Source organism: Megalops cyprinoides, chromosome 5 (assembly GCF_013368585.1).
Source record: "Megalops cyprinoides isolate fMegCyp1 chromosome 5, fMegCyp1.pri, whole genome shotgun sequence".
NCBI lineage: Eukaryota > Metazoa > Chordata > Actinopteri > Elopiformes > Megalopidae > Megalops > Megalops cyprinoides.
Window position 1 is genome coordinate 11015575 of NC_050587.1, and position 143543 is coordinate 11159117.

Sequence of the window (143543 nt, forward strand, 5' to 3'; positions counted from 1 at the left end):
CCGCAGCTGCAAACCAAGCCTCCTCTCTCTCACCAGGCAACAGCATTGATGGAGCTGACGGCGAGAGAGAGCGATAACCGTGTGCTCCCTCTCCCCCTCGCGTGTATACACAGAGCAAGGGGAGAGGGAAGCGGTTCGAATTACTGCCCTCCTCCCAGCCAACCAGCGGCGGCAGAAAGCTGAATGGAGCCCGGAGGGATGATGTCACGGAGCAGGTTGCGCTCGTCCTCCTGCTTCCTCCTCAATCTGAGCAGCTCCTTCCCTTGTGTGCTCGGTGGTTTGCCTCCACATAACTGCCCCCGGACTACGGACGTCGTTCCTACGAGACGGGATTCCGCTGTGCCCCCACCCCATGTGTAGCCCCACTTTGTGCAGAGGGTAAGGTACCTCTTTGTCGGAAGCGGCGGACTGATCGCCCTATTCGGGTTCCTCGCCAAACCCCCCCACGCCGGCTCTCTTTGCTGTTGCTGTGTGCTGGTGCACATCGCCAAGGTGAACAAAGAGAGCGGGAGGCTTTGTGTGGGAAGCCCCCCGCACCCCCTCCCTGACCCCCCCCCCCCCCCAAGTCTGAAAGAATCGGCCTGCACTCAGGGTTCCGCTCGTACACCCTAACTGTGGGGCCCAAGTTATCTTTCTCATTTTACACTCCACTGAAGAGCAGGCTTCAAGGGAAACATTTCAACTTTCAGTGCCTGGAAACACAGCACTAAGCCACGTTTGCCTTCCTCCCATTATCTAAGCTGGAGGAAAATTACTTTCATTTCTACTTAAGGGCGAAATGATAGGAGAAGAAGCACTGCACATAGGTACTTTACATGATTTGAACGGTACCGTTGTTATATTTTACAAGTGTTTGAAAACTGGTTAACATTCCTTTTACACACACACACACACACAAGGAAATAATTTACAGCCTATCATTCTAAGCTTTTCAAATGTCTTAAAAAGTTGATTTGTTTTAAAACAAATTCACTAACCAAATACAAAAAAACAGCAGTCCTATGTATGAAGTTAAAACACCGGATATTCCATTGTTCAGTGGGTCATATTTGCCAATTGAAGCTTCATGAAATACTGGGCATCATGTTCATCCAGTTTTCTCTCCCATTTTGGTCTTTTCTTTCCACCAACCGAAAACATTCATTTGAATGCAGGTCTTCCTTTTTTAAAGCAATTCCAGTAGAAAGTTTTACAGATACCATATACATTTGTCACAACAGCACTGTTTGACAGGTACACAGGTACACCCTTCAAAATGTTATGCTAAACATTTGAATAGTTGTTCAATTTAGATTACTAGTAGGTTATCAAGAACATTTTAACACAAGCCTAATTTTTGTAAAGCCTAATTTGCCACCGAGCTGGGAGGTGTTTTTTTTTACATGGCTACAGATGACACTTTAGCAGGTATGGGGCAGGTGGAAGCAATTTAACTATCTGTTAATTTTTGGAATTAACCCAAACAAATGTATACATTTATTTTAGAAGTTATCATGAACTTTCCTTCTGAGCTCCCAGAGAGACCATAAGGAAATAACACGCCTAACATTTAACCCTGAAAGCAATAATTGTAAGACTGCACAAACACTAAGACTGTATTTTATTGGACATTATTAATGCATATCAATGGTAATATTTTGCCATCCTTCTGTTAATACTATACAGAATTGGGCATGAAGCCTACAGACTGGGAGACAAACTAAAAGTCAAATATTATTCTCAATAAGCCTTATCACTGACAAGTGGAACACATACTGACATTCATATAACCACTGCAATGGAAAATAAAGGGTACGTTTAGGGAGAGATAATCAATTAGCTAGTCTTTAATGCTCCACTGCATAACACAGACAGGGCGAACACGTTGTGACATACGGGAGACAACCAGTAATGTTTCACTTTATTTGGCACATTTGTGGAATGGAACGACACTGATTCTGATATGAAGTTCAGTGCTAGTGGCTGACATTGATCGGAAGCGGATGCCGAGAAGACAAACGGCGACTTCAAGACACGAAACAGCGGAAGTGCTAACAGTTAGGCCTCGTCAGGGTTTGCTCAGTTACACTTGAGCAGTCATGTCACTAGGGCCAGCCTCACAAATCTACCGTCTCTCGATCGCCAGCGGGGCAGAAGTAAGCTCTCTCAATGACTGCTCTTTGTTTATTTGAGTCAGACGTTTTTTTCCCGTACTGGAGATGTTGACTTGCGCGTACTGCACCTAGCGTCGATCCGGGAGCAGGGCGCTCCGCGGCGAGTGAGTGTTGTATAAAGCAGCGAAACGCGTGAACCGGGAGCCATGAACAAGCGCTGCCCGCCCCCACCCTCGAGCTTGTCGAGCGCAGTATGCTGATGACTACCCCCATTCCTCGGAATACCAGGGGCAGTGATGCCTTAAACCTTACTACTGTCATAAAGGAAAAAACGCACGAGTCATCCAAAGGAAGACTATCTCCCCCCAGGGTCACACGGAGCATGATAACATGAGCAAGCTAACGCCTGCGCCCAGCCTTATTAAATGACAAGAAGTTTGTCCTTGTTGGTTTTTACCAACATAGCGACACATGTCACATCGAGGCATGGAAACTCATTTACAGATTAGAGGTTTTCAACGGGATAACATGACGGTGGTAGTCTAACAGTAGCATGACTATTACCACACGCGTGCCTGATTAAGGCGTGCCTAATTAGCCTAATTAGCAGACGCAGAGTTAAAACCTTTTCAATTCAGTCATTTCAGGAAACGAATTAAAAGTCATTTCATTAACTTGAATTAATCAACTTCATTAACATTAAATTTAATATCTTAAATATGACGGACAATTTTCAATTCATTAGCTGAATTTCAATTCATTGCCTCAATTGACTGAATTGATATGAAATAGAGACCAACCCTTCTGATTAACTGTAAGTGCTTTTTCTTGCTGGGTGCTATCTAACTTTAAGCATCTTCCAGTGTATCAGATTCCAGTCTGCACCTTTGCAGAGCCTTTGTATGAGCAGGTTCCTCATAAATACTTTAAAACTAATTGACCAAGAGCAGTGCTTGAGGTTTAGCCACATTCACAGCTATCACGTGCATTAATGTACTCTCCACACTGTGCATTACACAAACTGCATAAAAGCAACAGGTGCTTGATGGAGACACTCCAAACATAAGCACAAGTGTCGTTTAACAGCACACTGTTAAATATTTACAACATTCCTGAGTGTCACATTGTAGCTGGTGCCGTGAAGGATGAGCCAACTAAACTCCTTCAGCCAGGGCATAATGACGTAACAGATAACAGACCCCCCCCCCCCCCCCAAAAAAAAAAAATCCATACCCCAGCCCTCCAGTCCAATAAATCCAGTTGCTGAGTAGATTAACAGTCACAGTTCATTATAACAGGGAAATAAATTCTGACTACAAGCACAACACGAAAAGAGACACTGGCAGGCAATATGTCGGCACGTACAAAATAACATCGATCTGCTAATTCAGTGAAGAGCCGATATGCTAGCTGACATTGCCTAATGAGGCTTTTATATGTTTTTATCGTAAGTTTAATCAAATGAAAAATGCCACCTCACCATAAACATCAACACCATCTTCAAGAAGGAAGCCACATACCTTTCCCCCGGATCATTTGGGTCCAGGTTCTCGTCCATTGCCTTCTGTGTTATGGCGACTGCTTCTGAGGTGCAGTTACTCAAAGCGGTTTCTTGTATCATTCGCTAGCATCCATCAATGGCAGGCTCATTGATGGAAGTAGTGTAGACACCTCCAATCTAGCTACCACTTCCAGCCGAGGCTTGAACTGAACTCTTCCTTTTCGTGGCAGACCAGTCTGTTCTTAGCAAGAACCAGGAGTGCAGCAAGCAGGGAAGCTCATTGGCTGCATGGCCCCAGGACTCGCGGGAGGGGGGTTAGAGAAATGCGTTTCATGTGTGCACCGGGCTTCTGGGCCTGATCGGGGTCTGTCATCGGCTCACTTTGGCTGAACTGTCCTTGTGCGTTCTTGTGCTGCAACTCAGTTTGAACTGAAATTACAAGCCCAGCAGACCCAGATCCTCTGGCTTGCTCGGGTCCCTCCTCTGCTTCACTTCCATCAGAGCAGCACGGAGTCTCACCGGCTGTGGTTGAGTAACCCCTCTGTCTCCTCTCTCCCCTCCAGGAGGCAGACCAATGATGTCACCCTCCCGTGGGAACGGGCGGATCCCTCCGAACGCGCCCACGGGTGTCTCTTGGTGTCGGGAGGGAGCTCCCGCAAACTGTTTGCCCAGTGCGTGACCGCCTCTGGACGTGGACTCACCGCAGTCGGCTGTTTGTTCAAGGAATCACGCAGTCAACATCGTTCCTCCTGGCTGTTCGGCTAGGTTGTTCCAGAAAGCCAAACTCTGAGGGGAGCTGTCTGGCCTTCTCCTTTCTTCCCGCCCCTCTCCTCAGTCTGAACTCTGTACCTGGATGCAAATGAGGGCCGGGCGAGCCACCTCACCCCCCCCCCCCCCCCCCCCCCCCGGCCCCCTGTCACTCCTCTCCCGGCCCACAGCACTCCCTCAGCCAACCCGTGTCCTACGGCCGGTGCCCGGGAACGGGAGGCCATAAACCTCGCCCCGCCGCCAGCTGGGTGAACCGCAGACCGAGACCAGACGTAAAACAAAGCCAGGTGTGTGACAATGGCGGCCATTATGGCCCTATTATGAAGAGAATAAAAGCCTCGGCCGGGTGCTCAGTGCTCATTGCGAGGTCTCAGCGAACCACGGCCTTTGTCTCCGGCTCAGGTGAACGCTGACACACTGCGGCTCACTCTGCCTCTCCATTTCTGATTTTCGCTGACACGTGGTTTTTGGTATCGCCGTGAGAATACCTCACAAGCCGTGCGTGTGGGCAGAGGGCGCTTGACATGCTCCTCTGCAGAAAGCTGGAATTTACAGCCTGCGGATGGTGTATGTTTAAACAAAAACTGACATGATAATAACTACATGCTGTACCCTCTCAGCTACAGCCTGTACGGGATACCAATACCCTAGTGTGAAATTTGATAGCAATAACATAGATCTGCTTAGCAGACATCCTTCACCACATGGCTTAAAGTATGACAAGCTACACATTCTGTTGATCTTTGTTATAGTTGAATGACTTTTTTATTACAGAACCGTCTGAGGCAAAGAACTGTGATCAAAAAGCATGCAAGCTGTCCCCCCCACCATTTTAACCCTTGTCCCCCTACTTCAGAGACCACTGACTGAATCTTCATTCAAAGCACATTGACATGGGAATATGTCAGAATTGTGCCATTGCCTTCGGTCACGTGGCTGAGTACCCTTCTCGTCTGAAAAACAGAATACTGTTATCACTTTATAGTGCAAGCACTGAGTACATGCTGACCAGCCTAATGCCTCTTTTCCCCATCTCTCCTTCCTTATAACACAAGCTTTCTGATGAAAGGGCAGGTTCTGAGACAAGACCACATTTTTCTCACTATGCCCCCATCACAGTGCCCCCTTTGTTCCCGGTTTATGACAGCAATCAAGTCATAAGCGCAGAACTCCAGCTGCCACAGACACTCCTGAGTCCGGGCCACTTCTGCGAAGTTTGCCCCCTGGAGGACACAGCGCACACTAGCAGTTTCCCTTTCCCAGTTTCCCGCAGTACAACTTGTTATATGCATGCAGATATTCAGTCTGAGCTCTAACTCGTTACATCACATTGCATTTATTTAGCAGATGTTCTTATCCAGAATGATTTCTAGCGCAAAACAGCAGAAGTGTATCAATTCAAGTGTAAGTTTATCACTTGCCTTACAGAGATATTACTACTGGAATTACAAGGTAAACGCTCAAATATAGAGTATAGGTACGTTTAGAGAATCAAAACATTTCCAGACAACAGCCTTATGTGCCCTCTAAGTGTTACTGGTGCAGGATATTGTACCTCAAACTGGTACAAAGCTTCCAGTAAGAGACATTTAGCCTGCTTAGTGAAATACAGAGGACCCTCTGTAAACAAGGTCTGCCAAATGCCATCCCAGTTTGTACCAATTCACAATGCCTACTGCACCATATTTAGCACCCAAATCTAGCTGTTAGCGTCGATGTCACTGGTTGAAGTAGAGCCGGACTGTCCACCCATTCCTGTGAGGCAGGGAGACAAACAAACACCCAGCGTTCGCTTCAGTCCAGTCCTACACCTGGGATCATTGACATACAACAGAAGCAACAGAAACAACAGAAAAATCACAGACACGACCCTTTGATTCTTCCTTAACTTTTTTTTTGCTCTCTAAAAGGCTGACAATAAAGTTCCGCTATTGTCTCCCTCTCGTTGATATGTGCAAACCCCCTCTTTCACTGGACCGCCATCAGAGTGTGCTTCCAGTTAGGACCCTCCCATTCATCCAGGGCAGCAGGCCCACTTGGCCAGAGCTGTGAGGGACAGTATACCCTACTTTCATTCCCACCAGGATGGCAGGCGCGTCCACGCAACTGCCACTGCGGAGATAAGAGAGAGCCGGGGTGTTTAGCCACCATCCCCCCTTTTTAATCACACCGAGAGATGTGCCGGAGTGGTGGTGCCCCTGTCCTTATCGTCAAGTGCTAAAGCATGACCATCCCCAGCTCAGTGGAGGGGCTGACACCCAGCCAATGCCGAGGGTGTGAGGTCACGGTCTGAAATGAGCACCACCCGGGAGTCTGTCCCAGCATGCAACTGGCTGGAAGAAGTAGAGCACGGGGCGTCACATTCAAAACAACTCTGCTTGAGCACAACAAATGACATCACCAGCAACACACCATGGACAAGCAAGTTCTCTCTCTCTGACACAGAAATACACACGCAAGCACACACACACTGACACATACATACTGTATATACTACACCTATATATTCTGTGACATAGCTGTATTCCCCTACGGTTAGATGGTGGCACCACTGAGAAAGCCTTTCCTCTTAGCCAGCTCTAGGGAGATACAGGAGTTAAAAGCAGGTTGTTCCGGGTACAGTTGGCTACCTGGTACACAGTGTGCTCAGGGCGTGGTTACACTACATCAGACGGGCACAGGTGTGTATATGCAACCGTTGGAGTGGAAAGTAGCCCAGACACAATGCCAAGTAAACAGACGAAAGCAATGATTTTTAAAGTAAACACTGATCACGTCCAGCCAGACACAGGCATCATTTCACTGCATGGGTGAAGGAGGGTGTTTTTTTGCTGCCAATTATGTAATGTTACAGGCCAAGTTATGTAGAAGGATCATAAAATATGATAAGTTAGACCATTATTTCAACCTAATAGCTAGGTATTTCGTAGTAAGTGACCATTACGTTTACTAGCAAGCTAGCTAGTGCTAGCAGTGGTTGCTATTCAGTTACTTATTTTATAATCTATAAATCAGGGTGGAAAAGGGGTAGATATCATACCTTCCATTACTAACTGCCCAACTCCTTTTTCAGACGAACTCCTGTCTGCTGGGTCCGTTGACCCACAGGTCATTTGCGACTGGTGATAACAGCCCATGAGCTGGTAACGTGCAACTTGAGTTTAAGTGCTTGTCCAAGTCACAGAGGAAGAGGAAGGGGCACAGAGGCAGACAGCAAGAGGGTTAGATATCGAGAGGTGGAGTCAGAGGTAGAGAGGTGGAGTCAGAGGTCAAGAGGTGGAGTCCTCAGCGGTTACCTGCAGACCGTGAGGCGGAGGGTCTTGTAGGAGCCCTTGACCAGGGAGATGGCCTCCTGCCGGAACCCGCTCAGCTCCACCTCGTTGATATTGACCACCTGGTCTCCAGGCTGCAGGGGGTGCTGCAGCAGGCCCGCCTTCCCGCCCTCTTCCACCTGGAGAGGGGAAAAGAAAACACGTAACAGGTGAACGTCACTGCTTAGTTAGCCACAGCTACACACCACACAGCCGCTCCTGGGTGCTTCTTACAGTGCAGACCCATCTGAGCGCTGCTGACAAAGTGATGTGGGACGTGACTGTGGGACGGCGTTCGTGACCGGGAACCGTAAATTTGTCATCGCACAGATGGGATTTTTCCAATGGTGGGATCACATAATTCTGTGAACTTCCTGTCTCTGCATGCTAGTACCCCAACTGGCTCCGCCACAGTAATTTTGGCTCGTTAAGTAGCAGGAAGTGGGGTGCATTCTCTCAAGATGCACTGCACAAAACCGAAGGATGTTTTGCCAGAGTATTGCCAATCAGAGCTGCAGCTCCACTGACAAGGCTGGTGCATCGCAAAGGCCCAGTGATGGACCAGCTCATTACCAAGGTAGTGCAGATCTACTTTTTTTAAATATGCCCTTTGGTCCAATCCAAGATCTGTGTCCCGGCCAGACTTTAAACTAAAGACTTAGGGGTTCAGAGTACATTGATGTACCTGGAAACAAAAGGGAAACCACAGACACAGCCCTTTGATTTTTCCATTCGGGTGACACGTTGATGATATGGTCTGCCATTGTCTCCCAGCTCTCTGTAAAATCCTTCTCTTTTCACTGGACCACAATCAGCGGGTACTTCCAGTAAGCACTGGCCTTCAGACAGAATGCCACCATTCAAGACGTGAAATATTTTGAATAATTAGATAAGCAGGCATAGCTTTTTACACTTTCTTAGTGGAAGATTGTTGTACTCCAAGAAAAGGCCAGGAGAGATTTACTTAACTTGCTGCCCAAAAGACCTGAAAAGGAGTCTTTAATTACAGATGTGCTGCCAAGGCGTTGACAATGAACCTATTAATATGGACTCGAACAAAGAGACTAATTCTCTTAACCTTTCCTTAACCCGCTGCTTCCACAAGTCATAGGTCATCCCGAGATCATCTCAGAGCACTAATGCACTGTAAACAGTCCACCACATTCACATTGAGAAGGACACAATTAAGGAATGTTTTAAAAATACATCCGACGTCGGTTATTCAGGCAACATTAAGTGGATGTTTTTATTCGCTATCTCGTTTTTTTTTCCCCTCTCCTCCTTTTGTCGCTTTTCAGACGAGCCGGGCTTTCGCAAATTCCGTTACTGACATTCCTCTTTTTCACTCTCTTTTCTCTCTCTTCTCTCTCTCTCTCTCTCTGTCTTCCTCTCTCTTGGATCATTGCCAGGACCTTGGGCCACATTCCGGGTTGCACTTCCCAGCTTTAAAAAGGGGTGAGTGGGGGGGTGGTGTGTGTGTGTGTGTGTGTAGAGGGGGATGTGGCGGGGGAGTAGGGGCCTGAAGAACCCTTGGATGTCTGCCTGTTGCCTTATCTCGTTAAGATCTCCAGCACAACCCGGCGAAGAATGCATCGTGCCCTCCCGGCCCCCCGCGCAGTGATGGCCGCCACCTGTCTGTCCGAGCGTCTCCTCGCCCAGAGACCGGCCGCGGCCTCCTTTCTCAACAAGCAGGATCCGAGTTGCGACGCAGCCCTGCTTTCTTTGCACTTGCGGCCCACGGAGACTGGTGACCCGGCTTCTCCCCCCAGCAGCCCCACTGCAAAAAAAGCTGATGCGTTTCTGTAGCACCGAAAGGGCCCGAATAATGATGACATTTAGGCCACACACTGCAGGTTTCCCCGGGTGCTCTCCCGGAAGCCTCGGACTGTTTGCAGACCACTTGTGGCTCCAGATAAGAATGCGCTGAATGCCGAGACCCATTCCAGCATCCCGGCAATGTCCCGCTCCCTTATCGTCCTGTCCGCAACGCAGCGGAATGACGTTGCAGCCCCTCTGCCTTCAAACTCTCAGCCAAAACATCACGTGAACACGCAGTAAATATTTCGTAAAGCCTTGGTTCAGACAATGCCCCCCAGCAATACTAGAGGACTTACACAGGAGTTGAAAGAGAGGGTCCGGTCAGCGGGAGGCACAAAAGCCCTTTTTTGGAAGCTGTTTCCACCCATCAGACAAAGCTTCCTTCTGTTTTGGTCAAAACGTCTGTCACCTTTCTGCTGATGGAATTTGGGTTGACAATAAGGTGTGACACTTGGCTGCATGCCAGGTTGTACAGTATACTGTACCCAATTATTCTAACAATGGGATTGTGAGAATAAGAAAGCCTTGATTTAAAATTAAGCACAATGTAAAATGTTAAATAAAAGTAAATGCTATGTAGAGGGTGAACAGATATTTCCTGCCTGCTTCCACTGTGAGTAGCATCAGGCATAAATAAGGGCAGAGTTTTAGCCACCTACCATTTTGGCAGCAGTGTGTTTGCACATTGTTAGTCTTTTTGGCCTGCTGCTGAGAGATGAACAGGCCCAGACCAAAACATTTCAAAAGGAGCGATATCCCCAAATAAGGCCAGATGAGCTCGTATACATGTTTCCCTTTGGCAGACATTTGGCCAGAGACTCATTACCCACCCCAAAAAAGCGCAGTATACAATTTAAATGGATGTCCACTGTTAAATCACATTACTATGAAATAGGTCCTTACCAGCCATAAATGTTAACCTGATAAGCAGAAATTACCAGGAGGACCCAACATGCTTTTGCAATAAACGCATTAAGCTCCAATAGCAGCCCAGTTACAAACACACAGAAACATTGTAAATCTGGATTTTTTTCCCCTTCTTTGTGGGAATAGGTCAAATTAAAATATATGATGTGCAAACCAGAGAGATGCTTTCCAAACTGTTTCAGAGATTCCAGGGGAGATTGACTGTTTTGTACAAAATGTCCCAGTAAAATCCAGGGCTCATCAATCTGCCAGCTGTTTACTGTACCTGAGGCAGACAGCACTATTAATAGAGTTTCCCATTTGAAGCAGTAGTTCTACACTTTACAAAAACGTTGGCTTGAGAGAATAGGAGCCAGTGATAAAATTTTCATGTCCGTCATGCTCAGTGACAGTAGTTCAACTATTCTGAGTGGTCAGCAACAGCGTGGGAGTACAATAACACTGATCAGATGATGAGTGTTGTTTATGTGTGATTTGTATAGGCAGACTGCTCCAAAACAATGACACAAATGGCACATGCCACTGACCCCACGTTCCTGTGCAAGAAACTTTATATTGTTAACTCTCAATAGTCATCAGTCAAAAAAAATGACAAAATAAACATGCAGTATTTGGGTGTTTAAGCCAGAGGAACATGTCTCAAATGCCATCAGATACATGATATGTGGTGCAACCCTAAAAATGTGGTTGTTTGGCCATTTGACCACTGGATTGTTTTTGTATTACATATTTGCACAGCAGATGATGAAAACATGTTGAAGAAAATGTGTTTAGATCTCTTCCACGTCAATAATGTGACCAGGCTTCAGTGGATGGAGATGTTTTATGTACATGTGTCATTTTCTCAATGTGGCCCAGCATTTGCGCTGTCATATCAGGCCATAACCTGGACACCAGGCTGCCATTAAGACCTAGTTAGCAAACTAAATAAAAAGCACTCTGACGTCAGTATTTATAAAAAATATTTTTATCAGAGAAAGGGTATTTGTCATGGCGCTGGTAGTCTTTTGTTTCAGTGATTTCGGTAGATCTCTCTACAGGTGTGCCAGACTACAGATGTATTCATATCTATATGGAGTCCTGCTAGGGCAGACGTTAACTAGCAGATTGATGGTGACCAATGGGCCTTCACATCCCTATATATGTAATACGAAGCCATAACTTTAAAAGATCAATGTTCTAAACCTAACGGTAACTCCCATATTAAGATCCACTGATAGCAGCGGTCCTGAAATATCTTAAAGTTGACGGAAGCAGAGGCAGACCGTGAGTCGTCTCCGGGACGTCATTAACGATTGTCTGGCTTGCAGGCGCCTGACTCCCGTTGTCATTGCAAACAGCACACATGTAGGACCATATTATGCTAATCATGCGACTGCAGATTAGCGGACATACTTTTGTCAGCACCAGCAAAGAGGTTTACAGTGGGAAAGGATCTTCATGAATGGTCTCATTCATTGTACAGTAATTAAGGCTTCGAGGGGGTGGCAATAAATATACTACACGTAGATCTGGACATTTTCAAAAACACGGTTTGTAGATGAGTGGTTCAGTCTAGTTACCGTAATTCCCCCAACAACGGTAAATGGAGAATTGTCCCTTTTAGTTCATTTGTTTTCCGGTAATGCAACACTGTATCTCCCCATGGCTGAGCAGTACAGTTAATAACACATACTGTGAGGGGAAAGACAACAGGAAAAAGTCATTGGTACTCAGCGTTCGTATGGCACAAAACCAAACAAGAGAATGTAGGCCTATACGGCGATTAAAATTAAATGTCATGACGACCGATAAACTGTAAATAATTTAAGGATATCTATAAATGAGCAAACTGCACGAATTCCTGGTGTTTGGAGTGAAATGATGTTTTAAGAGGCTAACAGGTCTCAGGTGGCTTAAGGACGTTTGATGTATAAGGGCCATGTCATCAATGTGTTTGGAGAATGACACACAGAGTAGTGTGTCACAACAGAGGGTCATTATCAGTATAGCAAATATCCACAAATAGCTAAACATTTCCATAAACTAACAGTTCGTGTAGTTGTTGTGCTGTTTGCAACAACAATCAAGCTATAATTTACTGTTTTACTTATGAGAAGCCAAAATATTTAGCTCTGGAAACTATATGGTATTTGTATTTGCCTTACTGTAGACCTTGCGAAAAACTCTCAGGAATGTTTTCATTTCAGGAATGCAAGGCGAAATTTTAACAAACGAGGCTGGCTTCTCCTGCATATTTAACACGCCACTGGGGTCCCTCTGGCCGTGGCATTACTGACTCCTCCAAATTATTACAGCATTCAAACGGACAGTTCAACTCCCACGGGACTATATAATTGCGTCTCGTATTTTGAAAGGCGATGTGTAAACTGATACGAGGGGTTTCACTGATACCTTACCTTGGATATGATTAATGCTTCGCCGTGTTCAAGGCCACCTTTGAGCGTGAAGCCCCAGGGCGCTCCGCCCTGGAGACGTGCCTCCACATAGATTAATCTTCCTCTTTGTGTCACTGTGCTAAAGCCCGAGCAGTTCTTCTCCATAGTCCTCTACGGAAGAAAAAAATGGACTGAACTGTGGGGATTCCTATTCAGTCAACTAAACCCTCTAGTGAAGAAAAGAATGAACTAAGGATGCTGTTTTTATTCTCGTTTTCTTCTTCCTCTTGTGAACTACAGATGCCAAAACCGAGTTGTTCACTTTTAAGTGATAAATCATTTCCCGGCATTATTCCTGGTCAACAAGTGGACAATCCAATAAAAAATACAATTTTACATTGCTCGCGACAGTACCCCCAACGTCAGTCCGACGTTCGACAACAAGTGATGTTGGGGTGAAGTAATCTGATAATAAGAATAAAAGGACAAAAACAACTTTCCTAACTGCCGAAGTTCAGCGGCCACGATCCTGTGGAAGGCTTCACTTTTGATCGCTTATCAGCCTTTTTCCCCTTCCGAGCGCATTTTACCATCACAATAGCATTTGCTACAATCCAGTGGATTGAAAGAAAAGCGAGGGCTTTCGCCAGCTAGTTGGCTGCTTCGGGACGGTCCTGTCAAAAACTTTTGCAAAGTAGACTCCACAAAGTTGCATTGCTCGCCGTCCCTTTTTCTTTACTTGTACCGTCGTCCGGTTTAGTTCGACAGCTCTCCAACAGGGTCAGACATACACCAATTCGATTTCATCCTGTTCCCTTGATGCGCTAAAGCCACTCACATCAGATCCACGGATGCAGGAATCTGCCTTCCCCCTCTTCGCAGTTCACCCGAACAGACGCACAAAGACGCATGCGTGAGGTGCGCGACCCGCTCCGCTGCCCACCGAGTTCAGCTGCGACCGTGCAGAAACCGACTGACATACTTTTTCTCTCTCTCTCCCTCTCTCACAGCCGTGACCGCATCGTTTAATTCCCGTGTCACAAATGCTGCGCGGAGCAATCATAATGTCCCACGGTTTTTTCCCTTTATTGTCCGTTGATTACTTCATCGAAATTCCAGTCCTACCACTCAAGGGAAAAAAAGAAGAAAAGAGCATTGTTTCAGCGTGACTGTACTTCTAGATTCTTTTTTTGTAGCTGTGTCCTTTATCCTGTGCAAAGATACTACCTGCACAAAACAGTAGTACAGGAGGTATTTGAATGGGTATGTAACCCAAGACAACCGAAGCTTTTCCCATAAGGTTTGATGAAAATGTTGCATCATGGTTTTTTCCTTCTGGTAATCTCTGTTATTTAGGTCACGCATGTTTCATATCTGAATGACCATATACTGTCAACAATGACTACTACACCCAACACCACAGAGTAAAGATTTAAAATTTGGATACGTGTTGGCATGTATTCCCTAAGAGTGCGTCACATATTCCAGTTTTATTCAACCACCCCATGCAGGCTGTAGTCAAAAGACCCTCAGTGACAATTCTCATTGTACATAGCCATCTATGTGTGTGTGGACATTACTTTGAGAACTAAATACAGAATAGAGTATCTTAGAATAGACCTGGTATCATGTACATCAAACAGGTGTACCCTATGGCTGTGGATCTCTGTAGTCAATGCCTTGCATATTGGGATGCTGCTTTTTACCTAACCAGGCTTTTTGCTCATGTCACAGGTGTTGTCAGGGCCAGTCGGGGAACAGTGACCAATCACCAGGGCTCTGATGACCCCTAAAACCACCATGTAATAATTATGCACCATACTGCTGGAAGAAAGCTATTTTGTGACAATCAAGTGATTTTTACTTTGGAAGAGCCATTAAGTATAAGTATTAAGTATTGCTTATGGGCAATATTACAGAAGTACGCCAGTCACTCTTTAAAAAAGGTTCAAATATATTAGGCTACATTGCAAGATAATTACACCAAAGGTGAAGTGACATTCACATGTGTGCCAAAAAGTGTAATTTGTCTTAGAGCAATGCTATGATGAGCTGGGTCTGTATAATTTAAAACCCAAATGAATATTGATTTCAACATTAACGCTTTTTTAAACGTAGAATTTTCATGATGACTCACATATCTGTAATGTGCAATGTGCTGACGTGTAAAAACTTAACTGGACCGACCAAATTTTCAAGATTCCTTTGTAATTGTCATGAAATCTTTAAATTATACTTTTATATGCATATAATCTCAGAACTAGCCTCTGTGCCTCCGCAAGAATCTGTGACTTATAAGTAAAAGGCATTCAAAACCTGATGATGTTGGCATATGCTAACTGGCAGGCAATAAACTTACCATGGAGATCGATGGTTGTGAGCTGGGAGACTTCTAGCGAAAAAGGACTAGTCATCTCTCCTGCATAGATGAATCACACATAACTCACTTGTTGGGGTATAGGTGCACAGTATGACACATTGTGTGGGGCATCTCATTGCTTTTCTTATGCTGTGGGCTGAGGGATGAACAGAACCCGGTTTTGCCCTGTGGAACTAAATGCACTTGATGTGACAAAGATGAATTCTGCAGTTCTCAGAGGCACTGTGAGCTCCTAGCCTCTTATACACTATGTGTGGCCATTACATTACATAACATTACTGGCATTTACCAGACACTCTTATCCACAGTGACTTACACAGGTTACGGTTTTTTTACATGTTACCCATTTATGTAGCTGGATATTTGTTGAAGAAATTCTGGGCTTATTACCTTTCCCAAGGCAACCTTACCACTGTGCTACACTGCTGACCCATTGTTCATGTATCTTTGGGGTTCCTTGCTTCACAGATGGCACGCTGGGAATGTATCTGAAAATGCCTGGAGTCCAGGATTGTCTGGCCTAAGCCCGAGTGCGAGAATCCTCGAGGTTGAGCAATGTGCCGCACGCTGACCAGGCCTCTGCGGGTGGGTCCCCGGGCCCCAGGCGTGACCATGGAAATGGAGCTCTCTCTGGCCTCTCCCTCAGTCAGACTGTCGCTGCCGCTCCACGCCAGGGTACTGAGACGTGACTCACGCAGACGTTAATTGAACTGTCCGTGGCGAATGCACCCCCGTGATAAATACCACTCTTTATCAGTTGCAAATGAAGATTGCTCCCCGGCAGCATTCAACAGACCTGTGTCAGCCCGTTCATCTTTTTTTTTTTACATAACTGGAGGCCTCAGATCGAATAACATGAGTAATGTAATTCTGTACCAAGCAATGTTAGCTGCTGTTAACTGCGTTTTGGCAGCAGGCACATTGCTGCTCAGATGAGTGAATCCTGGTAAGGTGGAATGTCCTGTGTGTTAATGGTTAGAAGGACCGTGAGGTTGACAAGCATTGCCGGTCCAAAGGCCAGATTGAGAGAAATGACCTGGCAGATCAGAGGGTAAAGAAAATGTTCCACACATTCTTGCCAATCAATGTAATATTCATACATATGACTACAGCTTTTGGTGTGGCACTTTCAGGGGTTAGTGGGTGCTCTGTTACTCTATCAATATCCATATTATGAAAAGAAGAGGGTACAAATATTATGTCAGCCATGCCTGTAATTTTCTAACCATTTGAAATGAAGTTCCGGCAAGCTTTTGACATCAAAAATATTCTTTAAACTAAATCTAGCGCACCTTTACATAAACTATCACTCTTCACAGCCCATGTGCCCTACCCTAAATATCTTCCTAAATATACAGAAAATAATCTTTTTGCATACCAACTTTCAACTAAAGACTCACATCTAGTTACAAGAAACTGGACACCAGTTCAACGGAAATGCAGTAAGTAGCATGACGTCAGCTTTCTATGAGCTAAAGCTTGGCTGTGGACCTCAAACATTTGATATATTTAGTAACAGTGATTCTTACCTTCTACGTGGAAATTCATACCTTGAGAACGTTTGAAATGAAGACCAAGGGAGATCAAATATTCCTTGGGGCAGTTTTTCTGTTTGTGTTTTCTTGGCCATCACCACAAATACATCATTGTCAAGGGCCAAGATACAGCTTCCAGGAGATTCAGCGTCTCGGTGTGGACAAAGAGCTAAAGGACTTTCGATAGTGTGCATTTCGCATCCTGTGAAAGACTGGAGCCATTCAAGAAGTGACAAAAACTCTTTTATCTTTAATGACGGTGTATGTCAAGTGAATAATGAAGGGATGAAGTGTACAGCCCCTAGAAAATGTTTTATCTGGTAGAGCAATGGTTCTCTGTTGCAAATATGTAATGGTAACAATGGTTTTTGAAGGCTGCTTTATCACTTTATTCAGTTTCTACACAACACAATACAAGTCTGCCTGGGGCCAATTTTGGATCCAATTTTGGATCAAGATCCATTTTAAGAACCAGTGCTGTTGAAGGATGGGGTCTCGGAAACAGGAGGAAAACTGTGCTGGCCAATCAGGGCTCCATAGGACAGCAAGAAGATATCGGAAAGGAAGCCTTGGGGGGGGGGTTGGTGGGGTTGGAAACAGGGCAAAGCTTTTCGACAGGAAGTGGGGGGCCTCTGGAGTAGCCACACAGGAAGTGTGCTCCACACAGCTTGTCTATAGAAGCAGCATAGCAGCAAGAGAATTGTGCATGGATGAAGGCACAGCCAGACAACACAAGCTGTCCCCTGAACGTAGATATCTGGAGGCTAACCCAGAACCTGAAGGCCGTCTGGCATGCACCTGCCTGTGAGGTGCTCAGTGAGGATGAGGACAGGAAGCCTGAAACAGGACACCTCAGGCTCTCTGAGGCCTTCATTTAAACTCCATTGTAGTTCACAACTACTCACTGACTTCTTCAATTCAGTGGGTGTCATGAGAAGCTGTCTATATTGTCACTTTCATATATGTCATTCCATACTGTAGAACATATTATCAAAGTTCATACATGATAAATATTCAATAAATGCAAATATTATACTGATTGAGATTTGACCATATATTAAATATCTATTTTACCATATTGTTGTATTAAAATATATATATATATATATATATATATATATATATAGCATTTTTAAGAATTTTTACATCATTCTGCACATTTTTTCACATGGGAGCATTGGTTTGTAGGATCCTCACTACAATACACCACACTACAGAACATTAGTATTATATTTTCTTGGTCTTGATGTGTTGGATCTGAGAGCAGATCTCCAATTTGCCAACTTGTCAGTGAAGGAAGTAGTCAGACCACTCTCCAGAAACTGATATTTGTAGACAAAAATTGGTAGTGTTTGGAATGACAGTTATCCAGACTGAAATTCTGTTTACTGCACACTTCCTGAAATTCTGGGGTTTCTGTAATGACAGCATATATTATTTTGAAACAGCCTGAAAGAGAAAATTACAAAAAGCAATTATATAAATATCCCTTGGTTGCTCTAACAATCCTTCAATCTGAAAGGAAAATCACTGAGTTGCCAACCTGACAGTGACTGTAGCTCACAGAAGAACAGAGGAGGCCAGGAGCAGAGTGTGTGGCTGCACTCGTGATGTCATTGGTCCTGAGTCAGGTGTGTCAGTGAGGTGAGAGATCTCTCAGGGGTCTGTGATCACACTGGACTGCACGACACGCGTCTCTGTGGCTGTGCATTTTATCCCTGAGACTCAAACTGACACCAGCAGTACTTCTACTGCCTAATTCTACTAATCACTCCCTGTAAGTGTGGCTGTGAAGGGGAGCCTTCACCTCTCCCTAGAAGCTCAGGCTGCATTCGAATACTCATACTTCCATACTATGTAGTACGCAAAAAGCAGTACGTCACAATCTGTAGGGTGTCCAAATACTTAGTAGGCATTTAATAGTAGTTGAACGGTACCCGGATGACCTACTACTTCCGTTGAAATTTTGAAGTAAGCAAACATACCACTCTACGCTATCCCATAAGTCAGCTGGAGCCCGAATAACTGAAGAAGAAGAATTCCCTGGGAAAAAACGAAAGAAGATGGCGCTGTAGTCAACTTGGTTAAGCAAACAAATCAATTGGCTTACATAATGTTAGCTTTTCGTTTTACCTCAGGTTGACAGTCAACTAAGTAAAGCAGACTGACAGGTAAGATGGAGGCAGAGTACGTCCAAACTGTGTCCTTACTACTCGCTCACATACTCAATAGTACGTACTACAGTAACGGTCGGGTAGTACGTTCTTAACCGAAGTTAGTGCGTACTGAGTATTCGTATGCATCCTCAATGTTAATTGTGTGTTAGTCATTTGCTAATTGTGTGCACATATTGTAATTGGTCTGAGAACCAGCCTAACGAGCCACACCTGACTAATTAAAGGCTGATTAAATACAGGTGTGCCTGGAGAGCAGGAGAGAGGCTCAGTTGATCCCTGCTGTTGGTTTGTGTAGGCTGGTTTCTTTGTCCTTGTTTGGTTTTAAAATAAATTATTGTTTCTTTTACCTTTGTTCTTTTCTGCTCATTTATGGGAGAAGTGTAGGCCAGCTTCTCTACAGTGGGATTAAAAGAGGTGAAGTCATTCACAAAATTATGGGAAAATTATTGGAAAAGTCTGGAAAATTAGCCACCTTCATGAGGTGTTCAGTGTTTGGAAATGAATATATAGAGCAATGAAATGTGGTTTGACAATAACAAGCATAAAGACCTGGTTTGTTTTGAAGGATGCACTATTGTATAGAGCAAAAGCCCATATCTGATTCTCTTTAAATAGAGGAAATGAGGTAAGATTGCTTCTTCAAAAGATAAATACATCAGCATTACCCAGTCAGAATTCACCTGTAACCAGTTCACAATTTTGTCTTGGTAGGAAGTGGGTTAATGTAGGCTTAATATATGGTTGCATGAATCAGATTAAAGTGTTTTTAAATTCTTTAAAAAGTTGTGAGCCCCCATACTTTAGATTTTTTATATTAATGTTAAAATGTTTGTTTTAGGGTTACCAATTTCCCTGAGAGGATGCATCACCAAAAACTAAAATGTGACACATTTCACCTTACCTTTAAAATGGACCGGAAAGGTTTCTGGGGGTTGGCTGTTCGTCACAGCTCAAGGTATGTAAACAGACCCACTTTCTCACTGGGCACCAATGGACCAGTGTCAATCAATGGCATTAACAGCATTCAATCTAGTTTCAGGCAAAAGCAGCCAAATAATTTCTTTCTAGCAAATCTGATAAACTGGACCTTGATTGACCTTCGCTATTAGACTGTTCCTATTTCCTCTGAAGTTCAGAGTACCTCATTACCAGCCTGATCCACTAGGTGGCAATGTTGGCAGAGAAACTGAGGTAACATGGTAGACAGTATTTATTGCAATTGGAGAGGAAGTTGAGTAGTTGTACATTTACATTTACATTTATTTATTTAGCAGACGCTTTTATCCAAAGCGACTTACAAAAGTGCATACAGTAAGTATAGTGACAGCACGGGGACAGGATGTGTACAGTTCCACAATGAGACAGTTCTCAGCTGAGAGCAAGGTCTGTTTGAGGACACAGTACTATCAGATTTGTACAATTACAGCGTATAGGGCAACTAATACGATACACCTTCAAACAGCAAACTTCAACAACTTCAAATGGTGCAATGAGCATCAGGGGGTGCGTACTGTGATTTTAGACAGGCATCTAATTGCACATTGCTGCACTGTCCTGTATAGTCCAATATAGTGCTGGACTGTAAATTGTTGTTCATGTTTGAGATTCAGTTTTTCTTTTTTCCTCCTCCATTGACACAGCATTAACAATGCCGTAAAACACAGATAAAAACTCATTCCCAGGAGACTGGCTGCAGTGTTTTCCCTGGAACCAGCTATCTCAGAAAGTATAAGTGCATTGTTAAAAAAATCAGGACTAAATATTTATTTCATAATTTATTGCATTGATGACCAAATGCACTTTGATGCATGCTTTAAAACCATTTAAACCCACTGGGTATTGCACACCCACTGTTGCATTCAGATCCTTTTAAACATCAGAACCATTCTAGAAATCCTATTTCTGTGCTCTGGACTTTCCCATTGCTCCATCTCTGATCTGGCCTTTTATAGACTGTCCCTACTAAAGGTCAGTGGAGATAACCCGGGCCAAGAGTGTTTTGTCAACACCTCAGGCACATGACTCAGTCTGGCTGACCAGCAAGGCTGCTTTGTACTTTAATGGTCAACAATGTCAGTCAACATTAAGTGAACCTTGACATAATTCAGGAGGAGCGAACTCTACCATGCAACCCAACTGCTCAGCTCAGTTATCACTTCCGCCTAGTGGTCATTAGGCTCTCCCACAGAACACTTTGTTTCCACTGAAAACTGGAGAAGGTGTCATTTCCTTAATACTCCGACTGAATGTGCAGGTTCTGTTGACTCCTCCCACCCGAGAAAGTGATTGGCCACTTGACACTACGATTGGGTGTTGGTGCTGGGGGGGGCTACAGTTTTGCTCCATGTTCATCCTATATCTATCAGCCATGTTTATAGATTTTCACAGAAATCAGACACACAACAAAGCACATGACACACTCTGACCTCTGAGTCTCAGGGTCCTTTTCTTAGAAGATTTTAGTCACTATGGAGTCTTTTTCAAACTGACCTCTTAAGAGCTTGACAATTACTGCTTTAAATGAACTGTATAATTTAACCGCCACTCTTGATTCCAAGAGTATTAATCATTCTGGCATGTTCTATAAATTCTGATAAATGGTGGGTGAGTTTAGACTGCAAACACACTTGAGACCTTCAATCATTTTTACTTATGACACATACTTATGATATTTACTTTGATAATACAGAACATTTTGGTTGATTTTGGCAGAAAATAGTACATAATAGTACAAATGGTGTACAAGTTCTGAAAAAAACACGAAACCTTCCGGTTTATTTTTTTGTATGAAGTTTAACACCGATCCACAGTGTGTTTTGATTGTACTGACGCCCCTCCCCCTTACCCATGTTAGCTCCTTTTTTGCTCTTACTATGAAACTTCTTGAAAGGTACGATACCAATTTTTGCAGAGCAATCGCCAAAACAGTTTCTGAACAAGGGCAAGCAAAGTATGCTAACAAGGTCAAACAACAGAAGTAAATATTCGGATGCCAAAGATGATGGCAAAATAGCCAGCAGTATATTTTTTTTTCTCAATTTTTTCAAAGCGTCCACGGCGCCAGGCACTGCCTGTGCCGAGACAACATGCGCTCTGCTCGCACACGCTACGGCAAACGCGCTTCACATTTTGAACCCTCTTTTCTCCTGCTTCTAGTCATGGTTCGACGCCAGGCTCTCGCTGTCCGCGTTCGCCGTTCCCTCTCCGACCTTAAAATGCACCCACTCACTGCGGCTTAAATGAATGATTTACAGGATTCACAGCCCTGGCAGGCGGGTTTGAGCTGCTGCACGGGTGTGCAACCAACAGCACTTTTAATAAATGACAGCAAAAACATACTAAATGACATCAGGAAAAAAGGGATTTTGAAGATGAAGACCAGGGAAAGTATTACGTTGGACATACTAAGCACATACCAAGTCAATAACTGTTACAAGCCTCCTTTCTGCCGGCTTGGTACTTGGCATTGTGCATTCAACCAAGTTTCCACTTTCCTTGAGTTTCATTTTCTCATACGACCAATCCCAGTGTCTTTAAATTAAATATTTTAGCGTAGCATGAATGTGTGAGCATATAGTATAAAATTTACCCAGTTGTGAGAAAAATATAGATGCGCTGATGGAAAAAAAAAAAAAAAAAAACAGTAGGGAGACTGAGGTAACTAAGAGATTCACATTCTGCATGTAACGGGCACATTCAAGTTTAATTTTATTCTACGTTATCCCTTTTATCCAACCTTAAATTAATGGAGCTTTCAGGCCAAGGAACAACTGAGAGTAATGAATCCTTTATGATTGCTACGAACAGTCTACCTTTCATCAATGGTCCTTTTTCTGACTATTTCAGGCCTAAATTCTTTGAAATTAGTAACAAAATGGATAATAGCATGAATATAGCTTCAAACTGAACCAGACTTTATCTTGTTCTGCATTGTCCACGAATCGGCCAGTTTCAATAAGCATCAGCCAGCAGCACTGGACCCCTTTTCACTTAATGGCATCGAATGGGTCATTGTTATCATTGTAACCTTAATGTGCTTTATGTTATCCTCTTAATTACAACAAAATACATTTAAGATAGATTTCCAGCCTATCAGTATACAATGTTTTTTATTTAATCAGGTTAAATATTAAGTGTGCAAGGTGATGTTACTGCTAAAGAGAAGAAGCTAAATTCTGCTAAAGGGAAGAAACTCCCTGGCTGAAGAAACAACGCCCTCCAGTTTCAGACCTGAAAGAATGAGTTGCTACTGCAGTGTCAGTTCTTATCTGCCGACTTTCTTGAGAGCACGCAAGCTATTTAATGAAGTTGGGCCTCCTTATACTGCTGCTACACAAAGCCTTGCCATGCACTTGCATATAAAATGATAAGCAGTGAGAGAGGTCATGAGTGAGGAGAGTTTGTTGTACAGTGTACAGTGTATTGGTATTTATTTTTCAAAATGACAGACAATGTATTGAAATCGCATTACTTTTATTATTTTGTTATTGACATAGAAAAGTAACTTTTTGAACAAATTGCATATATATTGTTTTTTTATGGCTGTACAACCATCTTGCAGTTTTTTAAGAAGGAACAGTATTTAATTGAAAGAAATAATATAAAAATATTAATTGCAATAAAAATGCCATAGAAGCCTCTGCTGATTGAAGAAAATAAAGATGCCTGTAGGGTGAATATATTTTAAATATGACAGTGCCACAGTGCAAACTAAACTTTCAGTGTGAATATAAACAGTAAGAAGAATATTTTAGCAAAATAATTACACAGTAGCCCTAACATAAATAAATAACATGCCAACCTGCCTTTTACACAATAATTAAAACATGTGAGTCTTAATGTTTCTGCGTTTTGACTGTGAAGATCTGGAAAGGAACAATGTTTTATTTAAAAAAAATAGACAGAAATGGCACACTCCTGTCCTTGAAAGGGCATTCTGTGTAAACCTAATGGGCTGGTACAGACTTTATCAAACAAGTGAGTAAATCGTCATCAATGCTGGAGTAAAAACATACACAAAACATGATATTTTCACACTAGGATAATTTTGATGGGTCAAGTTGGTTTAATTCTTTGAAAATGCACCAATCTGATGAATATTCATCACAAATTCATCACCTCTGCTATTGAATGCATTAAGAAATATCTCATTTGTTTGCTTTCAAGGGATATTTCTGTGTCTGAACAGCATTTGTGTTTGAAAACTCAGAGCTAGAACATTCAGAACTCAGCCCTTCTAACTATAGTTTGCATAATGTACTGCTGCTAGCTGTAATTTTCCATCAGTAAATCACAAAACCTTATTCTCCCACATTGCATACTACAGCAGAACTCCATACAAACACACCGTATATGTAGTTCATTTCCTGGTTGGAATGGGACCAGGACTTTTTCATGTTCTCACAGAACATTTATGTTCACATCAAACAAATTGCTTTCATGTCTAATGGCAAACAGGATGAGAGCATCTCTTCAGAGGTCTTGGTTTGTTTAGTTTGAGTTTCACTTTGCCTCCCACTGCACTCAAACGTTCGGGCAACTCTCCAAATGAAACGTACAGGATCGTTATGAAACAGAAATGGAATGCGAACGTGTCCTAACTGAGTTAATTTAAACCAATCAATTAAATTTTAGCTGGCATATTTCAAGGTAAGGCATATTTCATTAATAAAATTTCAAACGCTTGAAGCCTTATAAACAAGAAGTGAAAGTATAGACTGTAGATCCACCACCTTGAATGAAATGCTTTTCACTAGCATACATGAATGATCAAAGCACTAATATGAATGAGTCGGCTATATCAGAGCTTCACACATGCAATACCTGGATATGAATCACTTTTGGTACATTAAAGGTTGTTGCAGATGTATCTATAAGTGTCGAGGAGGACCATGCCATGGACACCTTGTGTGAAAACCACTTTTTTCAGAGTTATATTGGTGGACAGACAGAACAACAGATGTACTAAGCTAAAAGCATGGAATACCTTGTAATAAGTTTGCATGGTCTATACCTTAGAATAAACCAATACACCTATGGCAAGTTTATGCATACTTATTTTTCCCAAAACACTTATATTAATAGTAGACGTGTTATAATTACACATCAATATTACTGTGATTAAGAACAAGGTTTTAGTGATAAATAATGGACCTCACTAATATTAACGTTAAGGTCCATTTCAAGAATTATAACATACTGTCTTTCTACATTACATGTCACATTGATCAGTGAAGTGCTGTTATGATGAACGCTATATAAGACAACATGCTCATGTTATATTGCGGGTTAAAGATGTAGCTGCAAAGTGGATTGTAGTGATTAACTCTGTTGCTAAATATACGGTAGGGTCATGGATGCACCACCACCTTTATGTAATTGTTAAACCTATATATGCATGTTATATCGTGTTGCATGCCAGTGAGATCCCCCTGAGGTTCAGACACAACCCCACCACTTGTGGAGGTGGATCGCTTCCTCATAGCCAGTCTGCAGGTGACGGTTGCTACACTCCTCCCAGCGGTGGATCTTGCCATTCTCCACCAGCACAAACTTCCACTCCACATGGCAGTCCGCAGGGAGGGTGACGGAGCTGGCCCAGAACCCATCCTTGGCCCTCCCGAGCAGAACGAAGTTCTCCCAGCTTCCCAGCTCCCGCTGGTTCCCTGTCACAGCCAGCAGCTGCAGGGGTGAGTGGGTAATGTAGTGCACACAGAAGCTGACGCCCACTGTTTGGGGAATCGGTTGCACAGCTACCACCCTCTTACTCATGGGGTCGCCATCGAGCGAAGCGGTGGTGCCGGACCCCTTTGGGATATCACTTTTAGCAAAGCTGCTGTCAGCCGTCTTCTCTAGGCTCTTCTCTTCCAGCTCTCCATCACCCAAATGATTTAGGCTCACCCCAGGAAAGCTGCTCTCCTTCACGATCTCCACACTGCTGGCATCCATCCACTCGTTGTTGTCCATGGTTGCTTCCATGATATTTATTTCTGTTCTGTTGGAGCTCTCCTCCAGCAACCTGTTCACAGTGGTGTCCGGGGTCTTCGTCTCAGATGTGACATCAGCAGCCTCTGGTGTGCTGCTCACATGCTGAAGGTGGTCGCTCTCACGCTCATGGTGACAGCTGAGGCCACGATGACAACTGCCAAGCCCTTCATGCTGGAGACTCAGATGTTCATGGTCATTGAGAGTGTCCTGATGCTTGTTCAAGGTTGTGTCAATGACTTCCTTCTCTGTCACCTTGCAGGTCTTGTCCAGTTGGCTGCTGCTGTAGTCCAAGTCCTGTATCTTGTCCTCAGACCCTGAACCATCACTTATGCCCTCTGACAGATCACTCTGCTTGTGTTGAGTGACACTTGCTTCTTCGTGATAGTCATTAAGATATTCATCACTGTTGCTCATGGTCGCTTCCGTGATACATAACTTCTGTGTGTTCACTTCCTGCCAGTTGTTGATGTTGGTACACAGAGATTCTGCCGTGTTCTCTGTCGTAACGTCACAGTCACAATGGTTCCTAAGAGGCTCCTGATGGTTATTAATACATTGATGGTGATGGCCTAAATGCAGCTCTGGTTTACTTGCAAGTTCCCCAAGACATTGGTGATTGTCATGCGCATGTTCCTTATGAGTGCTTGTATATGCTTCTACATGATCAGGATAGTCTGCCTCATGTTTGTTCTGGTCATTCCAATGTCCTTTCACATCTTCTTTACTGACGTATTCAGTACGGTCATTAAGGACAGGGTGGTCACAAAGGTGGACATGATGCCTGTTCAGGTCTTGATTGTGATCTCCTGTACATTCTTCATGGCTACGGGATTGTGAGATCACGTGGTCATGAGGCTCAGAAACAGAACGACATTCTTCCGTGTCAGGTTGTTCTTGCTCATCAGAGACCCCATCACAGAGATTAGGACCTTTTCCCTCTCTTGGCAATGATGCATCTTCACCAGGTTCCTCATTAATGTCTTCAGACACGAGTACTTCTCCCCCATTATTCTTAAGGTTATCTAAAACAAAATTGCACATCAAGCAGAGACACATAATCTATGTTCTAAGTATCTGTATTACTGACAATTTATGTCCACTGCCTACTTTGAAAGCCGATTCACCACAGGGAATTCATATGATATCAACTGTCTTCCATTTTCAGTGTCCTCGATAGTTTTCTCCAACCTAAAATATTAAAGGATATCCTCTACCTATTTCATAGTCATTTTAAATTTTTTTTAGGTATTATCAGAGGATTTTTGAAACTGAACATTGTCACTACTTTCTGTTTGATATCACATTATGACAGCCTCCTCTTCCTCTGGTTGGTGTCTAGATGCAGATATTTTTGGCTCAATACAATACAGCTGAGACTGAAGTGTCACATTCTGAACTGAAGATTAGAATCAAATTCAATTAATATTACAATTTTCAACAGCTGCATTATGCTAAATTTACACTGAAGTACTTGCTCCTTGTCTGTTTATGGCTAATTTGGACCCGATGTCATTGGTATCATAAGCGCTCAGCTGAAATTTTCAATGACTGGAACTATTGTGTTCGTGGTATTATGTCGGGGGTACATTTCTGTTGGACTGGTTAATTTCTCAAGCATGTTGGTCTAAGTTCTTATGCATCGTGGACTATGTGCAGTGCGAAAGGACACAGCTCCCAAATCACATTTATAGATGAGTTTGCAAAGGTTTATGTACCTAACCTGTAAACGGTATCGATCTGGAACTTTCCGGTCACATGAGTTAGTGGCCCTGTTGAGCTACAATCAAATGGCATGTAAAGGGGAGCTTTTTTTTTTACCTCTTTTTTTACTAGCTTTTTTGATTTTTAAAATTTGTATATAATGCTTGATGTAATCATTATTAGGTCTTCTTAAAGGAAGCCAATTCACAAAAGACAAAGGATAAAACACTATCTGAAGCTTTCTTCTAATGGCTCATTGTCATAGATAAGTTGTGAAAACATTAAACTGTGCCGCTGTAAAGAGATTTGGAAAATATCTAACCTATTGATTACATTGTCTGAGTGATAAATAGGTTGCATTTTACAGTATGACCAGATCTTTGACTGAGTTATTTAAACTCAAAGGTCTCATGCTCCTGTGCTAGAATCAACGTGCTGCAGTGTACTTAAAATTAACCTGTCCAAATAGGTAAGGTCACATGATGTAGTAGCCAGGTCACCATGATTCCTTTTGAGGAATTCCTTGTGAAATTGTTGGGTGGAATGCATTAAAATTAGCCCATGTTAACATTTTGCCTGCTTTTGTATAGTTTGCAAAAGGAATTTGCAATATGAAACAATACAGAGGCTGAAAACAAAGCATGTTCAGCTTTTGTATGTGATATTGGGCCAACCTGAAATGTGTGAATACTAAAATTCCCATATTATGATTTGGCCATTTCAGGTATTTGAATGACCAATCATGACTGCTCTCTTAAATGTCAGTTTTTAATTTGCTTTTCAGTTTTTCTGAATTTCACTAGCATGCTATTACATGCCTATGGTACGACTATGGTGGCATGCCTGGTCCCTTTAATAATTGCTGCTTGCTCCTACCTTTTAAGTTAATATACTACCAAAAACATGGAATCAGACGTCATCAGCAAATAGCAAAGTGATTCGAACACAGGAATCGTAATTGCTGAACAAAAATGGAATTTGTTCCAGTTACCCTATATAAGTATGTTTTTCCTTTTAATGTCGACATATCTATCACTCCCAGCGGCGAAACGTGCATATGATTTTACGACTATATTATTTTTATCCTATCAGTTTCAACAACATATACTACTGCTAGTAAGGGACCAAATAAATAAATAGGATGCATGTCCTTGCTTTACCTGAGATACATCAGTGATCACGACGTAAGTGGCACGCGGCGTGACCTAGACTCAGTCGAGAACTAAATTGAGATATGTACACAAAATCAAAATACATGTCAAATGTAATATGTACGTACCTGTTGACTCTGTGAAACGACTTTCTAATTTTCTTGCCTTTGTCTCACTCTGCTTCGACTCCGTCTCCGCGTTTTCGTTCTTTTTCCTTCTTTGACCCCTCGCAGTTCTGTGCAGGATGATGAACAGAGCCCACACGGACAGCATGACAATAATGCCCAAAGCCAGCGCCGGTCCGTACCTCCCGAACGTACTGAGCAGGGAGTGAAGCTCCCGCGCGTCTAAGGCGACCGGTTTACTTTCCTTGCTGGTCATGCTTATACAGCCGGTAAGAATAGGATGGGAAAGGATTCAACGATTTGCACCGCTGTGTCGGTAATCGCGCGTCCTCCCTCCGGCTCCGGACGGAATGACCCTCTTGTTGCAGCACGAATAATATCCACTCTCCGCAATCAGGTGAGCTCACTGCCAATTGGCTAACTCACTCGCAGCGGTCCCTCTGCAGCACCTTAAACAGAAGTCGAGCGAAGGACGAGCGGGCGGTATGCGAACAAATACAGCAAGCGTTTATTACGATTCCCTGATAAATCCGACTTGGAAAGTAACATTTAGCCCAACTGATTAGGCTCGGTAGCCCAATATTTCAATAATATAATTCTAAGAATCGCTTATCATACAAGGAAGTGCAGTGGAAACTTGATTTAATTTGACCACGGTCTTTTTTCCAGTTAACAATTAAATTCCAGTTATCCATTAAATATTACTGGGCGAATACTGTAAACGTTTGGCTTGATCAGGAGACTCAAGGTTTTAACAAATACATGGGTAAGATATGATATTCAAGCGGTATTTGCCCTTGAATAAGGGTATCGCTTTGGCGAAAAAGGCGTATAGCTGAGATGAGCATTCTTATTATTGAAGGAACAATATTAAAAATATGGAAACAGTCGTTTTAAGTCAGGTACTGCCATTTTACAGTAATCTTCAAAGTCACAATTAAAGGGGTCCTCCAAGGGCCCTTTTCACTATTTAATGGCCAGTTATAAAGTATAGGCAATTTACCATTGCCTAAAATTTTTGAATTTAAATATTACTAATGCACTGTCAGTCAAAATAGAGGACAGTCTATTTGCATAATGATTATGACGTCATCAAATACATTTACCAGCAGGTAGCTACCGAGGTAATGTAGCTGCTTTACATGATCATTGCTGTAGCTATGATCAGTAATGTTACCATAGTGGGAAAGGAGGATTAAAATATTGGCTAATATTGGCTATTTGTTAGCACCAGACAAGAGACAAAAACTTAAACAAGAGAAAAATTGTTTGACCAACAGTTTTTTGGTTTTGCAGCAATGTCTCATTTTTTACAAAAAGCATACTTAGCTCTCTTGTGGGAATATAGGTCTGTGTGATTACTATTTGTGCAATATGATTTGGTGGTAGCTGTGAAGATTCAGAGCTTGGAGTTATGCATGTATGACAGCAGCTGTGTTCTCTAAACCACTGTCCTTTTGCCAGAGGACAACGAGCTGGCTTGCTGAAGTTACAGACCTTGCTGCAGGTCTGATGTCAGCTTTGTGATCAGTCAGTGAGACTGTCAGTGAGAGGAAGCCACAGCTTTCTTTAATAAACCATAGTATAAATGTGCAGAAAATATTTGACAAGGTCAAGTTTAGAGTGACATTTAAAAATGTGCTCCTATTCACAGGGGTATAAGGTAATATTGAGCAAACATCATCCAAACTATTTTGAAATCATAAAATGATTCCTAGACTTGAAAAAAATATTGGTATGTCTCTAATACCAGAAGCCATATGTCTGGTACCATGCTAGCCTGGTAGTGTCTTTATGAAATTCAACACTATTTACAATCTATAGTTTAAACCATTAAATATAGCTAGCTATCTTAATAGGCATCATGTATTAAATAACAGGGTTTGCTAGTTCAAGGCTTACTGCTTCTGCTAAAAAAATCAAACTCAGTGAGTTTAGGCTAAGATGGGAACGAAGGACTTTTTTCAATGCGTAATGTGTATGGGAGCTTGTGTTTTCATGGATTTCATAGGAGTAGCGGAAATATTAGGTAGCAGCTTAAGTTAGTGATGTCGGTCACACATAAGTTTTGAAGGAATATGTCAGCTCCAGTGTGAAATTCAACTGAATTTTTATGTACTTTTTATATTTAATATAAAGCATTCCAGGTCACAGGATATTGCCAATTGTTTAAAGCTAGGCACAAGACAGCTATGAAAAGTGTGTAGTTTCCCACCAAAGTTACCCCTTAAAGATACAAATCCTATGTTCCGTCAACATCACTATGCTCTGCAACTATGGGGCAACTGACTACCCCATCCCGGGGTCACTCCTCTCAGACATGATTCCTGTCTGTACTGGTCCCTTAGCAGTGGAATGAACTCCCCATGGAGGTTAGGACAGCGGAATCACTGGCCATCTTCCGACGCAGACTGAAGACCCATCTCTTCAGACTGCATCTTGGTTCCACCTTAATCCTCACCCCCTAACACCTGCTACCTCTAGGGTAGTATTCAGATCTATTTTAGATTCTGTTTTCCATTGACTGATTTAGTATACGTGGCTTCCATTGCCCAGCCAGATTGCACAAGTTAACTTGTGGTAGGGCTTGAATGGTGTTAAGCTCAATCTCATTAGTCTGGGAGTGTTGTTAGCCTGGTCTGGCACTGTTGCAACTTGAACCTGAATGGATACACTTATGTTCTATTGTGCTGGAATTCACTCTGGATAAGAGAATCTACTAAATGCATGTAATGTAATATAATACAAACATATGCAAGAAGAATGTCATTTGAACATACAAAAGTGTTTCCAAGGCTCAGATAAACTGAAGGTCATATAGAAATACTGCTGTGTGCTTTAAGAACCTACAGAAAAAGCTCAATCTGAAATTTAAGAGCACCTACGTGCTTTCCATTGGCTCCTAGTTCACATGAAAATGATGACTCAGAAACGCATTAGGAGGAGAGGCCATATTTTATTCATACATTAGCAAGGACTGTGCTCCTCCATCTCTTTCTCTCTCCTTCTCTCTCATGATGTTTCTCGTCCCCGTGCCTAACTGGAAAAGCCACAGCCTAAGCAAAGGCATGGGAGGGTTAGCTGCTGGAAATTGTGCAAGGTGACCCCAGATCTGTTGCCATGGCCAGAATCTCCGTCAGACAAAGGGGAAATTACACTGTGATTATTCAACAACATGAGTACAACAGAAAATTTCTCTGTAAAAATGGTTATTTAAGCAATGTTTGTGCATGGCATGAAGATTGTGTGACGATAGAGAATGCACAGACCATGTGCATGGCCTTCTTTCACATTTTTTATTCAGCTAACAGCCCTCTGGGCGGTAAGTCTCTCAGAGTGGTTATAGAATGAACCCAATGGAAATCTATCAATAAACTGTAAACTGATCTCCTGAGACTGATACTTAACTTGTAGACAACACAGTTCAAAGAGCACAGAAAAGAAAGAGACAAAGTACAAAGTGGCAGAAAAAAGAGCTCATATATTCAGCACCGGGGCTGTTAGGCCACCATCTCTATGCAAAATATCCTGTTTAGCAATAACTGGTCAGAGGAGTTACTGAGAACTACTTTCAGCTTCATAATAGTTTATATAAAAAAACAATGCTTCTGTGAGGGCAGGATGCTACAAGAAGCTAGGTCAGCTATCTTGCTATGGACATACTGTGTTCCCTTCCACTGTAACCTCTTACATGTCTCAAAGCAGTAAACAAGCCTTTCGACATTTATAAACAATCTAACAAACTATTTTCTGTATTAATTTAGATGAAAAATTATAATACCTTTTCTAGCGGTATGTAAACTTGATCATTGTGAATAGTTATAAACATCGAACATCTACTGAGTGTACATTATGTTCACCAGTTAATTTCATACACTAATTCTACATTTTGATAAATATGTGACCAGAAGTACCATGCAATTTTTACATTCACATTATATATCACAAAAGTAAGAACCACGGCGAGATAGTCCATTTGCATTATGAGTAACCAACAAGCGCTTCTGAAAATAGTCACAAAAACATGCAAAGTTGCTTCTGACGTCTTTGACAGACTGAAGAACAAACAGCTTTATTCAGCTATTTGCAGTCTCTTAAGCACTCGCTAAGAAGTGTTCATCTGAGATTTTAAGCATTAGTGCTACATTACAGGCACAGTTATGGAACAGAGGTGATGTTTTATGCTTTTTCTCCTACTGCCTTTTTGAACATGATGTTGTTAAAGACCAGAATGTTTCTCATCCTCCGCTTGTAGGACTGGTGACGGAACAGCCAAATCCACGTTGAGGGGTCAAGTATCAGCCAGCAGAAATCACGGCAGGTGGCGCCAAAGGCAATGGTGTCACTGACAGAGAGCATGGACAGAATCTCCACCATCTGAGAGATCTGCATCCCCTTAAATTGCAATATCAGAATATTTTGCCTGTTCCCATTCCTGCAAAGTATTTACCTGCAAATGTAGTAAATCATCCACAGTCTTTAAAAAATCAGAAAGCAAAAATATTACAAAGATGCAGGTTTCACTCAGATGGTTTACCTACCTAGCTTGGCTAGCTACACACAGAAATGGAACAGTGCAGGATATTTTTTATGTCAATCCTATGTAGCTTGCTAGGTAGCTAGTCATGGTTTATTAATGACTTACTGATGAAAGGTTTCCTATGTGTGAATGTATGTTGGGCTACTTTGTCTCTTTTTCTAGTTTTGTTAGCTACTAGCTTCCCTTACTGTAACAGACTGCAGAATGCAGGTCCAGGTGGAAATTCCCTCAAAAGTTTTATTTCATTCTGTTCTCAACTAACTGACTAACTTCTGAATAACCTCTGATTAATCCTTACTTTCCAACCATTAAGAGATGCACTGATGCGTAAACAAGTGCATTCACTGTTTTTACACTAAATTGTATTTTATTTTATAAATGCACTGATTAAGTGCAGCTGGCTAAATTGACCACCTATGGTTGACCTCTGTGACTGTGAGTTTGTCTTTACCAATAAATTGAATTTTGTTTGTATTTAAGCGCTTCGGTCTTTAATGACCAAAGTGGAAAAAGAGCTTCAGTAATGATGTTTGGTTATCTTCTGTTTTGCCCACTGGTACGACTGTCACGTCGCGAGTGCTGTGTCATGCATGGCAGCACTCTTTGTCTCTGCGCTGTGGCACCTTTCAGGGTGTATCGTTTCATCTCAATAATCTGGCTCCTGTCGGGTAATCTCCCGTTTTAATCTGCCTGTTGATACAAGAGGCCGCGTAGAATGTGTACATGAGACTATGGGGGAAACGATTGTCGAAGATTCGCTGTGATTTATGAGCCATTGTTGGCCTCCGATTGAATCTGGGGATTCTCCAACTCCTGTCGCGGCTGGATACCCTCGTGGAGAATGAGGGCCCACAGACCCCTGAGGAGAGATTACAGAGGCTGTCCTTTGTCCCACAGTGCTGTAGGCCGCTGAATGAAGGCCTGGCTACCAACCCCCGCCCCCCCCCCAACCTTTCTTTATTGTGAATGAAAAACCTGTGGGCTGCGGCGGGATTGTCCGCTGGGTGGGAGGGAGCGATGTCGGCGGATGTGAGCTGCTGAGCTGCTGTGCATTTCGTAGGCCTGGAACAAACTTGCAAGGCTGTATTTTTTCACTGTGAGCGCAACATGAAACAGGTAGGTTTTTAGGCTTTGGGTCATTTTTTATGGCTCTAATCATTGGATCTCTACATGATCACCTAAGCCTCTTTCACAGTGCTATCACGGTGCTAGATATAGAATTGCACGCTAACAATTTGTTGGTGTGAGGCCGTCTGCTTATATAGGTAAAGTTTAATATAACAGCATTTCACAAGCTATAGCTTTTTGACTCTTGATAGAGAAAAAAAATCTGACAATGTCTTAAGTCTTTCATACTACATTGGAATTCTGCGAGAGCACAATACAAATGACAATGTCTCAAGAAATGTAATTCTATTGAGAGAAAGAGTGCTCTCTTTCATTCAGTAATGACAGCTATATCTGTCAGTACTGCCTCAAGCCCCTATATCATGACTATCCCCCTAACAACTAAGGGCAAAATGCAGCCCTCAGTAAATTTCCTGTGGGCCATTTGACCATAGCAAATTAAATCAGAATCAGTTGTTATCACGCATCCCTTATTTTGACTACTTGGAGCTCCTACATACCAGTATTCCATATATCCAGTACGCCTATTTGTCTCTTTAACTTACCTCTTCTAAATTAGTGATTTTCCAGTTGATGAAAACTAGTAGTCATTGACAATGCTTTATTCTAAAGATGTATAATAATAGCTAAGCTTATTTTAAAAATGGGTATGCACTGTTTATACCTATGTACATTGTACTTATTCATACAGTGTTTTATTAATAGGAAGTGGAAAATGTCTGGCCCACCTCCACCATTTATTCTTTACAGTCCAAAAATTATAGTACAAATGACAAAACACAACAAGCACTTTAAATGTAAGCCATTAACTAATAAGACAGTGTCAGTTAACAAAGTGAAAACAAAGAGCTTTCTTACACTTATGTAAATTACAAACATCATTGCTCTCAGATGATTCAGATTATCATAAATGTCCTTGCATGATACGGTCATTTTAGCAGCCATGTGAGTAATCAAATCAAACAAAATAACATTTTGGTTAAGGATGTGATGTCAGCTGCAGATTCCGTGCTGCTCTGTATGTCATGTGGATGTAAGCAGCAGCATTGATCCAGTTAAATGTTAACAGGTATCAGTGTCTTAATCTGAATTGCAAGCTTGAATTAACTCCCGGACTCTGCTTCATTTTAGCGTTTTTGGAGAGGCAAGCCTGTCGAGTTGCATCCACTCTTCATGTTAAAGTCAGACATTTTGGCAGTAAAATGCCATCCCAATCAAGAGACGCCCAAACAAAGACAAAGACTCAATTTACATTTTGGTTGGGTTAGCTTTACAACCGCGTGCCCTGAGCTTAAATTTAGAGACTACAAGACAATAATAAGGATATGACAAAGAAGAGAATATCTGTGACGTTTTTAATGTTCCTCTGTTTTGACTATGGCTATTGTACTGTTCCTGACACTACATGTCATGATTGAGCAAGGTATACAACTGACAAAATATTTTTGTGTTTCCAAAATTTGCTGAAAGAGCAAGGTGATTAAATGATATATAATATCACTTGTATTTTGAGCTGCTGAGAATTACGTAAATTAATTCAGCTTTTATTGAGTGGTGTAACAACAGGTGAATTTTGCCGAGAGCAGAAGCCAACGAGTAATGGATAGCAAGAAAGGTGTTTCAGCCAATGATAAAAATTAAGACTGTTGCATGTGTTAAGTTACAAGTATTCTCTTTCTGCTTTATTTTAAATTGAAGAGATACATTAGGTCGGTTGTACAACCACTGAAAACTCCGTTATGTAGGTAATCTTGGTACGATCTTCACAAAACCACGTGAAACGTTTTAAAAACAATTACATCTATACTGCCACCTAGTGGAAGATCAATGGTATGTACATAGCGTCAATACATATTTTGGTTTTTAAATAGGTATTTATTCACAACTATTTAAGTACAACTATATACATAAAACTAAATTAATCTGTGGATATCTTATCCGATACATGTGATTCTTTGCACCTTAGTGTTTACACCCACTGAAGTTAGAGTATAGGTGTGTGCACTTTGCCTATTGAGTGGGACATGCAATAATGCCCTGGGTAGTGGCCTTAAACATACACAGAATGTTTTGTAACTCTAGCTAGCGGATAAAGTTATAAAAAATGAGGAAATACACAGTAACCAGGACAGATGTTATTTCCTCTGATGTAACATTTAGAAATAGTAACTGTGTGTTGCTAAACTAAAAATAAGCACTGAATGCACTCACAGGGGTGACTAACATTCTGGTGCTTTGGAAAATGCAGTGAAGTCACTGATGTAGTTGGCCATCAATTTCAATACAATTAAAATACATCATTTTGAAAATCGATTTACATATCAAGGACATAGACATGTAGTAGCTAGACTGGTTGAGATTTTCATTTGACCTATGTAAGATGTCCTATCAAAACCAGTGCTGCGTGGATTGACATGCCGAAATTGCATATCTGAATATTAGAATCACACCAGACTGTATGGTTGATAAAATGTAAAGTAAAAACATGAAAAAAAGATCCCGAAAAGGTCCACTGTAATGCGGTAGTCTCTTTCTGGCATACATTTTAACAACACTTTTAATGAGTGAAATATTTATATTCATTCTCTGTGACTAACCTTGTTAAATCCCACATCCCCTTTTTACCTTGTGCAACACAGCTGTGTAAATACATTGATCAACCTCCTCCTATTCTGTAATGGGAGCAACAGTGTTCTGTATTTTGCATTCACCTTTATGTTCAGTGTGGTCACTGTCTGATCAAATACTGAAAAGAAGAAAAACATCTCCCAGAGCTGCAGAGGGAACAGCGAGATATGTCATTGATGTTGACTGTTGAAATTCAGTTCACATCCACTTTTCTCTCTGTATGTTTGCAAATGAAGTATAAATGCTTTTGTGACTACAGAGTAACCCACCCTTTTCAGTAATGAAATACAGCCATTCTACCAGAGTTAATAAAGTTTTTGTCTTTGTGCACATTTTTATTATAATTACTAATGTCCCAGTAAATGCCCTACTATGGCTTTGGTGTAGAGCGAATAGGGGCTTTAGCAGTCCTGATTCACTTCAGGAACATGTTCATGGAGCACCTGCCACTGGAGGTTTTCTGTGGAGACTTTTTAGTGTTTTCCTCATGGTGTCTTCACACTCCAGCCACTTCATCTCTTCTGTTTCTGAACTAAGATCTGTGTAGATAGACACACAGTTACGATGCTCCAAGAGAACCCAGCTCCCCTAGGATCTGCTTAATATTGCTTTCACACTTGGTTGGGTTTAACATATTTTTTTTTCGCTAGATGAGTACAGTTGAAATTGTTCCATGACGATGTTCCCTGAGAAATTAGGTTCCTTCAGAAAGCTTTTAAAACTAACCAAACTGAGACCTTAGATGGCCTCAAATCAACTGGGTTAAAATTTTGGGCATGGTTTTCTTTTTTAGTGCCATGTGAATGGCCTGCTATATGAAGTGAGGACTAGAACACATAGGGCTCATCTTGCGCCCTTTTCACTTTTCGCTAGTGGCTTGCATAGCCATATACCATATTTTGCAGGAAAAGGTTATATCTTACCATGCAACTCACATTCTATCTGTATAGAACAATGACTATGAGAGGGATGAGTTTTACACAGCAAAATTAACATATGCCAGACATGTAAGTATTTGTTTAATAATAACTAAATACACTCACAAGATATGCACATTTTTCATGAGGATCCATTTTGTCCATTTTCCAAGAGTGCAATATTTGAATGTCACAAGACCTCAGTTTCCTTCCCCTCAAAACAGACAGAAATTCAAAAGTAACTGAGATCATGATGATGCTGAAGTGATCTGAATGCTGAAAAGAGCTCTCCTTCAGCATGAATCTGAAAAGAACTGAGTTATTTATGTATTTATTTATTTTACACTTCAGAATTCACTTACAAATGTAAATTGGTTCTCTGACTGGTGAAGATATGTAATAGTACCTAAGTACATTTTAAACTGCAAGAGATAATTTGAGAGACAACAATTAAGGGACCAAGAAATGTATTCTTTTAAAAAAATTTCTGTTTATATTTTACTTTAATTATAATTTTTTATAAATGGTAACATTTTGTTTCTTATGGGACATTAATTCAATTCAATTCAATTCATTTTTATTTGTATAGCGCTTTTTACAACACAAGTTGTCACAAAGCAGCTTTACATTGTTCCCAGGCCTGAGACCCCCTAAGAGCAAGCCAACAAGGCAACAGTGGCAAGGAAAAACTCCCTATCAGGAAGAAACCTTGAGCAGAACCGGGCTCATGGGGGGGGGCCATCTGCTTCTGGCCGGCACATTAAAGCAACAATTAAAGAAAAAACGGGTGGTGATAAATATATATATATATATATCATTCAGGTGCACTGTCCCACCACACAGCTGATTAGATTATAGTGACGTCAGTTTCATGCGACGGAAGTATTTTTGGTAGCTGCGTATATGGCATGGACGTGACAGGTAGCTCTTGTTGTTAACAGCACATGGGGTGTATAGTCTATCCTTTTGCAGTATAGCTCTGTGGATGGACTGACGACTCTGTGAGCGTAACATCATGTGAGTAGTAGCAGAGATTTTCTTAGGTTACGAGATTGATAAAGTGGATCCAATTGTGCCTCGACGTCTTGCTGCCCTATGAGATCGATCCAGTTTCCTTGGATAACAACTGTTAATATCCAACTAAAACAACTGTTAATATTTCATAATATGACATAATTTCACATGTCAAATTGCTATGCGCACCTGCCATACAAGGCATATCATGAAATATTTTATATTAAAATATTAGAACGTGTTTTATTCTATGGGGGCTTGTGGTCCTTGTTGGATCTCGTCAACATAATGTGCACATTAGGCGCGTTTGTTAGGAGATTTCGTTTCTGGTGGAAGTTAACATTTCTAGTGCACCTTACTATACTTGTCAAAAGCTCAACGCGGAAATAAGGGAGGAGTCGCCGGTTTACCAATAGGAGATCTTTGTTTGTGACAAACCAAACCATACGACTGACGGCATACAGTAAATAATCCAAGTGAACTCGATGCGGTACCTACACTCCTTTCAGTTCAGTTCAGATTGGTTCACTGGAGTACTTTGTTGTTGGGCGGCGTAGTTTAAACAACTATGATAATTACCTTTAGGTTATGTTGTACTTACAGCATCGGAGTGCTGTCAATAGTAACAATAATTTTATCCATTGCTTTGGTGTTGTCAGGGGTATTTCAAAACGCACTGTATTCGCGGATAAAGGAGGTATGTTATGCTGAGTGTGGTTGATTGTCGTTGTTTTGGGGACTTCGTTTTGTTCATTAGCACGCTAGCTAGCTGGCGATCCGATCAGTCTGTGTCCTAATTCATTGCTTGGAATCATTTAAGTAGCCCAGCAGCAAGTTTGCGAATCTTGTTCGAAGAATCTCAGATTAGGGTTGACATGCTGGCCAGCTGTCCTAACTAGGTTAGCTCGTTTTTTTCCAGTTGTGTTCAGTCCTCATTTCAAACACGCAAGCAAAAGTCGAAACCAGTGTTAGCCATTGGAACACATCGACGTTTTTGCTAGCTAGTTAGTTTCAAATCTAGCTAGCTATCTTGATTCCTCTCTTAGCAGGTGGTTCTAAAGTGATGATATGGATTGACTAGATAGATAGCTAGACTAACCAGTACGATGTGACTATAACTGTCTTGATCGCTAGCAAATTATGATGTTTATTAGCAAATTATGTGGTGATTCAGAAAGACAGTCTACCAGGATAGCTAACATCGCAAATTTAAGTACAGCTAGACAGAAACCAGTCTGCAACCTAGGTGTATTATAGTTTATTGAGATTTAAACTGAATATTTACTAGCCAGATGAGTAATTTTTCTTTTGAATGTTAAAAATTAAAATATATAATATCTCCTCACTCATGTAACCAGCTATACATAAATATCAGCATATTTTGTTTCCTGCTCGTTATTGTTTGGTACGAATTAGACTCAAGCTTAATGTATTATTTTGTCAGTTACGTTTACTTTATCTGTAGCCAGTAAGATACATTAGCTCTTGTGGGTTTCTATAATGCACCAATGCTTTTACTTAACCTTATCCGTTGTTTTTTGGTGTACAGGAGGTCGTACTGAAGAATGGAACAGAAGCATTTAAGGCCTGGGAGAATCCACCTCCCCCGGTCTATATGCAGTTCTACTTCTTCAACGTCACCAACCCGAAAGAGGTGCTGACCGGTGATCGTCCTGCAGTGGCTGAGATAGGACCTTACACCTACAGGTAAATTTAGTGGCGTGAATTTGTTTAAAATGGCTGCCACCTTTATAGCAGAGCAGCCTTGCTGGAAAATGAAGTCAAGAGATGCTTTGGGTAGGGATTCCAGCTGTTATGTACAGACAGTTTAAACTGCTGCAAGAACCATGTAGTTCAGTGCACTGCCTATTTCTGTGCCTACCAATATTCTGCATATTGCATTGGTGTCATATGATGGCTGGCACCCAGTCAAGAGGGAAGTGTTGAAGGCAGCTTGTGCCACTAATTACAGAAGAAAGAACCTTAATCCTAGTACCAGCCGGTTTGTACAAATAGATGAAATTGATCCCAAGTCTACAGACTAGTAGGTCCTTAAGGGCAGCAGTTATCTATACCTCAGGAAGCAAAGAATGTGAGATTCACTTTACTTTGATGTTTACAGCATAGATTTGTATATACAGTACCAGTAAAAAGTTTGGACACACCCGATTAAGATAATGGGAAACATGCATCCAAAGACATTTTGATCTAAAGACTTATGCTTAAAAGCTTGAAATTTGTTTCTGAGACAAATATAAATAGTGAAATTGATGCCCATGTATGAATTTCTTTCCAAAAAATTTTAATTTTAAAAAATAATTTTTGACTATTTTGAAGAATTTAAAAGACAGATTGATTTGTTTTTTAGTCACTGCAAAATACCATTCTTTACTAATATTCTAAAATGTGGACAATAGTAAAAATATAGAAAGAAAAGTATGTTCCAACGTTTGACTGGTACTGTAAGTCAGACTCAAAAGCATTGCATTTCACAAGACCATTTCAGATACAGTTGGTCACTGTAATGTCACATACATTCTTTGACTAATGTGGTGACTGGTCCAGTGACTCAAATGTAAAACTAGATAATGTCACTGGGCTAAAGGCCCAAAGAAACCTTCTGACAAAGACATTTTGTTATACACTCATACACAGAGTTACAGCACATTTACTGATTTTCTGTCCCACGTCAGCATTTTTATTTACTTCAAGAGATGATGGAGACCTGTGACTCATATATGGTTCATCCCTTCGTCCCACATTCTTCCCTCTTGACCTGTATGTAAATATAATCTAAAGTTCACTACTTTAATGATAGCAATTTTTGCAAAAGCAAGTCAGACATAACAACAGAACAGTATTTTCCAGCTACAACAAAGACAGTATGCACAAGTTATGTATAGAGGATGAGACAGACAATGCTAAGGTATTGATGACTTAATAAAACCAAAGACTATCTGAAGTGCGTTTTATGTTGAAAATATTTGCACCTCTTTCTTTTCAAAATGTAATAGTAGCAAGCATTACTAATGTGCCGTGGAATTAGACACTAAACACTACTGTGATAAGATAGCTGCTTCTTGTCAGTTCTTGGTACATAAAAACATGGTTATGCGATTGCCAAACCACATCAACTTTTGTCTCAATACAGTATCACGTTTCTGCAACACTGCACTGCAAAACAAGTAGCTAGCTAGCCCACAGAATAAAAGTAGCTACAGTAACTATATTGATATCAGTAAAAGTACATATTGTCATGTAGTAGCAAACTAGGCAGATGTTTGATATGATCCAGCATGTTTGACATAATCTTGATGTTTTGTAGTATTTCTCTCTCTCCCCTCCCTGTCTTTCTCTTCTTCCTTCCTTCACCAGCATAAAAAATATCTAACTTGTACATTTTTTTTCTTTTGTAGCATTTTAGCATAGTGTTTTATAGCATTGTTTGTACAATTTAATCAGTGGTATGAATAAATATAGAGGGCACTGTATGGTGTTGATTAAGATGCAGTTGATTTTTATACCCTAAATTGTAATTGTGGTGAAATGTATCACCATCAAGCACTTAATTAAATTTAATGCAGTACAAGGCTATCAGTTTGTAACAGTCACTGAGTGGTTACCCACTATGCCATGTACACACCACTTCATTAGATTTTAATCCTTCTCTGTGTCTTTATTTCTTCCAACAAACAAAATGCAGGCCCTAAAATCTTTCTGTTTTGGCCTGCTTTCTGTTGGCAGCTCCCAGCTTGACCAAAAAAAAACAAAAAAGCTTCTACTTGGACCGCCGTGTACTCTTTGTATGTCCCACACATTTGTGACGTTGGCTTTTCCGAGGACAGCCAAGGAACCTCCGCCTCGCAGAGCAGAACACTGTTGACAACCAGCTTGGTTGTTATTTTAAGCAAACAGACAGCGGAACGTGTGTGGTTTCCACCACCATTTAATTTCTGTTCCTCGTGTGATCGGAGGTCAGACACGACTGGACTACTAAAAATTTAATGCAGCCACAAATGTGAAACAGGGCTGAACTTTTTGAATATCGCCTCTTTTTAAGAGCAACGGCTGCCTATGGATACTATTGGCTACCTCCTAATGTCATACTTGCATATAACCCCAGTAACCAGTACCAGTATGTTTTGGAAAGTTCTGAGCGTGAATACCGACCTGAAATGATTTCTCCTGTAGGGAATTCCGCCCAATGCAGGAAATCAACTTTTTGGACAACGGCACCAAAGTATCTGCTGTCAATCCAAAGACCTATGTATTTCAGCCCAACATGTCCAGAGGGTCTGAGGATGACCTCATCCGAACTATCAACATTCCTGCTGTGGTAGGCACGACTCCATTACTCTCCTCTGTCTGGAATATGTGTTTATTGCCAAACAGGAGCAAGACTGTAGACATTATGAATATTAGATTTTTTTTTTGTATATTTTGTGTACCTCCTGCAATTAACACATCTAGTATCCACGGTTTTAAGTTAGTGTTTATATGCATAACATTGTATATCTGCTATTGTCGCCACACAAGGGATCAACAAACTACAGTTACAGGCAGAGAGATCCTGAAGGATTTATGACATAGATATGACATATACAATATACAATAAGATGCTTCATATCTTCATGTATGATGATGCATGATATGTAATCTTTTTATCCATGAGATGCTTATCAGTATAAAAGTGTACCATAAAAAAGTCTATAAAAGTGTATTCAGTATTTATTTGAAGGTTAATTCAAGCCCTTGAAAGTGGTTTTTCGGTCTTTCTTTTCCCCAGACGGTGATGGAGAAGTTTAAGGGCCATCCTGTTATCAGCGGTCTCATCTCCGCCTACATGAGGTCGCAAAATGTAGGCCTCTTTGTGACGCGCACTATTGGAGAACTTCTCTGGGGATACGAGGACGAGCTGCTGAAGGCTCTCGCCAAGTTTGTCCCCGATCTTGACTACCATTTTGGCCTCTTCTACAAGGTGGGCTGGCGTCTTTGCTGCAAATATTTCATCAGTTTGTGCGGAAGGGGTGCAACGTGTTGTCATTGTATAATTTGTGCAATTTGATGGGCTGCCATTTTGATGTGAAATCGGACTGCAGTGTTTCACAACCGGCAAGCCCTTGGCATAAACGAAATGACACCATAAGGATTTATACTTGCACTGCCTCTGGAGGAGGCAAAGCACAGCTACAGAGGTCATAAATATACAATGAGTGATTGTTCTGGTCTCAGAGAACTTTACAGACTGGCCAGTTTTCAAAAGCGTCTGATTTTTATTCCTCTCGCCTGAATTGGAAAAACGACTTTGTTGTCTTTGTTGTTTTCCATAAAATTTGAGTGAAACCTCTAGTGCCTTGCCATCTAGTATCAGATGTAATAATATCAGTGAGTTATTAGCAAAAATCAGCAAAATTAACACTATCAGCAGAAACTTTTGCTGAGGAAAAAGAGTCCAAATTTAGCGTTTCAGTCGTGTGAATTTGATGAAACAGGTATTAGGTATAGACAGTGGGTGACAGCCTCTTTTTGAAGGAGAACATGTTATTCAAGACACATGCAACATCTTCCTACATCTTCCAACAGGTTTTTAATGGGTCGGCTGCAGTTCAGTAACTGGTGAGAGGACTGACCTCGGCACATGCTGTGCTCTTTTCATGTCCCCCTCTATGCCAGTAACAACAGAAGCAGTGAATGCTGAAATGCAGGCAGAGGAAGAAAATACATTCACCACGTACACTGCTGGTACTTTACTTATTTGCTGCTGTACGTTTAACGAGTAAATGCTAAGCTAAGTAAATCATTCTTGATTAGTGCGTCAAGGTTATCAAATAAACGATGATAAACACAACTAGGTCCCTGTTTAGGCAGCAGTAATGCATGCAAGGCGCGGGCACTAACGCTCTCCTCAAAATGGCCTCTCCAAATTATAATGGTTCCAGCATGCACAGTGGCTGGGAGCATTTGCTTTCTGAGCTGAAGGTGTAACGTTGACAGATTATGTTTGTGGCAGCAGTGTGACAAATCGTTATGTTTCCTCATAATTGGTTTCGGTGGAGAAGTCGAATACAGAATAAAGTGCTGTAGCAGGAATTTGTGAATTTGTGAAAGAAGTTAATTTTTAAATTAATTTTTAAAAAATCATTAAAGTACAGAAAACTAATTAAATATTAACTAAACGAAACCCAAAACATTGCTCGTATAAGGTGTATCGTTCTAAAATTTCTCTCCAGTTATGATCAATAATAGGAGTGAAATCAATCCAGAAATCAATCCAGAAATCAATCCAGAAATCAATCCAGAAATCAATTCAGAAATCAATCCAGAAATCAATCCAGAAATCAATGGGAGTCAATGGACACTAACTGCAGGGGTGACAAGGATTGGCTGTTGTAACTGTTTAGTTACCATTGTAACTGACAAAACTTTAAAAGTGACCACATTTCATGTGGCATTAGTCTATAATGACAGTTCACCACTTTTCAGGTGGTGAGTTTATTATTTTTATTATGATTTTCAGATGAATGGTAATTTTATATTTCATGTATTAATTATTCTCACATTTCTTTTTGGGTTTATCAGACCTTTGCATATTAACATGAACACTGCAAAAAGGCTGAAAGGAACCTAGCACATTAAATCACTGACAGCGCAGTATTATTTTTGTTTCTTGAGTTTTGTGCACAGTATTTTAACTTAATGTCTTTTGCACCATTATGATTATCAAACCAGCTTACTGGTCTGATCCACTATCCACAACCTATCAGTTGTGTTAATTATACAGTGCTTTTCCTTTCGTTTTACTGGCATATTAGCTAAACTCATTTTCAGTTAAACATTGTCCTGCTCTTCAGTACAGCCTATATATGGCCACGTGGTCACGCTGTAGGAGTTGTCTGGTGGGTCAGCTCTCTCACACTGCTGTTCCTCCATTTCCTGCAGACATTGCACATTTGCACCTTTTACCCACTTTTCCTGCTGGGATCCTATATACTGTGCATGACATGCAGCCGGGAGTCACTTGCTCTTCCGTTGATACAAGCTGCCTCTTTTCTCTACTGTACTAGCTAGCAAATACAAAATGTGACGTTTTAATGTGACGTGTTATGATACTTCAGTGTTGTCACGTTTGACAGGGGAGAACAAAATGGCAGTGATGTTGTTTGCCACATACCAGTGCCGAACCCACTGGCACCACACCACAGCCGCAAGGAGGAAAATAGCAACCTCAGCACAAATGTCATGCTTTGCCGCTCCAAAATGCAAGTGTCGCACCCACAACCTGTGGTCGACTCGTCTCTGTTTGATCTTCTTTTTCCACCCCCTGTACAGGACTCATGTTGTGTTGTTTACAGGTGTGACTGAATTAAGCACGAAGAGCTGCAGATTTTATTGAATTTGTCCACAAAAGCCCTTCTGTCCACTTACGGTGTATGAATATTAATGAGCCATTCTTATGTTGATCTGTCATTTTTAGATGAATGCCTCAAACGATGGGGAGTATGTGTTCTTCACAGGACAGCAGAACTACAAAGACTTTGCCCGGGTGTTTGAGTGGCAGGGACAAAGGTACACGCCTCCTTTCCGGCACATTCTCCTGCATGTGCTGTCTAGTAGAATATGTGTGCTTTTATGTATCTGATTCATGCATTTAGCTACCAAGGGCAATTTTGTGACCACTTGTATATAGAAGAAAAGGGTACAGGGCCAGGTGTAAAGAACTGACTACAGCACGCATATGTAAGTACAAGCACACAAAGAATATCATTTGTAACGTTGCTCTGGCTGATTATGCGGTCAATTGACGTTCAGCCAAAGGTCAGTTCACAGCAGTACTGGCTAAAACTGAGCTTCAGTGCAGTCGTTTTGGTTTCATGATAAGATAGGCTAACCCATTCCAAGGCTAATGTGAGGTGTTGCCTGAGTCCTGCCTTTTTCCTCATCCTTACTTCTTGTTCGCTGTGCGCAGGTCTCTGAGCTGGTGGAGCACGGACGAGTGCAACATGATCAACGGAACCAATGCCGCCGCCTTCCACCCCATCATCACCAAGGGCGAGACGCTCTACATGTTCTCCTCTGACCTCTGCAGGTTAGCGCGCCAGTCCGGTGTGGCCCGCCCACATCCAACTGGACCAGGGGAGGCGGGGTCAGCGGGGGTCATGGCAAAAACTCCCATTTTATCCCTCGCGCTTGCTGAAAATCTGGCAGATTTTCCTTTGGCTAGACCTCAGCCAGCATTTAGTCATGTCTGCTGTTTAGATTAAGGAGGTGCTTGCAGACTTTGGTCTCGTAGCTCCGTGAAGTTGGCATTTTCATTTTCCACTTTTCATTCGCAGACGTTAGATATCATACCTCCCTTTAAACTGATGAGCAAGCTAGTGATTTAGGAAAGGTTGGCTGCGCCTTCTTACACATCGCCACCAAGGGCCATTCTGGTCACGTGCGTGCATCGCGAAAGGCCGTTTTGTAATCTTCTATTGACTCCCGTGACATGACTCAGTTCTGGGTACAGACCCTTAGGAGGTTTAAAAGCTCTGGATCAGGGGAGCAAAGACAGTGCCACAGACTGGCAGTAAGCTCCAAAAGTAGGTCAGCGCTTACCAATACGCCGGTTTCGGATGAGGGAAAAAAAGAGTGTGCTGACCGAGGAAAAAAATATAGCACGATATCATCAACACCCAGTGGGTCATCCAAAACCATATACGGAATGCAAAAAGGGAAGCGTAACCGTTTCAGTGGTCCACAGCCGCGTGTGCTTTGGCTTCCTCTTCATTAGCGACCACCGCATGGATCTGCTCTTTCCAAAAAAAAAAAAAGTCACACAGAAGTTTATCGTCTCACAGGTTAATGGCGTTTCTTGTCTTCCGTTTTGGTGGCAGGTCGCTCTACGCCCGGTACGAGAAGGACATCCTGGTGAGGGGCATCCCGGCCTACAGGTTCGTCCCGCCCAGCGAGGTGTTCGCCAACCTGTCGGTGAACCCGGCCAACGCCGGCTTCTGTGTGCCGGCCGGGAACTGCCTCGGCTCGGGCCTGCTCAACGTCAGCGTCTGCAAGCAAGGTGAGGCCGAGGCCTGCGTAACAGCATGGCATTTTCAACAGCGTGGCGTGTGGAGGTGGGGGAGGGGAACGCACTTCGCTTCGATATATAACTGATATAAAACATTCACCTGGTGTTACATGGGTTCACGAGGGCTGAACGGGTCAGGATTAGTTCAGCTAGTTAAAACGGAGGATGAGTAGGTGAAGAGAGAGATTTTGAATTTAGTCAGGACACCGGTGCTTATATCCCAGCTGTGCTAAGAGGGCCTTGCGTTTAAGGTGTCATCCACCCAGTGCCACCGTTATTGTCCTGGCCACCTTATAGTTGGACTCAGTACTGTACCACCAATGAGGTTGAGGCAGTTTATGGACAAATAATCATTTTACAGCTGAGGGCTCACCCATTACTTTGGAGAGGAGCCACAATAGGTATAAGTGCAAATGGTAATGTAATACCAATAACCAGATATTTTCTCGTTCTTTTTTTCTTCGCAGATGCGCCAATTATCATGTCATCACCACACTTCTATCAGGCAGATGAGAAGTATGTTGAGGACATTATCGGGATGAAACCAAGGAAAGAGTCCCATGAGACTGTCCTTGACATCAATCCGGTAAGTGCACCGGTTTGTTTCCAATAGGTAGTGTTTCTAAATGTTGACCACTAGAGGGCACACAAATACAATGTTACTGTGCTGGAGTTAGTCCTTGAACCAGAGACGTGTCAATAAATTGGGATTTTATTCCGGGAAATAATAGCAGAGTTGAAAGAGTTTGCTTAGTACCATGCGGTGCATCTACCAGTTTTCCTTCTTTTGAATTTTCAGTGGAATGGGTCTTATTGGTTTGTCTGCTGTGAATCTTTACTTATTTGCCTGACAATAAATGGGGGTTGTCTTGTCAGAACTCACCAAATACTAAAGGCTGAGAGTGCTTTAACGTATTGACTTGATGCACACAAACCACATACCCACAAACAAACACACACACACATTTACTCCAGAGCTTTTGTTATAAAGAATTACAACAAAAAGATATGAAAGCAGATGATTTACTGTGTGCTCATTAATAAATTAATATGTAGTTTGACAAAAAGTTGTCAAGTTGTCAGAATCCCTGCAGTTGGATGCAGGGATTCTGTTTCGTTATCACGATAAACCTTGAGCTGTTTAGAGGTCTGTAAAAAGCAGTATCTCAGCTCCCTCAGTGTGTTCCATGGCTGTTTGCTTTGATTGGTGTCACACTGACATGAATACAGGCATCTGGCGTGCTCCGTGGATCTTAATGACTAAGCGGTTGCGGACTATGCGCAATCCTCTCCTCGAGAGGAGATAGCCGGGCACACCAAAAGCTCGGCAAAACAGGAAGATTTTCACCTCAAGAAGAGGGCCAGGACTGTTAGTCTGAAGTCCTCTGCTTGATAAGCGAGGATTTATAGTTGTGTTGTTCAAATGCGGATGATTGGGGGGTGGGGGGGTGGGGGGGTTCGTACCAGGGCCAGAAGTAATGATGATAAGCGTTCATGCCTCGCTGTCAGGTTTTCTGTCATGAGTGATCCTCGGCACCGCACCGAGGCAAGCGTTAGCGGTTAGCCTCGCTTTCCTCTCAGCTCAGCGTAGGGTCCCCTTTCTTTTTGGCGATCCATGCGAAGCCCTCAGTGCCCTTGCCACCCGTACCCTCTGCTGGTTTTAGAACTGGGCTGCCGCCAGCACCATCGTCATGATTATTATTCCAGCTGTTAATGGCAGCGGCAGGAGCTGAAAGGTCGGCCGGTACACCCTGTCATTCAGCTCCGTAAAAGACGAAATATTGTGTCATCGGGTGATTGAGACAGTCAGTCAGTAAATTCATTAATCAGCCCGCTCCTGTCCCGGCTGGCCGTTCTTGGACAGAAAGCCCTAAAACGTCATGCAGTGTATACCCTTCCATCTACTTTTCGGTTCTGAATAATCTGCTATCAGTTTTAGTGAGCCCGTGGGTGCATGCCTAACAGTTTTGGACACAGTAAATCGTTTTGGATACGTGACGGCAGTTGTGTTTCTTCAGAAGTGTTAATAATAGCCGAGCCGCTGCGTTGATCGAAGTCCACCAGATCATGTAATCTGTTATCTGTGCTGCGTAAATATTGGAGAGGTTTATGATCGATTTTATAAGATGTCCTATTCCTAACTGTAATGATAATGTGCTGCTGTTTTTCTCACTGATGGTGCTGTGATACAGAACCTGATTTCTGTATTCTGTTATAGCTGGCAGTATGCGTTAGAACTCTAAGACCACCAACAGAGGGCAGTGAAGTTCCTTTTTGTAGATCCATTCACTTTACCCCTGATTGTAATGAACTCTCAGTTAAGAATGCAAGAAACTGTTTGCTTTTGTTTGTCTCTTAAGCAAAAATGAGTGTTTGGCAGTTGCTTAAATGAGTGGAAAATGTGTGTGGGGGAAAAAGCTTCCTTAAATTAAACTGAAACAGAGACACAAAGCACATTGTGGTTAGATATATTGAGACTAAGGCATAGCATAGCAAAACTTGTTTTGTAGCGCCCTAGTTTCATTTTAATGTTCACTGCCAGTATCAGGCAGCGGGTATTGAAGTGGGTTGGATGATACTTGGACACCACTGGTTAAAAAAATGAGTTTGGAGTTAAAAGCATGTTGCGGTTGGCCTGTGATGATTCTCATACACACGGCTCTGTGCGGTCTGAAAATCCTCTCTCTTCCCAGCTCACAGGCATTCTGATGAGGGCGGCAAAACGGCTCCAAGTCAACGTCTTTGTTGAGAAGATTCCTATTTTCAGGTAAGCCCATGACTTGAAAACACAACAAACGGTGATGCCACAAACACCGTTGGGACACTCAAAATGTCTGTGCTCCTAATTCTCAACACACACATTCCTGGCTACAAAATATAGTCCTTGCTTTCATTTTCTTCAGTTTAATGCTGTTTAAAATGAAATTCTATTGATGTTACACGAAGGGAGCACCTGTGGAGACAGTCATTGTCATGGTTTTGAAGTAACGGCAAACAGATCGGGTACAGGTTATTGTCATGGTTCAAATGAAATGCAAATAAACCTTAAATGTTATTTCAAGTGTATGACACCTCTGATGTAAGATTTGCAATCTACAAAATAACAAATCACAGGATTCACTCCCTTAATGGAAGCCAAATTGTGAAATTTTAGCTGATTCTCTGGCAGATTTGTGATGTCATCTGTACTAGTCCAAAAGTGATTGGCTACAATTTTTTCATGGCAGCCTCAAATGATATCAAATTGTCAGCACCCGGAGGAGGATATCTTCGAAGGGTCGACGCAAAAATTTCACCTGATTGGCTGAACTTTCGCTGTGTATATTCTAATACTGTCACATGGTTGGAAAGTAGACCCTGAAACCGAGCCGTATCGCATTTCAACATTAATGCTCAAAACGCATGCTGAATTCCAGCACAGTGTGTACAGGCAGTGGAAGGAGGTGTAAGTTTCTAAAGATCTGTGTTCACAGGATTCTGATTTCTGTTATGAACAGGTATTTGTTACAGGGCATCAGGGTCAGTGATGATGACATATGCATTGGCTTTTCATTTTTTTTTTTTTTTTTTAAATAACGTGCCAGCATAAAGTGACCATGCCAGTAGATAGTGAGGGCGTGCAGATTACCTTATTCATTTCACTCAAGGGTGTGAAGACTGTCATGCTTGCTTCAAGCAAATCAATCAAAACCTTAGAATGGAAGAACTTATGGCCTTCAGTAGGATGTCACCTCATTTAACCTTGACACCATCTGTGACCGGCTAAAAACTACTGCGTGATATTGAAGGGTGTTCGTACGCTTCTCATTTTATGGTTACATTTCTTTAGCTCTGGTTCAAACTTTGTTATTATTGTGTATTGTTGACTTTTGTTTCAAGAGTATGTCTCAAAAATGTTACTGGAGTTTTTTTTAGCGAGAGAGCTGATAACTGATTAAAGGGAAAAGCAGAACTCAGTCTGGACCTTGCAAACACATTTGCAGGCGTGCCAGTTGATGTAAATCAATTGACCTTTGACCCCTTTACTCCAGGGCTGTTGAATGACATGCCAGTGGCTATTTAGGGTGACGCCCACAGGCTAGCGTGACCCTGAGGGACCCTGTCTTTGTCTAACCTTCTAAACTGGACACAGGCGCATTGGGACTGGTTTAACAGACTACACTGGAGCCCGTCCTGCTAGTAATCTTTTTCAGTCTCCATCGAGCTGCGCTTAGCCCGTCTCCATTTGCTTAGCAGGAAATCATTTGTCTGCTTAATTGCTGGAGCACCGCTTTGATTGTGTCAGCCTTAGCAAATATCTATGTCATGTTTTCCCAGAAAAGAACGTTCTAGATTCTCTCTACCGCAGCCGCTCCCCCCCACCCCCTGCCGTGGTTGTTTATGAGAAATGACGCTGTAATTCGGAGTCACGGAGCTCTGAAGCTACCATGTGCGCGGTGGGCAGGAATCCACCGCGGAGAAACCCTTTGCCCTCTGAACCACCTGTGAGCTGGGGGGTGGGGAGTTGGGGGGTGGTGGGGGGGGGGGGGGGGGGGGGGGGGGGGTGAGCGGGCTCGCAGCCTGTGGCAGCACGTGGAACGAGTCCTCCAGAAGCAGGAAGGAGACCCTTAGGAGAGGGGACACTTTAATGGATAATCCGTGACTTGTTTTAGCGACCCGCCTCGCCCCTTGCATGGGAAAGACATCAGAGCAGCTGCCCTGTTAGAAGATTGAGACACAGCTCTAGGGTTAAAAGTTTATGACACCCCGACCCCGGAGGGGCCATTGACGCAAATGCAACACAACTGAACATTGCGCCCGCGCTCGCACTTGCAAACAGTTTCACATCCGGACGGCACCTACAAAGAGCCATCGTGCTAATGCCGTTCAGGGAAAATGACACCCCTGACCGCACCTCAGCCAGTCACCCACTGGCATAAGCTGCGGTCTGTGCCTTTGAACTGCAAAAAACAGGACCAGTGACCAAGCAAACATATGGGAGAGGAAGGGTAAAGTCCAGCCAATGGAGTTGGAAATATTAAGAGGAAGGAACAAACATATTTTTGCATTACAGCAGGAAAAAAATGTATCTGCTGGCCAAATAAACATTTGGCAAGCCATTACTAATAAGGTTAATTCAATAAACAAAAAAATCTTTAAAAAAAAATAATGGAATGGCCTAAGGAGACCCACCAAAAAAACAAGTTTTACTTGTTTACTCTTTTTTTTTTTTTGCTAAACTGCATGAAATGTGCTTTGGGCTTAAATTACTTCTTTTCTGCTCAGAGAGTAATGTGTATAACATGGTTGTTCATTTCAGTAGGATCCATGGCCAGACATTAACATTTATTTATTTAGCAGACGCTTTTATCCAAAGCGACTTACAAAAGTGCATACAGCAAGTATAGCGACAGTACGGGGACAGGATGTGTACAGTTCCACAATTAGACAGTTCTCAGCTGAGAGCAACGTCTGTTTGAGGAAGGACATGATATTTAATTGCTTTATCCAGTTTTAAGGCTGTGATTTCTAACTGCTACAGATATGTAAGGCTGGAGCAGCAACACATGCAATCGATAACAGGGTATGCTAATCAATAAAACAATCCCTCGTAAACTACCCAACGTAATCCCTCGTAAACTACCCAACCACGTTGCCTGCTAAAACAGACAGTGCTGAATATGTCCCACGGTCCTGCGGCCTTTTCACAGGCCAGGCCAGAGTAAGCATAAATCGTGCCCAGAGGAGACTGTGAGCATCCTGGAATGCGGCTGTAACTGGAAGCGTAGGAAGGGGAGTGAGGTTTTCGGATTGTTGTGCTGTGGGTGAACACCCCGCTTTGGTGAACCCTGTCAATTCCCAGCCTGACAGCATTAGGTGTGAAATCGCAGTAATTTCACCGAGCCCACACACTTGGCATGGATGCTTTCGAGCATTCTGCCGACTTCAGTCCATGCAGAAGATGCACAGTAACACAGGACTGATCTTGTCAACAAAATAAGGGCACCTTTAACCAAAGGATGGGCGTGCACACCTGTTTATGACCAAAAATAGCAACATTGAGACTTGTCTTTGAGGTTAAAGTCAGCAATGTCTTCTTGGTTTAGGTTATGTATTATTTATACTGTCACTGTTTTTTTTTTCTGTAGGAGCACAAAATAACAAATTGGTTTAATTTACTGCGCACCAGGTCATGTAATCCGTGCTTTGCAACTTAATTTTGTTTTTGCGGAATTCAAAATACCGAAGCCTGCCGTCAGTTATTTGACTATGGGGAAGAAGCTCACTTGAAAACTTTGTTTGCACAGTTTGGCTTTGTGAAATCAGACCTGCTTCAGTGTGAATTCCCATAAGATTATATTCTTCTTCTAATGTACAGACCGAGTAAAAAAGTGTGTTGACTGACAATTTATTTAAATGTATACTTTTCCGCGTAAAAAATACATTGCTATTTTTCTCTATATACATTCATGGATATATTTATTGATATGTTTTATCTTCAGCCATGTGTTCACATTCAGTTTGCAAGGTGTTGCACATACGCTCATGTTAATACTGCAAATGGAGATTCAGTAACACCATAACTGAGCTTTGCATAAAAGAACTGTTTACATTATTAATACTGTATGTACTCTTGACAGGAGCCACAATCGCAGAGAATTGCCAATCATAGGTCACAATGATGGATTCTGACAGCCTGCTGTGCTGTATAATGTGTTATAACAGTGTACCAGTTTCTGAATCAAAACTCAAACTGGAAGACTGGGCCCAGTCAGGTCTCCAGTCTCCAGCATTATCAATTAGCGCATGGCAGTACCAGTTGCTTTGTCATAATGAGTCACTGCCTGCCTGGGTGTTTTTTTCCCTCTCACATTATTGTTCCCAGAAGTGCTGACCAACAGTTTTATCTGCTGTTACAGTCAACACCCTTGCCTTAGTGTTTCGATCACCAATAAAGCATGGAACCTGTGCCTGCCTATGACAGCTCAATTAATGTATAGGATGGCATTAAGGAAGCTACTGGAAGGGGTGTTGGTTGCCTGGTAAAGGGCAGACAAATGACTCAAGAAAGCCTTTCAGTGCAGAGCACATAGGGAGTGGCTTTCCAATGATATGCCCAGAAATGGCCCTGATTACAGTGGTCGTTATAGACATCATAACATTTATTAAAGAGAGGGAAATAGATGTAAGGGAAGGGTTTTTTTTTAGCTACACCAATTATGCATCTCTTAATCTGTCCCCTCAGTAACCCCCTGTGGTTTAGTTGATATTTTAAGATGATATTAATTACTTTATTTATAAAGTGTATGTTATATAGGCAGTCAGAAGTTTAAAGTTTATAGTGTAAACTTAAAGTGTAAGTTAGTGTATCATTTTTGCTGTATCGGTCTGATTCATGCTGTTAAAATGGCAGCTCGATGCATCTGACTGGTGGCCAATGTATAGTTACCCCTGTGTAGTACCCTATTGTGTAGCTGTTTTTCACTACAGTTCTTTGCAATACTTTTGATGGAAGGTGCTGTGCAGATTCCATGTGTAAACAGTAAATCAGTCTGGACCATTTACAGTAAGGTAGTAGTATGGTTGTGTTGGTAAGCAGGTCTGATGTAATCAAAAATGGGGGGTAGCAAATGCAGTCCCCCCATACACCCACACAACAGCAGTGACTGTGGCAGTCACAATACCCGAATTCTGAACTTGATAACGGTTCAGTCTCACAACATTCAATACCTTTTTCCGTGCCAAAAAAATATCAGAACACCCCAAATAAGGGTTTTTTTTTCTTAAATTAAGGTTAGCAGTGGGGTAGAGAAATCCTATATTCCTAGATCAGCACTGAAGAGTGGGTTCTGTGTCCTTGGGCAGACATAAACAGAAGATTCATGCAGTGTATCTAATAAAGTGGCATGAAAAGTTGCATAAGCAGGAAACCACTAACCACACAGTAACAAGCGTCAGTGCTAAACATGGTGCTGAGATCACAGACATGTGCCTAGTTTGACGTGTAAGTGCAAAGCAGTACTTCTAATATTTCAGTGAATCTCTCGAACCACTTTTGAAATTTAGTATCTCAGTAGTATCTGTACTTTTGCCAACCATAGGAGTGACTATTTTTCACAACACAAATCCCACAGTACACCGCCGCTAAGAAAATGGCAACTGGGGGGTACGCGCATATTCCCTGACACCATTTGAATGACTCATAGGCGCCTGACAAGTCACAGGGTGAAAGTAGTGAGTCGAGGAAACCGTGCCACCGCAACCACCCCTGTCGTGGGAGGAAGAGGCCGCTTTGTTCCGCTGCTGTAGACTCTGGCCGCTGGGCTCGTACCCAGGTCCTAGGTCTCAGCCTGACAGTGCAAACCTGTTTTGTTTATGGCTGTGTTTTGCTGGGGAATCCTGAGCCCTGCAGCCAAAGGCATTGTAAGTTCGAATCCGGGGCCGTGCTGTTTGGCCAGAGTGACTGGGCGTCCACGGCGGTGCCGGAATCGGAGAATTACGTTTGTTGCGGTTAAATGTGGATGATGTCACAGTGGGGCAAGCCTGATGTGCAACTTGCGATTCCCAAGTTAGAGTGAAAAAGAGGAGAAAAGATTCTGGTTTGATTTCCCGGTGGCTCTCCTCCAGGTCCTCAGCATGGCTGAATGACCTGAAGGAGTAATCCTACGCTGTCGTCAGTCAGGATACGGCTCGTTTGCAGAGCTCCTTTGGCTAGAGTTCTTCTCTGCATCCCTCTGTTTGCTCTGAGCGGCCCTGCACTTGGTGAGCTGCGTGTCCCTCTGTGCGTGTCTGTCACCAGCAGCCTTGCACTGCAAGGGCACACCGTCTGTCAAATGGGAGAGGCCATCCCCTGGACCCATGGCTCCCAACCTGGGGTCCGCGCCCGCCTCGAGGGGGCGCCAAAGGTCACAGGGGGAGCGCAAGGCTTTTCTTAGATACAAATAGGGGGGCCTCCAAGGAAAAAAGGTTGGGAACCACTGCCCTGGACCACAGAGACTGTCTGAACCACTAAACCCACTAGTCAGAGCTTGAGTGCTGTATGTATTATGATCCCCCCCATCCAGAGATATAGTGCTGTGTCTAGTAGCATTCCCCCATTCAGAGATACAGTGATGTGTCTACTTAGACTCCCCCATTCAGAGATACAGTGATGTGTCTACTTAGACTCCCCCATTCAGAGATACAGTGATGTGTCTACTTAGACTCCCCCATTCAGAGATACAATGATATGTCTACTTAGATTTCCTCATCCGGAGATATAGTGTTATGTCTAGTATGATTCCACCATCCAGACACATGGTGCCATGTTTAACATGATTCCCCTATTCAGAGGTATCATTCAGTTTCTAGTATGACTCCCCCATTCAGAGATAAAGTGCTGTGTGTTGTACGACTCCCCCAGCCAGAGCTACTATTCTATACCTGGCTTCGCTTTAGCAGTGTGACAGTGTTTTTGTTGACCCTGAAAATAAGTGTAGACCAAGCAGAGATATTTCAAGCCTCCAAAAGGGAGAAGGAAGCTATTGCAAGATGAGTGCTTCTTCTCACAGCTGTGCGCATTTAAAGGAGGGGAAATGATACCCCGGCAGAAATCGCAGTCCACAGCTGTGCCAGCTGATGTTGGGATCCCTTTAATTTTCTCCATGTTTGGAGCGCATGAAAGAGGCTGTCTTTGATGGGATTTATGAGGGTAGACTGCCAAGGTCTGGAACCAAGCAGTGTTTTACAGCACATACAGGATGCTGTTGTTTTTGCTTTGCATGTACAGGATATATATATATATATATATATATATATATACTCGGTTTTCTCCTAAAGTCAGAGGTAGGTGGAGGACCAGTAATTGTTCAGTTTTGCAGACTGTTGACCCTGCGCTGTTTTGTAATTTTATTTTACATTTACATTTATTCATTTGGCAGACGCTTTTCTCCAAAGGGACTTACAAGTGAGGCAGAGGTATTTTACAACTAAAAGTGACATGCAGGTTTGCTTACACAAGTTATCCTTTTCGGTCCACAGTTTGAACGTTCAAAAAAGAAACACGACATACAATGCGGTGCCATTGGGTCATTATGAAACCACGGATAGTAGTTGCGAGACTAGCGTAACGCATCACACAGTTCTTGCCAAAGTCTTGGTTCTGATCAGAGGAAATGCACTGGGCCCTTCCCACTCTGATAAGGAGCAAGGCCTCCTGGGATACTATCCAGGGCACCCTTCGCATGTGTACGTGCGGGAACGCCCCCTCCACTGGCGCTGTGGAAGAGGAGGATAGTGCTTTTCCCATAAGGAGCGTTTGTTTTGTACATTGTTAGCTGATAGGATTGCAACCTGATTTATTGGGGAATTCTGACCTCATGTCACTGGCGCTTGCCAGTATCTAAATATGGAGGGTAACGGGGGTGACTGTCGGTCAGCGGAGGGGGAGAGTAGGGAGGGCTGTTCCCCGCTTCCCTTCAGGTCTAGTCTGTTTTCCCTCTGTTCCTGAGCTCTTGCTTTGCTTATTTCACTCACTTGCTGCAGGGTAGAAAACATTTTTGACTACGCTCTTGAGGAAATTCTTCCCATATGTTTTTGTTTTCATGCTGCGCTCTCCCTGAGCTCTCAAACAGTCAGCTTGTGCGGCCCATACTGTGTCAGCTTGGAGCCATTAAAATGCAAATGTCCTTGTTGAATTCATTTCAGTGGGTATAGAAGGGACCTGTTTCCATACAAATAAACAACTGTTTATTTCTACCCTGTTGACAATGAGAGATATCTGTGAGTGGTAATGTTCCAGTTCCAAGGCAAATATTTCAGGTTCAAATTGCTCACATGAAGTGTCCTATCGGGAAAGGGTATCTGAAGACAAATTATATGTGACTGAAGCTATTGCCATCTTTAGGTGTGGCTGTTACATATGCAACATGAGAAAATAGTTTTTCCCAATGTGGTCAGTGTTGTGGAAGTTGTCACCTGACACCCACTAATTTGCTACATCACATGACATTTTTGTCATCTAACAGCCACTCTTATCCAGAGCAACGTACATATGTTACAGTTTTTACATGTTATCTATTCATACGGCTGGATATTTACTGAGGCAATTGTGGGTTAAGTGCCATGGCCAGGGGTATAGCAGCAGTGCCCCGTTGGGGATTTGGACCAGAAACCTTTTTGGTTATCAGCCCTGCTCCTTACCACTATGCTACACTGCCACAGCTGAGCAAGATGCCCAGTAATTCCCATTCTGTTCCCATTTGGTGTAAAGAATGTGTCAAAGCATTGGAAGAACTGTATTAACTTAGCAGCATTGGTCTGAACAGGTTGGTACATCCTTCCAGCTTCATAAATTAGCAGAATGAATCCTACAGAAACACACGCATCTGAATAGTTGCGTTTAGTGACACTCACTTAAGGATCTCTCAAGATGGACTTAAGAGTGAAGTCAGCCCAAGGCTGTAAAGTGACAGATGTTGAAGTTTGTGCTGCAGTAGCAAAAGGCAACCTTGAGTTTGACCAAAGATCGTGGGCAGTTGCCAAAAACAGTACTATGATTTTGATTACCACGTTACTCCTGGACTTTACTCTTCACAAATCCAGATGGTCAGAGCTTATCAATATTTTTAGAAATACGGAAGTCAGTGAACTTTGCTTGTCTGGTACATAACAAATTTACTGCGTATGAAGTAAGAGGGGAAAAAACAAAATCTATTCAATGGTGCTGTTTTCTTAAATGATTGCATTCCTTCTTTTAATTTAATGGTAAGACCTGAATGTGTTTTAATCCTGCAAAATTTTAGCTGTTGAGGAATGTCCCTTTTGACATTTTGTTTCTTTTGTTTTTGGTAGTGTGTGCCAGTGCAGCTGTGGGGTTCAGACGAGTCATTTTGTATTTTGTTATTGCCATCAGATGTAAATGCTCATACCAGGAACGCGTGAGTAAAGGTGGAGATGAGCCACTTGCCGGCTGACCATAGACTGGCGTGCGACTGAACCACCCTGCTGTCCTGGAATGAAAATTCCTCTACATTATCAGAAAAAATTGGCAACTGTTGATCTAAAATCAGCGCTTTGGGCAATACTGGGAACTTCCTGCTCTTAAATATTTGGAGCACACACTTCCCATTTTACACCCTCCTGGCTAAACTCTCCACATATTTTTCCCCTTGCACCTTCCTTTTCTTCCCTTGACAATGCTAGACGGCTACAGACCTAAAAAAGGATGTTCTTTTTGGAAATGGAACAAATTGTGTATCTGTTGAAGTGCTGAGGACACGGTTCCAAATCTCGGCACGCAACCAGGCCTAAGTGTTCCCAGCACTGACTCTGAGGAGTATTCTCACTGTGTCAAACACCATTTCACTACCCAGTCAGCTGTAACGGCACCATCCTCTTGGGACTTGGGTGACGGATTTCTTCTCAGATTTTTCATTTCAGAATCTGAGCACAGCCTCAGCGTGTTGAGGTTTGTATGCCAAAAAGAGTTTAGGCGCTTTTCTTACAATACAGTATCACGTAAATGAAGGGTTGCTGTGGGAAATTTCAAATTAAGGTGCTTAAGGAAGCAGTTGGAGCCGTGTAACCACTCTACAGCAAAGAGGTCAAGACACATGTTCTACATGCTTGTAGATGACTAACTGCATGGCATCTATCACTTGTCTGTTTTATTGATGTTAAGTTTTCATCATAGAAGCTTTGTGGCTTAATCCAAATAAGTACACATGTTCAATAAATATATATGGTAGACATGTTTCATGAAGCCTTTTTAGCAAGTGTTCAGAATTATCAGTATTATTCACCCTCCCTGTAACTTTTACTGAACAAGGTGAATACGTGAATGAAAGACTGATTGAATGAATGGGTGAATATCATTGGAGAAATTTACATACTAAAGCATATTTATGTATTATGTACATTCCCCTTATTTTTCTAGTGCCAATTTTAGAAGAGAAACATGGTACCAATTAATTACATTGTGATGAAATCACTATTATTTAAGAAATCATTGTCAGTCAGTGGAGTGGTAGTGAGCAGGACAAGTTTTGGGGTGAAGCCCTCGTGTTTTGGGGGTGGCAAAGCCCTGACCTTTTAGGCGAGGCAGGGGGTGAAGAGGCCTTCAAGTGTGCAGTGCAGTCATTGGATTATCATATGCTCATGGTAGGGTCAACAAATGAAAAGGGTAGTGCTGCTGATGATCACAGACAGGTTTACAAGTTTTGTGTGTAAGTCTGACTGTGACCATAACTCTGCTTACACAAATTCTGACTGTTAATGCTTCCAGTGTTGGTATTTGACCATGCTGTTGAAAATTGATTTTTTTTTTTTTTTACCACCCATTACGGTAATGTGTGGTAATAAATGCTATTTACTAAAAAAGGACCTATAAAACTTCAGGTTTACAAGAATGTCCTTTCTGAGTGTGGAGAGGCAGGCCTGGGATGGCACAGATCAGTTTCAATGGACCCACATATCCTCAGCTAAATAAGGACATGAAAGGGGCTGGATTCCCAAGCCATCCCACTACAGTTGGCCCAGTAGTGCACCCATTTTGGATGCAACCGAATACAGCACCCCAACGGAGCCAAGAATACCAACATAGTGTATAAATAATCCGTTTGGTGCGTAAACGTATAGCAGAATTTAAACCTCTAAAATTACCCCCTACAATTTCCACAGCGTGGGTCAAACTCAGCATCAGCTTTGTAGGTCTTTTTTAGTCAAGCAGACTGGTACATCCATAGTGAATTAATGCATTAATTTCAGAAGCTGAGGTTTTGATCATATTGCTTGGCTCAAAGTCACTGATTATGAAGAGTGCCTTTACTCATGTCTCCATGCATTCAAAGCAGAGTGCTAATTTTACTGATATCAGTCTGATATTACAAACAGGGTGATACAGTATACACCATAGCAACCTCCATAATGCTGTAAGGAGGCCACGAAAGTACAAAATAGGAGAAGAATTCCGTGTCGTTTCTTACTATGAAAGTGTAGTTGATTCATTACTACAATCACTGAATCACACTTATACTGGATGCAGTATTATCGTAATGCTGTAATATTAAATACTTTTATAATTCAACATTATTATTTTATGTCATTGTTTCACCTTTTATCACCCAGCTTTAGTAGTTGCCAGTTATGCTTTCAGCTCATTGCCATCACAATGACAGGTGCTGAGCCCAGATAGGAGTGCAGGGCAAGACACATGCAGTCCTCCGATACACATGCACGCATGAGGCGCAACTGTTTTTCACACTACAAGTCCCACGCTGCATCAGGAGGGCAAATGCCATTGCCGCATCATAGCGTCCTTCCAGCGCTATCTGAAGATTCAGTTTGTTCTGCCAGTGTGGGTTGCTGGTCATTGTCTGCAAACTACATGGCTGGTTTCAAACCCGAGCCATAGCGCTCAACTTGCCCTTGTGCTGCAAGTTCCTTTACCGTCTGAGCCACTCAGGAGCATGATGTTAATTTTAATAAAGCATAATGTGCCTCAAAACAGCACGTTCCCACAAAAGGTGAAGGAAAACCGGGAGGGATTGTCTTATTTGGGATAAAGTTCATTTCCCGCATTCTCTCATTCTCCTTGCAGCCAGACCGGCAATGTCAAGACACTGGTATTTCCCGTGATGTATCTCAATGAGGTAAGTCTTTGTTTTCCTTCACATTGTTACTTCGTATGGATTATCAATCAATTTTGAAAACATTGCTCCACCTCACGGCAGAGACCGAAGTGGGCTAGAGGTAAGCTGATAAGAATCAGTCCCAGACAATTGAAGAGAACTACATGTGGCGAGAAAACTCTCGATGAAGTTGTGTTTACTAAACACTCTGACAATGTGGATGTAAAATAGCAGGATATAAATAGTCTCCATTCATTTAGGCAAAGGCCTGATACCCTAACCACTGTGGCCAAATGGAGTAAAGGTTACTTTGCTGGAAGAAACCATCATTGTTACGTACCTCATTGTAGGCAAGGCGTTCCCCATAATTGTAGAGCACAGTGAGTTGGACCCTTTTTTGGGGTATCTTACAGAAATAACCACAATGACCCTGAAGCCTGACATGTGGTTCTGTGCCATTTAACCTTACTTTAACCTGATGAATTTGGATGCAAATTTATTTAGCCACAAGACAAATGGCCAGACTTTTCCTGCTACATTACATCATCAGAAATCCTCTAGTACGCCTAATAAATCTTCTCACTACTGCTCTATCCACTGAGGATTCCCTGTACAGCTATATCTGTTCACTGTTCCTTATTGTAGAGCATCATGAATAATGTATCAGTTCATTGTATTCTCTTGCAAAGCATTGTGGGTAATTACAGCCATAGCTACCAGGGATGGGACAGTAAGACAATGTCCATCAGAGGGTTTTGCCCTAAACCAGGCTAATGACAGTTTAGTTCATTAGAACACTTTAAGATTGAAAATACGGTTGCATAAATCCTGTGGCTTTAAAGTGGTAATGTTTGTATGGATTTCAGAGTGGCAGAATTATTTTGTAGATCTGTAAATCTAATATATGGAGAATGCATGGCTTGCACTTGTGAGTAACTTTGCATTTACGCCAAATGTGTTCTATTAGATACTTCAATGACTCCAGTTTTCAGTGTTTCAAGAGTCAGGATTATAAAATCCATATAGTTGTAGTCAACCACTGCTGTGGCTGATGCAGTGTGCTAAACAGAAGCGGTGTGCTCATTGCTGCATGCATCACCACTGTTTTGAAATAAGTTGTCAGACTTGATCACTGATTAGTTAGGTAATTAGGCCTTAGTTGTTGCTTCCTGGCAGTTTGAGGAATGGAAAGGAGCATTAAAAGCGAAGGAGCATACTAAATGTTGCCAGTTCAAATCCCAGGTTTGGCACTATTATTGTAAGTTTAGGTAAGGTACTTCACCAGCACTTCTTCAGTAATTATCAAGTATAAATGGATATCATCTAAAAATTGTTAGCATGTAAGCATGTATTATATTGTAAGTTGCTCTGAATGTGAGCATCTGCTAAGCAAATGTAATCATTTAATCACATGTTTATCCTGGATTTGCAAAGGTCTACCAGTGTTTTGGAGGGAAAAAGAGTTTCCGCCACATGAGCCCGACCCTTGAGCTGCTATTATCCAACATCACAGTAATTGTTCCTTGTTGATATGGGAGGGCCAAAATGTGTCGCTTCCTAAAAACAAGTTGGTGTCCCTCGGGAATCTTTGGAAAGTTAAGCCCACTTCCCCCGGGGGGTGTGGGGGGGTGGGGGGTGGGGGGCAAGCCAGTCCAAGGAAGCTGTACATTGTGTCTCAAAGAAGAATTTTGGCCTTACTGCCAGTTCTCAGTAGAGTGGCCACATCCCTACCAACAGGAAGCAAGAGGCGTTGTTTTCTCCAGGCTAGCAGATTAACCTGGCTTACATGGCGCTGGTGCGTTGTTGATGACTCCCAATGTCCGTCTTGGCACCTCTCTCTCAGAGCGTGGTTGTCGACGAGGATTCAGCCAAGAAGCTGCAAGCCGTGGTTACCATGGGCAACGTGGTCGTCAACATCCCCTTCATCATGATTGGCCTGGGCATCCTGATGGGCGTGGTCTTCATGGTGCTCATGTGCTGGCAGCGAGGCCCCGAGCCTCAGGTGAGCGGCTGTTACACAACCTGCAAACCTGAACTGCAATCCTGTTTGCAGCTTCCTAACCATTCAATTTAATCATGTTTAACTGAGGTAATGGTTATGATATGTGGTACCAAGTTTCTTAACCTTATCATTATTATTGTTATTGTTTTTTTTTTTTTTTCCATTCCCATATGATTGGAGAGGGGCTGTTTGCCCAGTGCTCACGAATGCTCAGTTGGCTAGGAGAAATGGCGATCCTTTGTCCTCTCTTCTTTCCCAGGCTTCTCCAGCAGAACGCCAGCCCCTACTGGGGTCATCCTAACTCCGTCGGGGAGGGGGCGGCATCGCAAGGCATCCCGAAGATCACGCTCACTCTACTCTTCACATCAACGATGTCCCAGCGCAGAAGCATCACACCCCCCCCCGCCAAAAAAACCGCTCCTTCCCATACCCTCACTTACAACTAATAGTACTCAGTGCATGTTACCGTGGCGTATGATCGAGGCTTTCCTGAGGATTAGAGCAGCCGACGCACTGAGAGTCTTCATGAAGTGACGCGCTGCTCCGAGGGACATGTTTAATGTGTTGTTCCCTTTGATTGTTTTTACAAGTTCTAAATTCTAATTTTTATTTCGAGTGGCGGTCATCAAGCCGTCCACCCCCTGTGGTGCGCTCGATTGATTAAAAAAAAAAAAAAAAAACTCTACTTAATACACTGCAGGTAGATTTTCAGGTGTTCTCATTCCCGTTCTACCCTCTCTTGCTGCTTTTTTATGAAAACATATTATATATTTTCAGTTGGTAGATGCGTGAGATGTAGATGCCGAAGCCTGGCCTGACGGCGATTACCGTCTTGGCGATAAAAGGCAAAAGCAAACCAAGTCTTTGCTGTCCCGCTATGAGCCCCACGGAGAGCGCGATCTTTCGAATAGAGTTATTCTGGGCAATATGTTGTTTGAAGCAGGGCATGAGAGGTAACAAAGCCCGCCTCTGGGAGCAGGTGCGTCAGGTAACTTTGCTGCAGACGCTGCCAATGACCACAATGCCAAATCCTTTTAGAAGGCCAACTGTAACTTCCCTCACATCTTGGGCAGCATTTTAATGCACCAATCTTGAACGTGCTCAGTCTGTGATTTCCATTGGTTTTTGCCTTTTTAAATGAAGCCACGCAAAGTCAACAGATCGACGCCGGGGCTCATGGGAAACGTGAGCAGAGCAGTTCCGCCGAAGGACGCGGGGACGTGCCAACCTTCTGGGGCGTAACGACCTTTTAGCAAATTATTCTGAAGAGCTGAGAAATCGTAGACAGCAACAGGAGATTGAGAAGATTGAGAAGGAAAATATTATCGTTAATTTGACATCCTGAGCGGCATCAGTTGTGCACCGCTTTTTTTCTAATCATCAATAGTAGCCAAGATGAAGGCTTGAATGAATGAATTTCTGTCTTGCTAGTCGTTTATCGTTGGTTTGCACTTTAAGGGTGATTGTAAACCACTAAATCAGGGGTTAGGGCAATGTTTATTTACAGAATTTTAAAAGCTTTTTTGAAAGAAAAGTTTAATTGTTTGCAAACCAATGTATCCAGCTGAATGGCAGCCATTGTGTTTCCATTGCGTTTACTGGTGAAATATTTGCGAAATTCAGATCAAAGAATGAGAAAGTAATCGTTTACATATAATGGACAGGCACCGTCCTTTAGGACTAAAGTGTGTTTCCTATAAATGAATAAAAAAGTGACCAGTATGTACCATGTAATTATGTATGCAAGCGTTAATAGGTTAACGTGCAGTAAAAATTGCCAGACACAAACTCGGTTTGACCAAAAAGTCTTTGTTCCACAGTGCAGTCAAGAGCCTGTATTTTCATGTTCATCGGCCAATCCCTCTGAGCTCAGCCCTGCTGAGGTAAAGCAGCTCACTTCCATCAGTCAGATCATTTAAGAAAGCAGTTTGTATTTTACCCGTACTATAATGTTTCTGTTTGATCCCATATGTTCTTTGTCGTTAACCCTGAAAAAAGCCAAATCTACTATGAGGGCTTTTCCTACTCTTTTTAATGAGGATGGTGTATGACATATGAGGAAAAAAAAAACACAAAAATTGAAAATGGGCAATTTAAAGGGAAATGTAAAATGTCCTTCAGGACTGTTGTCTGCATTGAGTCTCCTGCACTAACCTGCTTCTCCCCACATGCTGTGTTCAACACTTACTGCATACTACCAGTACTATTTACAGATACTTCTCTTGAACAAGTGCCAGCATCTCTCTTTGTTAATGTACCATCTGTCTTGTCATAATAATGTCTGTAACCATCTCACAGAAAGGTACTAATGTCCTCTCTGTGACAACACTGTTACTTCCAGCCAGCAGTATTTCCCATGTTTTTTGGCAGCTTTTGCCAAATGCGCTTGTTGAACGATTGCTGTTAAATATATTGTGCAGAACACTTCATGTCATCCTGATGGTAACAGATGTAAATATTGATTTTGTGTACTACTGTGTCATTTCTGTTCTCTGAACCCCAGTAAGGTCTGATGATGATACGGCTTGATCCCCCTGCCCGAGTCATACCAGTGTGTTTCAAATGACAACCCATGTTTTATTGCTTCCAAAACCAGTACATCTTGTCCATCAGTGGCATCACGCTAAATACCCTCATTTGGCATTTCTTATTTTTTAAGTATTTGCACTACCATTGTAACAATAAAAAAATAATAAACGTATTTTAACATGAACTATTTACATCTTTCTGCGTACAAAACCGCCAACACCTCATATATTTACAAATAAATAAAGACTTGACACAGTATTAACAACCTCTCAACGGCTTTGTGTGCAAAAGAAGCTTTTGGGTGAACAGGAAACTGAATTGTGTTTCTTATCCAAAGAGGCTTTTCTTATAAACCCCGTGAAAATGTTTGCACATATATCCTCTTGCAACTTTGGACCACGTTGGACTGTTTCCAGATGTATTTATACTATAAAACGGCATCACATTTTCACATGGATATCAACAAAAATCAAATACTTTCAAGAATGTTTTTACACTAATGGAATATACAGATGTCCACAGCAATGAATGTACTACACATCGCTTTGGAGGCAGGATGTTGGTACAGTAGTCTACAGTCACTGAGTTTGTGAGATGAACATATGTTGCTGGAGATTATTTGTACGGTGTGTGCCTCGTGTGACTTCCCCAGTTCACATCAAGAAAATAAGTGTGGTAGTCAGAACGGTGAATGGGTTTGGGTGGACGTCCAAGTGCATAATTCAGTTTTTTATCAAAGACATTGTCCTTAGTAGATTTATACCATTGATGAACAGCTGGAAAACAGCTAAAAGTGCTCTTACACTTTGAGCTAAATCTTTGATAAATTAGGTAAAGTGTCCCTTCTCTGGTATGTTGAGATTCAAAAAAAAAAAAAAAAAGATTTAGATCCTTGAGGCGGTGAAGCTACCAGAATGGGCTAAGGTCCTTCGTTTAAGCTGCAAAAACTCGGAATGAGCAAACTTGAGCCCTGCAAAGACAGAGAAACAGGGTTTTTTTATATTCTTTTGTGAATATCACAAAGGCTTTCATGTAAGAATGCATGATGGTTGGCAATAAAATCCTGGAAGCATGAATTGTTTCTGAAGAAACAATGCAATGTTGTGAGGTACTTAGGTTAACTGTAGTTTATAACTTTCAGAAAAGACATAATAAGCAACAACAATAAGCCCCATGAAAATGTAATATAATAAACCAATAAACTTCAATATAATAAAATGACAGAATATTAAGTGCATTGTAAGTAAAATGCACTACAAGTACAGAACCATGTATGTTTGTTTAGAACAAAACATTTACTATTTTCCTGGCCATTGTAGCAGCCAATAAAACAACAGATGATAGTCATTCCTCTGAAAACAGCATCAGGACAGAGAAGAGGTTAGAACATTATCACCACAAATCTTGATCATTTACAAAGATAACATTTTCCTTGATAAAGAGAGAGTGAATTTCCATAACTGCCATTATCCTTGCTGCTGGTACGATAAACAATATGTTGATCATTAACAAGACATCGTTTGCACCCGCGCGAAGGAATGGTGGGAAAAATAATTTGAAAATCAAGGGTTTGACAAAGGAGGAAATCGCTGATCCTCATTTGTTATTGCTGGGGCCCTGTGAATTGCGATGTGATTTATTTAGGTTACAGTATCAAGCTTACGGGCACGGTTTGGTCAGACTGACCCCCTGAGTTTGCCCCGTCAGATACTGTCTGTCACAATGCCAATAAGAGACTCACACCCTGTGTCCCCATGTTGGGCTGAGGTGCATAACAGCGCTTGGGAACCTCTCTTCAAAAAAAATTATTTATGCTCGGCAGTGAAGCATAATGTTAAAGAGCAAGTCAAGAGAAAGGTCATTGGTTCGATTCCCTGCCGGAGTACTGCTGGTGTATCCTTGGGCAAGGTACTTTACCCATAATTGCCTCAGTAAATATCAAGCTGTATAAATGGATAGCATGTAAAAACTGTAACCTATGTAAGTCATTCTGGATAAGAGCATCTAATAAATGACAATAATGTTATGTAATGTAATGTAACGTGGGGGGCTCACCTGCAGTACTTGGTCCCGCATTCGGAGTGGTCCCGGCAGCTGGCGCCCACAGGCCGCAGGGTGTTCCAGCGCCATAACAGAGAGCGCTTGGCCCGGTAGATGAGGTCCATGCCCCAGTCATCCGGCAGAGGGGCTGTCTGCACCTGTGGGGGAGGGGGCAGACAAGGGTGAGCGCTATGGCCCCATCCGCGAAACCGCCACGTGGGAGGGGGGGCGGCACCTCCTTGGGCTCAGCCTGTACGTTAGGTTCTCGTGGTATCTCTGTCACACAGCATACTCTTAAGAGCTCTGAGAAAATCCACCTTGTCAGCACAACAACAGTCCTGATGATTAGAAAATCTTGTGCACAGCACTTTATCCCTGATACACAACAACACAATCAATGGCGAGTGTGCAGGTGAGATTTATGCAGGCAGCAAAGCATTTAACTCTTGGATCTGAGACAGGCGGGCTCAACCCTATAGGAAAAGTCTATTTGACTTCTTTAAACAAGGCAAACTCTAAAAACGTATAAATACACAGTGGCACAGAATGGAGAAGCAATCTACCAAGTGCACGTTGTGCTGCCTACAAAGGGACCAACTGAACACTTCACAGCATGCTGTTGATATGCTGCCGTCTCCTTAATAACTGAATAGCACCAGGCAGGACAGAGCAGCAACAGAAGCATATGCAAGAGGTTCTTCAAGATGTGGGTGAATCCAGAGATCCAGATACAGTAAACATGGCTCTGCAAATCCTCACAGCAGCAACTGACAGCATCGCAGTGACAACACATTTCCTAACACGTTCAGTAACATCTGAGTCTGACACCGAAGTCACTGATGCATTTAAACTTTCTATGCAACCAGACAACACCTGCTTTAAACACCGGCTCGTGTCAGTAATCGGTTGAAGAGAAAAACGACGCAAAACACAAGCTACCGACTGATATCGCAGTCCTGATGACGACTGCTCTATCAGCACGTTGTGACGCGAAGAGGACACTGATTCCTAAAGCCGTCTTGAGCGACATCCGGACACCTGCCCGCTGAAAGGAGCCGGTATTGAACAGGATGCAGAATCTGGAGGAGTCCTACCTGGAGGGCACAGAGCAGACACAGGAGTATGAGTAAGGCAGCGAGTTTGTGATGTAGAGTCATCATGTTTGACAGAGTGGGAGTTCGGTATTGAGCAATGTGAATGCCGGAGTGCCAGGCAGCCTTTATATTAGAAGCCATTATCTTCTGATAACGCTCGCTAAGGTCAACGATCAACCTGGGTGGGTGATCAAAGGGCACAGTTTAACCATGGAAATTAGGGCGATTCCACGTCTCCTATTGTTCTTAGACCTTTTACCACATTAAGGCCACAGACTGTTACACATAGCAGATCTGCACAGATTTGTACTGATCTACAGCCAGACATAACGTCATTTCACGTTGACCATCAATTATCACAAAGCGGGAAACTGAGTATTCTTGCCAAACCTGCGGCATGCTTTGTCAGTCAGTTGGCACGTTGCAGGGCTAGGCAACTATTGTTTGTATATAAGCTAAAATAATTAGCAGTAATATTAGTATTAGTTGTCCACTGTCACTTTCATTTTGGGTAATATATTCATATTGATTACATAATTAAAGTGTTGGATGGGTAAAAAATCCGCAGCATCTCTCATAACCTATGTGCCAATGCTGCCCATCCTGTATAATAACTTTTAAATTATACTTTTAGTAATATTGCATCAAATTTAAACAAACTAATTTGGGAAGGTGGCCTGTATTGTCTGCTCTCATCGCAGGTGAAACACAAGCGTCATCACAGAGCTTCCAAAAAAAAAAAAGCTGGTGTGTGAAGAAATTGTGTTTTTTTTTTCCACATTGGTGGAACTGTGAAATCGGATACGAAGCCCTCAGGGTCTCTGCAGCACAGGAAGGGAGCTGTGTGGTGGACTCTATCATTTCACTGGCTGCACATTTGGAAGCCGGCCTCAGATAAATCTGACACATGACATAAGCTATGCCGCAGGATCTCTTTATAGCAGGGCAGCGGTGTGGGACTGAGAAGGCAGTTAAGGATACTGACCCCTTCCAGAAGCCTTGTGTAACGTGTCCGTGACAGGATTTCATGGTGTGAGGCTGTCGCCGTTGTGATAATCTTATCCTTTTGATAATTTTGAAGTTGTTTTTCGCCACGGTGAATATTTCAGAATTATATATAAGCTTGATGTACAGTGCAGTCTATATTGATTAGTGTCCCTGATTAATAAGGAACACAACTCATGAAAAAGAAATACGCATTTACTAATTAATTTATCTGCTTAAAATGTTCAATTGTAACTTAAATTTGAACTCTACATTACTCCATCCCTCCCTTCCTCCTCAATTCCTGGCAGAATTATCCAGATCAGGGTCCTACAGATTTTCTGTTTTTCATTTGTGACCTACTTCCTTGAGTCTGAGCCAAGAACATCAGATTGGATTGAGGTCTGGGGATTGAGATGATCAGTTGAGAATATTTATTTTATGTTCAGTAAACCTGTGTAAACTTGCATGAATACTCTGGATCACTGTCATGCTCGAATGGATATTTTCAGCTATGTTTGAGCTTCTGGGCAAAAGGAGCCAGGTTTTAGGCCAAAGGTCCCGGGACACGTTACAGTTCATAAATCTCTATTTTAATAAAGGCTCCAGGACGTACATATGCAAAACAAGCCAAACATAATAACCCCCCCCCCCCAAATATCAGTGGTTGCTGTATCATAACAGCAACCACGTATACTTTCATAACCAAGTTATTTAGACCTTACACAATGAGTTTCAAGCACCTACTTCTGACCTTGTAAGCTTTTGAATTTGAATTATTTGAACTGGCTCGTGTAATGAAAGGGGGAGTGTGAGAGGTGAAGTGATTGAATGGTCAGCATATGCAACAAAATATTTATTTTGCAGAAGTGATGCGAATATTGTGAATTTCAATTTTGTGCTCTTTGGCTTTCTGGTTCGAGCACAGTGTCAAAAGTGCTGCAAAATGCTTAGTATGACTGCAAACTGCTGTTCATGGGGGCAGAAGTGAGATACCACTGTTCCTTTACAACTGCATTAGGATACTACCTAGAGATTGTTAAGACCAAATCTGAAAATCCTACACTTGTCAACTCTTGCAAATTAGAGGAAAAATAAATTGTTTTCAGCTATACTGCATGTGACTGTGTTGACTGAGGCAAAGATCTAACTGCTGCCAAAAAATTTGCAGGCAAGTGTGTCAAATGTCATTGGGGTCGAACAATGTAATGTGTGAGTAATGCGAGTTATGCAATAAACATTTAAGGAAGAAAAGGACTAATCAGAGCCTTCAGGAACAAATGGTTTTGGGAATGAAGAATAACATAGCCAACACACTCATTGTCAAATTAGCAGGCTCACCCTCAGCAATGACAGCACCAGAACAATAGAGGGCAGTGTTAGGATATGAAAAGCTAGTTGAATGGTTCACCAAACAGTAAATTCTGTAAATAGTGTATGCTCTATCAATCTCTGTGAGGACTGCATACCACAGTAAGCTACGCTCAGTGCTTGCATGCCAACATGGTGGTTGGAGTTTAACACTCTGTGATCCTGCCAGAGCTTTTTCACAGTGTCAGTTCTTAGTAATGTCCTCCTAACAAAGCTCACCTCAGATCTCTCATTTATAATTCACATATAATGAAGGCCAAACTCTGAAGACAAATTCCTGTTTCCTATAAACGGATGAATCTGGCAAAGCAGCAGTGAGCTCCCAGTTAAGAGGTCTCTACTCAGACCACTTCACAGAGGCATAATTTTAATATGCCATTTTCGCTACATGAGGGCTTGTGGTTTGGAGTGAGGGAGGGACTGCTGAGAAAATTGCCAGGGCTGTGTAATGCGTTGAGTGGTTGGTCTCTTAAATGCATAGCATGTGTGCATTTAGTAACCTTAGTACTCAAATGTGTAGTAAACAGCACAGTACTTCCGAGTGCAGATCCTTATTTAGATCCATGTACTATTCTACAATATGTTCCATGTTTCACACTCCTACTTCAACCGATCATTTCTCTTTCAAAGGAATTTTGTGATCTAAAAAGGGAAGGAGAAAAAGGCCCGTGCTGACTGTGACATACATGGGCTTTCATGTGGTGTCGTATCCGGTACTGAATGCCTTGATTTGATACTGTGTGGTGATTTTGATGGTCAACTATAATTTCTTCATGCACCACTAGGTAGTATGTCTCAGCCCTTCTCACAGACTACTCAATGAGTTCTATTATGTTGTATATCTACAGATAGAACAATTACATCTTTGGCGTCAGCGGTCCATGTGGTGTTTGTGCCTCAGTCCATTGTGTCTGGAAGCCAAATGAGGTGGGTATCTTCTGTTTCAAGCGATTGTATACATGCGAGACACACAGCAATAGAGTGACTGGTAAAGGCCTACCCTTTCTAGGTGAATGTATTCAAAGAACCTTTGAATACAGAGTCTTTGTTGAATCAGTGCTGCCATTCAAGTGCAAATTCTTCTTCTAGGAAACACTGAGGTATTATGTCCATTCCTTGCAATGTTTTGGATAGAAATTTTTTATGCAGAACAAACAGAAGTTTTGAGCTATCACGAGATGGTGCATCTGTGGTGAGAACCTCTGTCTCCGAATTGCACGTCTATGGTCGTGCTCATGTAAAACGGAGGTCATATTGTAAAATCGAGGGAGGAAATATTGCGTTGGTGCCGTTTCATGACAACGCTGCTCCTGTCAGCCTGTAAATCTGTGAAAATGGTGTGAAAATGAGCCGACAGAACGTCGCGGTTATCTGTCAGAGAGAGAGAGTCAGAGGCCGTTCCCCTGGCAAGGGGAGGGCAGCTGCCTCTAGCAGATGGGCACAGGTGCTTCAGCTTCCTGTTCATGAGCAATGACAGGTGGGGCCTGCGGGTCAGCCGGCGGATCTGTGGCACACCGGCAGTGCCACGGGTGCGGTGCCGGTCCTTGGTGGCCAATCAGCTTTTTAAAGTGGGTGACCTACTTTTCCCATCCTCACCCGTGGTCATGAACTGTGGGTAATGACTGAAAGGATTAGAATGCGGGGAGAAATGTCAGAAGCGAGGCAACTCTGCGGGGCTAATGAGCTTATCGCCCAAGACGAGGGGAGAAACTTGGAGAGGGAGCCTAAGGGTACAGTTGCTAAAGCTCCGGAGGGAATGAAAGGAGCCAGTTGCTGAGGTTGAAGTATCTGATGAGGTTTCCTTTGGAACATCACTAGGGCAAGGCCTAATGCACTAGGATCCTTTGCAGCGGAAATGGTTACCCTTTTCTAGGAAACACACAACAAGCTAGCTTCATTTCCAAAAACAATGTGAGCATCTGATGAAGGAGCATGTTCAGATTGTTGCAAAAAAATATGACCGAGTTGCACACACAGTAGACCACACAGCACTTAAATGGTTGAATTTCTTAGACTTCTTGAAAAGACAGAGTAAAACAAGGCTGTTTTTTGTCAGTAAATACTGAAAGGAAGCGAGAGCAGAATGCTCCCTGTAGCAAATGCAGTTCTGTGGTCTGTTTAATCCAGAATCCTCCCCGCCCTTGGGCTTCATGAAGTGTACAGTTGGCAGAAAAGAGTCACACCCACAGAAGTCAAGAGCCCTTCATAAATCAATGAAGCCACCTTAAAGCCAGCTCAGATAAGACAGATTGATCCTCTGGACAACATTTACACTAAGTAGGCAATGCCAGAAAAATCTCTTGTGCAATCATTCCTTGGTTCATTGGAATACGTTTGCAGAGAACGAATGCTTATTGATTGCATGCTTAGTTTAATTTATACATGAAAAGGACAGACAGGATTCAAATGCAACCATTTCACAGACCTGTCATGTCAGTCATATGACCACTGAACAACTGTGTTGTGTGAGAGACTCATACAATTTTTAAAGAGACCTGCTGTAAAAATGCTCAAAGGTCATTAGTGGGTAATATTACCACACACATACATAGAAGTGGTTTGGCTGGACTTATCAACTAAGAGGTCTCTGTGACATGAATGGCTGTGATCTGACATACATTGATCAAGGTAAAGTTGTGATCGCAGCTTTCAGAATGCACAGACAGTAGGATAGTAGCGAATACAATGAGAAGACTGGAAACAGTGTCCAGGGATCCACTGTCTTGCTGACCAGCAGCATGACTGAAACCTCAAACAACAGGTGATTCAAGTTCCCATCCAGTCAGAAGCTGTAGTAAACTAATTGAAATCTGAGTTGAACTAAAGACCACAAACTTGTGGAGCTCAAATGGTTGACACTCCCTACAGTTTATTCTTATAATCATGATCATATGCACCATATTGTCAGGGCATTCAGAACTCACCTTTACTTAAAGCGTAAGACATTCATACAGTAAGGATGCGTAATAGGAACAAATATGATATGTCAGTGTCAAAACCAGAAATAATTAGCCTCACAGAAAACAGCTCATACACAGTTCTACTGCAGCTACAAAGACAGCTACAAAGACACAAAAATGAGTTATAAAAAATGTGCTCCCCTCATCCCACCTCCCACACAAACACACACACACCACACACACGCAATTTATCAATGTGAATATTGTATTCGTAGACAGAGTGAGGGGGGTGCATATGTCAGATGAATGAATGTCCACTTGTTCTGTGACACCAGGGTATGTGCTTCATTAACTGAATCCATTTCAAGTTTTTTTTTTTTTTTTTTACAGAATTTGCAGAACTGTGTTCATATCTTTTTCAGTAGCTTATATGAAGTACCAAAATTGAGAAGATTTTAAAAATGCATATGACAAAAATGAGGACACAAATGCACTAAATACTACAGTTCCATGTAGCCTTTCACAAGAAATACTGCATTGGTACTTAAGGTTGCCATTTTCTGAGCTGCAATAAAGCATTTCTCTACTGTTTTCTTAGATGTCTCTTCGTTACCTGAATAGGTTTTTAAAGGTCAAGATTTGACTTGGCAGAGCCCAAAATCGGACATATCAACTATCTCACGCTTCACACCATTTGTTGTGCCGAGAGAAAATAAAAGAGTCTGCTTCTTTGTTTGAGGACGTGTCAGACTCAGGGCTTTGTGGTTATCCAGCATGTAGCTTGCAGGCGGGTAACCAAGCTTCTTTTGTTTTTTATTTGAGGCTATGCATATGACCTAACTGCTCTGTCAGTGCGGTGGGTGGAGTCAAACAGTGAGATTGTCCTGAGTTAACCCACGTAGACTGTAAACTGTGCTGTATTATGCCCATCAATGGCTGTATAGCGAGTGTGAATAGATGAGAGTGAGTCTGAAGACAGGCTTATCAAAACTGAAAGTCTCCCAAAACGACTCTGCTTTCAGGAAGTGAGCTCGTTAAGCTGTAACAACCCTTGCATTTGACAAAGGAAGGATGCAGCTTGTCTGAAACGGCCTAAACACACATTTATTCAAGGACAGGGGCTGTCCTTGGTCTGTTTTCAGATTTAATCACCTGACCACTGTGGTATATTTGCTGTGATCCTATAGCAGCAAACTGTATGGTAATTAGAGTTCTTTCTTAACCTGAGTCAGTGCACTGGCTGTGTGGGTAAGGGTCCTCAATAGTTTCTGCTACCATGGAAGTTTTATCAGTACTTTTTTATTTGCATAAATGAACTGCAACAGAGTTGCTAAATAATTGCAAACCTGGGTCAAAGATGGCCCCAAAACCATAATCCCATTGATGGCAGGATATAGCTAAAACAGGTGTTAAAAAAGTAGTTTTGAAGGCAGCAGTGTGGTGTAGTGGTAAGGGCCAGGGCTCATAAGCAAAGGTTACCAGTTCTGTTCCCGTGTGGGCCGCTGGTGTTGTAGCCTTGGATATGGTACTTGGATATAGACTTGCCTTTGTAAATATCCAGCTGTACAAATGAAACTGCAAGCTGTGTAAGCCTCTTTGGATAAGAACAGCTGGTAAGCAGATGTAAACTGAAATGTATTTCATGTTCTGTTTACACAAAGTAGAAGATAGCATATAATAACTGACAATGAACTCAGCAATATTTCCAACATAACCTAATTCCCCAGTCATTTTCTGAGATTTAAGTATACCATAGTGTGGCCTTCTTCTCAGAATTCTGATGTCATGGAAATGCTTAATGTTTCTTTTGATTAAAGATTTGTTCAAGACAGACTAAATTATCCCAATGAGAAGTGTGGATTTTGACACTGCCAGCTAAGTAAGCCTGTCATGAAAGTCTAGAGTTATGGGTTGTTTGTAACTGTAATTGTAATTTGTTCCCTCCTTACATTCTTTAAAAGTGGAATCAGAAGTACATGGAAAAATAAAAGCAGTTCATTCAGAAGGTGCAATGTCTACATAGAAACTGAGCAGTCAAGAGAAAGGAAAGAGTTATCTTCTCTAAAGCAACTTGAAGCAACAAAAAACATGTGCTTCAAACAGGCTGCCCGTTTTGTCTTCAAATAAACATGGTGCTTGTGTTGTACAATGAGTTTAGGGAATACCCTTCAAGCCTGCAATTAGCCCCAAACCATGAAATGATTTTAATCTGGTCAAGACACACACACATACAGACACAGACACACCAGCACACACAGACACACACACAAAGTGTGCGTATGTGTTCATGTTTATATGCAATTTACATGTAACTGCACACAGCTGCATATTATAAACACACATTATGGAGTTTCAACATGCACTGAAATCAAATGACGTCCACAATGTCCAATGCTTGCTTTTAATTCAGACAATCCCTTACCACTTTCATTACACACAGTTTTAAAGATGTAGTTCTGCAATTGTACGCTGAAGGCTTCAACGTTATGTATGCTGTCTGTGTACAGCAAATGTCATATTCTTTGATACACTCTCCAGCCTTAAAGACACTGCATGTACAGCAGATTTAAAATGTGATACGCAGTGGCTTCATGGTGAGTCACCCAGCCCTAGATATAAAACCAAGTGTATCAGCTCAGTCTCCTCTTATCAAAAAGCAAACATGACACCATTTTCTCTGTTTGTTTACCTCAGAGGAGTGTTGAGAGCAGGAAGTCCTGTTCCCAGGCAATTATTTTCACACTCGAAGAAGAAATAAAAGTAAACTTCCTGAAGTCAGGATACAGTTCACTAAATGGGACCAAAATGCAAAGTCAACTACATCCTCAACACACACCGTTTTGCACATTAAGTTTTACAGTGGCCTCAGTGAAACCTTACTGTGTGCTCAATTAACCTCTGTGGTACTTTGATCACCCTTTCTGATCTCCTCATTTTAACAGGCTTTTTAACAGCCTGTGATGATCGGGCTTGACACTACAGGTGTTTGAGTATTCATTACAGTCTTTGGCGCCTACAGCAAGTGTCACCTATCACACCTGTATGTGACCCCTTCAGGTGTCATCGCAACACCAGACCTGGGTGCAAGCACTTTGTGACACCCTGGCTTCCAGATTCTACATCATCATGTATTTTTGGGTTCAGTTTACTTGACCCTTTTGCCCATTTGTCATAGTATAGTACCTTTTTGTGTCAGTTGGTCTTCCCTTTTCCTTTTCCAGTATTCTGCCCCCCCCCGAGTTCAGGCACAGCTGTTTGAAGTCACCTGTAGAACAGCATTTCGCTAGCTGATGGGCCATGTTACAGTGGAATGGCCCTGTAGTTACGTAGAGTAAAGTAAGGATCAGTTTTTCTGTATAATGCCTTCGGGATCAGTAGCTTGACTATTTTCCACCCAGCTCTCACCCTAACCCATTGGACTGTGGGTAGTTTGGTCTGGGGGAATCATGCTTAAACCCATTCTGCTTTGCAGAAGGTCTGAACTCTGAATAGCTGGACTGTGGTCCATTGTCTGACATTACCTTAGAGGTCACCTTATAACATGCAAAAACTAATTAGTTGTGCACTTTTAGCTGGGATGCTATGGTTTACTTTAACAAAGTTATTTCAGGATAATGCGGGTAGTAATCAAGTACTAGGACATTTCCCTTCAACCCCTACTTGGTAGATCTTTTGAAACTAGAAGCGAAAACTCCTACTAGTCCATGGTTTCACTACTTAATTCTCCTCAATCCACATTCTTTGCTTTCCTTGGATGTGTTATTGTATATCAGCCTGCATGTCTGGCCAATACAGTACTGCTTTGGCTCATTGGTTGGACTTTTCCATTCCCCGATGCCCCCCGTGGTTTTAATTAACATGTAAATAACTAATTCACTGTAACACCTCAGACACCACAAGGGCCCTTGAGAAGAATGACATCAAATACTAAATGTTTGTCTCTGTACTCAGAGCAAGTTGAAGGCACTGAATGCATTGACCATGGCAGTGTAATGGCTTGGATGACTTTTATGGGGGTTTTATCATGCACTGTGGCGGGTGCCATCACTGTTGTTATCTCAGCCAAACCCAGGCAGCTCTTTCTGATCAGATGTAAATGAATGATTTCATCTTGCTTGTTTCGAGCACTCAAAGGCCAGTGACAATATGTCAGCCACTATTAGTTCTTTTTCTGACCTGTACTCTAGCTGTAGGGTTGTACTTCTGTAGATTCAAAAACAACCTCTGCACTCTGGTGGTGTGTTTGCTAACCCTTTCTTTGCAATGGTTACCAACAGCTTGTAAACAGTTTCAGCCCACATCCTCCTGCCATAAATGTACACAAGAAATTTCTCACAGCCGTATGGCAGGGCTAGTGCTTCTTTTACTACCTGTGCATAGTTGCACCCTGAAACAGTCAGTATCCTTGTGGCACATGTTACAGGTCTCCACTGTGCACCACACTGCTGAAGTAATACAGTGTCCTATGTCTGCCGCAGAAGTGTGTGCTTACATCTTTGTGTTACACCATGTCCACTCAGTGCTTTTGCAGAGCAAGCCTCTCAGCTGGCTGGTGTCTGACGCTAGATTCAGCGCAGATTTGCCTGCTTGGCTTACCATGCCTACAGACCACTGCAGTCCCTCTTTGTCAGTGGGTGGTGGTATGTTTCTTACGGCCGTCACTTTGCTTTTGTTAATCCGAACACTCCTCCTTACCCCTGGAAATGCGATGTCCGCCTGTGCTGACATTTACTTCTATTTAGCTTTAGCCCATTAGCCTTTGCTTTCTGTCTAATGCAATTCTGTTGCACTCCTCTAGAGTATTGTCCTATATTAAGACGGCATCTATGGACATTTCAGTACCTGGCACATTCTCCAAGATTTACTGCACTCTCCCATGGAACACCTCATGACTGCTATACAAACCAAACGGTAACCTCTTGAAAGAATACCTTCTAAAAGATGTATTGAAAGTATATAGTCTTGTGCTGTCTTTGTCTAGGTCTATCAAGGCCAAAATCCTGCCGACATGTTGTTTTATTAAAATAATTTGCCCCTGCTACATCTGCTAGAGTTTCCTCCCTTGTGAACAGCTGAAAATGTTCCCTTTTCACATATTTGTTCAGTTCCTTTGGATCAATGTAAAACTGAGATAGCCACCTTTTTATCTACTATCATCAGTGTGTGTACCCATTCAGCTCCTCAACCATTTCAATGATATCAAGAGCTTTTGGTCTCGAGTTCTGTGTTTAGCTTATCTATTAAAGCTAATGAAACCTTTCTCGTGCCCTGGATCAATGGCCTGTTACATTTCTCAGTCTTCCTGTTCTTTGAAACGCATCAGCATAAGCATCCTGTACATTTGTCAAAAAATACATTTCATCATCGAGAACTTCAATGAGTCAATCACAGGTGGTTTGTTCATTTTTCAATCACAAAAGGCACCTCATTTGTTTTACTGTTTACTGTTTACATCAATGTTAAGCCCTAGAGTGCATGTATGACCTACATGTGTGGATATCCTCTTTATTTGGGGTAAGATTCGGGGTAGGGGATTGGCATCAAAAATCAATGTTTTTTGTGAACTACTTAATTGATGAGAATCTATTTCCAAAATATCACTATGAAGGAGGGGCTTGACAGGCACATTTTAATCACTGCAGAATTGGATATTTTCAGCAGCATTGTACTGTACTTCACACACAAGATGCACTGATTGGTAATAGCCCACTTGCACATAAAACTGGCACGTGTTATAAACTGTTATGCTATAAATATCAGAAGATACATTTCACAAGAGGAGGGAGACACGCTCAGTCTACTGTGGGTTCAAGGAGTGGGAGGAAAACAGTAGTGCAATACCTTCCAGAACACCATTGATACCCAAGTACGCAAGACAGTTGTTAGTTCCTCAATGAAACTTTTCAGCTGTATTATTTTACCCTCTCCCTCCCTTTCCAAGTTTTAAAATTTATCCATATATTTCTGCAACAGAACAGAAATAGTGCAGAGTAGAAATTACAGGACTGTCACAGTCTGAGAACTCCTCCCTACCAATAAGTGTCTCCCTACCTTAGTATTGACTAAGAGGAAAGATACCAGGTCCGCAAAACAGGCAAAAATATGAGATTAACTGCACAGTACATGTGAGCACATTTGCCAGAGGACATGAATGGCTAAGTTTACAGATACTGTATAACTTCATGAGGCAGTTTTTGCTTCCTACTGTCTGATGCATGAAAAGAAAACTATAAGCAGTAAAGGCATTTACTAGGAGAGTTAAGGGTTGAAATCATGTTCCACGGAATGTGCTGACCTGTGCAGGGTAATTACCTAACAACAATTTACCTAATGCCAAATACTGGAGTGGTTTGCAAATTACCAGTGGCGTCGTTAGGCCAGATCATTCGGGGCTATAGCCCCGCATATTTTCGCCCTGAAAAAGGTGGTGTTTATAGCAAAACAACAGACAGACTGTGTAACAGAGCGGAATTTGACTTGCAGCGTCCGAAGGTGTGATAATATTTATTTATTATAAAGATAGATATAGCCTCCCCAATCTACCGATGCTGATCTCCCTTCAAAAAAAGGACAAGTCCCAGGCAAACTTGACCTGGCCCCTGATCTTTTCAATAGCTAGAAACGCCCCTGCAAATTACCTTTGCTCCAGCACTCCCATCCACAGTTACTGGTATTTGCCATTTTTAACCAGTCACAAGTATTCCATTGTAACAGCATGGTGACCGATTCAGCCTAATACTCATCTTAACGACAATGTGCAGGCATAATGCGTGGTATGGCAAGCCGTTTTACCATTTCATCTAGGGTGGCCACTACTTAACTAACGACTCTGCCATCTCACTGGTGGCAGTGCAGTTTTTCCTTACGTTAATTTTATTACACTAGTGGCAGTTCCGTTCTCACTAGTATGCGTGCGCCTTCCTCCTATCAAAATAAAGTATACCACTGTTATCATATTTGGCATGTATGAATATGTATGTCAATAGTAAAATCTGTACTGGCAGTAGTGAGAACATTGCCATATAAAGAAGAAAGTCATGTGTGAGAACGAAACAATTACTCGCAAGTGATAGCAAGGGCACGCCTAAGGGTAAACCCGTATTGAGGACGGAATTGCCACTAGTTTTTTAACGTTAGCAGTAAGAACTTCAATGCCAATAATAAAAAAATAACGTCACTAGTAAAAAAAAAAGTCACTAGTTCGAAGCAAATGCTTACTAGTAAGACCATTACCATCACCAATGAGGACAGAATCGTAACAAGTGAGAACTGTATTGCCATTAATGAGATGGCAGAGATGGTGTCCCCGGTTAACTAGTGTCCACTGGCGATTAAATGTTCGACCTGTTTCCAAGGTTAATCGTATGGTCCTCTTATGAAATCAATAACATTATACTGGAAGTGGCTTCAGAACAGTGCTGTGGACAGACTGGAATCCAGTGAGGCGTGTTGCTACTTAACGGCTTTACTGAAATGAGCTTTCGGATTAATTGCACATGACTATAATGTGCGAAATTTAAAGGCAGCATATCGGAATTTCAGAAACTGACTGACTCCTAATCTTTGCAGTGAGAACCATACTTAAAAACCAGAAAAAAAATGTAGTGCGCCTATTTCGCTATCTCCGTAGCTCAGCTTGATTTGGCAATCCCTGTTGCGGAGATAACGTTTGCAAAAAAGCATGATGAAAATATGAAAGATCATTTATCTATTTCACGTTTTCTGAAGGCAAGACGGGGGGGGGCATGTGATGAGTCGCTAAATGACTGTTCCTGAGGGCTCCGTCCAATCGCAGGTGGTCCTAAAACAGCAGCTTCCTAACAAACACTCCCACATCGACCGAGACCCCCCAAAGCCACTGATCTCGCTTCATTGAGTATCATTCTATAGAACCACAGCAGTGGCGAAAGTTGCTGCAAGCCTTACTCACAGTAGTTTCAGTCTTACCCTGCTAGCTGTTCGTTGCTGGCGAGTCTCTGCAACACAGTTCCGCTAATCGCCGGACTTCACCGCAGCAAGGTCCGTTCTCAGTGATATTTTAATGCATTCTTGTGACCCATCTAGCCATTTCGTACGACTGTAAAGCTGTAAAGGGGTCTGCAGTAATAAGCGATAACCAAAGAGGAAGAAAAGCGCTGGCTAATGTTTGCTAATCAGCAAGAAAAGTACGTTATTCTTGTCGTTTTGGAAAAATCGAGGAAACAAACTTATGCATGAATCAGCAAGAATTCAAATTTAAATTTGCCAGGGAAAACTGCTATCTGTCTGAGGACGTTTTAAAAGGAAACCCCAACTGTTTGAGGACAAAACTGATATCGTCCGCTTGAATTTTTTAACCTTACGCATAGTTATCTTTCCAGCAAGCCACCTGCATCATGACGAGAAGATCCTGTGCAGTTTACGCGACGGGGATCGTCTGCGCTCACCTGCTCATAGTTGGAATCGCCCTGATCGTGGCACAGGTCTTCCAAACATTGATCCATAACCGTTTAAAAAAGGTAAGTCGGCATGAACAGAATTCTGTTGATGTGCTTTTAACTTATGTTGTGTTCTTGTACAGACGCACTGTTTAGTAAGATTGCGAGCTATCTAAAATAGACATCGTTGATATTCCAGGATTGCTTGCGGACACACAGGCAGAAGTTAGCTAGGCGATGACTTCTTATAACCGTAGTGACCGAAATTCTGCTTTATCGTGACCGGCACAGCAGCTGAACGTGCCACGTGCCTCGCTGCGTTGTAGTCAGCAGACACGAAACTAGTTAAACTGCTGAAAAACTTTCCTGTGAAATTCACTGGCTGGATTGGTAGCGATGCTCACCCTCTCATTTCAGTTTTAACCAATAGCGTTAGGCATATTTGACAAACAGGTTCAACATTAGCGCGCTACACCGCTACTCTGTGCATTGATGCCAAGGCGTTGCTAACTGGTCCTGAAATCGCGTGTCTGAAAGCGGGCATTCCGTAACAGGTTGCTTCGTTGGTACTACAAAGCACACCCCAAAATAGGGTGCATTCAGTTGATCGGTCAATCTAAATTATTATTTGAAACTGCTAACTTGTAAATGTGGACAGTTGCGAACGACGTGTTTCGAAGTCTTGCTTATTTAACATTTATGTATTTAAACGTTTAATATCTGATGAGGGACTCTACTGTCATTTGTCGATAATAGTGCTGCGTATCGAGGTCTAGCTAGTTAGCGAACTGTAACTGTTCAAAGGTAGTGTACAGTTAAAGCCTTCAGCTGAGAACACCTGGTCGTGAATCGTCATGGTGACTTTATGATCTGGTTCGCTGTCACACGTTCTTTCGTGAATTACAAGTGGGGGAGGATTTGAGCGGTAGCAAATGGACTCCCTTTGCGATCTCTCAATGAAAAGCAGTTTATGTCATTTAAGGTGTGTTAACGGCAACGTTACTGCAGGTTGATTTACCTGTCGCCTCCTTTTGCTGCCTAAATGAGTGAATAAGCGCTGTGTTGTGCTGTGCAGTCCACCAACAGACGAAAGAACCTTTCATAATGGAAGATGGACATATTAACTGTTAGTGGGGCAGTATAAGCCTTAGGACTGCGAGAGATCAGAATGATCATTTTATTCATTACATGATTCACGAGGGTTACAGCACGTGCAGGCAACTACCGCAATTTAGAATGACAAATCATTGCGTAGTATGATTGCATTTATGAATGAATAATTGGCGCCTGATATCAAAATTGCAGTACTTCAGTGGAACTTATTTTTCAAAGCATAGATGGCTCGCCTGTCCTTATTCCCCTATGGCTTGACAGCTAGTCAGGGAAGCAGTTTTTAAAAATAAAAAAAAAAAACCTCATGCATTGTTTTTATATAAACTGAGTTCCAACATTTTAATTGAAGAAGAGGGGTGAAATTTCACAGGTCCCCAACTTTAAAACAAGTTAATAGTATTGTGCTTCTGAATTACACACTTAAATGTTGTATCAGTAAAGAAGGAGGAACTGGGTGGAGGACGTGTTTGTAGACCAGTGTTTTGTTCTTACTACACATCACAATGAAGGAGCTGTTATGAATGGCTGCTTTTCTGCATATTGACCTTTCAATTTGGTTGGTTTTGAATTAATACTTCAATGAGCGAGATACATGTCTGCCAAGTAAGGATCAGTGTCAGCAATGGGTATTTGAGTTCTGCTCTCCTCAGGGCATTGTGGAACTGTTCATGCAAGAATGTCTTCATAAATATGTAATCTCTCTGGATTCATGCATTCCCATCTCTGCATTCGAGTGTGCATGTATGAAAGCGCATTATTGAAGCAAGAAGACAGATTCAGAATGAAAGAGTACAAGTATGCTTAAACAAATATCTGGAATAGAAACAAGGTTGACATGCATGCAAAGAGAAAACTGTATTTTATCAGAATAGCTGAGGTCCTACTCTTCAGAGTAGTTTAAAAATATGTGTGGTGTTACAGACATCCAGGTCAGTCTGGGTTTAAAATTAAAACAATTGCCATAAAGGTTGCATAGGTGAAGTGTGTGGACCTACAGAAATGAATCCACTGACTTTCTGATGCAGGAGAACTGTGCAAAATTGGTAGTAAAGATGGAGTGTTTTGGAGCATAATGGTCTTTGCAAGGTTTTGTGACTCATGGGCTCCCTGACTGTGTCTGTGATTGCTGGGCTGTGATTGACTTGTGAGGTTAGAAATTGGTAGCTGTGAAACCCCAGGTGCAGAGTGACAGCCTACGCATTTAGCTCCACCTCCAACATACCAATGGTACAAAGGCATTCTTGTCTTGGTAACCAGGCCATATTGGTGGCTCTGGTTTTTCTTTTTTGATTTTCAGGAATGTTCACAATCATCAGTTTAAATGATGTCACTTGTACCTCTTTTGGTACTGTGGTGATGTAGTTCTAATGCAACAGTTAGTATTGTCAAGCACGCTGTAGCCTGTCACGAGTGATAATTTAATTTGGTTGATGTCAACAGCATTTATTCAAGATCGTTCCGTATACTTCATCCTTCTAAAACACAGATAAATAGTGATGCCTTTTGTTTAGTTTGCTTATTTTATTACATTCTCCTGTTAATTTCCCTAATAATTAATTATGTAACACCTTTTCCATTAAAGAGCAACCAGGTAAGTAGAATGGAGCATCTATTGTAACCTAGCCAGGACAACTGTAGGAATTACTGTTTTCAGCATTTAAGTTATGAGAGTTTACTTACTGGTTTCAAAGAGAGTTGGTAAATCTAATGTGACACTAATGCTTCCTTAATGACCCCCGCTGGAGGGCTAGGCTTTCTTAGAACAAGCCCTTCCCTCTTATTCATAAAGCGAAACAAAAGCTGGCCTATTTAACCGCACAGGCATTTCACATGAGACCTACGCCTTATTGTTCATCTCTGTAGCCTCAGGACGCAGTCTATTGTAATCGCAGACTTGGTTCATGTAACAGTAATGACTTTCAAGGACAACTGTTCTGGCGCTGCCGGTGTAGTGTGATGTGGAGGCGTTTTGTTCACATTAAGATATCCAGAGAAGTCTGTGCCTTGGAGGAAGGGCTTTTACTGACATATATTGGCCTGAGTGTTGTCTGAAATCTAAAATGAGGACGTAATCTCCCAGTGAGAATTACTGAATTGCACAACAGTGTAAAGACTGCTTTGCCAGTGGTGAAATGTGTTTTTATTTAATGGTTAATGAACACGGGAGACTGCTGTAACTGACCATTAAAAACATCAAGGATATTCACTCAGTTTCTGTCTTAAAAAGATAACTACTTGGACACATTGAACACTTGAAGAAAAGGTTGATATGTAACGTATCGCCAATATCGTTTACTGCATTTTTAATGGACTCTACGTGTTCTGGATGGTGATTGGTAATTGGGGAAAGTCATTATTTTTCAAGCCTGTAGTGCCATGAATTGTATTATTATTTTTTTTTAGTTTTCATGGAATTGTATATTTTAACCTAGGCTGACAACAGGCACATCAGAAAAATGATGTTAAGACAGTGTTATGTGATAGAGTAGACTTAATGTTTAAACTGCGGAGCTGTTAAGAAACGTATGATTGACGTGGTTGTGTGGCCAGAGATTCCACTGAGGTCTCGTGATGAACGTGGTGGGGTGATACGGCCAAGGCTGCTGATGAATACTTAGAGATCTTCAGTAAGTGGCAGTTGTATTTTTACCTTGGGTGACTTCTCTCCTCTGCGGGCAGTTGTCTGAATGCGTTTCAAAAACAGACCCACCCATTCTTGCCACCAGTGTCCATGTTTGGAGTAAGGGAGTAGGAGGTATGTAATTGGCATCTGTGAAGTCCAGCCTGTTTCAAGGGTGTGCTGTCGCAGCATTAGACCCTCTTACCCTGTCTTTGTAGATGCGACTTTATTGTGCTGAAGCATCAAAGTCAGTTTCCTTAAATGGAACGCCCAACCATTAGAGAGGTGATTTTGGTTACTCTGGAAGCATTTCAATGTATTTTATGAGTCTTTTGTTGGAAGAGTCTCTGCTTTCAGGAAGGGATCCTGCTGAGTTTATTGCAGGTTATCCCTGTGTTTTATACACTGTCACTATAACCTGTTTCAGTTTTCTAATAAGTTTGAATGGCTGAACATTAGGATTGGCCTTGTTGGGCTCTCCAGTAGCTCACTCGATAAGGTACTTGCATTGAGCTTGGGAAAAAACTGGTTCTTTGTTATCACAGCGTGGTTTATATCACCCAATTTAATTAGCACAACACCAGGTAACACAAATGTCCACTCACGTTTTGCCGGTAATCGCCGCTGAGCAGCAGGAAATTCATCTCTGTCTCCCCACAGCCATGCTGTAAGCAGTGACAAGGCAGGAGCTGAATTGGCAGTCAGCTTGATTGTTTTAGGGCAGTGTTCCATCCCAAAACCTAAGAGCCATGGGCTGCATTTCTACAGCTCTGGTGATTTGTACAGATCTAAGCATGTTGAGTCCTCCATACATTCTGGTGTATTCACACCACTCTGAAAACAAAAGGCATAAACAACGCAGAATGTCACTTTGAATTTTTCAAGAACCTTGGTTACCAAGTTCTGCCATGTGATTTACAGGTCCAGACAAAAGAGGTAGGTGAGCTGTTGAGGATTTCCCTCACACCTTTGCTCAGTTTCTTAAAAATTTGACCGTTCAGTGGGACTGGTAATGAAAATAAAGCCCTAAAATAGTAATTTATATTGTATCATCTGACAGTTAATCTGCTACAAGTCATGTGAATGGAATGTTTGAGGTGCATACGTGCTACTGAAATGTTACAAGTAAAAAACAGTTTCCTGATGGTGTCTCCTTGAGTAAGGTACAAAACCTGCTGTGCAGTAAATATCCAGCCCTGTCAATGGATAATATGCAAACATAGTGTGGTGGTACTGTGCATCAGATTTTGCATGAATTCATCAATTAATAAAACCAGTTCGTAGAAACTGATGACCTTTTGCGCAGAATTTAGATAGAGCAGCGTTTCCCAAACCTCTCCTGGAGGACCACTTGTCCTGCATGTTTTAGATCCTTCCCTGCTCCAACACAGCTGATTTAAATGATCAGTTTGTTATTAAGCAGCTTCAGGAGTTGTAACAAGTTGGTCATTTGAATCAGCTGTGTTGGAGCAGGGAGAGATCTAAAACATGCAGGACAAGTGGTCCTCCAGGAGAGGTTTGGGAAACGCTGAGATAGAGGGTCATGTAAGTGTCACCCATGCCAAATGGATCAAACAGTTCATAAGACGAGTCTAAAACCAGTACTGTATATGACAGCCTGTCATTATTTAGCTTTAAATGTCATCTGAATAGTGGGTATTCATATTTACTGCTATATTTATTCCAGCTGAAACCAGTCAGAATATTTGCATATTCTCAGATACTACCATTTTTCTGGTTTGTCATTGGCACACTTTTTTAATTTTCCTTTGCATTTCCATTTGCAGTTCAGATGGAGTACACCAGTAAATTGCTAATAACAAATAAAATTGCATGTCAGTTGGCCTTAAGCTTCATGAGAAGTGGTTTAATAGTTATGGTTAATTATATTACAAATGTGAAATGAGTTCATTCAAAATTTTACGTTGCAAGTATAATATATACGTAACAATAGCATTTTCATTAATTCAGAAGAAATTGAATATGGAAGCCGCACCATTTAACCAATTGGCCATACAGTGATTTGAGTACCCGCCTCTTGTACTTTTGAGTGGCCTGAACCTTATGACCTGACCAGTGTTGCCAGTTATTGGTTCTGGATGACAGATCACAGTCACTTGATTGTGTCAACTTTTGGTGTTGAAGAGGTCATTCAGTGTTGTCAAGGTCCTGTTTGACCACAAACAGGATTGTGTACATGAAGAGGCTCCATGAAAATGAAGGTGTGACCTCAGTGACAGGATCGGGTTGCACAACTTTTCGAATCTGCTCATTCACATAGTATTTTAAAACCAGTTTAAAAATAGTTTCAGGGTTCTGTCCCTGAAACAATGCTTGCTCACGAGGGAACCCTGAATGGCCAAGATGACCTTGAGGGATGACTCTTTTGGTTTGGAGAAGAGGAAGTTGCTACGCTAAAATTACAGTTTAGTAGTTAAGTGCAGTATATCAGTCAAATGGAATGTTTTATTCAAAAGCAGAAGACTGTCTAAAGATCTATTTTGATCCTGTTGTTGTCAGTGACCCTGTTAATGATAGGGCTTTGGTAAACAGCTGACAGGGGTGTTGCTCTCATCCAGGCCTCCAGTGTAACCTATTTAGTGCCCTGTGCAATCTTTGGCCTAGTTACAGGCAGAGTGTTGCCCACATTGTCTGGCATGGTGCTTCTTGTCTATCGATTCAGACATGCTGCACTGGCAAAGCTAATGGGTCAAGGACAAACCTGGACTAAAGTCAAAAGAGCATTGCACAACGCTTCGCTTTTTTCCTAACATCCACCCAGTTTCCGCAACTGAAATGTTGAGAAAATCCAGATGTCTCCACGAGGGTTGGGACTTTGACAATGTTCAAACCACTGATGTATCTGCTCTCAAAAAATTTCCCCTCTGGTCCTTCACGGTTCTCTCTCCCCTGTATGGTGCCTAAATTATCAGTTGCAAATACCTGGTTGTGTCTGCCAGGCTGCTGGGAACTGTAGTCTTTCTGTCATCCCCATGGAGAAATGTCTGCTGGCTCTTAAAGACACATGTTTGTCTGTGGCTATGCCCTCCACTGCTAGACTTTCCACAAATGTGTTTTCACCAGAGATATGAAGGTCCCTTGTCTGTCTCCATTTCATTTCGAAAGATGTAACGCAAACCTGTAAGGTAGGTGCGGTTACTAACTTAAAAGTATAGTTTTCATTGAACTAGTCACCTTGCTGTTATTTTTTTCATTGATCCATTAATTGATGGATTGATGGCTATTTAATGTGAATTAATGGCTGATGTGTCAATCCATTTGCCCCAAGCTGAGGCATTTTATCTATGTTGTCTTGCAAGGTGACATGTACATGGATTGATCTGAACTCAAAATTCAGGAGCAAAATTATTGGTTGCAATGGTAGGGTAGAGTCCTCTTGCCAAAAAAACTCCCTTCTTGCTAAAAAAACTCCTGTGCCAAGGACCTTAAAATTTTTTAAGGTCTTTGGCAGGGGGACAGAAATCAACCAGTCTGGCCACTTCAGGCTTTTATTGACATCAAACTTTGTGACCTATTTTTTTTTTTTTTTTTTGCCTTTCACTAAAGTACGTTGTACTTCCCTAGACAACCAATGATGTTACACTTACAAAGTAAACCTAATCTTTGGACTTGATATCTTGAATATTCGCCCCAGTTTAAATTTTGAAATATTTGTTCAACCTCGTTTTATTTTTTTAATTCGGTCACAGCTCTTGGTGCCTGTTACCCCAGTTGCATTAGCGGAAGAGTTGACCTCTGGCAATCCAGCCTCTCTGTGACCTGAAGTTGTTTCCCTGCTTAGTGGGAGGCTGTCGTAAATGTCTTCTTTGAAGTAACACTTGTTGAACATACTGAGAACACCATCTATAACTTCACATGGAAGAACCAGGACTGGGATTTGATGAAAGTCAAGAATTTCTCACTCCTGTTTAGAACAATGCAACAATGCTCGTGCATAATTATATATTATATTGGGAGGCTGTTTTCTTTGTAAAGGGTGGGTCATATCAAGCTGAATAGTAGAAACTCAATAGACTACTTGTTCCTCAGGAGAAATGACTTTTTTTTTTTTTTAACATCATTCAAGTCAGTCATTATATCCACCCACACAGTTCCTGTGGGTCCTTTCACTAAGTCTGCTTGAGAAAAACACTTTGGAACAGTACAGTGAAATTGGAAAAAAAAAAAAAAATCATGGCAGTTTCTTTCCATTCTTGAATTGTACACAAAGACCGATAACAATCACTAAATTCAAGACATTCTTTGGTCACTCAGCAAGCATTTGGGATTCACACCAAAGTTTCAACAGCTTCACCAATTCCTCTTCCAAGTTGGCCATCCCTTTGCCCTTTCCGCCCACAAAACCAACTCAGGGTCAGACCAAGGACTTCAAGTAAAGGTCTAATAGCAGCACTCTTTGACTCTGTTTCTGTTTATGCAAATTTCCTGGGAAATAGAACTCCCATCTTCACCATCCACAATATACACATCACTACTCACTAGTACCTTGTGGTCTGGATTCTGCTTGTAGAATATTGGCTACAAGTAGATGTGTTCTGTCTTCCCTGTTTACTTCTGACTACTCCATTTCATTGACCGGTCAGGTCCACATGACCCCAGGAGCAGGACTGTTGGGTTTGATGTACTGAATGCCAACACTGAAAAGCCAGTAATTTGATTCCACCACACTGTGCGATTGCTGTGGAGAGAGAAGGCAATCTTCCATTATTGGTAAAGGCCCAAAATGTCACAAGCACATCCTCTAAAATGTAAGACCTCCCTCTTCTTCCAATGTGTGCCTTCAGTATGCTGTGACAATGACATTTATTAGAGCATAAATTGGTACATATTTTTTACTTACTGTTATTCTTGAATTTAAGTCAAGCACTCTGTTTAGATACCGAGGTAACATACGAGGATCCTGGAGCGCAATAACACTGCTTTGTGCATTAAGCCTCTCTCACACTGGCATGCTCATTGGCCACCGGAGTCGTGGTATTTGCCAGAACAAGAGTGCTCAAGTGGGTCACGGGGGTAGCAGGGGGTGGTCACTACAGTGGGAGTGCTGACCTGATTCAAGAACCATAATCTCCTGAAACATTTTGCTGCCGCGCGCCTTGCAAGGGTGGTGCATGGCCTGTCCGTGTGTTATCTGACAGATCCCGACTGTGTGTCCCATGCAGTCACAATGCCAAAACCTCTCAACACTGTCAAGATCCAAGAGCTTTCATCAATGCAAGCTACCATGCCGTTGTGAAGGCAGCATAGGAATTAAACTAAGTATGTCGGAAAAAGCCTGTTGCATTTTAGCATATTATTACACAGCTGTTGTGCGCTGGGGTAATGCATTTCTATTTTTAATGTGAATTAAAGGAATCAATGCAACAGATACAAATTTTCATGAGGTGCAGGAGTAATGAATTTAACTTGACTTTGGACAAAGGGACACCTTGCACAAACTTTGGTGCTGTTAATATTCTCTTCTGTAGCTATTAGCATGAGACCTTCCCTGTCATTTGACGTTCCCTTGTTACCATGTTTGTAAACTCTGCACGTTTGTGTACCCATTTCCTTCAGTCCTCTACATCCTCTACAGCTGCTTGTTTTTCAGCTTGTTTAATTACAGGCGCTGATGGTCATTAAGGCAGGACGGCGTTAACAATGAACAGTTTTTTTTCCCCCAACTCTGTGATCAGCTCTGGAATGCACTTGCTGGTGTTGAGGTCGCCAGGGTGCCTAATGGGGGACCAGAGCTCTCAGAGCTGAATGATTGATTGTGCTCAGTAAGCAGTCACCAACCCCTGAGATCTTAAGGAGCTGTGTTAGCATAAATTAGATGTGCGCCATAATCCGACTGTTTTGATGGGAAGAGAATCTAATTTAATTTTTGGCCCAGTAGCCTTAGCTACTGTCTGGGTGTCAGTGGATTGTGTGTCTTGCAGTTGGCTACAGTGAACATTGGCTGAATATTGTAAAGTTTAGGCTATATGGGCAGGACAGACCAGTGGTCCTAAGCAAAAAAAGTACCAAGAGCATTGGTAATGATGTTATGGGCAGAAAATCAAAATTGAGAAGAAGGAAGAGGAAGAAAGTGCAAAATGACCACTTTAGAAAACTGTGGGCATTTGTTGTGTGGCTTTATGAAATTCTTTGTAAATTCTGTGTGTTAAAATGAGCTTCGCTGGTACAGAAGTAATTGTAAGTACACAAACCTCATTTTAGTCATTCCTGCAGGAAAGGCCAAAAATTTCAGTACTGCATGACAGTGTGCCGCCAACCCTTAGCTTGGCTGGCTGGAAAACCTTCCATCAAAAAATGCCAAAACTTTATTTGCGAGCTCTTACACCAGATGCCCAGTAAAGATTGTTTTTTCCTGCTTTTAGAAACAATTAAAGAGTGTCTGTTTAGGCTTATTGTATGTAAGTATCATAAGTACATTTTGTTACACATTTTAATGTGTTTATTTGGCAGACAGTATGATCTACTGTAGTGCAACGCACAGACCTTACAGTCTGAGGTCTGTTTATCACCTTGGATAATTACACTACTGGTTCAAGTTATGTGTCTTGATCAAGGTGGGTGGAACCCTACCAGTCCAGCCTTGAGGTTGTATGTTCAGATCCCTATCCACCAGCGCAGGGGGCGGCCTTATTCTTAACTTGCTCATACAAGTGCATAATGCTGCAATAATGACATTTCTCATTGAATTACCCCAGTCTTCCTCACCTGTGTTTTCCTCCTCTCCATCTCCAGGAGATCACTTTGACAGAGGGCAGCCGGGTGTTTGAGACATGGAAGAACCCCCCGCCTCCAGTTTACATGCAGTACTTCTTCTTCAACGTCACCAATCCCAAAGTCTTTCTCGCCGGTGGGAGAGCGTCTGTCACTCAAATGGGGCCATACACTTACAGGTAGGGCCAACACCTGCTGGGAAACTGTGGGGATAATGGACTATGGGAATGGCCTGTTTGTGTGATGCAGATTGCATTTGAGTGTTTTTAAAGGCTGAAGTGAAAGCTGGATTACTGGGTACTGTGAAGTCTGTATTGAGTCTTAAGCGCAGAGAACTGGTAGCAGGAAATCATGGGCAGTGGTACCCACAGAGCCCACCTTTCAGTGTGTTTCACTGTGTTAATACAGTTTTACAGCAGCATGCTTTATTGACTGTGGAGAGTTGGTCACCATGGGTGGAAATGGACCTTGCAAAAGCCTAACATTGTTATGCCAGCATTATTCTTTCTACAAATACAGCGGCGTTGCAACTTGTAGTTTCTTGGTGCACTCTGCTTGTTAATAAACCTACAGCAAAAGATCAGGCCATTGTGTTCCCTGTAAAGACTCATTCGTCATCTTCTGACAATGGCTGGGATCCCGCAGTGGCGGAACAAATTAGTTTCAGTCCGCCGCTGTGGGGTAGGGGGAGGGCCGGGGTCTCCTCGCCCCACCCTGCGTGTTTTGAATGCTATCAGTGGAGTAGTGCATGTCCTCCAGTGAGCGCCCAGTCCACTGTCGTGCAGTGTGTGCCTTGCAGTGTGAAAAACAGCCATCGCCTGTGAGTGTATCACCGGCGTGAGTGTTGTCATGGTGAGGTTGTCACGGTGATACGAGCCCAACATACAATAGGCGATTCCAAAAAGGGTTGCATAAAATATGGGGAAAAGAGCGGATCCATTATTATTTTGGTTTGATTATTTTGCCTGTTGTCACTTTCACTTACCTATTGCAAACATTGACATGTATTACATTAATTGGATAAGTCTTGGTTAATTCAGAACCTTTACAGAGACACAGTGTGTTCTGTGAGGTCAAGCCTTGATGAAGGCTTAGATTGCTAAAATGCGTAATCTTTTGTGTCCCTTTTTTAGACTTTCCCACAGGGTATGCCAAGTCAATAAAGGGTTTTTAAACTATGTTTTGACCATTCTCATACAAGAGTATCTTGAACCCTGAAGAAGTAAGCCCGGTTTCCTCTACAGCATGTTCTTCAGATCATTTATTTTGGCTATCCCTCTCGTTGTTTTCTGTGTTCAGTTTTTCTGTGATAGGGTAACTCAGTGCAGAGCAGGTTAGTTTCCTCACTGTGGAAACTGCTACATTGTAAGTTGATTATTTTTTAGGTATTGCAGTAGACATGGTCCTCTGGAAACAAAGGATCGTGGTTCATTGTGTTTATAGTAAATGCATTATGCCCGTTTGCTGGTGTTATTATTAGCTTATTTAGACCTGGCACATCTGAATCTACTGTGGAGGACTTAATATGAGATCACTCTTTGGTACATGTGCTTGATTGCGTAATGCAGCTCAGATCATTTCCATGCACTGCCTGTAACTCCAGCCTTCTGTCCAGCTGCATGGGAGATGTTTGCAGTTTGCTTCAGAATGATTGTTTCGTTGTTTCTCTTTGACATTGAAGTGTTTTGTTGGAAACCCCTGTACCATGAAGGAAATTCAAGGAAGTTTTATGGCCTTTTCGTCTCAGGGCTCTAAATATAGGGCTGATATAGTCAGAAGAATGCAAATGAGGAAATGTAGCTAAATATTAACTGACCTGAAACCATTCGCTGAGTTTCCAAGACAAAGCTTTGAGTGTCCATTTTAAGAGGATACAGGTGACAAATAGTACTGGAGGACAAAACATTAACTTAAATTGACATTAATATGGCATGCAAGATTTTAACTCAGACTACTAAACTGTTACTGTCAATAACAAGTAGATTTGAAAGGGTCCACCTCCACCTCCATGATTCTTGCAGATGAGTAATTGTGTGTAATTTGTTTCTGTTGGCCTGTAACTCTTGCAGATGGTAGATGTTGCATTTGTAAACTTTTTGCATTTTAGGACTTACTGCACATGAATGTATTTTGAGTTATTTAAGCTTTTTTTAAAAACATCATACTGCATTCTGTATGATACCTATGACCCTATGTGGATTGCCTACCTTCTAAGCTGTAGTTAATTATATTGTGCAGTTCATGAGATGCTTCTCAGTTTATATCAGTCCTGCCTGCAGTCCTACCCTTCTCCTTGGTATTTAGATAGGAAATCTATTAGGGATTAGGATGGAGTTTAATGCACCTTAACAAGTGGCGCCGGCTGAGTCTGTTTCCAAAGTCTTGCTCACACCACTGTTCTGGAATGTTACTAAGCTTAACGTTTCAGCACATGTGAAGGGAATTAAACGAAGGGAGAGACAGATGGATTCATGAATGCCTCAAAGCAAACATCAAAGTTCACAACAACAGGGTGGTAGTATCACAGTCACCACAACTTTTGCCCTCAGTAATAGTACTGAGGACACGCTGACCCTGTCAGAGCTGTGTTTGTCAGTATGGCTTTTATGAATTGTATTCACTAATCCCGAAACGCATTCTTAAGAGAAGAGAAGAGAATTAACCTTTGGGTAAATGCTCATTTTTTAGGTTGCAGTAGTACATAATGTTATTTCCAAATGTGTCGCTAATGGCACCTTTCTATGGCTCTATCAGGGAGTACAGGCCGAGGGAGAACGTGACCTTTGTTGACAATGGGACAAAGGTATCGGCCTACACCCCCAAGAGTTTTGTGTTTGAGCCAGAGATGTCAGTGGGTGATCCCGAGGTTGACCTTGTGACGACTGTCAACATCCCCGCATTGGTGAGTAATGTGGGACTGTGGGCGGGTGGGGGTTGAACAGGTCTGTAGCATCTAAAGCAACTTTTTGGTCCATATCTGAAGGACTGGCCTTTAGATGCTCTGGGTTTCTCACCTTTTCCCTTGGTTTATGTTGTATGAGAATATTAACAGTTTATTACATCGAAATAAATTTTGTAACTTTTGTAACTTTTGTAACTGATGTAACCTTTATTTGAAGTAAAACACATGCATTCTTAGAGCAAGTCAGAGTGGAAATAAGGTCTTTACTCCTTGATGGGAATAATTTTTTCTCCTCCTCCTGTCTCATGCTGACAGCCTGACCCAACTAACCACACCACCCTCGTTCTCACCCCTTCGCTCCCCCTCAAGTGCACTCCTGATTTCTATTGTTTTCTCTCCCTCTCTCTTTTTCTCACCAGGCGGTAATGAACAAGGTGAAGGGCAGTTTTTTCATGGGCACCATGGTGTCCATGTGGATGAACTCCATAGGCGTGGGTGTGTTCATGACCCGCCCTGTCCACGAATTGCTGTGGGGTTTCAAAGACCCCCTGCTCACTCGCATTCACCCTATGAAACCTGAGATTGAGGAGTACTTTGGCCTTATGTACAAGGTGAGTCCTGCAAAGCTACTGCTAACTGCCAAGTCATGTTTCTGTAGCATCTGTTAGTACTGTGTAGTGCAGGTGAGAGGAGGATTCAGTTGTCTCTCTGCCTAAAAGTTTACCTGGACATTTTTCTTTCTGATTTCTTGTCATTTTTTAATGAATATTACTTACAGGGAGAACTCCTTTCAAAAAAGGTGGCTTGCGTCATTAACTGGAGATGGTTGTAGGCAAAGTTCCCACTTTTGAACGCTCAGTCACACATATAAATTCATTATTTATTAACTTTGGAATGCCTACTACTGCTTCTCCCAGTTTGGAATGGCCAGTGGTATTGGAGAAATACTGATCCTCACTAAAATCCTCTCTAACAATCCAGGAGCGCACAGGCAAACATGTGCTCTCTTCAAAAACATGTAATGTTAAGCACTGCTTCTTTACGCACTGCAGTCCTGATACCGTGCTTGCACAAACATGATTTGGAGGAAGACACTTCATATGCAGCTTTATACAAGCAGACTGTGGGCGTCTGACTGACCAGTGGGGGTCGCTTGCGCGCACTGTGAAGGACATGCCCCGACTGACCTATCCAACCCCCGTCCCAGGTGGAGTGAAGCCAATTCGTTCTGCCACTGTGGGCATCCAGTCATTACTGGCTGATGACATGGGTGGGTTCAAATTGGGCCGTGCCGCTTATCCGTTCAACAAGCACTCAAAGTGAACGTGTTGACCATTGAGCTACTCCGGAACCCCATGCATTTAAACTGATAATACCGTCACAGTTCTGAAGCTGGAGCAGCAGAATTGTGCACACGTGCCTCTTTTGTTGCAACATGGCTTGAATAAAGTTTACACCTGTGAATGCACTGTTATCTGTGCTGAAAACAAAGAGTTGCTGCAAGCAGTGATTATAGTGGCTAAGCACAAAACTGCCACGGTCATGAGCGCTGACCTCATTTTTTTACCCTTGATCAGTATTACTCAACCCAGATCCTCCGGGCCCATGGTGTATGCTGATTTTCAATCTAGCTGAATTAAGCTCTGTTGAATAAGCATGTAGGAGCCATTAAATGAATACTTAACTTTATTTGACTCCACTTCTTATGATGAGCTTGGTGTATCAGCTCTTAATTAAACAAATGTGCTTTTCAAGTTGTATTTGTGCTAGTATAATTTAAAAAAAAAAAGTATGATTTTGTTTTCTTCAAACAGTAGATATTATCTAAATTACGTTTGAGTGTTGAGGTTTCATTTTTATGGGCCCCAATTAGCAAAACAAATTACTGTAAATCAGTAGCTCAGTCTTTTATCTGTTTCATGGGGACTGTAGTCAGTGTGGCCAGAGTGTTGCCACACGTCTTTACAATCATCTGAAGTTGGCAAGTGCAATTATTGAAGGAGGAAGCAGCTTGCCACACGTGCAAGTAAATATTAGTGTCCTCTGCAAAACTGATGATTTTAAAAGTAAGCAATGAGTGCAGTCAGCCACAGAGACACACGTCACAGTGTTAGAAAACTTTCATTTTCATTTTGTTCACACTTCAGTGCACTTACTAGCTGCAAAGACAGTGAAAATGGTGAAACACTTGGAAGTTAAACAATGCAGGATAGCTGTCCACCTTTTTAGCTAGCTAGCTCCCTGGTAGTATATGACAAGGTGCTAGTTTTTAGTTAGCTACAGTAGGTAACAGTTGCACTGATGGGATTGTTTATGTGTATAAGAGGCATTGTGGGAATTGACAACAGACACCCCTCCAGATGTAACATTTGCAAAACATGAGTAGTAGTCTGAACATTGCTGTATTGTAACAGATGTATCTAATAAAATAATTTTACATTTTCTGGAAAAATGAACTGAATTGCAAATTGATCTCCGAAGAAAGGTCATAGTAATATGTGCCTAGCAAACCATGCGTTATTGGCTCTTGCACAGCTGATTTGTCCAACCAATTGGGTTCAGTCATTGGGATTGGTTTTCTTATAAAACAGTGTTTGGTGCATTTAAAGACATCAGATTTAGATTGAGACCAAATGGCGTACTTTTACTTTAGAATGGAGTTCTGTGGCATTTGTGACTATTGCTATGTTTTTACTATGGTACAGTCCAGGATAGCATTAGAGACTGTGGGAAATAAGCACTGAAATTGCAGTGTGTGTATTCTTTTTCTTTATCCTTTGGCAGAAAAATGGAACCAGTGACGGCGAATTTGTCTTCCACACTGGGGAGCAGAACTACATGGACTATGGCAAAATACACACGTGGAGAGGTGAAAGGTAATAACAGATTGTTCTGCTCCATTTGATGCAGATACCCGGTGAATGGTGCAGAGATGGGGCGGAATTTACAGTGGTGTAATCGTACGTCCCTTGTATCACTCAGTGTCTGTGAATTCTGAGATGAGATGTAGACATGGAAGTGTTACGGAAAATCTGTGAAGGTCCCCTTTTGACCCCAGCATTTTCGTAATGGGTTGATTTCAGAGGTTAAAGGAGGGTATGACTCTCTGGGGTTCTGCTTAGCTGGTTTTTTCGTCCTGGTGGCGCCTGAGGCATCGTGTCTGGGCACCGGCCTGCTGACCCGCGGCTGGAAACATCCCGATACTTGACTCACTTGGAAGTGTGAGAAAACGGCCTTTACTACCAGCTGGTCCTGAGCCAGACGCTTTCCTTCGTCCTGAGCGGTGTTGTGCGAGAGTGGCGTCTGGCCAAGTCCTCTCCCTTTTCTTTCGCACCAGTATACAGACGCAGCGTAAAATTAAGCAACAGCTGTATTTCAACAGTCCAGGTGATTTCAAGTCCTGTTATATTAGCGCATATCTTAAGATGGAGTTACATGTAGACCCCCCTCTTCATCCATGTTGAGGAACCATGCCCATCTGCCCGTTCGTCTGTATGAAGCTTCAGCTGCAGCATAGGGAAACTGCCATTGAGGCTTATCAGTACAACGTTTGGCAGTTTGTCCAAATTACATGACTAGGGGAAAACACCAAAAGCGTCTGCTCATAAAACTCAACGGCAACAGTTCAATGGGTTGCAGTCTTGTAAGTTGGCATTCCAATACAGTTGTAATTCATGGTCTGAAAGCAGAGGGCATTGTCCAATCCCCTATATACTGTATATATCCCATTTATAAATCTGAGAGGGATGGTTTTCACTTTTGGAAACCATAGTGAGATTTTTCAGGAGCTGAAAGCATCAGATGGTGTCTTTAATCCTTCTCTAAATTACTTTACATTACATTATTGGCATTTAGCAGACAGTCTTATCTAGAGCGACTTACATAGGTTACAGTTTTTACATGTTATCCATTTATACAACTGGATATTTACTGAGACATTTCTGGGTTAAACGCCCTGCCCAAAGATACAGCAGCAGTGCCCCAGTGGGGAATTGAACCAGCAGCCTTTAAGTTACAAGCTCTACTCTTTACCACTATGCTACACTACTGTCCCAGTACATATTACTGTAAATATTTACAGTGGTGTTCAGTCTTCATTATATGACATTTTTAAGGAAGGTTTTGGTCTGGTTGGTCATTTAGACTCAAAAATACACTCATTCAAATGTTACAGCGTAGCTACAGGCCAGGTGGAGCACACTTCTTCATAAGTGGTCCAACAAGAGGCTTCAACAGTTTGTTACATTTTATGTTTGTAGTTTTAATAGCATTGGTTAATCTGAATTTTCTTCTGTCTACCCTTACCCTCCTTAAAGATGACAAATCTGTGCTGGTATGTCACAAGATTCTGTTCCTCTTCTAGTTCATGAATAACAAGCTTGCTGCCACTCTCGTAGCTCAGCGGTTAATGAACGGGGCCACGTGACACACATGGCAGCTAAATGCTAACCTGCATTCAGGGGGGGTCATCTCACACGCCCATCATCTGCCTCCTCCTCTGCAGCCAAACGCAGTACTGGGCGACCAACCTGACCAACATGATCAACGGCACGGACGGCAGCGTGTTCCACCCTCTCCTGTCCAAGGAAGAGCAGCTCTACGTGTTCTCCCCAGACCTCTGCAGGTAACTCTCCAAAGATTTCATGGTGTCCCCCCCCCCCACAGTAGACACCGCTTAGTCTAACTGTAGAAGTCTCTAGATGTTCTCTGAGACAAGGAGGAAGCGGAAGAGATAGAGGGAGTGTGAGCTATGCTGCAGTCCCTTAGATTCCCAGGAGACTACTGCAGCGAATGTGTGCCGTACGGTACCATTTGAGACTTCAGGGTCACATACGGTCTTCATTGGTTGAAAATTACTCTCACCACATGCTCTGTACAGGAAAGCATTAAGCATGTGAATTAAGAATTTTGAATTAAGAGCACTATCCCACAAAGCCTGCAAGCCATTGGTTTATGATAGTCGCAAAGACAGGGTTTACATGTTGTTTTCAGGCTGCAGTTCCTGTTCTCCTCTGTGTCGGCTGTCAGCTGAGTTAGAGCATGATGATGTGGTTTGTATCTTTGACAGTACATCGCTTTCGCTTCAAATGCGCAATGAGCACTGCTGTGAACTTCCTGCCCCTTTTGTTCTTTTGCGGAAAGACGCTTGCAAGTGAGAGCAAATTTCACACTTTGTCTTCCAAGGCAAGACTCATTAAGGAAGAGATTAACCATATTTCATTTAAAGTATACTATACTATATACTGGCTGTCCTCCTAATAATGACATGCAGTTTACCTGATCAGCCGTGGATCTGGAACACTCATACAATGTGCAGCACTGTCCAAATCCTATGTGAAAAAGTGTTATTCTGAAGCACATTTCACATAATGTGCTCTCAAAGGTGCAGGTCAGCAACTAACTGATATAAAACAAATTTAAAAATTCGGGAATGTTTGAGGGATTTAATGAGTTGTCTCAACTCAGCTAGTTCATATTGTGTATATTTTTGATGTCATCGTGCAGCTACTGCTAGCAGCTACCGTTGTTGTGGGTTTGAGTTTATGTCGTTGTGTCCGTTTTCTCACCCCGAAAACTAAACTCTTGCAAGAGTGCTTAGGCTAGACGAATGTGAAACTCTGATACACTCACATGCAGCTAGTGTTTTTTGCACTACAAGGCACACAGTGTGCTACAGTGGTTTAGTCGCTCATGGTAGGATAGGCATCCGAGCAACTTGCAGCCCCCTGACGAATCAGAGTGCGGCTGAGAGCTGACCTGCCCACCCCTATCCCCAGCAGAAAGAAGGCCTGTTACTCAACCTCTGTCAGCTCCTGTTCATTGTTGGCAAACTGTATGGCAGCAATTGAACTCAGGCCGTAGAGCTCAGCTCGTGCTGAAAGCGAGCACCAGAACCACTGGGCTACACAGGAGCCCAGATCATAATGAATGGAGTCTCCCCTATTCAGTTATTATTTTGAATGCCCCCGATTTTAAAACATAAACTCCTCGATCTTGTATGTTCAAGCATCAGTATGTGCTGGATGAGATGTTTTCAAGTCTGTTCCTCTCATCTGGCAAGCAAGGTTTCTCATCTTCATGTGCCGTTTCACCCACATTTAATGTGGTCTGGCTTTGATTCCACGGGTCTATTTTGGGTGGGAACCTTGACCTAATAACTGGGACCATGATGAACTTCCTCCCCCTTTTGTTCAGAACGGAAAGAATCCACTCGGCAGGCGTTGACGATGGTTTCCACATTGTTTGGATCGCAGACAAGTCGCACATGGTTGTTTTCACGGCACTTTCACCCACTTAGTCATAGCACAAAGCTCTCCCCCGCATTGTTGTGGGAGAAGGGGACCCTCCTCTCAATTTGTTGACTCTTCACCTACATCAGAAAAGGAGAAGAGGATAGTGTTGACCTTGACACATCTTTCTAGTCTTTCATCTTTGTAGTGCAGTCATAATTATCCAAAGCAGACAGATAATTGTTGAGGTCTTTCCTCAGTGCTATGACTGTGACTATATAAACAAACAAACAGTCACACAACAGTGAATGGCATTGGAGGAGGTGTCCACAGAGTGCATCTAAGTTTGAGTCTAAGTATATGCTGTTCTACCAGAGTGCTCATGCTCTACCTATAGGCTGAGACAAGTTGCTTAGACTGTGACTGTCTCTGATCTGACATGTTAACAGCTTTGTGACTATTTTAAATGACTGTTTTAATCAATTAGGTTTTTAAATAAAGGAAGTCTCTCATCCCAGTGCAAGTGGTGACTAAGTCATGTAGCAGATGGCTTTCTCCTAAACTCCCCTTGACTGCAAGTCTGTGGGAGATTGTGACATCCATGGGACCACTGTGGGAAAAATCTAATCCAAATTTTCTTGCATAGCACCGTACTTTTGGGGAAACCAAGTCTGCATCACAAAGAAATTTTTTTCATGTGTGTTCCACCCTGTCTCGCATAGGGTGTGTCTTTAGACGATGATCTGAGATGTAGGTTGTTGATTGATTTCAGACAAAGTGCGTTGTAAAGCCAGGCTCGCTTGGCATCAATGTCGTTTCATGATTAAAGGGTGATGCTGAGCTTTAGGCGCAGTTTCTTTGAGTGGGAGTTTAACTAATTCTTCCCTTCCCGGTCAGGTCCATCTACATGAAGTTCGTGAAGGATGTGGAGATCAAGGGGATCCCCGCCTACCGCTTCGCCCCGCCGAGATCCGTGCTGGCCAGCCGGGAGGAGAACCCCGCCAACGCCGGCTTCTGTCTCCCCGGTGATCAATGCCTGGGCACGGGCGTGCTCAGAGTGAGCGTGTGCAGGAAGGGTAAGGCCCAGCTTTCACTACTTACTCATTACAAATGCACTCATTCATTTAGCAGGAGGAGCTAACATGGCCTGCATTTGATATACTACTCCACTGCAAAATGGCTGAACCAATCCAGGACTGTCTCAATGTAGGAGAAGCGGAAGTTACCCGCTGGGTATCTGAACCCAAAACCGGCTTCCCAACCACCATGCTGTTCTATTGCACTTTTGTATATATACTGTGGACACCTTCGCCTCAGGACACAAAGCCCCTCCCCCTTCCCCCCCGCCCCCCTACATGTGATCCAGCAGCATTTGCCCTTCTAGTCCCCTTTCCCCTGACCACCTGACTCCAGTGACAAGAGCTGCAATGATTCCAGTCGCCTGACTGCAGCACCCCACTGGAACATTTCCAAATCTGCTCGTGTCCCTGTTGCCAATGCCACCAAAGGAGGAGTGATTCAGTCCCTGCTTTCCTCTGCTGTGGCCTTCATGTCTCCATCGTAACGGGCACACACACACACACACACACACACGTAAACATAGCTGCTCAGTCGGGACATGGCTTCCAGCTCCAACCTGAAAGCTAATAGCCGCTACAGGGTAGCTGTGAATGCCGGAGTTATTTTCCAGGTATGGCAGTTCAGTGGGAGAAGTGTGTGTGACCCTGTGTTTTGGATCTCCGTGAACTTTTACCAACATGCCCTTTTTCACACTCAGCGTTCGCACAGGCCACTGTTGCCAAACATAACTGATGGAAAACCGTTACCTCTGTTCTACTGCCATTTCCCTTGCAGAGAAAATATGCTTCTAACATTGTTTGCCTTCCGTAAAAAGCTAGAAAGTGGAGCTGGGATGAGGTTCCTGCTTCACCAGTACAATGTACAACAGTACAACTGTTCATATGGACAGGCAGTCCCTAGGTGTGGCATTATTGTAGGTGACACTGATTAGGCAGGCCCTGGATTTAGCAAGACAGACCAAGCAAAAGTACAAGGAAAATGCTGCCCTTGCAAGCTAGACAATTTTCCCATCATATTTTATCAATATTATGACTGTATGTAGTGTAGTAGTAACTATAGCAGCCCACCAGATAATACGGATACTTGCGTTTTAACATGAGCACTGGCAGATGTTATGACGGGAAATGGAGGAAGAAGATCAGGAACAAAAGGTGCCTTAAAACAGTGTCCTTGTTTTAAGTGGTACATTGGGACAATTGTCGGATCTTGGCTGGGAAGAGCACAGGCAGAACTGACATACCTCGGAATCTGTAACAAAGTGTTACTGCTGTCGATCAGAACACTGATCTCATTGTCGTGAGAAATCAAGGACAGAACATGTTCTGGGGAAGAAGTCGGATGACTGAACCCCCCCACCCATGGACGTGGGCCGTTCAACCCTTGCACACTTGCGTGGGACAATGTGCAGTTTTTTTTTTTTTTTTTTTCTTGATTACGCGTAGTAGTTTTCTCATCTGGTGAGACCTGCAGCTCAGGGGGGGTTGCGTGTTTGCTTGTGACTCCTGCCATATGGTGTGCTGATCACCACAAGGTCAAGCACTTGGCCACTTTCCCTTTTTGCAGCTGAGATGCAATTCACAGAGACTTCCTCCACCTCCTCCCTGCTGTAGGTGCTCCGGTCGTGGTCTCGTTCCCACATTTCTACCAAGGAGATGAGAAGTACATCAAGGGCGTTGCGGGACTGTCGCCGAACCAAGAGGACCACGAAACATTCCTGGACATTAATCCGGTACGGAGTGGCTACACGCGTTGTGTCTGGGACCCAGATGGTTACAGCTTTACTTTATATTTACAAACGTTTATAGAAGCTAAAGCCAAACATTTATGTGCAACTACACCATTTCATTAACAACACCAGATGTTCTCAGAGAAAACAAATGCTTTTTGCTGTTGCTGAATACATCAAACATCTATTTACTCCAAACAGTGGTGGTAGTACTTTAGTAGTAGTACGTTATGAGTTGCATTAAACTACTTAACTGTACTGTACTGTTTTTGTAAACCCTCCCCCCCCGCCCCCCCCGGCCCACAAAGTATACACAAAGTGTAGCTTTGAAACATGCTCAATGGCGCCATCTAGTGTGGTGTACAGAATCAAGCACCTGAACCTTTTTCAGGATAGACAACTGCAAAATACATTGGATTCAATTGAAATTTTACATGGCTTTTTGGCAAACTGTTTCAAATATTTTAGGTTACTGGTGTTGAAAATAGACTAAAAGGTAGAAACCGGCATCTGGTTTTATGGAAGTTGATGTTAGACAAAAGGAGGAGAAAAACTAAATGAGGATTAATGTGTAAACTCAGTATAAACTTGGATTTATGTTTGAACTTGGATTTGAACTTGCTAACTTCTAAACCCCTCAACACGCAGACCACCGGAGTCCCGATCCGGGCATCTAAGAGGGCCCAAATAAATATCTTGGTGAACCGAATCTCTGGCTTCCCGTGAGTAAAATCTCTCCTCTTACTGCACCTCTTTTAGATGAGCGCAAATTTTCTTGCCCCACCTTGAAAGCTAAAATTTGTGCTGACTCTGATAACGCATTGCATTTAGCCAAAAGCACTTTGATAATGACAGATTGAGGCCACAGAAGCCACATGCTAAGGTGTGATGGCTTCGGTCTATGATGATATTAATCAGTTTTGGTGTCAAGAGGCACAAACATCCGGAAATACTATGCCCGGGTTCTGAAATTAACAACCACCAGCCTGCAAATGTGGGTAGAGTTTCTGTTTGGCGGTTTACAGTTGCATGGTCACCAGCCACTTGGGCGAGTGCGTTTTTGCCTAGAAGTAGAGGGCTGCAAATACAGCTCTTTAATGTCACCTACCAAGAGAGGTAGAGCCAAGGTAAACAGTTATTACAAAAGCATAAAACATCCAGTCACATTTATCTTCAAAATTCAAATGAAGTCAGGTTTCAGAGCACTATGATGCACTTTACACATAGTTTACATTACAGTCAAAAAGTTAGTGAAATGAATGAACAATGTTTATAGCTCAGGACATTATTATCACCATTAATTGAGAAGTAAATGATAAATAAATAGTCACTAAAAATGGGAACGTGTGTGCATGTACATGTGCTTGTGAGTACCTGTCATTTTTTTCCAGCATAGTTTCCTTTTATAAATGATCAAATGCTTTATGAAGCTATAGGCTACTGATACTAATGCTTTGTAGAATGCTCCATTTCATGACACAACTGGAAGCTGTTCATCAATGGTGTTTGTAATGACTTCATCCACGATAAGTGTCTCTTACTGGAGATTTTTTGATGGAGTGCCTTTTTCAGCTGTTTGGTTTGAAGTTGTGACCTTGCTGTCTCATGTATTTTGCCTTTTCAGCCAAACCAAGTCAATAAACGAGACGGTCTTTCCAATTGTCTTTGTAAACGAGGTAAGAAGCTTCCTCTCTGATGGACCATATGGGCTCCACGTATCAATTGCCTTTGAAGCTCATAATTCTTTCTGATCTGGATACTACTATTGGTTTAATTGGAAACTGTTGTCTGCTATTAGTTATCAGTCATTACATCATGTCCCTGTCACTTAGTGCCAGTTGCCTGGTTGGACCGGCCTTGTCAGTGACACGTTTCCCCTTTTCCCCGTTCAGACGGTGGTGATCGATGATGCTTCAGCAGCTAAGATGAGGACGCTGCTGTTGATGGTGATGCTGGTGTCCAACTTGCCCCTCCTGATCGTTGGCATGGGGGTCATCCTGCTTATAGTCCTCATCGTCCTCATCTATAAGTCCCGACAAAAGAAGGTAGGAGTTACTCCCTTGGGGTGGGAGGGGGATACATTAATAAATGTCAGTAACACAGCAGGCTTCATGCTTTTTTTGTCTTATGTGCGCACATTCACATGCATATACATGCAAAAAATGCTCACACAGTAAATTTGTCAGGTCCAAATTTTAATTGTGCAAAGAAACTGATACCTAATTGGTTGTAGTAGCAGCAGTTTACTTCATTGAATGGCCCTGTTGTGGTTTGGTTGGTGACACTAAACACAGACTATGTAAAGTATCTTAACATAATGAACTGAATAAAGCTTATACCCAGTTGGAGCCCCCATATACTTATGTAAATGGTGGTCGCTTCTGAATTGCAAGTGTCAGAAGTCATTGAGTCAAAGTGTAGTTCTGGGGTGTGTTTAATAACTTCCTGGGACAAACCACTTCCCTTCATCTCCCCTCAAATCTTCACTGTAAATGAGAAAATGTACAACAGATCCATGATATTTTTAGTATCAAATATTTTTTCCAAATATTTACAAATATTAAAAAAAATATCTGAAACTATATAAAGCTGCAACATGAATTAATGAACGTATTCTTATCTTGTGTGTTTTATTTTGAGAAAGACCTGAATTTTGAGTAAGTACAAAAACATGCTGCCAAATTTATCTCCCCAAAACATTAAAGCCAATTTTGTACAGTTTCTTCGAGCTTGGGGTATTACTTGTCCTCACGGTGAAATTCAAAGAAATTACATTGTACAATGGCAACTTTTCCCTGTCTGTAGACGACTGCAAAGGAAGACACGGCCTACACTCAAGTCAGTGACAAAGCAGAAGAGCTCGCAGACGACCCCTCGAACCAGTACAAAAATGGCTCCTACATCGTCATGACCCCAGTGGAAGGGGGAAAATGTTGAGTCGGAGGGTGGGGCTGGGGTGGGTTAAGAGCAAAGTGGGGTGGAGTTTATTGGGGTCTTGCGGTGTTGGTGCAGGGGGGGGGGGGGGGGTGGTGTGCAGCAGTTCTGGTGGCAGGATGTGGCCCCAATAAATGTTGTGGATCGAGATGAGATGCTGCTTGATCTGCCATTCTTGGGAACTCAGGATCATCCTTTCTGTCAGTGCTGGGTTCTTTGCATGGCCTCTTCCTGCTTCTTTGTAAACATACAAGAGGTGTTGCCTAGAGCGCCTCCTCCTGTGCTGAAGGTTGTATTACACATGCTGTATCTGCTGCGCATACTAATCAATGATAACTGATAAATCAACAGTCAACAGGTGTCAAATTTCATGGGCAGTATACTACTGAGTATTAGAAAGACCACATCAGATCAACATATAGGGTGGTCCTGAAGAACCACGCTAGTCAGTGGAACAGAAACCACTCACATATGGCCAGAAGAAACACTGAATGGAAAATGACTGAAAATACTCTTCCCACTACCAAATGAGCCAGTCTGTAAAGGGCTTGCAAAGCTTTGTATGTGCCTTAGTAATTTTTCAAATGGAAATAATGCCAATGATGTTGACTCAGGTATATTCTGAACTTTGAGGAAAAAAAATGAAAGAAAAGGCTACTTTTTCCAGATACTTGCACATCATGAGTGCAGCAGTTGATGAAATTAGTGTTAAGACATGTACAAATCTGAAAAAATGTCATAGTTGCAGAAATGTCACTCAGAGTTGAGGATAACCCTCATTAGGGTTCCCAAACCTCAGTTTAGTATGCCAATGTTCTAAAGACACAGTCTGTCAGACGGACAGTTCAAGAAATTTCATATCATTTCAAGTAATGCTTTATGCCTACCTCTCCATGTGCCTCTTCTGAAATCTTTTCTTCCTTCTATTCCTTTTCTTCCTTTTCTGTGCTCAGGGTGTATTTACAAAGCATTTACCATTTTTTCAAGATAATCAAAGGCAGTTGTAAATAAATGTCAGTGTTGTGGTATAGTGTTTTCATCCTTTGAGGGAGTTGTGGGTGAATGCTTTGTGAATACACTAGTTAATAAGTCGTTAGTCTGCAGGGGCAGCGTCTTCCTCTTGAATGTTGAAGCTCTGATTTGATGTTACTTTTGTGTCAATTTTATGCACTATAGATAAGAGCTTGTAAAGTTCTTGAACGAGGTGGTGGTGTGATCCACATTTTGAGGTTCATAACGAAAAGATAAACCATTTTGCTAGCGTGGGTAATGAAAAGAAGACTTCTGCAACACCTGGAACACAGGTTGCACAGTATTTGTCTGCCTTAGTTATCACTGTGTAATGTATGTATAGTAACATGGCAGCAAGCAGGGAGGAATTCTTTCTAAAATCATGAAACATTTAGTCATCTGCTTTTCGGTGGGATGTCATTTTATTCCTATATGAATGCACTATATTTAAGCACAGTGAGATGGAAACAGTACAATATTCAAAGAGCTATGAGATTTGTTACATAAACACAGAGCAGTCCTTTCTTTTAACAAAGGTTAAAGGTGAGGCAGGGTCAAAAATAAGCATGGCCAGCATTCAAATATGGATTGCAAAATGTCTGTCTGCCTTGTGGCAGTCTGCAATATGTTTCAGCTGTAAACAGCATTCTAAAGATGAAAGCATTTGGTCTTGTATATACCTTTATTATTTTTATATATGATTTCTCCACAATACAAGAAAACAAGTAAAAGTACAAATACAGTAATTGTCCCTAGTAACAAATTCAGGTCTAATATGGTGCACATATTGTATGCAATGAGTAATTTCAGAAACCTACAGAAAAATAAGCTTTGAGAAAAGACTGCTCTCCTTTTTTCGTCCAACTTTATATTGAGCCGTTGCGCCTCTTTTGGGAGGCCTGTACATTCTGTACTTTATGTTACATAAATATGTCATCCTGTTTAAAACTGACATAGGTGCTTCTCATTGCAAAGTCAAATTGCATGGCAGAGGTACACTGAATCAGTTGTTGCAGCACCTGTTTGCTTGTAGCATCTGGTTTCAGTACAGAAGTTATACTTTGGGGAAAAAAAGTGTAAATTTCAAATTTGGGCATGGAAGGTGTGTCCCTTTGTGTTGTCCGGTTTCATAGCTGCCGTTTCATCAGACCCTCCATAAAGGTTTCTTGATTTGACTTGACTTGAAAATGTGATTTCTGCACTTTCAAAAATAGTTTTGCAAATTGTATTTCCAGTGTTGTCTTTTTGTGCCTGGATGACAAAGTTAATCTGATCTACAGTACATCTGTTGAGTCTTTCAAATTTCAATATTGTACGACTTACATTGCAGTGTGGGCTTTATTTCCAAGTGGCTTCTGGTGTGTGGTTTAAAATTGACATTGCTTTCCAGGTTTTACTGCTATCTCAGGCTTTTCTTTACATAGACTACACTAAGCTATAGCCTCTTGTTTCTGTTGGCAACCAGCTGGGGCTTAGTTTCTTGTTTTGTTCTGCAGAATATTATTTTAACCACTATGACTTGATATCTGCTAAGTCCAGTTGCAGTCTTTGAGTGTATTATCTACTGTACAAATGTTTGCTTTCTAGACCACAGAAAACTTACCAGATGTTTAGTCATTACGTCATTACCAGAGAGTTGAAGATCGATGTACAGAGAGTTGAACATCGATGCATAAACTGCATAGTGTTTATCAGTTGCCTAAATACAATGTTGCTCTGTTGAGCACAGTGACCTTATTGTAATCATCATGGGAAACATGATGGAGGCAATACCTTGACACCAAACTAGTATTTGGATCATTTTGTGTTGTACATATTGTCCTTTTGTTTTGTGTTGTGTTAGGCAGTTGTTTAATAGGACATGAAAGTGTCCAGATAGATTGCTTTTCCTCTGGTGAACCACTGAAGGGGTGCATTTTGAGCTTTAGGCCTCATACCTAATGCTCATGCAAGCCTGTAAGCAGCTGTCTGATGTAGTCTGATAGGCAGAATGGGATTTGTGTTATCGCAGTTAGCTTGGGCGTAGGTCTTGAATATTGACTGACTTTACAAAAAAAGTGTAAACCACAATGGTCATCTGTAACCTTTGGACTGTCACCTCAGCAAAGCCCTCATGCAGAGTGACTACAGTGGGGGAGGCGGAGCTAAGGGCCGCCTGAGGGCTGAGTGACAGTGCTGTTGCTGGACTGTTACACTGGCCTTTAGCACTCAGGTCCCCACTGTCCATTGAGTTCTGCGTCACCAAAGAGCCCAGGTCGGTTTCAGCTTGTTTTTTCACTGTGTGCCGAGACACCCCATGGTCGTGGCGCCACCTCCCTCGTGGTCGCTTGAGCTGCTTAAATAAGCAAATGCAGGATAGTATTTACAGCAGGGCTTTTTTGACAAACAATGAAGGGTTTGTGCATTTCAAGGAGTTTTTCTTTCTTCCACTAAGAGTATATAAAGCGCATATTGCCTTTACAGCACGGAATTGCACATTCCATTGCCACAGTGCACTAACACGCTCTCAGTAGCTCATAATTATACAGAAAGATTTTTTGGTGTATAACAAGAAAATGCTACCATTATAATAGAACAAAAAAAGTCTCCTCCTTCTGTAATCTACAAGTGGTGTTATTTTTTAACAATGATGTACTGGGGTCATGATGTACTCGGACTGACAGTATGTTCTCTCCTGTGTTCATTTTTCAGGGTAGAGGTTAGCTGCCCCATCCGTTAGTGATAAAGAATGCCTGAGGCTTGCAACACAAGGGAGACAGCTGTATGTCTTCTAGGGAGGCTTATTCTTGCTTCTGATTAAATTCCAATAGGATTCTGTAAATAAACACTTAATGTTCAAAATAGATTACATCTATATCCTGTTGCAAAATCAGTTAATACACTAATGTGCAGTTCAGGTAAAAGAGATATACCATTTGAAAATGTTATGAAATTCCCATAACAGCATGACCCCAGTCATATTAAAGTTTCCAGAATTTAAAAGAAATCCTCTAAAAAGCATCCAGATGTGAACACAAAGTGAAAGGGGGTACAGTTACTGTTTTTTTCCAGTTTGTAGACATGTTATTGGTTTTTGGTGGGGCTGAAAGGAGAAGCATATCTGTGTCCTGAGAAATGTGCGGGTTGTACCAACCGTGTATGGAGGAGCGTGGTGAAGATCAAACTGGTGCATACGCAAAGCCCTTCCACTGGGCAGAGCATGAGTGCCATGCCTTAATTGTGTTGACTTAATTTGCTTTTCAAACTTGTTTGAGTAATGTACATAACCTGTTTCTGTGCATTGTCCCTCAGAGAAGATTCTTATTTCTGCTGTCAGTGCCAAATTTGACATATCATCTTCCTCAATCAAAATCATACAAAGGAACAGCTTTGTGTTTGAAATGTAAAGTGCACAAATGTTTCTATGATGCTTTTGTAAAAAGAAATCCAATGTATCTACAAAAAAATTTAAATAAAACTATTGTTTTGGTTGAGCGTCTTTGTTTTTGGAGTGTCTTTGTTCATTATTGCAGTTAAAAACACCTCAGTAGGAAATGACTCACGTAGTCCAGAGCTGAACTACTCAAGACATGATTTGGAATCGAAAAAATGATCACCACTGTTACTCGGGTCAAAGTGCAGTGAATTTGGGAAGATGTGCCTCACAGCAAGTATCACTGTAGGTTCAAGTTTGGTACAGTAGGATTGAATTACATGGTGAATAGATGCTTAGTAGTACCATTGAGCACATAAATTCTGAGTTAATCAGGTAATAACTGAGGTGTATAAAATGCATCAAGGGTTTAGGATATGCTTTTCAACCCTCCCTGTCTTAGAAAATGACAGTGACAATAAATAAAACTGCAGGCAGGATGGGGCTGGATCCAGAGGTGTTGGGAGGAAGTGGTATTCCATCAATAAGCAGTGATATAGTTTATATGGTGCTCTACAGACCACCTATGGGAAATGAAATATCATTGCTCAACAATTTCGAGTGGTAATGTGTTTCAGAATAATTCTCTGTGCGTGTCTTAAAATGGATGACACCAATGGCAACATTATGAAAAGTGGTAGGCTAAAGTCGTTTACTAGTTTTTTAGTTTACTATTTTATTTTAAGACCATACTTTATCACATTTTTTATCAAATGCACTTATGCCATATTCAATTAGCTAGGCATTTTTTTAATGTTAGCTGTTAGCTGACTGGCTCCCCACTATTTTTTAAAGGTAGATGCACACCATGCCACAGATGTACAGTATCTTAATCTGATGAATTTTGGTGGAATTGTAATTCAGATTATACATACTTTGTCATGACAGTGTAAGAAATTTAGAAAAAAAAAGGGTGCAGTGAATGAAGACAATGTCAACAACATTCCATGTCTGTGGTCCTGATAGATTTATTAAATGATCACAGTAAATCTGTAGATGAATATAAGTTTACCATTTTAGTAGTTATTGATTTGTCTAACGTAACTCACATGGTAAATCACGAAATACTTTTAAATTATACCTCTGTGACGTAAGAGAATTCAAACAGCAATGCTTAACTTTTCAGATAGACAAGTTGGTCATTTGAAATGTATGAACTCAAAGCTGAATTCCACAAGGCTCCATTCTTGACAATTCTACACTATGTAAATGATCTTTTTTCTGATAAGTTACTTTTTCCTAACAATACAAATATTAATAGATTTCAGATAACTGCCACATTCACCAGCATTCCATGAAACAATTTACTCCATAATCCCTTCTCAAAATTTTGTCTCAAACTTGTCCATAAAATACATAGGTCCAATTCTCAGAAATACTGTGCTTCAGGTGCGCCCGGAACTAAAGCATATTTTGGCGTTTCTACACGGATCTACACCGCCAGCCCAAGGGGGGAAAAAACTACAAAAACATGGCGTTCAACTTTGGCGGTGGTGCCACCAATACCGCAAGTAAGTATCTATTCTTAACACATTTCTAAATGTGAGATAAAGAGTAGACGTTGTATGAATCGGCTTTTCCATGTTTTTGTTTTTTGATTTGTTTCGGAAATAAAAATGTAATGGGACTTTTGCTCTCGACGTGATGGCCTGCTTAAGTGTGCTGCGTTAGCAGTTAGCCAGCTCGCGTTGTCTAGCTACTTCCCGGTCATTTAGTGAGCTAGCTACGTTAGCATGTCTTAATTATCTTAATGAATCTTCATACTACTAACTCGGCCCAGCCAGTCCACTGCACAGCTAACGTTACCATGCAACTAGTTATTGGCGTCCCTGGTCTCGATGTTTACCGTTAGCTGGCTAACTAGCAGTGTCGATACCAACCCTCCTGCTCAATAGTTAGCTAGGTATTATCCCCTAGTTAAATTAGATAGTCACCTGTACGTGTATAATCACTCTTTATTGTTAAAAAGATAACTTACCTTTTTGTGTATCCTTTAGTCCACCTTAGCTATCAGGTGTAATTAATTATAGGTTTCGAAACCGTACCTAGGCGGCTGGCTATTCAAGTTTGTTAGCTACTAGCTAGCTTGTTAATTGGGATAGGGTGATAGACGAAAATTCTGACGTCAGTCTAACGTTAGCTAAGTTACCTATCTGAATATTGATTTTGTGAACTAAATGTTTAAAGTGATGAGCATTTTGAAAGGTCCACTCACACGGGAGTGAACCAATAGAAAAATATATGCTGTTTTTCTTGATAAGAACATGTATTACTTCGTTGTTACCCACCCACTAGGTTACATAGAGTCGGACAGGCAAGATGGCAAATATTATGCTTGCTTACTTGGGAGTCTTTGTAAAATTCTTACACTTCACACAGGTTGGTACACCACTCAGAGGATAGAGGAGGAGGAGGAGGGATGTCTGTGTAGTTTCTTTAGAATGCCAGCTGCCATAGAGGAAACTCATGACCACATGCTCCTGAAAGTGAGGCAGTTAGTTAGCTAGCTAGCTAGTTAGTTAACCGCTGTGCTGGTTACAGTGCAGCAGCACGTTCTTTCTGTGACTCATTGCTTTCATCAGTGCTACCCTTTTAAACAGTATGAATGCAGGAAAAGAGCACTAGTCAGCAGCTCTGTCTTCCTGTGTCCTGCCATGTCTAGTAAACATTCACTTACTATACTTGGCTGCCTTACTAAAGCTAACATCAAAATCAAACAGGTGCACACACACAGCCTTCACTCAGCTCTGTGGTTTTCTTTCCTCTGTGCACTCAGGTATCTAGGTCTGTAAACAGAATGCATTTGCAGTGGATAGCTAGCTCAATTACAGGATGACCATTGCCAACTGGCAGTGAGTGAGATCACAGCCTAGCTCCAGGTACTGTTTGCCCTTGACAACAGATCTAAGATCAGCTCACTTACCCCCCACTTTTAACCCTAACTGTTTTTAATCTGATTCAGGGTCATTTGCAAAAGGCAACAAGTACCTGATAGCGAGGGAGCTAGCGTTCTATCGTATAGCTTATGTAAAAGGTATTTTTAGGTAATATGTAAAGGTAATATGTCCTCATGTCTTTTCTTGGAAACAACATCTACGGTGTTTATGAACTTTGTTGGATGGAGCTTTGTGTTGGATTTCAAAGCCAACAAGTGTTTTGAAATGCATTGCTTGTAACCATCAGCCATAGTTGCAGTATGTAAGTGATGCTATGTAAGTTATGTAAGTGGACAGTTGTTGTTTCTACTTCTACATGCAAATTTTATTACCACTCTTATTAACTAAAAATGCTGCACAGAAAGTAAGCTTGGTTATTGACAGTTTTGAAAGTGGGTAGGTTGGAAAGAACCCATTCCTCATCCACTGGTCCATTTGTGCAGCCATTGATTCACTTTTATTGTTGTAGCTCAAGGCTCCTCTGGATTTTCATTTGGTTCATTTGCTGCCAAAACAACAGCCTCTTCTGGTTTTGGCTTTGGCACCACCACCACCGCTGCCTCATCTGGATTCGGTAGTAAGTTCATTTCTCTGCTCATTTTCATCCTGCTTGTCCTCCAAGGACCACAGTGCCTCATTCTCATTCATGTCCTTCGCACTGAAGTAACCACTCACGGTAGGCTGTGTTGGCCACATGACTGATACTCACCTGTGCCTGGGCAAGCAGGCGAGTGTAACTTCTGTCCTTGAAATGACTCACTTGTCCAGGGCAGTCGCTTAAACGTATGCTAAGGCATTATATTTCCCATTGAAAAAATTGCGTCCATCCACATCTAGTTCAGTGTAAAAGGGGGAGACCTTAATCTCTGAGATGGGTTGGTGCATTTCATTTGAGTGCCCATTACTCCCTCCACACTGTACTACACTGTAACCTAATACCTTACTTTTCAACTTAAACTGAGCTTCCAACCAAGCTCGTAGGAAGTGTTCCCATAAGTGAACATAAATTTGGGAGTATGGGAAGGCTCTTGGGATCAGGGCAAGTATGAGCAGTTTCCCAAGTTCCAGTGAAACCTCTTTTTGAGGGTTCCGCTTTGAATCCGGCCATGACACAGCAAAGCACAATGCAAGGGTCAAATGAGTGAATGAGTCTGGCAAAAAGAAAAGGGCAAATAAATTTGCTAGCTAGACCTCAGAAGACCCACAGAAGGCTCTGAGTGGTACAGATAGCCCATTTCCCAGAGGCTGTGTGATCAGTTTATAGTTCGCAGAAAAATGAATGCCCATGCCCAAGCTACATTCATGGGAGGCACAAAGCACTGACTCCCCCACACGGCTGCAGAAGCGAGCTGCCTTCACAAAGGAATTACATTCTACAACGCGCAGATGAATAAGCTCTCTCAAACAGCACCAGCATTTCCCAAGGTGTTTGTAGAGTGTCACCAAAGAGGGCTCTGTCTGGTAGAACCCTGACACTGCTTTTTTCCCCCCTCATCGGTCTTCGATTGTTTCTGTGGGAAATGTTGGTAGCGCTGCCTGTTCCCTTATGATTTCATTCAGCAGTGTTTACACTGCCATACTGTCAGTCGTTCACAGTGTGTCTGGTACTTTAGTGTCAGGGCTGGTCAGGTCAGAGGGAACCCAAGGGTGGTGTCGTCAATACAAAGATTGACCTTTTCAAAATGCTTTTGCGGAGAGGAGTTCGCTTCCTCCTGTCTCTGCAGGCTCACATTGACTAGATCTCCGTTTGCGACATGCTGTTAGGTTTTAAGTCTCATGAATCTGCTTTCGCGGTTTTGCAGGTCTCACCGCTCCGGGCTTTGGGGCCACCACCACAACCGCCTCCACCGGCTTTGGCTTTGGCTCTACAACTACAGGTATGGCCGCGCGCACCAGCCGAGTCCTTACGCGTGCAACAGAACGAGTTCCCCATGAATCAGGTGCATTAGTTGGCAGGCACAGCTTCAAGTCACATCTTGATGTTCTACCTCTGAGGCCAATCATGACTTGCAAGTGCCCAGTTTAGACATACTGCCTACCTCAGTGTGTCTGGGGCCCTGAGAAAGAGTGAGACTGGCTCAGTGTCCTGTGCAGTGAATTGGGTTGGTGCTGGGTGACAGTATCTTACTACTTTGCCTGTTAGCCTTCTGTAATCTTACTCAGCTTAGGACAGGCGAATAAACACATTTCCAGCCTAGAATTTTTCCAGGTTTAGCTTATGGCTTCAGCTTCTTTAGAATTTCCTCCTTGAGTGAAAGAATGAAAATTTGTAATCTTGGCTACTTGGCTGAGACAAATCCACAGTAATTTCTTGAGGAGCTAGGCTTCAGCAGATTTGGAAGCTGTGATGGCATTGTGTAACCGATTTGAGTTGACGTTTGAAACAGCGGTGTGCATTCATTCATGAGGAGTGGATCGAACAGTTACGATAACACTCTTAGTCGGACCCTCTGTTTGTAAGGTCTTTGGGGGGGCGCAGCGTAGATAGACCACCTTCTCTGTGTGTGCTCTGTGTGCATGTGCTTTCTCTGCACTAACTCCCCCCCTCCCCCTCTGCCTGTCTCTCGCTGCCTCTCTTTCCACAGGGTTCGGGGGGCTGGGAGCCGCCAGCACCACCGCTGGTGGGTTTAGTTTTGGGGGTTTCGGATTAAATGCGAACTCGGGAGCTGTCAACTTTAATGTTGGCGGTTTTGGTCCATCCACCACCGCAGCTACCGTTTTCAATTTTGGCAATAGCCTGGGTAGTGCAGGTAGAGGTGTTTTGTTTTTGTTTTTTTAAGTTTTTTTGTTAGTTTGTTTTTTCTTTTAAACCAATCAGTCCAGTCTACGTTTCAGACACACATCCTTCACCCCATTTTCTTGATTTATCAGAAGGTGTGTTTTTTTTTTTGTTTTGTTTTTGTTGATTACTCGCTGTTTTAAGTATTGGAAGCATCTTCACTCTGCTGTCTCCATGTCATGAACAGCTGGAATGGTTTTAGAAAAAAGGAATTGGCATTCATTTCACTTGTCCTTTCACTTCATGTGTGTGTCAGGTAATCAAGGATGTTTAAGCCACATCTTTGCATGTGTCATTGGTACATGCATTGTAGTTCATGATAGACTACAGTTTTTTATCTGGTGTAGTGCTGTTGCTTGTGTCACAGTTGTTTGACCTGGAACCTGTATGTGGCACACAGGAGTATGTCATAAGACATAAGAGTTTCGTAGTCCAGATAGCAAAAATGGGCATCTTTGTACATTTGTATGTGTATGTGTGTAGGTGTATTCATACATATCACGAGTTTGTTGCATTTTCGCTCGAAGGTTGTCTGCTTTCTGAATGACATCATACAGAAGACAATGTCAGTTACTACATTTTTAGCAGATAGGGCCCAGCATATAACTCATTGGCATTCCTTAATGATGACAAGCAAGGATGTTTTATGTATGCAGGGAAGAATATTTTTGTTTTTTGTTATAGTCAAGTTCACTCATCTCCTCCACCAGTGAAATAGCACCGTAAATCGATTCCCTCTGCACCCCGTGTCTGACAGTCCTCAGACAGACACACACCACGCACATGCGCACACACACAGCCCCGCACGCCAGTGCCTTACCGTAACGGTTGTGGTTTGTTTTGCGCAGGCACTTTCGGAGGCTTTGGGACAACCACTACCTCTGCTGCGCCTGGGTCTACTTTCAGTTTCGCTGCTCCCTCAAACACAGGTCAGGACTGTGGTCTCCTTCGCGGTAGCAGACCCAGGAGACTGTGTTCACAAACCTGTCAAACCAGCCACAGCTTTTCCTGCTAGATCACCGATTCTCAATCCTGCCCCCTGCCCCCCTCCTTCGCACGTTTTCCGTCTTTCCCTGCTCCACCTACCTGACTGAATTCATCAGTGGCACTTTTGATTAGCTGAGCACACCTGATTTAATCAAGAGCATGTTAATCACACTAATCAGGTGTGTCTGGAGCAAGGATAGATATGAAGATAGAAGATATGCAGGACAGCGGGCCTCTAGGAGTAGGGTTGAGAAACACTGTGCTAGATGAACTCTCTTGCAATTGCTCGTGTTAACCACTAGAGGGCTGTGTCTGCTTCAGCGCTTATCCTGCCTTCAGTACTTTTTCCACACCTTTTATCTCTAATCCTACAATCACTGTCTTTGTTAGAAGGTTTGTAGGCTGTATTGCAATACAAGAACATGCCTGAGTTACTCCTGTTAGTGAACTTTGTTTGAATTGATTGTAATGCTCCATTTTGTGCAGGGGGTCTGTTTGGCAACACCCAGAATAAGGGGTTTGGCTTCTCCTCGGGGCTGGGGACGGGCACCACCGCAGGGACTGGTTTTGGCACCAGCCTCGGAAATGCTCTCGGCTTCGGGGGCTTCAACATTCAGCCTCAGCAACAGCAGGGTGAGTTCCCTGCATTGGAAAGACGTGCTTGCGAGCTTACGAGTGGAACTGAAGTGTTTTATTATTACGGGTGACCATAGATATCAGTTATGCCTGTTATTTTCCAGCATGTGTGTAGCATTATCTGGTTAGCATTAGAAATATATAAAGAGTCTTGGTGCAAAACAAATTTGAGATTGACAGATGAAGAAGTGAGTTTGATTGTTGTACAGTTCCCTGCCAAGTCAGCTGCCCTTTAAAACTCAACAGGGTTATTCACTTTAGAAAGCAGCTGCTTGAGTCACTGAAGTGGCATTAGAAGGGGCCAGGCAAAGCACTGTCAAATATTAAACGTGGTGACCTTTTGTGTAGTTTATTTTAATTTTTTTTAGGATCAGGGGTGAAAAAGGAGGTGTTTTATCTTTGATTACATTCTGATGTTGTGGTTTGCCCATTTAAACAGCTGGGTATGTACTAAAGCTATTGTAACATTGATCATGGAATTAGTTAGTGTAACTGTTTCCATATGTTATTGTTAAACCTACCAGGACGAGAATTCCCTGCTGTGGAAATCCTAGTAGTAAGGATTATAAGACAAAGATAAAAATAAAAAAGGCACGTTGGTGGTGCAATTTTGACTGTCAATCTGTGTCTGTAAGCTGTAACTCTCACAAAATATGTCCGTAGATAAACCATTCGAGCTGGTTGGCTTGTTCCTCTTCATGTGCAGGAGGCTTGTTTGGGCAGCAGGCCCAGGCTCCGGCTCAGTCCAACCAGTTGATCAACACGGCCAGCGCCCTGTCCGCGCCCACGCTGCTGGGGGACGAGCGCGACGCCATCCTGGCCAAGTGGAACCAGCTGCAGGCCTTCTGGGGCACCGGCAAGGGCTACTTCAACAACAACATAGCCCCGGTGGAGTTCACGCAGGAGAACCCCTTCTGCAGGTTCAAGGTAACAACATGCCTCACCCTTGTGGAAAGTTCTCGCTTGTAGCATTACATCCTGGAATTTTATTAGGTAGTCGTAATCTTTCAGATTTGTTTTATACATATTTTAAAGACCAGTTCAAAATGCATTTAAATAGCGGTAATGCGCTCTTCCTCCTGTAGGAGCACATTGATGCCTTCTTGTTTTAGTCCAGATGCTCCCTTTGTCTCTTCCGTGGGTGGTTTTTGAACTGTCTCCAGCCCCTTTGATGGCTAACCTGTGGGACCTCTGTAAACTGTGTCCATTTGTAAAGCAAAGTATTAGGTAGCTCAGCAGTCTTTGTTGAGTCCACAACAACCTGTTTGAGCTGTCAAGCGCCAGGACAACAGTGTGAGGGTTCTTTGGTCTGGCGTTGTTGATTTTTTTAGGGTGAGTTCAGTCTGTAGAACAAGAGGACATAAATGGAAACTAGTTAAGAGCAAGTTCTGCACTGATATAAGGAAATATCAGTTTACACAAACAGTTATCAATACGTGGAATAGGTTGCCAGGTCATGTAGTTGAGGCAGAGACCCTTGCTGTGTTCAAGTTTAGACTCAATGCAGTTTTGGATACTCTTTAATTAAGAAATGGTGAGCTTAGTTGGGCCGAATGGCCTGTTCTCGTCCTAATATGTTCTTATGTTCTCATGAGTCTCCCCTCAAGCTCATCAGGCAAACTGAGGGTAGGGCAGGGCGTGTCATGTCTAAAGGGGGAGGGGGGGGCTCTGTGTGTTCTTTCAGGCGGTGGGCTACAGCTGCATCCCGGGCAGTAAGGACGAGGACGGTCTGCTGGTCCTGGCTCTCAACAAGAAGGAGGAGGAAGTGCGCAGCCAGCAGCAGCAGCTGGTGGAATCCCTGCACAAGGTGCTGGGGTCCAACCAGACCCTCACCGTCAACGTGGAGGGCGTCAAAGCGCTGCCCGACGACCAGTGAGTGCACATCTTTTAATCGGAAAATTCCACACCCTACCCTCCACAAAAGCGATGTCTGTTTAGGATTTTAAAGAGAATTTTAAATGACCGATGGCAACGGGATTTCTAGACTGGGGGACTAGCGGTTAGAATATTCAGTGGCTTCTAGTTCAGATCTAGGCACGGGCACTTCGGCAGCGGTTCATTGCGATTGTGGAAATGCGTGGTAGGATGCGATGAAGGACTCCCTGACCGGTTCTTCACAGGACGGAGGTGATCATATATGTGGTGGAGCGCTCCCCCAACGGCACGTCCAAGAGGATCCCGGCCACCACGCTCTTCAGCTACGTGGAGCAGGCCAACATCAAGACCCACCTGCAGCAGCTGGGCGTGGTCATGTCCGTCACCCGCACCGAGCTCACGCCTGCGCAGCTGAAGCAGCTGCTGCAGAACCCGCCTGCAGGTCAGTATCCTGCCCCTCTGCAGTACCATCACTGCTCTACGGTGGAGTGCCGGTCTGGTTTTGTTTTGTTGTGTTTGTCTGGTTTGAAGTTTCAAGTCTGCACTCAAAAACTGGTGTAGGATACCAGTGCTGAGGTATTACTAAGTATGTAATAAGGAAATAAGCTATGTAGGTATTAGGTATGTAACTTTACCTGTCTTGTTTTTTGTTGTAATTCAAAACTCCCCTCTTTCTTAGATGTCCTGTCTCCCTTGACTGTTCTTGTTCTGGTTAATGTTGACAAAATTTTCCACTCTGCTGTTACCTAGCTTTAATAATAATAGATGAGATGATGAGAATGAGGAGAACTTTTTTCTTTCAGGTGTGGATCCTATCATTTGGGAACAGGCGAAGGTTGATAACCCCGATCCTGAAAAGTAAGTTTCAGTTCAAAATTTTGAATAGTTGTTTTTAACCATAATGTTCACATCTATGTAGTTTATTTTTTCAGACTTTTATCCTATTAGACATTATATTGTAATGAGATTTGTCTGGGCTTTGGCTTAACTGATGTCATATTGATGATCTGAAAGGTTAATTCCGGTGCCAATGGTTGGGTTCAAAGAACTGCTTCGCAGACTCAAGATCCAGGACCAGATGACGAAACAGCATCAGACTCGAGTTGACGTGAGCATCACCCTCTAAAGACAGACGAAATCCCTTTTACCCAATTTCAAAAAGGCCTGCCAGCTTAATGTAACTTCTGTTGTGACCACTTGCCTCAGTAATATGGCATCATCGCCCCATTTTCACCCCTTACGCAACCATGGTTTTAGGCTAAGCGTGTCCCGCTTATTCAACAGATAATCTCCAACGACATAAGTGAATTACAGAAGAACCAGGCTACAACCGTAGCGAAGATTGCCCAGTACAAGAGGAAGCTGATGGACCTGTCGCACAGAGTGCTACAGGTACGGATCACTGCTGACACCAAGTCACGATTGTAATTTACCTCTTGCATGTTTTCCTATCTCTTTCAGGCAGGTTAAGTCAACTCCAGGTCATGTTGGCAGATTGTCCACTCGCAACCTGGAATCCTCTCTTTCTAATTGGTGACTCGTTGGTATATTAGAGCTATTATGATTCTAGCCCCACGGCGTTTTTAAGTTTGACGTAATTTTGGCTACGTCACTCGAGATATATACGCGAAATTAGATTAACTCTTTGCTGGCACGCAATCCAATTGGTCTAATTGTCTTGAGTGGCCAAAGCCCTGAAACCGCAGCTTGAAACGGACCAACACCTTTGGCTGGAATGAAATGTCTGTCTGTACTAAACGACACGTCGCCTTATTCGTAATGTCAGTATAAACCCCATTCACCGTAAACCCCATGTTACGTCTCATTCAGATCACGTGCTGCATAGCCTCGACTGCACTCGAACCCTCAAGCACATGTATTCACTCCGCATGGGCTTGCTCACCTGCCAAGGCCTCCTCAGTGCCTGAGCCACAGCATCCCAGTCCCTCCTAACATCTGTATCCTTCAGAGCTTAAAAAAGCCTGCGCTGCCAATTCAAATTTCTGGCAACCTCCCTAGAATGCGGCGGTGGACAAATAAACACATAAATCAAAAGAACATATTGATGCGTGTTTAAAAAGTGACGTTTTGGCTGGAAACGCATAATATGGCATGCGGAGAGCAGCCTTGTAATTATACAGTGTATTAGACTGTGTTGTAGCTGTTCATAATTAGACATGCGCATTTTTGTATGTGAAGTACAATACATTTGAGGACCGCAACAGTTGGGCTTATATGAAAATCATTGAAATCAAGGAATAGATATTTTTAATCCTTTCGGGTTTGGTCGTCTTTTTGGTTTTTTGTTTCTTGAATTTAAAAATGCTCTCCTAATTAACTGCAGAAGAAGCATCCTGCTGCAGTAAAAACGTGTATATCTTCTGTGCATTGCAGGTGCTGATCAAGCAGGAGATTCAGAGGAAGAGTGGCTACGCCATCCAGGTGGACGAGGAGCACCTGCGGGTGCAGCTGGACACCATTCAGTCGGAGCTGAACGCCCCCACGCAGTTTAAGGTGAGCCGCTGCACACCGCTTTGCGCCGCGCGCTCAGAATACGCCTTCATTTTTTTTTAACTGGAGCTGTAAGATGAAACCAAACCAGTGGCTGAGTGTACTACAGGCCTCAGCACCACCCCGCACTGCACTGCCACAGCACGCCAGCAGGGGGCGATAACGGTGATATCTGTTGTCCTCAGGGCCGGCTGAACGAGCTCATGTCTCAGATCCGGATGCAGAACCACTTTGGAGCGGTCCGCTCGGAGGAGCGCTACAGCGTGGACGCCGACCTGCTGCGCGAGATAAAACAGGTAGCCACCTCGTTAATTGCCACCAGCCCTTTACGTTCCACAGTATCCCCTAATTGCACTTGCTCAGACTGTCAGTATCGTTGCCAGTTAGCTTAATTGACTAGGAGATAAGAGATAAACGAGCTGATTGTATCAGAGGGAATCGCAGCCATTGCTTTAAGCGCAGGAGTCCTAGTCTCCCCGTTCCTGTTTGCTAAAGCTGCTCTCTCCCTCTGTGCAGCATCTGAAGCAGCAGCAGGAGGGCCTGAGCCACCTGATCAGCGTGATCAAGGACGACGTGGAGGACATCAAGCTGATCGAGCACGGCCTTCACGACGGGGTCCACATGAGGGGCGGCATGCTCAGCTGACCGGGCTCCCTGCCACCCCGCTGCCGCCTGACGATCAGGGTGACACTGACCCCACCCCACCCCACCCCTACCGTGCCACCCCTCTCCTCCTGTCCCTCTCGAGGCGCAGCGAGCGTTCCACTCTGAGGAACAGCGAGGCCAAACGCGGGACGCACCCACTGCCCTCACCGGCAACGGGAGGATTTTCAGCACTCCTTTCAGAGAAAGCACTCGCAGGATTCAGCAGATACCGGAGCGCTGTAAAGATGGGGGTCGGTTTTAGAATGCGAGCATCGCCTCTGTAAATACGCATTTTATTATATGGTAATGTTTTGTATGGAGGGATTATTGTGTAAGCAAGATCCAAGCTGTTTAATAAAGTTTCATTTATGAGCCATCGATGTATCCACTCAGATGTTTTGAGCTGTTTTTCTTATTTGGCCTTCAGGTCACTTGGTTAAAAAAAAAAGAACTTGTCAATCTGTACAACAAAAAAATATTTATACAGATAATCACTAGTGCTTTATACAAGAAATGCTTCAAACATTTAGTGTTCATGACACATTTAGATGCTTTGGTGAGTTTGCCTGTATTAGTGCTTCAGTTTAAGATGGAATGAAATTTGTATCGAACGAAATTCAGAAATCAGGTGCGCTGTTGTGGATTTCTGAGTTTATTTACGGAGTTTATTAATAAACAAAATTATTTTTATAGGCCTCTTACTCACCCAGAGAAACTCCAGAAGAAACTGAAAACCCACATTCCCAAAAGCATAAAATTAAACAGATACCAACATTATTTTTAATCTTCCCAAATATTTATTTGGCCATAGTAAAACATTTGACAATTACCACTAATGGACCAACACAACTGTGTTTTCACAGTCACATTTTTAAACACGTTGTGAGATGGTCTAAGGAAAATACACTTTGTCTTGCTCTTTCATATGAGGTCCTAGGTGTCAGGTTGAGTGTTTTAAATTTATACACAGAAATGGATATCAGCTGTAAGTTAAAAATAGGCTGTGAAGCTAAATTTGTTTTACTGTGGTGATGAGGGCAGTTTTTTTTTTAATGGCCTCATCTGTACAGATGCACTGATCTTCCGATCATCTGGAAGATGCCCAAAATATCAGCCAGCCTACATGCTTCATCGCTGGTGTACTCGTGATGATGAATAATTAATTTGATTTTAATGCCAGTTCAGCTGGGTATTCCTCTTCAGATCTCATTATCCAGTGAGTCCTGCCTCAGAACCAACACACCCTGCTCAAGTGACAAGCTGTCCAGTAGTTCCTATAAAAGATGGCTGCAGGGGAGAAAGGTTATTAATTGATCATTTAAACCAAGAAATGACATCTCTTAGTTTAGCCATTACCACTCTTTAAACAAGCTATCTGTGCATCTTGTTTTCATGCAGGCTGAAAGCATGTCACAACTATCATTCGGTATGCAGTGTCAAAACCACACCCAACCTTATTTGTGGCTTTGGCACAGCTTGGCGTTTTTTTGGCTGCGTTTTGAGACATTGCCACATTTTTATCTTTTTAATGAAAGTTCATGCTGCTGCAACGTTTGATGCTAAAATACGTGATATGTTCTGTTGAGGTGAGGCAGGGTAAGACTTAGCCTTTCAGAACATGACACTTACATCTGAGGCATGCTTTCAGCAATTCCAATTAATAAAGCGGATGTGTTCATAGTCTGCAAATATCATTGCGTATAAGGTAGTCAAGTAATAAGACTTAAATGTATGACAGATTGAACCTGCTGTTTCATTTTGCAGAGGTTCAGCAATACAAAAAAAGGGACATAAAGTCAGTCACAGGAACTGCACAATGCATTTGATTCCTGCCCCAGCCACCCGTCAAGTGAGCTCTTCCCAGATTACTCACTAGAGGGAGATGCGGGATAAATTGCATGCATTTTGCGTTTGCGTCAATGGAAGGAGTGGTCAGTCCTTGTGCTTGTACAATTCTCTACTTTCTCCAGCATAAATAGGACCTACTACATATTTTCGGATTTCTTCTTTTTTTACAGCAAGAATCTCACATGGTTTGAATAGTAAATACAGGCAAAGTGACAATCACGGCAGTATAATTTTTAATGTAATCCCAAAACCCAGATTTTTTTCAATGCATCAGACAGACTTAAAATAAGTCACTCATCTGTTAAAAAAGTTCTTTCAAACCAAATTAAGGAGAATCAGAAATCTTGTGGATGTTGTGTAAAACCAAGGCGAAGCCCGCAAATACTTGTCCACTCTCTGTTTAGTAACTTCACCATATTAATACTTCACCATGAATGTTGAAGTCCTCCTACTGTAACACATTGTTTACTGTCCATATTGAAAAGCTCTTCAGCAAAGAGCCCAAATTAGTCACCCACTGTTTCAAAACCAAGTTCTTCTCTCTAACCAGCACAGAAAGCACAGAATACATTGTACCACTCCACTTCTCCTCTCCTTCTCTGTAATGTATCAGGTTACATATGCAGACTGTGCTGCTGTTATTCAGACAGGCTAAACATGTCGCTGGCTTTCCCCGTACTTCATGTGACACTCGTACTGTACATTTATATAGAGGCTCCCTATGATTAACTAAATGGTAGATAATAGATACAGTGTATCTAGTCACCTCCCTGTATGCTAAAATGGTTTGTGCACTACTACTGTGTATGACTTCTGAATTTATTGGGATTTTGGCATGGCCTTATTTTTTGGAAGGGGAAACAAGATAAACAAAGCATTCTGGGGGCTGGAGGCGGACAGGAATTCGGTGAGTTTGAATAAAATGTTTCGAGAAAAATCAACATTTCACTTCAAAATGTATGAATGCTTTGAAGACTTCAGTTTGGAAAAAAGGGACTAGTTGCAGGGAATTACAAAGCAAGTGCCCACTCTCCACTGACTGTATAGAGAGAAAGGGTGATGCATGCTGCCAAAGTTTAGGCACAAAATATAAATGTTAAAAATGAAGATACCCTTTGAAATTCAAAGGCAAATCAACCCAAAAGCAAACCATTTCAGACAGAAGCCACTGTAAAAAGGATTTATTAATTCCCTTGGTGCTTTTTCCTATACAAACTTTCAAGCCTGGGGACCACTCAGTCCTCCCACTGGACAGTTCATCCTTAACTCTGTGTTAAACATATATTTTTATTTTATTACACTTTCTCTACTTACACAACATCAGTCTGTCACATATTCACAAACAATGCTGTGAAAAATATCACATTTGCTGTAACTTGTCTGGCCAGGTTAAGAACAACCAGTGACAGGACTGTGTAGGTGTGTTTGCCTTTGGAAGTTACTCAAGTTAGGGCTAGCCTGTTGCGTTCGCTTCTTCACATTTTTCAGTCTCTTGTGTTGGTGTAATTAACCATATTGGCTTCACTACTCTCTGAACTTGCTAGATCTTGTGTGTTGAAAAACCACCATTCATCTATCTTTTTTCTTTTTTCTCAATGTTACACAATTGCTGTTTGTAGAAAATCTACAATTCAGATGTTCTTGTGGTAGTTATGCTATTCCTAGCAAAGGTCCAGTGGGTGTTCCCTGTTGCCAGTTTAAGTCGAGGCTGGCATACTTCAGTCCTCTGGAGTGCTAAACCCTTTTTTGTGGTCAGGTGCTGGAGGAGGAATTCTCTGACTGCAGCGGCTCGCTCGTTGCGCTCATGAACATACTGTCCCCCCTCTCCATCCTGGACTTGTCTGCCAGGCGGAAGGCCTCCATGAACTCGTTGATGTCGATACTGCCGTCCTTGTTGAAGTCGATGCTCTCCGCCAGGTCAGAGATGGCCTCGTCGCTGATCTCCGTCTTCAGGTGAGAGCTGAGCAGCTTCCATGTCTGGCTGAACTCCTCCAGGGAGATGAGGCCTGGAGAAGACAGGGGAGTGTGAAACTAGTAGGCCTTGGGGATACCATGTGAACCAGAAACAAATCCGCTGCATAATAATTACATTACATTAATGGCATTTAGCAGATGCTCCTATCTAGAACAAGTCACATAGGTTGCATTTTTTACATGTTATCCATTTATCTAGCTGGATATTTACTGAGGCAATCATGTTAAGTACCTTGCTCAAGGGTACAGCAGCAGTGCCCTAGCGGGGAATCAAACCTGCAACCTTTCAGTTTCAGGTCCTGCTCCTTACCACTATTCCACACTGCCATCCATAAGAATAATGCATGATAATGCATTTAATGCAACATACAGTTGGCAAATGGCGCTGCAGTGGACTGTGGTCTCATGAATGTCTAGTTGCTACATGTCACGGATGAGCTCTCAAAGCTGCAGTCATGTCTCAAAGAGAGCAGAGGTGTAATAAAGGTAAATCTTTACTGTCTGCCAATGCACTTTATTTAGCACCATTTAGCATAGGGCTATCTACAGCAGTACAAAGCTGGTGTTTTAATAGTTCCATTCCACTTCTTCAAGCAGCGACAACAGTAGCAATGATTTTAGTTCGTAAGAAATCACGCTAAAAGAGTGAGGAGTGAGAGAGATCATGTGTAACAAAATTTGAGGACCGCTGATTGTGTACGGATCAGGTCAGATCAGTGGAGACTTTGCGCGTCATCAGGACTGCCGAGGAATCTAGAGAATGTCCAGCAGGCGTCACCCACTGCTGCCCACCATCTTTCTTCATTAATTATTTCATACGTATCCTCTTATTCTGCATCAGGCGCAGCTGACATGACCAAAGGCCAAATTGAAGTTGTTGTATTTAGATTTGTTTGAATTTTTCATCTATATGCTTAGCCAATAGCCATACCCCGAGCATTAAACCTAATGGCATGCCCCTTCCTTTTGTCGTGATATGAAGAGAATAAACAAAAACTACAATTAGATCCATTTTAGAAAGCTAATCCTCAGTCAACATGTTTCTATGTTTTGCTATGAAGCAGGTTTATTCCATCCTGCCTTTAAAGCTGCTTTGCTAAGCCCCTGTCTCATCGGGCATTATGATGTACACAGCCTGTAAATAGGATTTATGATTGAGATGATGTCAACAGCCCTTAGTACTTAAGTGTTACATTATTTCATTTTGTTCTGGGAATCAGTTCTTCAGTGTTTTCATTACACAGAAACTATTTTAAACAGTCACTCAGTGTTAATATTTAGCATTATGAATTATTACAATAATTAAGTTATTATTAAGTATTATATGTTACTGCCACAGAATAAAGTAATTCTAGATTATACTGGTTGTACAGGGCAAAGAACTTACAGAGAAAATAACTCAGTTGCAACCATATTACTATCTAAGATAACATCAAGGATTTATCTCAATTGAACTATGAAGGCTTCATCAGCTGCCCCGCCTCTAAAGCAGATTTGTGAGAATTTGAAATCTATAATTGAAAATGACATCTGATTAAGAATTAGTGTGTAAATCTATGCACTACACATGCTACACGTGCTAGCATCAAAGAACTGAATTTGAATTTGATTTCACTGATGCTTTATCCCAGCTTGTTTCTATCTCAAATTAACTGAGTATTCTTTCTTATACTTTAACTATAACTTTGCACTTGGTGCCAATTTGCAAATGTTTAAATGTTGTGATAAAATAAAAAGATTCTGACCGGTATACAGCACCAGTTAAAAGTTTGGACACACCTGTTTAAGGTAATGCATTCAAACACATTTTAGACAAAGACTTGGATCTAAAGACTTAGACAAATATAAATAGTGAGGTAGATGCCTCTGTATGAATTTCTTTCCAAAAAAAATTTAATTTTACAAATATTTTTTGGCTACTTTGAAGAATCTAAAATACTGTATAAGATAGTTTTGATTTGTTTAACACTTTTTGGTTACTGCATAATTCCATTTGCGTTATGTCATAGTTTTGATGTCTATTCTATTATTCCAAAATGTGGAAAATAGTAAAAATAAAGAAAACCATTCTATGAGTAGATGTGTCCAAGCTTTTGACTGGTGCTGTTCTTTTCATTAAAACGATCATTGATATGTTTTTTCCAAACAACAGGAAGACAGCAGTGTGAAAACCAAACAGCATGTATGCATGCATGCACATTCTGCATTTTTGTGAATGGGACCACACAACATAGCATTACACAAATGTTCAATTCATGGTCAGCACTGTACATGTGATCATATTGTAGCCTGCATGAAAAAGAAAAATGATTTTTTCCCCTTTACCCAATTCAGTTAAATCATATAATAAGGATTTAATATTTAACTTCAAATGAGCTATCTGCAGGTCTCAATCACTATGCAAGATTCAGGTGAGACTTTGTTTGGTTTGTTTTCAGTGCAGATGTGCTTTACAGAAGCAACTTGTAATACTGATGATTTCACACATTCTGCAACCCATTACTTACACCTGGAGTTTTACTTAGGATAGAAAACTGCATTTAAAGGTTTCATAACTAATACTCTACACTGGGGGCTCTTATTCTGAAAAAAAAAAAAAAACTATGACCATATGTTATGATGTGTTAGAATGACGATTTTACCATCTTGAGTTGAGCTGAGAGATCTGATACAGATCTGATCTGAACAGCTTGAATGTGACAGGGTCTGCATCTGTTCTCACCTGAGTGGTCTGTGTCTATGATTCTGAAGATGGTCTCCAGGTTGGAGTGATGCCTGTACATCGTCTCCAGCAAGCTCTGGTGCGCGAGCTAGACAAGAAAACCAGAACCGTGTTTGAAAGTCCAAAACACACTTGATTCAAGCCCGTCAAAACAATTTAAGCCTTTGCTATGTCCATATTAGCTTCTCATAGTCTATAAAAGGTACAAGCCGTGTTTGATGTTGACATGTTCCCTTGGTGAAAGTGAACCTTTGCAGCCAGGTTTGAGTGAGTAAACCATCAGCAGTCAGGGAGCCGGATACGGATACGCGTGGAGCCCCCTGCTTTCACTCACGTCGGTGTCGGGCTCCTTGATGGCCAGCTCCTGGAACCAGCGCTGGTACTCCAGCATGCCATCCTGGCTGCTGGTCACCAGCTGGGAGCGCAGCACCCTCCAGGGCAGTCCCAGCCGCAGCACCGTCTCCACCACCGTGGCCCAGTTGTTCAGGGAGATCCAGCCTGCGGGGAGACGGACGGGAAGCGAGGCGCTCGTTAGCCCTACCGTAGGTGGCTACCGTGTGGCAAAGCCAGGGGAGGAGTGGCTGTTGGAGAAACTGCAGTAGGCAATTTTGTTTGTCACACATGATCTTCAGTATTAGGCCAAGTAATTACACAGTAGCGGTGGCTGCCACTGGCTCTGGAGATCCACAATCAACCATTACCATCAACAGTGATTAACCTCTGGCATAACAAATGATTCGAGCTCCCCATCCAATCAATGGCTACAGTTACATGATTGTGGCCTGAGCTGGTAAAAAAAAAAGGAAAAAAAACCTGGAAAACCTGGGAATCCCTGCTGTCGTGTGGAGTTGATATTGGAGATCTGTTAGTCTGCCATCCAGTAGATGGTATTAGTCTGCTTTTCCGAATCAAGAGTCAGGGTCCATGTTTGTAACCGAGGCACCACTTAAACTACTGCTGGATCTCAAGCTTATTATTTGCCATTTGTTTATAGTTTAGATGCTTTCAAATGGGTAGTTTAAATAGATTTTTTCAGTAAAATTGATATGCAGTATTTATATTTATATTTATATTTAAACATAATAGGGCATTTACATTTAATTTAATGATTTACAGTTACGTCAATGCAAGACTGAGCTCCTCTTTGAACTTTCTGGTATTTAAATTTTGTTAGTGGATGCCTGTCATTTCTGAAATGAGAGATCTCTGAATCATTTCTGGAATGGAAATCCTCAGATCTAGTTCTCTGGTGTCAAGTTAGGCCATGTTGCCATGCCCTCAGAATAAAGTATTGAACCCTCACGCCTCTTCCCATGTAATATATGCCAACAGCACCAGATCCTATAACTGCGCGTGTGTGTGTATGTGTGTGCTTGTGCACGTGCATGTGTGTGGGTGTGTGTGTGTGTCGGGTGGGGTGATGAGGGGGAGTTGGGGGGTGGCCTGTTAACGTGGTCAGAGGGGCATGGCTCTGCACCTGTTTTCTCCTTGTCATACTCCTGGAAGGCACTGATGAGGTCAGACTTGTGTGCGAAGAGCTGCTGCCTCAGGGCCCGCAGTGCAGACCGCTCTGTCCAGCTCACGCTGCGGAGAAACGCGTGTAAGAGCGAGGGAGCTATGATACTGCAGGGGAACTTTTTTAATAATGTCATGTTGTGACCTGCAGTGTGCAGCATAGTTATTAGCATATATATATAAGTATCCAGTAGAAGCAGTACAACAGTCCACTAAGTATTAAAAGATATATACGAGTCTTATATGAAACCCAACCCCTTAAATCTTATGTAAGTTGTATACAAGAGTGTTACATATAAGAGCTCATCTGAGTGTCTTTTTGTATAGCACTTTCTATTTGCAGCTGCACTGGGTGGCAGTGTAGCATAGTGGTTAAGGAGCAGGACTCGTAACCGAAAGGTTGCAGGTTCAATCCCCGCTGGGACACTGCTGCTGTACCCTTGGGCAAGGTACTTAACCCACAGTTGCCTCAGTAAATATCCAGCTGTATAAATGGATCACATTGTAAAGAACTGTAACCTATGTAAGTCGCTTTGGATAAAAGCGTCTTCTAAATGAATAAATGTAAATGTACTGCATGATTCATTTCTAATTTTCTCCTTGGAGAAATAGGGGATGACTTGGTTTTTGCAACAATGGTCATTTGTGTGATGTTTCTCATGACAAAAGACAAAACAGATGAATAAAATGCTGTTTTTGGGTTTTACCTTTGCCTTAGGGTGAGTTCCCGGGTTGTACGGTTGGCCTGATACTGAACAAAATGAGGAACTAGATCTGGGCCCATCCTGATGTAGGCTCCTCTGTTGCTGCCTACCTCATAGTAATTGGAGGCCGAAAAAATGGTCAGGACCTGTGCACATTTGGAACAAAAGGAAATTCTTCAATTAGAGCCTCACTTTTTAAAATTTGGAATGCCCAATGGTTTCTTCCCCTCTTCCTCCAAGTTTGGAATGTGGAATTGTGCCGTCGCTATAACCCCCGTGAAAAACCAGAGGAATGCAGACAAACACATGCCCTTCTCAGAAACATACGATGTCAAGCACTGCTCATACATGAGTCAGAGGAAGACACTTTATAGCATTACACTGACTGACTGGTGTGGGTTGCTGTGTGATGAAACTGCTGGCCTACCCACTCTTATCCCCAGTGGTACGGAACCAGTTTATTCTGCCGCTGTGGGCTCCCTGTCATTGTTGGCTGATGAATGACGTAGCTGATGACCCGGGCTACAGACCTCAGCTTGTGTACAATGCGAACGCCTCGAACTTTGACCCACTTGGGAGCCTGGAGTCTCGTTTTTAAAAGTAAAGCCGGTTGTGTGGCAAATCTTTCAGATTTCTCCGATAATACGAGCGGAAACAGGACTCTGCCCATCTTGCCCCCCTTACCCTGCGGTTGTGGCAGAACTCGTAGCCCTCCTGCTTGCACTCGTGGGAGCGGATCAGCAGCTGCAGCTTGTGCTTGCCCAGGACCGCCTCCGTCACGTTGGGCCCCCAGTAGCACCCCCCGCCTCGCACCTCGTTCGGGATGCAGCCGTCCTGAGGCATGGGGTCGCTCCACAGCATGTCCACAATCTGCGAGCAAGCAACAAAAAAGGGCACATGGGTGACCTGGGTAGCTGGTTACATGACGATGATCTGCAGAAAACTAGAGGAAATGCCTGGCCCGCCTGCTCATGTGCTCATTTGTTAACCTACATGTGTTCCTATTCCACCCTTCTTGTTTCCTTTTCACTCTTTTCTTGCAGTCTCCTCACAGCCTTTATCACTTGTTCAGAAGAGGAAATACACTTTTGATGTTACATGTTAACTGAATGATTGAATGGGAAACCATGGATGAATGAAAGGCACAAATGAAAGGCATCTCCTCCATACTGCTAAAATGACAAAGCCTCACAGCTGCATGGGGTAGTGGCTCCGCCTCTATGTCTTTTGATTGACAGTTCAACACACCGTCAGCTCCGCCCCCACGTCTTTCGATTGACCGCTCAACACACCGTCAGCTCCGCCCCCGTGTGATTTGATCGGCAGCTCAACACACCGCAGTCCCCTGCCGAACCCTCACCTGTTTCCACTCCTCGCTGGTGGCCTCGGGCCCGTCGCAGGGGTCCAGGTCCAGGTCGGGGTCGGAGTCGGAGGACAGGGAGCCGCGGAGGTTGTCGTAGGACTGGCTGAGGCCTGCCTGGCGCCGGCGCTCCCGCAGCTCCTCCTCCACGGAGTGGTGCACCCGGCTGGACAGGCTCTGCAGCGAGTGGCGCTGGAGCTTGTGCACCGGCCGCGAGGGGCTGGAGTACGTCAGGGAGCGCATCCGCGGCCTGGGCCCGAACATGTCCTCGTCCCCGCCCTCGCAGTCCATGGACAGCTGCTTCTTTGACGCCTGCTTTTTCTTCTTGGGAGGCCTCAGCACCGAAATGTACTGAGAAACGAAGGTGCAGTTACTGTTCTGCAATGAGGTTATAGTAGAGAAACACGTAACTACACCCCTTAAGGGACAGAATGGCTGTGGTTCAGTTTCATAATGAAATATCTCACTTAAGGCCCTATTACAAGTAGTTATTCCCCTGTGCAGAGGTCACCAGAAACTGCCTGGTCAATGAGACAGGGACGCTGGAAGTGAACAGGACACAAAGGGATCATTTTTTTACCAAGATTCTTCATTCTCATCGTCATCCCTGACCAAATTAGAGACTGTGGATACCAATTGTGTGTTTATTGTGGGAGTAAGGGCACTATTCGGACCTCTGTGGAAAACAAACAGAGGTGGAACTTGCTCAAGGAAAATGCTATGTTATACAGCATTTAAACACACACACACACTTCAACAGAACTGAATGTTTCGCAACAGTTTGGAGAATGAATAGGAATTATTGGTGAATTCATTTGAATCTTTCCACTGTTCAAAAATGAAAGGACATGACCATTAACTAGACCTGAAGATCAATTCTGTTTTTTTCAGAGGGTTACTTTTGTTCATCTTTTCAGCATTCACTGAGTGGACCCACCAGAGCAGTGTGAGTTCATGACCGACACCAAAACTGACTGGCAGTCCATCAAGTCCTACGAATTGGGTTGAATTGGGTTGAATTGGGTAATGAAGCCTTTACCCAAATTGGGTAATGAAGCCTTTAGACCCGCTGTCAATGGATTGCACCAAACATCCAATGAAATAATTAATGCTTCTTAACTAAATCCTCTCTTGTTCACTTCACACTGACCTGTCCAATTAGACAGGGGTAAAGGCATCATTCTCTCCTCCACTTACTCTGTGTCTGTCCGCATTGGCGATAACACTGAGGTCAGTGGTGTTAGAAATCCCCCCATGGAGAATCAACACCTTTTCGTCAATGACTGTCGCCAGGGGCAACCAGCTGAAGATCTTCTGGAGCAGCTTCAGAATTCTTTTGCCGTGAAGCTGAGAACAGAGAAAATGCCCTATGTCAGCTTTAAGCTTGACCTTTACACAACTGCAAGAAGAAGTAATTGGGCTGACTTAAAATTTATACATCAGCCTTGATGTTATCCACTGGATCCTATTCACAATGGCTGAGCATATTTTCAGATTGATTAAGTTGGTGCTAACTGCACTGTTTAAAATTCTGCTTTGATTTAAATATGGTCAAGACTGATCATTGTATTTTACTTTTGGGATATGAATTGTTTATATTAACTTCACTCAGACAGCCCTGTTGATGATCTCATATGATTAATCCATGTCTACAGTCAAAATATGCGCAATAATCTGTCTCAGCAGAGGATTCGGATTTTACTAGGTCAGTGTGATGGCTATTTACTGCCAACTGGCCCATAACAGCAATGAACTTGCAGTTGAGAGACTTATTAATCCTCTTAGAGGCGCAGTAGAGTGACCCATATCACCTTCAAAAATAGCCACCACACTGACTAAGAGTGGCTAAGTGACCTGAGGTTCCCTTTTAAACCCGGTATAATGAGAAGGCCAGTTGCTGTTTGTGGCCACAGTTAACAAAGGCCTGCAAAGCTGAACAGGAAGCAGTAAAATTTAATTGGCCTGTTGTTTTATAGCTGGGGTAAATGGGTGTGGCTGCATAGCCCACTGACTAAACAAGGCCTCTGTGCTTTCAGGGTCAATTTTATCCGCAGGGGATGGATGGTGAAACTTACCCTGTACTTCCCCAACACTTCCTTGGTGAAGCCATACCTAGGAGAAGAAGAAGGGTTATTAACAAGTAGAACACGTGGAACATTTTTTTCCTATTTGTGGTGTAAACTCTTTGAATGCATTCGATGCCTGCGGTTGATGATACCTCAGGTTCACAATGTGGTCCTCGTGGTTCCCGCGGTTGAGGTGGACATCGTTGGGGTACACCAGCAGGAATGCGAACAGTATGAGGAGAATCTCAATGGAGTCCTTGCCTCGGTCCACAAAATCTCCATTGAAGACATAGGGCTTCTCCAATGATGGCAAACCATTCTTTTAAGCAATGGAATAGAAGCAATGTTATTCAGTTAAATGGATTCATGGTTCACACAAGGGAACACTCCAGATAGCTGCAAGTACCTGATTAAGTAAGTCACCTTACTTGTACTCCATGGACAAGTTATACTGGCCAAGAATGCACTTACCAGGAGTTTGGCTAGAGTCCCACTGGTTATTTGAATATATGCTTGATAATGATTTACATTGCTTGACAGTTGATAGAGATGAATAATGAGATAAATGTGTTACACAAGGGAATTGTGTGTGGTATCCTTTACTCACCTTATAAAATACTAACAGCAAATCCTCAAGGTGGCCATGTAAGTCTCCTATCAAAAATAAATAATTTTTAACATTTACTTACAGTATCCTTATTGTGTATGTCACGTGGTTTGATGCATTCTAGTCACCAGGGTTTCTTATCAATGAGCGCTTTATTTATAGCGACACACCTGTAAAAACCGTAGCATTAATACTAATTGTTGTGCGTTCCTTGTTTTGTACAAAACATCATGATATATCAAACCACTGAGTCCAAACAGTGGCCTCACCACAGATGGTGATCTCCTTGCTTTGGCAGGTGGACACCTGGTTGATATTGGGCAGGATTCTCAGCAGTTTCCAGGTTTCCAGGAGAAGCTGAAGGACGTATCGAGAATGGAGCTGCTACTAGGAAAAACAGACAAAAAGAGTCTGTTTTTTGAGAGGGTTGTTTTACATCTTTATATAAACTGTATGTAAATTGTATATAATGTTGCAATATATGTAACATTGGACATCAATGATTTACAGAAGACTGACAAGTGATAGAAAAATTGAACCAAACCAACCAAAATAATCACAACAAAATATAAAAAAAAATATCCAACAAATTGTGTCATGAACACGAGGACAGTTATTGCTTTAACAGAGGTTGTGTTGTGCTCAGTGTATTGTCCACAGGGATACCTACTTGCTTGTTCTTGAAGGCCTCCACCAGGTCGGCGGCATGGTTGACAGTGAGCGGGAAGGTGAGGCGGGGGCCGGAGTAGAGCTCTGGCACCTCTATGTTCTGGTAGCTGAAGTACCTCTCCCATTCGGAGTCCCAGCCGGTCTCGTTCTCCCTGAAGATGTGGGAGATCAGATTCCCTGCGAGGGACGAGAGAGGCGCAAGGCCGTCAAGTTCAGCACCACGGGGGCGTTAGGCAGCGTCTTATGCTGTGATACGGCAACTGAAAATCGGGAGGAAAGCCTTACTCTCGCTGCTGGCTGGCGTGAAGTGGTCCATGAGGTAGCCAAAGAAATTGTACAGCTGTTTAGGAGAAAAATAAGATGTTTTTTTAAAGCCTGAATTACAAAAGGACATGGGGTAGATCTATGGTGAGGTGCTGCTCTGAAAAACTGTGATGTGACTTTGTGAAGAAATGTAAAGGTAGAACTTTTGCAAAAGATCAAGTTAATGAGTTTTAAAATCGTTCCATTCAGTTTTGTTATGATGTGATATTTAACAGTAATGTTTGTTATAGTAAAATTTTGGTTATGGTAAACTTATGTAGAATTTTTAAAATTTGAAATCATTTAATGTTGGGTCACTGATTTTCATCATTTTTAAACTTTAAACGATATTTAATGATCCACCCCACACCAAAAAAATTCTCCCAATCCCCTACAAACACCTGGTTCCCAGTTGTGGTTGTGGTCGTTCTATAAAATCAAGTCAGAACCAGTCTTAGTGTTAAGATGGTAGCCGGTTCGGTTCCTGCTAACCCCCGCTGCACCTCTAACTGGCATAGCTGGTGTTATCGCACCTTGATCTGGTCCTGCTCCCCTGCATACTCGATAGACTGGAAGATGTTCCAGGTGCATCTGCGCTTCATCTCCATGCGGGCGACATACTGGCGGTACCAGCGCTGAATCAGCAGGGCGGCTCTCATCGCTGCGGGGAGGGAGGGCGAGGGGAAGGGGGAGGGGGAGGGGGTGGTTAATGGGGGAATTATCTGCAAACATGTCCTGCATAATTGCTGGTGCATATGCTCCTCAGTCAATACTGATCATTCAGGGCTTTATTTCTTGGGAGGAAAAAGTCCTTTTTTATTTGATTGAGCAAGGACAAGGGAAGCTTCGTTCAACCTCCAATTAACCTTAAACTACGGGCGTCAGCAATGACCTGCCAATGACCAACAAAGCAAGAGAGAAAAAGCATAAATACTCACCTGTAGCAGCTATATATCCAGGTGCAGAAGAATAAAAAATGGTTAATTTGTTCTTCAAATCAGGTAATCCAACAATAACAATAATAATTAAAATAATGCAAGCAAGACTAAAGAGCCAGTGAGCCTTAATGGTGATTAAAGGTAATAATACATAAAATCTGCCCAGATATTCAGAAATGTAAAGAGACTGTTGTGTGAAGGGCTTCATTGATGCTTGACTTCAGTAACCATCCAGCAAAGATTCAAAACTTACCGTGAACTGAGAGGCTTGCTGCAGGTAACAATAAAAAGAACAGAGGCTCATAGTTAGAAAATGATAATGTTGTAACGTAAAAGAATAAATCAATGAGTTGTTAATATTGTGGGGGAAAAAACAATACATTCGAAAACAAACTGTAATAATTGTATTGGATACTATTGCATGATTAGCTGTTAAGATTTATCTAGAATCTGAGATGTACAAACAAAAGACTCAAACGTCTTCTCCAATACAGCCGCAAAGTGAAAAGTAGTGAAAAACATACAACAACCTTAAAACAGTTTACTTTTGTTATAATGTGCACAACCATTTTGTTTTTAAAAACAGGTTTTTAGGTTCAAGATGTTATGCCACCTTAAAGATGAATAACTACAAGAGTAAGCATAGAAAACAAAAAGCATAGGAATGAGGATAGCTATCTCACGTTACCTTTTTCGCATTTCTTTAACTGTAAATCGTTTGATTTTGTGACTCCACATCCCATGGCCTTCTGCTCGTCCCACTATCATGAAAACAAAAAAGCACAGTTAAGGAGTTTGACAGGTGCACACAGATTCAGACAGCGGAGAGAGGCCTGTGGGTTTGCTCTCACTGCAGTCAAACTCAAATGTAATCTGTGGCTGTTCTGGCCCAGAACCCCTCTCTCTGTGGCCTGTCTGATTGGCCAAAGGACTCCTTATATCGACTATAATGTGTATGATTGGCCAAAGGACTCCTTATATGTAACATTATATGTTAAGCAGAACTGTTGTCCAGTAACAGTTCTACTTTTGATTTGAATAACATGAACTCTCTCCTTTGTTCAGTTAAAAATGAGGAGAGATGAATAAATTCTTTATTCCTAGGCTCACAAGTAGTTCACTGGTTAAGATACTTGTCTTGAGTGCAAGAAGAACTCCCTGTCCCTGGGATTGGTCCCACATGTGTCATCAACTGACAGTGACCAGGAGCTCAAAGTGGCAGAAAACTAACTTTCCTCCGCTAAGGGTAGGGTTGGATAGCTCCAGTTCTGCTTCCTGATTGGTCAGTAAATCATGCTTGTATTAACGAGAATGGTAGTATAGAACCACAAGGAACCACAAAAGTTTATAACTTTAAACGTGTTTAAAGTACCAGCTGCCTGCGTCATGTCGCATCTCTTTAGAAATTGTGTACCTCACTCTACACCTTGAGAGGCGCAGCAACATGGTTGACACTGGGGCCAGTGGGAGTGAACCTCCACAGTGCAGTATTACTAAAGATCTGCAAAACAGCCTCTCCCCCTTTTCATTTTGAAAAACAGTAATAGACAAACTGTGTGACCTGATTATTTTGCAAATTCTTATATTAGTTTTTACTAATGTCCAAAATGATGTAATTTTTGATTAAGAGGATGAAACTTTCTGACATAACTGTGTGTGAAATCTCAGAACAGTGCATAATTTTCCTAACCACTCCTTTCATGTCACCATGAACAGGTTGTGCCATTTGTGAAAACACAAGGAGCAAAATGATAAATTGACTAGCAAAAGACATAATTATAGCTAAACCCCAAATTGCAATTACATCGGATATCACAAAATTGTCAGAGATCTACTAAGTTTTGTACACCATTCTCCCTTATCTATAAAAGTATTTATTGATTTCTACCGCCTGATGCATGACTACATTAGCAGGTCTGTTAAATATGTGCACCATAAGGGGTGTTGATCACTATCATGATATTATTTTGTTTCACTATTGCGGTCTCACTGTTTTCCCTGTGTGGTGAAAACTAGGCAACTGTAATCAGTATCAACAATCTGAAACGAATTACTCAATCAGTCCATTGATGTTCACCTGCCGCGCCACGCATGCTCCTCTAGCGACTGAATGAGGGAATCACTGTATTTAATCTCGAGTGGCGCACCGCACGTTACCGCAGATCTAAGACTACAGGAAGGAGAAAAAAACCTTACCTTGCCAACGTCTCTTTCTCTGTGTCTTAAGAAAGGCGTGTCAGCCTTCAGTGCCTCAGCATTTCGGCCAAAAGCGCCTCTTACATCCACGTTTCTCTTTCGCTCTCAGGTGCCTGAAGAGAGTGAAAAAGCGCGAAGTGCAATTTATCAGACATAATGGTACCCCGGGGAGCGATGGCACCAGATAACGCGGTTCGGATGGGTTCTCTGGGGATGCGTTTTGGGCGACCTGTTTAAAGAAGCGGGGCCCTAACCACGCAGCCTGCCTGCCTGCTGCGCGCACCCTGAGAGATATGTAAAGTGTCTTTCTCAGACCTCGTGAGCACTTAATCAAAACAACAAGTCACAAGTGGCTTAGGGTAATACCTTGCTACGGCTAGTCTGTTCCCTAAATAGATATGTAAAGCCTTTCATAAAGGGCACCAAATTGGAAAAGATCTGCGT

At 42.4% G+C, this 143543-nt stretch overlaps 7 protein-coding genes across 12 annotated transcripts in view; 3 read left to right on the forward strand and 4 right to left on the reverse strand.

Moving 5' to 3' along the window:
• Window positions 1-13103, reverse strand: part of LOC118777632 (protein Shroom3-like) — a 22144-nt gene extending 9041 nt beyond the window's left edge. Inside the window, exons 1-2 of the mRNA XM_036528737.1 lie at window positions 12818-13103; window positions 7659-7813 (exon numbers count right to left, since the gene is read on the reverse strand). Of these exons, the coding sequence (XP_036384630.1) occupies window positions 7659-7813; window positions 12818-12961 (299 nt within the window). The 5' untranslated portion in view covers window positions 12962-13103. The remainder of the gene's footprint in view (window positions 1-7658; window positions 7814-12817) is intronic.
• Window positions 13104-25326: 12223 nt separating this feature from the next.
• stbd1 (starch binding domain 1) lies at window positions 25327-29237 on the reverse strand. Its single transcript, XM_036528740.1, has 2 exons — window positions 28856-29237; window positions 25327-26897 (listed from the first exon to the last, which is right to left on the reverse strand). Exons 1-2 carry the CDS (start codon window positions 29106-29108, stop codon window positions 25327-25329), a joined length of 1824 nt encoding a protein of 607 aa, XP_036384633.1. The 5' UTR covers window positions 29109-29237.
• A 10324-nt stretch (window positions 29238-39561) lies between these two features.
• On the forward strand, window positions 39562-65487 carry scarb2c (scavenger receptor class B, member 2c). Its single transcript, XM_036528557.1, has 12 exons — window positions 39562-39776; window positions 40629-40786; window positions 43271-43415; window positions 43866-44057; window positions 46554-46645; window positions 47046-47165; window positions 47956-48134; window positions 48611-48729; window positions 50837-50910; window positions 62701-62752; window positions 64575-64733; window positions 64993-65487. Exons 1-12 carry the CDS (start codon window positions 39648-39650, stop codon window positions 65032-65034), a joined length of 1461 nt encoding a protein of 486 aa, XP_036384450.1. The 5' UTR covers window positions 39562-39647; the 3' UTR covers window positions 65035-65487.
• A 2391-nt stretch (window positions 65488-67878) lies between these two features.
• On the reverse strand, window positions 67879-70477 carry LOC118777531 (liver-expressed antimicrobial peptide 2). Its single transcript, XM_036528559.1, has 3 exons — window positions 70397-70477; window positions 69318-69460; window positions 67879-68232 (listed from the first exon to the last, which is right to left on the reverse strand). Exons 1-3 carry the CDS (start codon window positions 70460-70462, stop codon window positions 68196-68198), a joined length of 246 nt encoding a protein of 81 aa, XP_036384452.1. The 5' UTR covers window positions 70463-70477; the 3' UTR covers window positions 67879-68195.
• A 13002-nt stretch (window positions 70478-83479) lies between these two features.
• Window positions 83480-109441, forward strand: LOC118778182 (lysosome membrane protein 2-like). 2 transcript variants are annotated; one of them, XM_036529588.1, is made up of 13 exons: window positions 83480-83670; window positions 84012-84149; window positions 94555-94712; window positions 97288-97435; window positions 97855-98046; window positions 100220-100311; window positions 101940-102059; window positions 104563-104741; window positions 106356-106474; window positions 107120-107193; window positions 108096-108147; window positions 108364-108516; window positions 109277-109441. In XM_036529588.1, the coding sequence occupies exons 2-13, from the start codon at window positions 84027-84029 to the stop codon at window positions 109406-109408; spliced, it is 1542 nt and encodes a 513-aa protein (XP_036385481.1). In that variant the 5' UTR covers window positions 83480-83670; window positions 84012-84026; the 3' UTR covers window positions 109409-109441. The 2 variants fall into 2 exon arrangements, with proteins under 2 accessions (XP_036385481.1, XP_036385482.1); XM_036529589.1 differs by lacking the exon at window positions 83480-83670 and adding an exon at window positions 83688-83816.
• Window positions 109442-115269: 5828 nt separating this feature from the next.
• Window positions 115270-126258, forward strand: nup54 (nucleoporin 54). 5 transcript variants are annotated; one of them, XM_036530139.1, is made up of 15 exons: window positions 115270-115339; window positions 117234-117341; window positions 118567-118641; window positions 119350-119514; window positions 120392-120472; window positions 121017-121163; window positions 121873-122093; window positions 122851-123038; window positions 123287-123483; window positions 123845-123899; window positions 124056-124149; window positions 124326-124433; window positions 125436-125555; window positions 125738-125848; window positions 126069-126258. In XM_036530139.1, the coding sequence occupies exons 1-15, from the start codon at window positions 115300-115302 to the stop codon at window positions 126195-126197; spliced, it is 1839 nt and encodes a 612-aa protein (XP_036386032.1). In that variant the 5' UTR covers window positions 115270-115299; the 3' UTR covers window positions 126198-126258. The 5 variants fall into 5 exon arrangements, with proteins under 5 accessions (XP_036386032.1, XP_036386033.1, XP_036386034.1 ...); XM_036530140.1 differs by having other exon boundaries at window positions 119350-119385; XM_036530141.1 differs by lacking the exon at window positions 119350-119514.
• A 3539-nt stretch (window positions 126259-129797) lies between these two features.
• On the reverse strand, window positions 129798-140720 carry LOC118777636 (serine/threonine-protein phosphatase with EF-hands 2-like). The gene is made up of 15 exons (XM_036528741.1): window positions 140499-140720; window positions 139948-140002; window positions 139664-139839; window positions 139263-139377; window positions 138994-139040; window positions 138539-138705; window positions 138396-138432; window positions 137518-137667; window positions 136321-136671; window positions 135645-135830; window positions 134964-135106; window positions 134219-134325; window positions 133076-133239; window positions 132742-132829; window positions 129798-130051 (listed from the first exon to the last, which is right to left on the reverse strand). Exons 1-15 carry the CDS (start codon window positions 140718-140720, stop codon window positions 129798-129800), a joined length of 2262 nt encoding a protein of 753 aa, XP_036384634.1.
• Between the last annotated feature and the right edge of the window lie 2823 nt (window positions 140721-143543).

What these genes read in the sequence shown, in the direction of transcription:
- stbd1 (XM_036528740.1), bottom strand. Translation starts at nt 29,108, where the DNA reads ATGACCAGCAAGGAAAGTAAACCGGTCGCCTTAGACGCGCGGGAGCTT. An exon ending in TCGTTTCACAGAGTCAACAG is followed by an intron (nt 26,898 to 28,855) that starts GTACGTACATAT and finishes ATTTTGTTTTAG; the next exon opens with ATAACCTTAAGAATAATGGG.
- LOC118777636 (XM_036528741.1), bottom strand. Translation starts at nt 140,720, where the DNA reads ATGCACCAGCAATTATGCAGGACATGTTTGCAGATAATTCCCCCATTA. An exon ending in GGGAGCAGGACCAGATCAAG is followed by an intron (nt 140,003 to 140,498) that starts GTGCGATAACAC and finishes TCTCCTAAACAG; the next exon opens with CTGTACAATTTCTTTGGCTA. An exon ending in AAGTGTTGGGGAAGTACAGG is followed by an intron (nt 137,668 to 138,395) that starts GTAAGTTTCACC and finishes CTCTGTTCTCAG; the next exon opens with CTTCACGGCAAAAGAATTCT.
- scarb2c (XM_036528557.1), top strand. Translation starts at nt 39,648, where the DNA reads ATGATAATTACCTTTAGGTTATGTTGTACTTACAGCATCGGAGTGCTG. An exon ending in ATAGGACCTTACACCTACAG is followed by an intron (nt 40,787 to 43,270) that starts GTAAATTTAGTG and finishes TTTCTCCTGTAG; the next exon opens with GGAATTCCGCCCAATGCAGG. An exon ending in AGCGAGGCCCCGAGCCTCAG is followed by an intron (nt 64,734 to 64,992) that starts GTGAGCGGCTGT and finishes CTTCTTTCCCAG; the next exon opens with GCTTCTCCAGCAGAACGCCA.
- nup54 (XM_036530139.1), top strand. Translation starts at nt 115,300, where the DNA reads ATGGCGTTCAACTTTGGCGGTGGTGCCACCAATACCGCAA. An exon ending in AGCATCAGACTCGAGTTGAC is followed by an intron (nt 124,150 to 124,325) that starts GTGAGCATCACC and finishes CTTATTCAACAG; the next exon opens with ATAATCTCCAACGACATAAG. An exon ending in ACGCCCCCACGCAGTTTAAG is followed by an intron (nt 125,556 to 125,737) that starts GTGAGCCGCTGC and finishes TGTTGTCCTCAG; the next exon opens with GGCCGGCTGAACGAGCTCAT.
- LOC118777531 (XM_036528559.1), bottom strand. Translation starts at nt 70,462, where the DNA reads ATGATGACTCTACATCACAAACTCGCTGCCTTACTCATACTCCTGTGT. An exon ending in GTCTGCTCTGTGCCCTCCAG is followed by an intron (nt 69,461 to 70,396) that starts GTAGGACTCCTC and finishes CCTCCCCCACAG; the next exon opens with GTGCAGACAGCCCCTCTGCC. An exon ending in TGCGGGACCAAGTACTGCAG is followed by an intron (nt 68,233 to 69,317) that starts GTGAGCCCCCCA and finishes CTGTCTTTGCAG; the next exon opens with GGCTCAAGTTTGCTCATTCC.
- LOC118778182 (XM_036529588.1), top strand. Translation starts at nt 84,027, where the DNA reads ATGACGAGAAGATCCTGTGCAGTTTACGCGACGGGGATCGTCTGCGCT. An exon ending in CACACGTGGAGAGGTGAAAG is followed by an intron (nt 100,312 to 101,939) that starts GTAATAACAGAT and finishes CCTCCTCTGCAG; the next exon opens with CCAAACGCAGTACTGGGCGA. An exon ending in AGTGAGCGTGTGCAGGAAGG is followed by an intron (nt 104,742 to 106,355) that starts GTAAGGCCCAGC and finishes TCCCTGCTGTAG; the next exon opens with GTGCTCCGGTCGTGGTCTCG.